General features: G+C 37.8%; 3 long non-coding RNA genes across 5 annotated transcripts, besides 1 other annotated feature; 1 reads left to right on the forward strand and 2 right to left on the reverse strand.

The window, feature by feature from the left end:
* Positions 1 to 10,640: 10,640 nt before the first annotated feature.
* LOC105373598 (uncharacterized) lies at positions 10,641 to 29,719 on the reverse strand. The gene is made up of 2 exons (XR_007088679.1): positions 29,633 to 29,719; positions 10,641 to 11,025 (listed from the first exon to the last, which is right to left on the reverse strand). It is a non-coding gene; the product is annotated as an uncharacterized LOC105373598 (long non-coding RNA).
* Positions 14,798 to 97,435, forward strand: LINC01889 (long intergenic non-protein coding RNA 1889). Of its 2 annotated transcripts, none has more exons than XR_923294.3 (4): positions 14,798 to 15,218; positions 88,772 to 88,813; positions 90,005 to 90,149; positions 95,621 to 97,435. It is a non-coding gene; the product is annotated as a long intergenic non-protein coding RNA 1889 (long non-coding RNA). The 2 variants fall into 2 exon arrangements; XR_923295.3 differs by having other exon boundaries at positions 90,036 to 90,149.
* LOC124900611 (uncharacterized) lies at positions 29,711 to 115,204 on the reverse strand. Of its 2 annotated transcripts, none has more exons than XR_923296.2 (3): positions 115,027 to 115,204; positions 78,168 to 78,347; positions 29,711 to 29,789 (listed from the first exon to the last, which is right to left on the reverse strand). It is a non-coding gene; the product is annotated as an uncharacterized LOC124900611 (long non-coding RNA). The 2 variants fall into 2 exon arrangements; XR_923297.3 differs by lacking the exon at positions 115,027 to 115,204 and adding an exon at positions 79,147 to 79,223.
* Positions 116,466 to 116,666: a silencer, noted in NCBI's record as "peak3850 fragment used in MPRA reporter construct". NCBI's record gives its function as "represses an SCP1 promoter by STARR-seq MPRAs in K562 erythroleukemia cells {active_cell/tissue: K562}" and the evidence as "EXISTENCE:reporter gene assay evidence [ECO:0000049][PMID:32103011]".

A 144,179-nucleotide genomic window follows, 5' to 3' on the forward strand; every position in this document is an offset into this window, starting at 1 on the left:
GTCATCCATTCAAATGGCAGAATAAGGCAGCTACCCTAGCACACAGGAAACACTGAACCCTTCTCTGCATTGTAGAACAGTGTGAGTGTGTTTTTCCTGCCCACGCCAGGCTTGCTTTGTTCTGAACCTACTCCAGTAGCCAAGGGCATGACAACCCAGGGTCTTCTAATCAGCCAATCACATATTGGAGGAGAGAAAAACAGGTGGTAGCTCTAAACTGTCTCTTCTTCCACCTGAAAATAGCTTCCCCACTTCATTCCACCCCAAGCCACCAGCACCAGATCTACGTCTTTAAACACGGTAGCCTCTGAGATCTTTATCCCTTGGGGTTGAATAGCAAACATTCATGAACGCCCCCTACAGAGTAAAGGGAGTTCCCAAATTACATGCTGTAGAGGTACTGAAAGACATTTGACTTTGAAGTTCTTGGAATACTGTGGTCTGTTTTGGGTAAAGCTTTTCCAACCAGCCAAGGGTGGATGCTGTATTCCCCCTGGGTCCCCATGTGCTGTGGACACAGAGGAAGCCTAACAGTGACTAGAAGGAAGAGGAGGGATCACACCACCACACCCCAGTAATCCCATTTCAGTGGCAAGCATCCAAACACCCTTTCCCAGACAATGACGCAGTTGTTCCTTTATTTACTATATGAGGAGATGTCATCAAACTCCCTTTTATAAATAGAGGCGGCTTCATGTGTTGCCCAGGGCTTTAGAGTTGATGTTTGCTTACATTTCAAAGTAATAGAGTCATTTATTTTCTTTATAGCTGCCCAACAACTTTAGGTAACACTTTTATATCTTTTCTCTTGTGAAGACATCAGTGCTTTTATTCAACACACACCAAGGCTCAGGAAAACAGGCCATCCCTTTACAGCAACCGTCAGGGAAACTACTGATTTTGATAGATTTAGGTTCTCTCCTCCATTTTCAGTTCATCTTTTTATTTGTTAAAAAAAGCCTTAATGGGCTTAGAACTTCTGCTGGAAATATAGAAACCTCAAAGAAGAATGTGGAAAGGACAAGAGAGGCAGTACTTTTGATTTAATTAGACACTTGAGAAGATATTAGAAATTCAGAAATGGAATCAAGGTGAACTATCCTGGTGCCAGCCATCTTCCTGTCTCATCTCTGGCCCCTAGAATTCATTCTCCAAATGGATTTTACAAGTCGATATTTCAATTCATATCCATCAATGATTGGTTTTGAGGCCTTGTAAAATAAAGCCTGTTAGCCTGACATCCAAGGTTCTGTCCCTACTAGATCCTGCTCTCTTTTCCAGCCATTCCTCAGAGCTTTGCTCTGGACTCTGCCATCCTAATTATCAAAAAGCCCTAACAGTGTGAGCTGCGTGGTATTTATGCCCGTGCATTTTTGCACTCGTGGTGCTATTTCATTGATGCCTCATCCTTATGTACGGTCTCCAGTACATGGAAGTCGAATTTGGCCTTTGTGCATTTTTATTCCATGCATGTGGGTTAATGGTCCTCAGGTATGATGTTGTTTGTGGGAACTAATGGAGTAGAGATTGAATGGCTGAACACAGCCATCTTATTACCAGCCTCAGGCTAATTACATTTATTTAAAACTTCATATCTCCATGATATGGAGTTTTAATCCAGACTTGATATGAATGTTTTACTATTGACCAGCGTGCTAGAAGTTCTGATTCTATGAAAAGTTACACACACAGTACTTTCCTCAAGCATTTATAATGCCAGAGGAAATGCACCTACACACCTGCATACACGTCTTGTACACAAACTCAGAGTAGCGTTCATTCATTCATTATTTCATTAACTCAATATTTAGTGACCAGCTACTTTGTTCTCAATCTCATTCTGGTGTTGTGAATGTAGCAGTCAATACAACATGATAGATTAATGCCTACTCTTAAGAAGCTTTAATTTGACCAGAAGAATGAAAATGAGTAACAAATGAAAACACTTTTATAACATAATATAATATAATACATATAAGTATAGTATCTAGAAATCAGAAGACATAGATCTGGGAAGCTACTGAAGATTGCATTAACCCTGCACTTGCTCCAGCAAATGAGAACATAGCTTGTCCTCTAGGGTAGCCTTAAAAACCTTGCTAACTTCTTCAGTGCCCACTGTAATATTTCCTGTTTAACCTACATTCTTTCTGCTCCAATTTAAATCATTCCCTTGGGTAATTCCTTTTAGTACCTGAGATCTGAGAGATCCAAAGGGCATAGGGAGTCCTAGAAAGTTCAGGAAAAGTGTTGAAGAATGGGGCTTGTTCAATTTAAGCTATAGTAGAATTTGGGAGTCTGAAGAAAGCAATTATACAGTTGGCAAAGTGCCAGCATGGTGGGGCCAGCACCTCCACAGCCATTCTCCAGCGTCTTCTACAAACATTTAATAATGATTGATTGCAATGTCTTTATTTACAGGTCTAATTTTATGCATGTGGTATTCTATTTAATTACAAGAATTACATTAAGAACAACTGCTAATCATCTGCTTCAGCTAATTTCAAAGAAAAAATGTCTAATAGTACTTTTACATTTTCTAATTAGGTAAGTATTATTAGTTTTAATTAATGTCTTAATTAGATGCCATTATCTCCTGCTAGCACTGGTACATTCTTTCGAACCAGGTCTTGATTACTATCCTGATATGTGTTCTGTTATTCTATTATTATTACTATTATTTTCAAAGAACAAGTGCCTGGTATCATTTTCTATTTAGAAAAAGCTTTTCTGCAGCAAAATAGTGCCATTTCTGAGCGACATTTTTGGATTGTGTTCTGCTGCTGCCCAGTCTCTCTGATGATGATGAAATGGGTACCAACAACATACTGTCCTTCTGATGAATGTGGTTGATTGGTGTCTCACTTCAGTCCTATCATCTATCAAATGTGACTTCTAGGAATAAGATGGCTAGAGAGCCAAAACTATGTTTCGCAGAACTTTTTAATGAGACATCCAAATTTGATTTAAATTTGGCCTATCTGATACACTTGCAGTTATTTTTTTTTTCTGATGCATTTTGTAACAGGTGTGGTTCAGAGTCCTGGAACTGGCTTCCTGACTGGGGCATTACGGTATCCCAAATGTAGTCATATCCAGATTGTATAAGCTTTTCTCATCATAGAATAGTCAGTGGTCACCTTGGCAGCCCAGGTTTGTTGTGTGGCTTTGGAAGTAATACTTAGACATTCAATTTACACTACTTTATTAATTTTCCTAACCCTCTGTAGGCAATGTTATACCCTATATTAAACCCCTTCCAACTTAAACTGATTAGAATAGCATCTATCTCCTGGAAGTGAAGTGTTTCAAGGAAAAATTTAAATCCATTCATAGCATCCTTTCTTAGCTATTACAATAAGCAAGCTCTCTGGTGGTATAATTCTCACAAAGTTGTGATTATTAGTGCTTTCGAGTCTCTTGGGGTAGAGTTTATACGGTAACAATGGATTCCAAGAGACAAAAGTCATAATCGTATAAGAAGAAAAAGTGGGTCATATGTGACTAGCTGGTAAGAAAACACTTTTATTCTGGGAATCATTTTTTGGAGGGATTTCTTCATACCACCACATCATCAGCTAATTATTTAATCCATATTTGAGAAAGGTCAAAGTGCTAAGCAGTGATGCAATAAACACTTTTATTCTACTTTTTATTATACACTATTTCAGACATATAAACAGCATAAATAGTATAAACCCCCAGATACCCATAGATAACATCCAAAATTTCAAGTTACCGCCAGTCTTGTTTTATTCTTACCACCACCCACTTCTTCCAACTTTGGTTATTTGGAAGAAAACCTCAGATCACATTATTTTATCTGTAAACATATCAGCGTGAATTACTAGAAGCTAAGAAAGATTTTTCTTTTAAAATATCCATATTATCAGGATCAAATATATAAATAAACTAGCAATACATTTTTTAATATCAGCAGGGATTTAGATAGTATTTAAATTTCACTGGATATATGTATTTTTAAGTTTGCTTATTTAAATTTGGGTTTCAAACTTATAGCAGTCGACTGATGTGTCTCTTAAGTTCCATTTGAATTATTGATCTATTGTTGATCCCTTTTTACTTTTTCTTTGCAACTGTTTGTTAAAGAAACAAGATGTTTATCTTGCAAAGTTTCTAGTCTTCCTCCTAGTCTCATTTCACATGTTCTGTTTCTAGTATTCCTGTAGATTTGCTTTTACATTTTGTAGATCTTCTAGAGCTTTTGGCAAAATTGCTTCATAGGTGGGTTATATATTTTCTTCAGAAACACACACTGTCTAGTTGACTTTCTTGGAAGTGATGTTGGCAGCTATTAATGATCACTATCAAGATTCATCAATTTGTTAGGAGTTAAAAATGACTCCTAACTTTTGTCACTCTTTTTCATATTAGTTTGAACACTTTAAAAGGAAAAACTCTATCCATTATTTGGATATCTTGGATATCTTGAAGTACAGTACATGTTGGAAAGGAAGAGTATGGTATTTTATTTCTTTATATACCAACTTTTTAAACTTACAATATATTTTCCTGGTATCCTCTGAAGGAATTCCTGGATTTAATTACACTGAATGTGCATCAGTTCTCTCTAGTATTTATCATCATTGATGCTAAAGTAGTCTCATATATAGTCAGTGGTATTCTTTTTAAAATTTATAATTGAGATATGTTAATAAAATGTTATTAGTCTCTGATAACTTTCTTGTTATCTAGTCAAACTAGAGCTTCTGAATTCATCTTTTACTTTTTCAACTCAGCCATTTCTGCAAGGAGTTTTGGTTCCTTTTAGTAGAAAATGACATTTAAGAACACACATTGTGTGCTAGAGTTGTTCATTTTCTCTGGCTTGGTATTTCTTCATAGACTGTTTTGTGAAATAGCTAGAAAATATGTATTTCTTTTTAGAGATAAAATGCTCACAGGGTCATTTTGGTGCTTCCAATTCAAATTCAGGACTATATTGTCTTTACTTAGCTTTGGTGAACTCATTTCTTTTTTTTTTTTTTTAATCTTGATCCTTAAGGATGCAAGAAAATTAGTCATTGCTTTATCCCGTATTACATACTCAATGGTCTGAGGATAATAATGCCAGCATCACCTTCAACATTATGACTCAGCAAATAAAATAGTTGGAGTTGTTTTATTTTATTTTACAATTCTCTTTTTCTTTGTGGGATAATCCACTAGTAAGATGGGGATATTATTGCGTTTCACATACTTTGAAATAATTCTTCTTCATTTAATAATATCATCAACTTGATACACATGTAAATGTCTTTGTCTTCATCATCTTATTCATTGGGATGTTATTTTACTTTATAAGTATCTAAAATATTGACATGCTTACAAAGTCAAATCTATAAAACGCTATATATTCGGGACAGTCCAGCTTCCATTCCTGTCTCTTCTACCCTTTTGTCTTCTTGCTCACAAAGGTAGCTTTCTGTTCAATTTTATGGTTTATGCTTTCATTGTTTTTCTTATAAACAATGTGTGTGTGCTTGTATATGGTGTGTACATACAAAAATAAACATTAGTTAACTATTTTATATATTTATAGTAAAGAATAAATTTTTCTCCACTTTGCTGTCTTTTCCCTTATATTCAGGACCTTACTCACAATAACATACAGAAGCATTCCCCATTACTTTTTATAGCTATCTCTACTCCTTTTTGTAGATAGAGCTATCAGAATTTATTCAGTCTCTTAAGTGTGGACATTTGGGTTGTTTCAATCTTTTGCTAATACAAATAAGCTACATGTGCACACATTCCTTTTGCATATGTCTTGCAATAGATTTTTTTTTTTTTTTGAGACGCAGTCTCCCTCTGTCGCCCAGGCTAGAGTGCATACGCGCGATCTCGGCTCACTGCAAGCTCCACCTCCCGGGTTCACGCCATTCTCCTGCCTCAGCCTCCTGAGTAGCTGGGACTACAGGCGCCCGCCACCACGCCCGGCTAATTTTTTTGTATTTTTGTAGAGACGGGGTTTCACCGTGTTAGCCAGGATGGTCTCGATCTCCTGACCTCATGATCCGCCCACCTCAGCCTCCCAAAGTGCTGGGATTACAGGCGTGAGCCAACACGCCCGGCCCCAGTAGATTCATAGAATGTGAATTGCTGAAATTAAAGGGTAAATGCTTATGTAAGTTTGATACATATTGCAACATTCCACTCCCTAGGTATTATATCATTTTTACATTTCCACAGACACTATTTCCCCATAGTCTCCACAACAGTGCATATTGTCAACTTTTGGATTTTGCCAGTGTGTTAGATAAGAAATGATATATTACTGCATTTCAAGTTTTCCTTTATCTCATTATATTCCAGTTTGAGAACCTTTTCATATGATTAAAGGAAATTGGCCTTTCTTTTTCTGCAAAATATGTGTTCATATCTCTAACCCATTTTCTATAGATAAATTAGTATATTTTATCATATTCCTCTCTTTTTAGAAGTTTTTTTTGGATATTAGGCATATCAATACTTTGTCAGTGATATGTCATAAATCACATTAAAGTTTCATTGTCACATTAAAGTCACCATTATCAATGCTACTGAGGAGAAAAGAAAGGCAAACATTAATGAACATTCGTTTGCCAGAATATAAGCTAAGCTACTGTTCAAAAGTGAAAAAGGGCAAATATAAAGATTTGAACTTTCTTGCCTATTTAAAATTACAAATCAAGGAATGTACAGTCTTCCAAGTAAAAGGACAGAAATTCTAAAGGGACAGTCCCAATTTCTACAGTTTATAGTTTATGAGATTCTCGAAGAATTGACATAATGTTGTGCAGTGTTTTCTCCACTTTTCATTGGAAGATAAAATTATGGGGAGGGGAGCAGGTAATCATCGGGAAGGCAATAAAGTGCTTGCAGGAAGAGAGAATAATTGCAAAATACAAAAGTATCTATAGGTCTGACAAATGACCTGTGTAACAGCAGTGCAGAGAAACAGAACAGGTAAAATGCTATTTACCCTCAAGCAAGTAGTCATAAATGCACCTGATGTTTCCAGGCTTATTAATACAGACAGGGTTATAAAAGTTAGATAGAAAATTTTGTGAAAACTGGGAAGACAAAACTCCATTAAGTTGTTTTTTTTTAACCTTTGAGACAGGATTAAGTGGCGTGCACTCCAACTTAGGAGTCCTTGACCTCGTAAGCTAAAGCAATCCTCCCATCTCAGGCTCCCACGTAGCTGGGACCACAGGCTTAGGCCACCACAACCAGCTTATCTTTTCTGCTTTTATTTTGTAGAGATGGAGTGGAGACTTGCTTTGTTGCCAAGGCTAGTCTGGACCTCCTGGCTTTAAGTGATTCTCCTACGTTGGCCTCCTAAAGCGTTGGGATTACAGGCATAAGCCACTGCACCGAGCCCTTCCATTAGATTTTTAATTATTGTTTTGAAAACATCTTGCTCTTATTTTAGTGATCTTAGTATTTTATATAATTTTTACCTCTTGCTTTATCAAATATTAGAGAGAAAAAACTCCAGCATTCTGGGCTACCTGAGGAAGTATCCGTAATGTTTTTGGTTAGCCTGGATACTATTACAGTGGAATCAAATGCTCTTTGAGATTGAGAACGGCTGCCCTTTCCCAGATGTAATATGTCTTTTTAATGGAAGTCTATTCTACTTCCATTAAAAGCATCTTCTCAAGTGCTTCCGATTGCATTTTCCTGTAAATGCCGGATGCCAACATATACAAGTACATTGACTGTATAAGTTAGAGAACCACAAAATTTTTTTTCTTCAAATATGGAACTTGAAGTCTTCTACTCCCACTTTGTAACTGCTGATCAAAAATAAATAAATAAGTAAGCTCCACAGGTACATTATGTGGCCCTAGTCACAGTACTAGTCATTGGAATAGCAAAGACATAATTCAGCTTTCTCAGTTCCAGTTTCTTGTGATTTTGTCCTCTGCCAAGCTGCTTCTCCTAAACAATGTCAATTATAATCAGACAACATATGCAATATATCAGCCTTTTGCTCAGATCTAATACCTGTCAGATAATATTAGTATAGTTAATGTGGACTATTGATAATTTTGTATTAAGCTTTGAAGTTTAGTAATACAAGCTCCTGTATTTTAGTGGTGGGGTTGGGAGGGATAAATCTTTGATAATTAATCCCTGCTGGACCTAGAATTAAAAACCCAAGCTTAGAAAACTCCAAATCTCTACCCACCTGCAACTTCATCACTGAAGTTGAATGTTTTCTTTTAATCTCGAGGCTCAAGGACAACAGAGGGAAGGACATGGGCAGAAGTAGTAACCATGGCAATTGTGAGCCATCTCTGACCAAAAGAACTCTACAATTGGACAATGTGACATGAGCTGTCATTGTGAGTTCCTACACAGACCGTTGTATTCATCTGTCTTCATTAGTGGTTCTTAACACATAAAAATAATTTTGAGAAATGCCACAGCTAACTTAAAAGACAGAACTAAACATCAGCTTTTCACTAGTCAAGGCTTCAAAAAGATCATTTCGATGTCTTGATAATGGCCGTGTGCATGAAGGTGACATATGAGTTTTAAGTTGTTTTCACATCACTGTAGATGTTCTTGCATCCAACACCACACACTCTGTTGGCTCCTATGAGATAAATGGTGAGGGTCTGACCACAGCTCTGACACAGTACAAAATTCAGTGGCTCTCTGAAGTATGCTGCCCAGAGCTTTGCTTTACCAGTGATGATGTCCTAACCCACTGCTAACAAACACCTACAAAATAACATTTTTAGCCAAACTGGCCTAAAATCAGAAGCGGAATTCTATTCTTAATATTGTGTCCACCTGCTGTTTCTCTTATAAACTATGGTTAGCATGGTGAGTAGGAATATATTGATCATAACTGAATGGTTCAATTTGATGTGGGTTGTGGTGAAATTTTTGCAATGATTTTATATCCCACATACTAGGATTTCAACATGTTGATAACACGTTGGCTAGTGTGCAGGCCTAAGGTCATGTGGACTTGGTTGCAGATGGAGACTTCTTATACTATCAGGAAATTAGCCTCACCCCTCAGAATTTTAGTTTCCCTATCTCTAAAATCGATGCAGTTTCCTCTTTCTGAAATCATTTTCTCTCTTCTATCCACTTGGTTTACTGTCTCAGCTTCTTCAGTTCTCAGCTCACACATCACAGTATCAAGGTTTTTGCAACCTTCCTGCTCAGAACACTTAGCCTTCATATGGCAAACTCTACTTCCCTTCCCTGATTTGTTTTCAATATCACTTATCATCTGACATATTATGCATTCACTTGTTTATTGCACAACTCCTAGCTAGGATGTTGATTGTGTTGATGTGATTGATTGCGTGAAGAAAAGACTTTTGTCTGTCTTGATCACTGCTTTTATCTTTCAGCATTTAAAACGGTCCATGTGATGTAGCAGCTTATTCAATACATTGTAGAAAGAATTGAATACAATTATATAAAATAAGATAATTTCCATCTTAAAAGGATGCTGAGAAGACTATGAAATAATTTATTCACCAAATATCAAGCACAAATGTTTGTGTGTGTAAGAATCAACACAGCTACTGGGGACACAGAGGTGAATTATGTGAATTTGGCCCTAGCCTTCACATATATACTTGTGTGTGTGTGTGTGTGTGTGTGTGTGTGTGTGTGTATATACATATATATATAGCATACATATATACACATATATATACATATATACATATATGCACATATATATACATATATACATATATATACATATATATATATATATACTTTTTTTTGAGACAGGGTTTCACTCTTGTCACCCAGGCTGGAGTGCAATGGCACGATCTCAGCTCACTGCAACCTCTGCCTCCTGGGTTCAAGCAATTCTCTTGCCTCAGCCCTCAGCCTCCCGAGTAGCTGGGACTACAGATGCATGCCACCACGCCCAGCTAATTTTTGTATTTTTAGTAGAGACAAGGTTTCACCAAGTTGGACAGGCTGGTCTTGAACTCCTGACCTCAGGTGATCCACCTGCCTTGGCCTCCCAATTTGTTGGGATTACAGGCGTAAGCCACCGTGCCCAGCGATTGGTCATACATTTTAACAGATACAATGAGATATTAAAATACAAACTGTACAGTAAGTTAATTAACTTTGAAACTACCACAAGGGGGCAAGTACATGGTAAAATGGCAGTGTACAGCAGGAAAACATTAACAGTCTAGGGTCAGGAAGGCCTACCTAGAGATGTAATATTTTAACTTGAGACATATAGAATAAGTGAGGATCATTTCTGGGATTGGGAACCATTCCTCCATGCCACACAGGGAATAGCATGTGTAAAGGCATTGAGTAGAAACAAATGTGTTATTTTGGTGACCTGAAAGAAAACCAACATGTCTGGAATAAAGAGAATGAGGACAGCTGTGTCTTGCAGTGAGGCTGAAGAGAAATAGGCTGGATGGCATCCATTACAATACCTGGTGCACAGTGGCTGCTCAGTAAGTGGTAGACTTAAAATAATCAGTGCACATATGGAATACGTTCTTGCTTCATAAATTTAGAAGAAAGTGGCGATGACACAATCTCTATGGTGGCCATAGAATATGACAAAAATGACCACTGTATGTGCCTGGGTCTCGTCAGAAGAAAGAAACCAATCTAAATACTTGGAACAGAATAAATTTAATGCAGAAAATTGGTCATATGGTGATGGAAAACCAGAGAAAGCAAATAGGGTCTTAGCAATGACCCAAACAGGAAACTACTGCACCCCAAAATGGAGGAAGCAGAAGAGCAGACAGTGTTGTTGGAAACTGGGAGCAAGGGCCAGCTAGTGGAAGCTGGACTTCAACGTGATTGGAGCAAGCCCTGGGACATACTAGAGGACAGACGAGCTCTTCTCCAGATGACACAAGCTGAGGCAGAGAGGGAAGGAAACATGCTCCCATAAGATGGCCCTTCTCCAGACTTCAAATCATCCGTTAGTACCTACCGTTGGCTGAATCTCATGGCGAGCCAGTTGGCAAAGGATCTTGGGAAATGTAGTTTCTGTAATAGAGAACAGAAGAGCAGAAAGACAAGGAATTGAGCACAGGGAATGGGGCACAGAGAAGTCTGCAAATAACCCCTACAAAATCCCTTTTTGATGGTAATAGGGATGCTAATTCTAGATTCCTGCTCATCAGAAGCTGTAACTACACTTTATAGGCTGCACTCCATGTCTAAAGCAGTTATGGAATATCTGTAAAATATCTGTTTCTAATGCAATGGTATATAAATATGATATAAAATGCAATGATATATGTATTAATAAACCATGTTGAAGAATCTCTTCGATATCCCCTAATTAAAATGTAAAGTCCTAGGTTTTTTTAAACTTCTCTTTATTTTAAAGTGATCTTATTTAAGTCAACTGATAAGGAAAATTGAAAGCTCAGAACAATAGCAGAAAGAAAAAAAAATATTTTTCCCATCATCCCAGTATCTGTGGATAGCTACTATTAACATGTTGTTGTAGAGAAGATACTTAAAATTTTAAAATTAACATAATTTTAACTACTTGGATAAAATAACAAAATTAGCTTGATTTGGTAGCTGCAATTTTCCTAGGATGTGAATTAGAATTAAGCTGCCATATGGGAAAACAATTTTCTGTCCTGGACACTGGCCAATACCCCAACATGCTTATTTCAATATGAGAATGTGTTTTTGGTCCATTCAGTGTCAGAAACAGAGTAATTATAAATGTGTGAGGGAAAAGCCTTATTTCTTTTTTGAAAATACAGTGACTTAGCGAGTGATACAGTATGAATGAAAGTTTTGAAGTTGGTTCATGGTGTATAAAGAGAAACAAAGTAAACAAAGCTCTTAATGGAAATACATACTTGGGACCAAACAACAGCCTATCTAAATGTTTTTTTTTGGTATTCATTTGGAAATTAATCAGATAATAATCCTCATGTATATGAAGGTCTGATCCATTTTTAATATCTTTTTACAATTATTTTTATTTGCTAATTTTACATATTTGGGGTAATATTAAGTATAGTTTTGTATTTATATTAACGTGGTAGTAAATATTATATTCCTTTCTAAATTGGCAATATTGTTTTTTTAAATAACGTTTTCTCCCTTAGGTCTTTAGATTATAGACACTTAAAATGAATGGTTTCAGATCAATTTTGAGAATGGGCAACAGGACCAAATTTTTTTCTACTTGAAATGGAAAACAAAAAATCTTGCTGAAGGCTAAGCTATCTTTTTAGCTAAGTGAGAAAACATTTCACAGAGTATTTACTGAAAACAATAAGTCCCTAGTAGGCATGAGTCAATACATATCAAGTCAAAAGTAAACTATTACTTGGAAGTCAATGTACTTTACTGAACATATGGAGAATTTACATTGAAACAGGCACTGGCATTTCAAACCCAGACTTTCCCCCCCACTTTGGTGGTATAATGTACAGCAACTCAAGCAAAATCATGTGTCTAACTATATCACGCAGGAAAGTTGCATTTAGCCAACTTCCAAGAAAATACTTGGTTTTATTTACTCAAAAAACCTTCCTGGATGTTCAGTCCAACAGCACACTTCGGAGCATCCTGTCTTTCTCGCCTGAACTTGCAGTGGTCTTGGAGAGGATCACCGTTATGGGCACAGAGTTTGGAGCCACACACCTGGATACCACACTCCACTTTAACAGTGGCTAGTTCTGTAATCTTAGGGAAATTAGGTAACTTCTTTGAGCTCAGGTCTTTCTTCTTCTGCCTCTTGCCCCCGCACAGATAGTAACTACTCAAGGAACTTTACCTTACACTTTTTATTAACTAAATATTTTCAGATATGTCCACTTTATGAGAAGGAAATATCTGATAGCTGAGTGACAGAAGTCACTCTTACCTCACAAAGCTGGCTTCTCCTTGACACTTGGACCTGACTCTATGCACAGTCATCCTTAACCTACAGTCTTGCTGGAAGGTATCTGAACTTGGATGTATTTCCTGGCTGTTTTCTGAACAGAGGCTGTACAAGAGGGCTGTTACACAGCAATGACAGAAAAGAAGCTTCCTGAGAGACCAATAGACCTGATTGGCCAGTCAGGAACTTGACATCACCAGAGCTAATATTGATTACATTTCAATCTTATATCTCGTTTTAAGATTGAATATAACCCATTTTTATTTTACGAATGAGAGGGTTTTTTTTTACTTTTGTTATTTGGAAATGGAAAGGGAGACAAATCACATTCCCCAGGCAAGATGATATTCTGTATTACCCCAGAGTTGGGATCCATTTCCAAGGATCGTTAGTCGGCTAAGCAGCCTTGATGCCCCAGGATGGGGACTTTCACACAAGACAGGTGGTGAAGCCAGGGCACCATGCTGCTAGCTCATGCACCGTACCCTTCAAGGGGCCAGCAGAAAAAGAGAAAGAGAGTATCAGTGAGTGATGCAGGATGTGTTGCATTCTTCAAGAAAAGGACCAAGAAGAGTTCTTTATACTACTTTAGAGTTCTTTATACTATGTCATTCTTAGATAATTTCTTTTCATCTTTTGTTAGTCAACAATTGTATTTGGAAGACAGGATCATAGGAAAAAATCTAGATATGCTAAATCATAGGCTGCAATAATCTCCTCAACCACTTGTCTTGTTTAATCTGGAACTTCAACTGACTTGTCTTAAAAAGTCATCAAAGAAAATCTTTCTTAGTCACAATTACCTTCTTCTCTAACATGAGTGACCTGAAATTAATCAGTGGCATAGACTGTGAGAAGAACCAGTGGCATAGACAATGGAAGCACAGGAGGGGGACTGCTTACTTAAGGTGGTGGGGATCAAGAATGATTTCATGAAAGTTCTTGGCCTGGTTTGTAGCAGAGTACATGGAGTCTCTAAAGGCAGAGATGGAAGAGAGTAATACCATAGTAACCAACATCAAGGGTGTGGCCTGGTGGCTTGGTGGGAATGGTAGATAATACCATGTCACTGAGTTAAGATGAAGAAAACAATAGTTCATAAAACTGAAGAAACATTTTTGACAGAAAAAAAAGCCTAAAAGGCTCTGATGATGCATTAGAATTTACTATCAAATGGTAGACCTTGGATTTCTTGTTTTTGTGTGTTTGATTTGAAATTGTGTGCCTGTGTGTGTGTGCATGTGTATACATGGCATAAATTCTATAATCTGAATTATTTGAGGAAGACAACCTTGGCAATAGTGTAAGTAACTGTCTGAAGAAGGAGAAAAAAAGAGACAGATATTGATTATGAGGCTGTTAAAATATTTTTGGCTACTGTTGCCTCAAATGTATTTGAACGAACTCTAATTCCATAGAATGTTACTAAATGTTGCATAGGGGAAAACAGAAGTGTCTGTAGTCATAGGGTTTTAGTCAGTTCAGAGCTAAGTAAAGCAAAACAGATTTTTATCACTGCAAGATATTTAATCAGCTAATATTTGTCAGGCCTCTGAGCCGAAGCTCAGCCATTGTAACCCCTGCGACCTGCACATATACATCCCGATGGCCTGCAGGAGCCAAGAAGTCGGGAGCAGCTGAAAAACCACAAAAGAAGTGAAACAACCGGTTTCTGCCTTAACTGATTAACCCACCTTACAACATTCCACCACTAGGACTTGTCCCTGCCCTACCCTAACTGATCAATCCATCCAATCAATTCTCCTGGACAATGAGTCTCATGATCTCTCCACCATGCACCTTGTGACCCCCTCCCGTGCTGACAACAGATAACCACCTTTAACTCTAACTTTCCACTGCCTACCCCAGTCCTATAAAGCTGCCCCTCTCTTATCTCCCTTCACTGACTGTCTTTTTGGACTCAGCCCACTTGCATCCGAGTGAATAAACAGCCTTGCTGCTTACACAAAGCCTGTTTAGGTGGTCTTCTATATGGACACGCATGACAATATTTACAACAAATACCAAGGAAGAGCTAAGAGCACATAGCATTTCCCAGGCTTATTAGACTGTGGGATCAACCTCTTTAAGAAAGCATTTTGCAGAATTGTTGTTCACAGGTCATTCTGCAGTGTGAAGTTTTTTTTGCAATAAGATCCTTACTCTAGAGTTAACTTCACTAGGAAGTACACTCTGGGTGTTTACCTTTAGAGCTTCAGTTTCTACAAGAATTTGGCACCGGTTGGGTCTTGTAGAAATATTTACTGCATGGAGTTGAAAGAAGAGTCTGGACTGGGAGAAGGATGTATGGATAAAGAACAAGGTAGGAAACTTGTACTTGCCTGCTTCTTCTTACTGCTTTATTCTTGGATAATTTCTTTTCAGCTTTGGTTATTCAGCAATTCATATTTGGAAGATAGGATCATAGGAATGAATCTAGACATGCTAAATTATAGGCTGCAATAATCTTCTCAATCACTGTCTTGTTTAATCTGGAACTTCAACTGACTTGTCTTAAGTCATGAAACAAAATCTTTCTTAGTTAAGATTTCCTTCTCCAACATGAGTGAACTGAAATTAATCAATGGCATAGATAATGAGAGGCAAGTAGTGTGGCAAGGAAAGACAACTTAATTTACAGAAAAAGTGTGGTTTTATAGTTAGAAAAGTTTCATTTGAATGCTAGATTTCCTGCTTACTAGTTGTGTGACAAAATGAATTAGATGTTTGTGCCCATCATGGTTCCAAAACAGTTTATGATGTTTTAGGAAAATAAAAACTCATATATATTGCTTGTGAGAAGAATATGCCCAATTTGTGGCAGTGAATAAGAAGCAGAGACACAAAGTGCTTTTGGGGGAACAGTGATTCTCTGTGGCTGGAGCACAGATTTTGAAGGGAGAGTGTAGAAAGAGGTAAGAATGTAAAAATGCACAGATGATTGAGTCTGGAGATATTTTAACAAGATTGTGGAGGGAATCCAAGCCAGGTTCAGGCATGTGTACCTACTGCTGTAGACAAGGCATAGCTATTAAGGGAGTCTGAACAGGAGAACAATATGCGAATGATTTTCTTTAGAAAACACAATCTGATAATGCTTGTATGTTTGTGTCAATTTGATTGGATTATCAGGATATGCTTCCCAGCTTCAAATAGGAATTGTAGCCTCAAGTTCAGGAGCTTTTCTTCCTTTTGAATTTGTCATGTTTTGCAATACATAATAGAAGCTAACTATAATCCACATTTGTTTAGAGCAGGCACTTTGGCACCAGGACACCAGCTCTGTCCCTGACAAGTTCTGTGGTCTAAGTTACTTCAGCTCAGCAGTTTTCTCATCTGTGAAATGGGAATGTTAATGGAACTCTCCTTATAAGGGAAGACTAAATTAACTAACAGATGCTACCGTAGTGCCTAGCACATAGTAAATGTGCAAAAGTTGTTGGCTCCTATTTGTACTACTATTTTTGCAATCCTGGAATTTTTCCAGTCAATCACTCACATTTTTACAAGCTTTCCTCTCATGGAGATTTATCTTCCAGATAATCCTTTGGATTTGAAATTCATCTCTACCACCTCGCTCTCACAGTCAGTGTTTTGAAAAAAAAAAAAACATTCCCAGAAATTTCATAATTCCTAAGCTTTAAAAAATGTTTACATGTAACTTAAATATTTTTGTAGTTTTTAAATCTCCTTTTTCTCAATACACCTTTCTTTGCCTAGGCGCATGCATTTTACAAAATTCCCTCCACTTCTCTCTCAGGACTTCAGGAATCTTCTGATTTAGGAAATTAACTCATCAGTAATTCTCCTGACCATGGTGAGGAAACACAAATATTACGCAGCCAGTCTTTATTTTCTGACCCTAAACCAAAGAGCTGTGATTTGACAATTTTCCTTGGTCTGAGGCACAGTATTTGCCACAGTCCTCTTCTTATTGTTCACGTTGCCGTTTATGATGACTATCATCAGAAAACCACGTCAGGTCACTTTGTGGAGACATTGCTTCTGCTGTTCCCCTCCTGTTCCACCTCCACCTTTCTCACCAAATTCCCTGGGTTGTAAAGCCCCAGATTGGGTGGTCCAGAATTACAGTCAAAGGTAAGAGAAGGAGGCTGTGGGTCACTGGTCTGCAGAGCTGTAAGACTTTCTGTACACCTGGAAGTGCCCAGACAAGCTGTAGTGGGAATTCTTTTGAAAAGAAATGCACTCAAAGTTAATGAGATAAGGTATTTTCCTGCCTTCATGAACACACTTCCCACTTTTCCTGAAAAGTCCTTAGGAATATGTTATTCTTGTGTTTGAGAGTTGTACTTTGTATAACAAACCTTTCCTTCTTATACTCATCTACAAGGGCCAATTCTCATCATTTCCTGTTTGGACTGTTGAGACCCATCCTCACTCACAATCTGGCCTCCACATCTCTTCTCTTCCTCTCCAATTCTTTATTTGTCATTCTGAAATTTCAAATACAGTGTGATCATATTGCTTTCCTATTCAAAATCATTTACAGTTTTTCCACTAAAAAATGGTAAAATCCAAGCTGCCTGTGTGACACTGGAGATTCTGCATGCTTTGGCTTTTTCCTACCTTGCAGATTCATAGCTGCCTCACCTCCCTTACACTTGGTCTGGAAACACTGGGGAGCTTTTATTTTTCCTTAAACCCCGCCCCCATCTGAAGCCTCGCCTAATTGTTAAGCCTTCAAATGTGTTGCAATCTCTGCTTTTCCCTTCGCTTTCATATTGTCTGGGTACGCTTGGGATATAGCTGTGGTTCCTAGGCTAGCTACTGGCCCTCCCTATGGCTCCAGAGCTCCTGTGCTCACACCTGTGCGAGCACTGGTTATTGTACGATTTAATTGCCTGTTCATGCACCAGTCTCCTCTCTTGGGCTCCAACGGCAGAGGTTGCACAAGTAGAGTGGATGTTCACCCTGCATCACATGGCATTGAGGACCTCCCAGTCTTCTCTTGCTTCCTGCCAGGCCTACAAATGTGTCACAGATTCTCAGTCACAGCAGCCTGCTCTGTGTCGCTGTACCTCTGTACCTCTCCCTGACATGTGAACATCAATGCACAGGTCAAGATGTGTCACCAGGGTAGGTTTCCTAAGGGTTTTCATATAGATTCCAGTAAAAAGGGCTTCCTTTTCTATTCAGCACATCTTTCTTGCCTATGTGATGTCTACAATTGTATCTCTAGCATATTATTGCTATCAATTGTTTGTGAGTATATGTCCTACTTCTAGACTTAAATTGTCTTAAAAGACAGAAATATTCTTGATTTTGCTTTGTATCTTCTGAGCCTGGCAAAGTGCTAATTAAAGTAGATGCTCATTATGAATGCTGTGTTAAATGAAGAAATGCACAATGTAATATTATCTGTTCTGCCTGGGGAGTAATTTTGTTTTTTATTCCATTGATTTGGCCATATTCTTGATCAATGGTTCTCAAACTAACTGAACATTAGAAACAGTTGGAGACTATTTTGTAAACATCCTCAACCGGTGTTATTCAAATGTTAATGTGTGTAGGAATCACCAAAGATTCTTGGACTCTGATTCAATAGGTTTAGAATAGGGCCTGAGATCTTATGTTTCTAACAAGCTCCCAGGAGATTTGGATGCTGCTGAGCCAGAATCACAGTAAGTAGAGGGTCCTGGTTCTTTGCATCAGAATCTCTGGGGATCTGATCTGGGAATACTCCTAAGTATTCCTGAGAATTTCCCAAGTGTCTGTGATAAAGCAAGATTGTCATCTACATTAGGAGTTGCTGTGAGTGTCCTATCACCTATCTCTTACATACTTTACAATATTATTGAGCAACTTGCCAGAAATCATGCTAGAGGCTTTGGCTATATGGATGAAGATAAGACTGTTCTTAACCTTATAGAACTCACAGTCTAATGAGAGAAACAGAATATATAAAATGAATCCCTATACATTGAGGTAAATGTAAGAAAAAATAATCAAGGCACTGATATTGGCAATAAAGATGAAAGAAAACATCTATATTTAAACTAAGATTTGAATGCTACATTTCCACTCCTCATGGGATTAGAGGGGCAGTGATGTTTTAAACAAAGTTAGAGACATATAAAATCCCTGAGTTGGGAAAAAATGTGGTGAATTTTAGGATCTCTCCAAAGACTCTTGTGTCTGGTACAGAAAGTAAAAGTGGGAGAGTGTCATGTAGTAAGGAGGGCAGGGTCCAAGCACACACATGCTGGTGGCCTAACCTAGCAGAGCATGTGGGCACAACAAGAGAAACTTTCTCTAATCAACATCTAGCATGCTGTGGAGCTTGACCCGGTCTGTCTTGGTTCCTTTGAGACAAGACCCATCTCAAGCTAGATGCCCATCAATGGCAGTTGGGATAAAGAGAATGTGGTACATATACACCATGGAATATTATGCAGCCGTAAAAAGAATGAAATCATGTCCCTTGCAATGATACGGAAGGATTGGAGGCCATAACCCTAAGCAAATTAACATGAGAACAGAAAAGCAAAGACCAAATGTTCTCACTTATAAGTGGAAACTAAACTTTGAGCACATATGGACATCAACATTGGAACAATGGACACTGTGAACTACTAGAGGGGAGAGGGAAGAAGAGGGTCATGACTTGAAAAACTACCTATTGGGTACTGTACTTACTACTTGGGTGCAACATATCCATGTAACAAACCTGCACATATACCCCCATGTCTAAAACAAAAGTGGAAATTTTAAAAATTTACCCCACATCTAAAATAAAAGTAGAAATTTAAAAGAATAGCAGTGATAATCCTTCAACTTATCTACAAGCATTTATATTTCTGAATTTCTGGAAATATTATTTATGCATAACAAGGACAAGATGGACAATAAAAGCTTTCACTTTCACTTTTCAATGACTTAATTTTTGTTTTTCATTTCTCTAAACCAGCAATCAAAAAATATTCCCATCAATTTATATCTGGGGCTAGTGTGTTGAAGAATAAATACCATCTAACTATTCCTACCCTTCCTTTCTACTACAAAAGGGAAGCATGGAATGTCCTATCTTTGATCAGGCAAATAGAGGTCATTTCAAACGTACCTGAGCCTCCATCATATGGCAAGATCTAGGTCTCTTGAGATAACATTAAAACAATGAAGTGAACCAGGATACATGCATCTTCTTTTTTTTTTTTGTGATGGAGTTTCGCTGTTGTCGCCCAGGCTGGAGTGCAATGGCACGATCTCGGCTCACCACAACCTCTGCCTCCCAGGTTCAAGTGATTCTCTTGCCTCAACCTCCCAAGTAGCTGGGACTAAAGGCATGCGCCACCACACCCAGCTAATTTTTTGTATTTTTAGTAGAGATGGGGTTTCATCATCTTGGCCAGGCTGATCTTGAACTCCTGACCTCATGATCCACCCACCTCGGCCTCCCAAAGTGCTGGGATTACATGAGTGAGCCACTGCACCCGGCCTTTTGATACATGCATCTTCTACCAGCGTATCTCTTGCCCTATTTTATAAGTTGTGGGGAGGGCAATGCCTAGCCCAAAGAAGTTTTTAATTTGGTTTTAAAAATGAAAGAATTCATGAAAACTTATATATATATAAATATATATGTATATATATGTGTGTATATATACATATATGTGTATATATATAATTTACATGTATATGTGCATATAGGTGCATGTGTATATATCATACACACATGTATAAATTATGTAAAAAATGACAAATAATTTTTTTATGAAAATAGACTTTTTAGTGAAAAGCTTAGAAATTCAGTATTCTAAGAATGCATTGGTTCTATGTTTATCCCTAGTATTCTTTTTCTCTTTGTTTCTTTCCTCTAGACCCAGAATCCGTAGCCAGCATGATGAGTTCAGAGACCTGGCCCCTACCCTGGGAGTAGCACATTCAGTCAGAGAGGTTTAGGTGGATTCATCCAAATACTTTAATCCCAGAGCTCTGTCCTACAAAAACCAACAGGCTTGCTCAACTGTAGCAGTCAACAAGAATTCATGGTGCTTGGTTGGACTGCATACATATTATCTTTTTCCTTTAGAAAGCTGTGAATTCCTTGGCTGTTTTATTTTTGAAATAAATGTGTCAATTCCATTTTTCTGCCATTTCTGCTACTTCTTTTCTCTATAGAAACCTGGATTTGTTACTGAGCTTTAGGTATAAAACAGGTTTATTAAGCTTAATTGTTTTACTATTACCATAGTAACCATTGTATTTCCGTCACAGTAACTCTGAACTGTAAGCCAGTAAGCCATTGGTCCTGATGGTAAAGATAGAAACCCACCTCCCTGCACCTCAGATTCTACACCTCAGAGAATTTCCAGGCTCTAATTCCTTCAATTATGCCCCTTCTTTCTAGCATTTTAAGTGCCCCTCTCTGATTTTTTTTCAAACTCACACCATGGTGGTCTTGATTCAACAATGAAGTCACAGTAGGCATTGCAGTGGTTATTTTATGAATCCACACAATTTACAGATTGCTCCTGATAAAGCTCTAAAGAGTTTTCACAATGTGTTTATTCTGAAAACTACTCTCTACATAGCCCAGTATTTTTCCAATACAAATAAATTTTAACCAACATTACAACAACAAAAAATTTTGATGTGCATTGAAATAGCTAGTCAAATTGGCCTCACAGTAGCAATAAAATAATCTGAGATAATAGTTTTGTTTGATTTTTTATTTCATGCATAATTTATTTACGAGTAAGCAACATATATTTTACATTGTTCCTCATGTCATTGTATGTTTTAATACTGTGAAGTTTACTCTGAACTCTTTGGATCCCAATCTTAAATCTAATCAAATCAAAATAAATATATAGAACAGCTCAATATATGACACATAGTAGGCACTTAATAAATAGTACCTATTTTATTAACATGATTATTTCCTTTTTAATATTATTATGTGAATATATTCTAGATAGAAACTTTTAGAATCTTATTACCAATTATATGTGTTAAGTCAAGTTTAGCCTAAAGATGCCTCCTTCCATATTTTAAGTTCAACCTAAAAGTTTCTCTGTACATTGTGAACTATAACCTACACAGAGGTGTAAACAGACTGTAGTCTACTCTTGTGCCAATCAATCACTGAGCTTTGGTTCATCAAAGGTGGTCAATGTTCAAATCATGTTCAAATAAGGCAAATGCCGAGCTGTAAACAATATGGCTGTTTCTGTACCTCACATCCACTTTCTGTATCACTTTCCTTTTTCTGTCCATAAATCTTCTTCCCCCATGTAGCTACACTGGAGTCTCAGTGAGCCTGCTCTGGCTTGGGAGATTGCCCAATTCATGAATTGTTCTTTGCTAAATTAAACTTTGTTAAATTTAATTTGACTAAGCGTTTTTTGTTTTGTTTTGTTTTTTCCTCATGGTAAGGGCATAGAAATGCAGAGGGCAAACCCAATAAAGAGAGGAATCAGATATGGGAGAAAATAGTTTTAGATACAATGAAAAATTGAAATAATAGTTAACTCTTAACACTTGAAGTTCTCATAGTATGACGGTAGGTAAGAAACCATGGAGAGGAATTGTTCTGAGGGATTTCTCATCGTCATTCATGTAGCCGTTGAATTTGTAAAAATGTATTCTATTTTCAGATGCTAAAACTAAGGATCAGAGCTATCAGGGAAATAAGGCAGCCAGTGAAAAACTGAACTAAGTCTGAAACAGATTTGTCTTATGCCCAAGTCCAAAGCATAACTTAGCCCTGGAGCAACAGAGTGAGTTATCTGTGCAAGCACCTCACCATGTCAACTCTGGGGGCAACTCTGTCAGTCTCTCCTGCAAATTGGGGCATGAGGAAGAGTCTGTTTAATCTGCAATAGTATCCAAGAGGCAATGATTGGGTACAAATCATCAATAGTGACAATTCCTCTCTAAGGTAGGTTTCTAGTTGGATACAACAGCAATCAGTATCAGCTGAACAATGATCATTTACACTGAATAGTGAAACAGTACCACTGGAAAAATCATCAGGTTTATAGACCAGCAAGCTGAGTGCGTAAAATGTTACTGTAATGATCCATGCCAAAGTCTCTCTATAATCCATGCCAAAGTCTCTCTTCTGTCAGTTATCTGTTTGTCTATATCACTCTACAACATATTATGCCCTGTGGGACAATGGCTTTGTGTTCAGATGACACATGCTCAGCCAAACAGTGTTAAATACGTTTCTCAACACTGAAATTCTCTGGCATCCTTAATAGCTATATATCCACAATGTGAAGCAATTTTCTAAATTTTGTGAGAAGAACACCTGTGAAATATTGTTAGAGGATGTGTATTCATTGCTCAGAAACAGAAATCCTCCTTCAATATTTGACCTAAGTGATTTAATATTTAAATCTTTCATTTATGTTACAATTGTATTTTGTTTAGATTCTTTCTTTGAGTATATTCTAGTAACAAGTTTTGAACTTATCCTGGAGGAGTTACCCTGGATCACTTCATATTATTTCAAGTCAAAAGGGAAAGACAAATGTAGCCAAGATAACTGAGACGATCAAAACTGCAAATTCAAGAGGCATTTACTTGAAGTTAAGAGTTGAGAACATAGGGCCAGGCGCGGTGGCTCACACCTGTAATCCCAGCACTTTGGGAGGCCAAGGTGGGCAGATCATGAGGTCAGGAGATTGAGACCATCCTGGCTAACACGGTGAAACATGCTTTCTACTAAAAATAAAAAAAATTAGCCGGGTGCAGTGGCGGGCGCCTGTAGTCCCAGCTACTTGGGAGGCTGAGGCAGGAGAATGGCGTGAACCTGGGAGGCGGAGCTTGCAGTGAGCCGAGATCGCGCCACTGCACTCCAGTCTGAGGGACACAGCGAGACTGTCTCAAAAAAAAAAAAAAAAAAAAAGAGTTGAGAACATAGAGGTCAAATAAGCACCCAAGCTATAGTCACAGGAGGTAGAAAAACGATCACCAAACCTTTTTGATTGCATGTTCTATAAGAAAAACAAGTACATTCACCTCCAACATACAGGTACTTCTGTTCAGATATATTATGTATGCAATTAAATAAATTAACAAGGTTTAAAGTTGAGCTAAAGATAAAATAAACAATGTATATTTTAATAACTTGCCATTCATTTTTGCTTTCTGTTATCATTAGCTAGTAACTTAAGGGCACAATATACTCAAGGCGATGTTTATTCTTCATAATAATGATAGAAAAAATATATTTTAGTCTTCCAGGTAATTTTAATACTTAGTGGACAAGTGACAATGATGAGAGTATATCAGAAAAGGGAGAGATATCATCATTGCTATTGTCTTATAATTTACTTGTGTTTACATTTAGCACAAGTAAATGTTAAGTACACTTACATTATTGTTTTTAATCGACAGTCTCATAGCAGCAATCTGGTTTGTGAAGATTTGTGTACATCAGATACAGTAATATGTTCTGCAAATCCAAATGACAGGACACAAGCCTCTGATCATGATGGAGGCAGGAGGCAGAGATAGAGGCTCTAGGCAGAGAGAGACAGGTTCCTGGTGAAACCCCACCTTTAAGCCAAAAAGCCTAAAACCTGGGGCCCAAAGTGAGAACTTCTATTCCCGTTTGCCCACTCTCTCCAGATTGGTTCTTTGTGAATAATACCTTTTCACCAATCAAATGTTGCCTTTTCCAGAACTACCTATGGGCTGCCCCATCCCCACCATCCTGTGCCTATAAAGACCCCATACTCAGTTGGTAGAGGGGAGAGATGGCTTATGTTCAGAGAGAAGATGGCCAGGCTTTGGGGAAGAAGAGACAGCTTGACTTCGGGGAAGAGACAGCCAGACTTTAGGGAGAATTATCTGCCCTTCCTGTCCCCTCTCCAGCTCCCCTTACACGGACAGCCATTCCCACCACTCGATAAAATTATTTGCCTTCACCATCCTTCAAGTGCCCCCACAAAAGCATTTTTCTTGTACACTGGACAAGTGCTCAGGATCCACCAAGTGTGGGTACCCAAAACAAGGCCGTCACACCAGCCCTTTGCCCTTGCTGGTGGAGGGCAGCTGCCCCATGCAATGAGGCAAGGGGCTAACTGAGCTGTTAACACACAGCTGTCCACAGGCAGTGGAACTAAAGGAGCATTGTAACACTCGCTCTGGGTCCTTGGGGCAGGTTGCAGGCATTCGCTGCCCTGACCTGGGCGCTGCCGCCAGAGCTTGCTCCTGCTGGCACCTGGAGTGGCTGGCCAAGTCTCACACTCGCTCATTTGTCACTGGTCTGGTCACGGGCCCCGCAGAGAACTTGCTCCTGTGTGAGTTCCCCGAGTGGCCAGCCGGGTTCTGCACTCACTCGCTCAAGTGCTCCCTCCCGCAAGGGGTTGAGCATGGCAGGCAAAGTAAAAGTTTGCCCCCATCTCAAGTCCCATGAACAGCCTGAGAAAAATCCTGCATCAGTCAGGAAGGGCGAGGAGGGAACTCTGGTGAAGCTGTCTGTGCCCTGGACTGACTTCCTGCTGGGCACGCCTCACCCATCCTGTGTCACCTGGCACTGATAGGCAGGAGAACCTGCCAGAGTGCCGTTGTCAGCCCATGCTAACCCACTTAAGATTATTTTCTGCTCTATAAGTTGACTTAAACTATAAAGTGCTGTTCAAGTATTTTGTTCCAGGACATCAATAAATAATCTTAAATTCTTCCTGGGACTCTGTGGCAGGCTGATAATGGCTCTCAAAGATGGGTCTATATCGTTATCTCAGCAATGTGTATTACCTTATTTGGAAAAAGGACGTTTGAGGTATAATTAAGTTAAGGATCTTGAGATGAGACTATCCTTAATTCTCTGGGTGAGCCCTAAATTCCATCCCTTGTGTCCTTCTAAGAGAGAAGCTGAGAGAGATTAGGCACATACACAGAGGAGGAGGCAACTTGGCCTGAAAGGCAGAGACTGCAGTGACATGGCCAAAAGCCAGGTGATGCTGGCAGACACCTGAAACAGAGAGGCAAGGGCCATATTCTTCCCCGGGGCCCCAGAGGGAGCACAGGGAGTCCTGCTGACAGCTCGATTTCAGGACTCCAGCCTCCAGCACTGTAAGATAATAAGTATCTGTTGTTTTAAACCTCAAAACTAAGTTTGAGGTAATTTGTTATGGCCGCCACAATTAAACTCACACTGGCATCAAGTGTAAATTTAGAGTCCCTGATATAGAAATCAGTAAACATATATGTAAATAAATAAGTTAATATGGGAAGGGAGGGGTCTAATTTAGCAACTTTTAAGTGGGCAATCAGCGGGGATGACTTTATGGAGGACCTGGCAAGATGGGACCTGAAAGGCCCAAGTAATAATAAGCATCTGTGCCCTTGGGTGAAGACGCAAATGCAACGAATATGTGTCTAAGATCATATCAAAAATGTTCACGTTTTCATCATCTTATTTTCTTCTGACAACAAACATCCTAAGATTGATATACATTCCCCTCCTTATGGGGAAGAAGTGCAGGCTCAAAGATACTAAATAACATGTTCAAGATCAAACACCTTGTAGGTGCAGGCTTGGAGTTGTGGCCTGGGTCTCCTGATTCCAGGTCCAGTGTTCAAATGACATAACATCAACAGCCCTTGGCCTCCTCTTCTGAAAGAGAAGCAGTATGAATTTCAGGTCTCCCCAGGCCCATTGCAAATTCATTTTATGGTTCTAAAATGAGTGCATAAATTTGTGGTAAATGCAAGTAGGAAAATGTGCTTCTATCCTGCATGGCAGAGTCCCTGGCACATGCAGAAACTGAGTGCAATTGGCATTAATTCTTATAAGTCCCTATACTGAAATGAATTAAACATGTGACACTGCTCTCTCCTCCATGCAGGAAAATGTTAGCACAATCCCTTAGAGTACATAAACAAGGATCCCTCAGGTTTTTAGTGTAATATATAAAACCAGAAATGGCCTTGAACATTCTCAGAAGCCAAAATCCTTTCTCCAAATCCTAAATATTCTTCACAATGTTTTCATCTTCGATGCTCTTTTCCAGGGACAAATTCCTGTTATCCTATTAGCTAATTAGCATTCAGTGTGTTTCTTAAAGCGCTCAAAGAAACATTCAACTTTCATTCATTTATGACATCAGATAAAGTCATCAGAAAATGCAATCCATTCTTTCATTGTTCTAAAAGACATGCTAGGCTGCATTTCACTGAGAGAAATAGGTGTAGCAAAGCCATAACCTGCTAGTAATATCAATGACACCAGAGGGTAAGCTCTTAAATTTTTTCCAGAACTCATCATGCATTGGTGACCAAAGATTTTGAAAATGCGTTTCAAAGGTAAAAATAGGTCTTCTTCCCTCAAAACCAGGATTTTAGAATTGAAATTCCATCTGTAAATTGGTCCATCCTATCCTAACCCTGCACCTTCCACAGGCGATAGGAATGTGGCCCCAACACACAAAGGCATGTGCCCTGATAATTCCTGTCCTAAGTCCTTTCTGCTTGGCCTGCTCTCTTCCTACATTTGCTCCCATCTGGCCTTGAGTCTGGTTGTCTCTCCTAGCTAAAGGCTGAGGGGCATGTCTTCATAGTTGGTGCCGGTGCCCAGTTTCTGTCTCTAGTGTTACTTGCTTCTCTCCAGGGACCTTGGCACAAAATCACATCACCACTGGGTCTTGCCTCAGACCAGCCTACTGTCCCAAGGAATCTGATTTCTTGCTCCAAGTCACTGGTGGGGACTCTTGTCTGGTGACCTGACCACTCTGTTTGCAGACGTTTGTAGTCCTAGCCAAATTGAAGTTCTTAAGGGACTCCCAAGCTCAAAGCTTCTTAAAACACAGTCTGCCGTTTCTAGTCTATATAATATACTAAACTATAGCACCTCTCATGCCCCAGAGAATATACAATCTAGAAGGAGAGACAGATATGTAAACATATAAATTTGGTGCCAGTTATAAATACAGTAATAAGAAACACAGGCATAGAAGTTGTAGGAAGAAGGGAATGATCAACTACAGTTAAAGAGCAGAACCATCTTTGCTGAAGAAATTAAAATCGACTTAGTCTTTAAGCAATGATTAGGATGTTCCCAGAGAGACGAAGAAGAGAAACTTATTTACCTAATTTCAAGAAAAAACAGAGTTACAGGGCCAGAATGTGAAACTGGCTGATTGGGCAATTATAAAGCTTCAGGAATTGCTAGACCAGCAAACAAGGTCATCAAAGACTGACAGCATCAGCCTGGAGGGCCTCCTGAGCTAGGATCAGAGGTTTCTTATGAAGGCTCTCAGTAGAACTCATATCAAGTATAAAGCCATTACAATGACTTTGTGAAAATGTTTCCAAGCTGCAGTTTTCAATCAAAAATTTTTTTAAAGCTTCCCTGTTTCTGAGAACTTGCATAAATGGGCAGACAAAAAGTGTAGCCCTGTTTCACAGGCTAGGTAGGGATGGCAGGCAGAGCTGTGTTAGCTTTTGGCCTCCTCTTTGCTCCCTGGTAACTCCTGGCTGCAGAATCCTACAAAACTGTAATTAACAAATGGAATTCCCATTGACTGTGCAGGTTCTTTGTTGAAAGTGTGATAACTCGATGTCTGATATTTAGAGGTTAGAGACTGGCCACTGTCTGTCTTTTTGACTGTCCTCATATGTGTTGACAGCATTGTCCAAATCTAGTGTCTGGCTCATGGTAAGCCCTAACTATGTGCTTTTTAACATTCACGTGAAAGATAAATATCATCACAGGTGCAATGCAATCAATGCAACATATGAATTTCAAAATTATGAGACCACAACAGAGGGAAACTATTTTACTGGAAAATGCATGTTCTTTGGTGTCAGCTACACCTAGATGCAAACTCCAATTCTGCCTCTAACTGGGTGTGGGACTGTGAGAAGTGTGTTCAACCTTTTTAAGTTATCATGTCTTCAAATGTAAAATTGGAATAGACACCAACATACAGATTTTTACCAATTGAGATAAAATTTAGTAACAAATATAAAGGTCAACATAGTCCAGTGATGCAGAGCACAGAGACTTGAGATATATTACCAAGGTTCAAATGCCAGCACTGCCACTTCCTACCTGCACCTCATGTCCTTCATCTTAAAATTGGGATGATGATGGCATCTACCTTGCAGAGATTGTGTGTGAGGGTACAGTGAGTCAATATGTGTGCATCTCTGTTATAGCTGGGTCATAGTAATTGCTCTGTCAATTGTAGCCATTAATATTGGAAGGTACCTGGAATGTAAGAAATGTCAATAAAATATAGTTGGATGATGATAGAGCTTGAAGAGCTTGAGCAGGTACTTATGGGGCCTGAAGTGTCCTAGAAGTGTCCTCAAATCTTAGAATTCATAGGTTTGCACAAGACTGAATGGGATAGCCATAGAAGAGTGAAGCTGAACTGAATTCCTGGTCGACTGACAAGCAAGAGCAACTGAAACACCAAGTGTGCACTATGGGCAGAAACTGCAGTGAAAAAGCCTGCTATGGAGGCCACATAAAATGATGAGAAGAGCTTTAGGATGAGTTTCCTAAAGAGACTCTCTGAGGCAACAGAGACGAAGAGCCCCAGACTGGGGGTAAATCTGTTTTAAAATAGAGTATCATCTCAGTAGAAAGATGATTTGAATCAACTACCAAATTTCTCACTATGGACATTAGTTACTTTTTAAAAAATATATTATCTTTTACAAATATGGCACTAGTAGTAATTTCATCAATACTAAACTAGATAATGTAGATATCAAGTCCTGTAGGCAATAAGAATATTTATTTTTCCTTACCATGTATTCAACTTTACCGGGCTTTGCCATCAGAAAGTGATGTTGACAAGACTTCGCTGGTGTTCTTTGTTATAACAATTTACTTCTTTCCTTCAGAGGAGAGTTGGAGGTGTACCACATGAAGCATGAACTCCTCTTCCCTTCCTAGATTGTCAACCTATGCAATACGGATATATAAATAAAAAGCTGCAGTGAGTCATTTTCCCCAAGGCTTGAAAAATAAGATTGCTTTTATCAGAAATATATATTCTGTTTGGGAAATTTTTACTCTATATTCTGTGCAGAAGCATGAGAGAACGATCATACAACCAAGCAGCCCTCAACAGGTACTCTACACATACATTTTTATTACTTACTAGATCCACCTCTGGATGGTCCAATGTCAAATGATAGGCTTTATTCCATTCTAATCAGAGAGTAGAGCACATTTTCATAGATCAATGTACACTGGCATCTTTATTCAAGTAAATCTCTGCCTGCTGTTGGCTGCATCTCTTGCAGAGGATTCTACCTAATATGACAGGTTTCTTAGACTAAGAATGAGATACTGTCCCAACACCTTGTTGCATTCCATCACTCTATGGTCCTAGAAAATAGAGGTTAATGAAGCAAATTCTTTTTTTTTTTTTTTTGAGACAGAGGGAACCACGCTCTTCTCTTTTCAGCACTTCTGTATAACTTCCACATTGTAGTCAGATCTGTGTGATTTTATTTTTTCTCCACTCTATGAAAGCTTGCTGAAAGACTGATAGTCTAACCAATATTTATCTTTTAAAATTGTTATTCATATAGATGATTATGCATAATCATGACAAGATTGTTAATTTGGTGATAATGAAAATTATTATTATCCTCTTAAAAAGGAGAAAACTGACACCCAAGAGAAAGAATTTTAGTAGACAAAAGGGGACCGGATGCAGTGGCTCACGCCTGTAATCCCAGCTCTTTGGGAGGCCAAGGAGGGTGGATCATGAGGTCAAGAGCCTGAGACCAGCCTGGCCAAGGTGGTGAAAACCCGTCTCTACTAAAAATACAAAAATTAGCCGGGTGCGGTGGCAGGCGCCTGTAATCCCAGCTACTCAGGAGGCTGAGGCAGGAGAATCGCTTAAACCCGGGAGGCGGAGGTTGCAGTGAGCCGAGATCGCGCTACTGCACTCCAGCATGAACGACAGAGTGAGACCCTGTCTCAGAAAAAAAAAAAAAGATACAGAAGGGAGGAAGGGAAGTGCTGGATACAGGAGGGCATGGTCCCTGGTTAGGGCTCCACCACCATGGATCTGGGTGAGGACAGGCATTTCCTGACTAAATGTTGCATTTCCCAAGACCACCCTGGCCTGCCACTCCCCCATACTGTACCTATAAAAGCCCCCCAAGACTCTAGCAGGCAGACACACAGGTGGCTGGAGCACATCAGCAGAGGAGCACACAGGCAGCTGGACGTCAAGAAGAGCACATCAGCGGAGGAATACCTGGGTGACTGGACATGGAGAGGAACACACTGACAGGCACTGACACACTGCCAGGCCACCCACAGGCAAAGTAGAACAATGCAGAATTTGGCTGGGGAGTTGGAGGACAGCCCTGGCCGGTGAGTGGCCTGACTCCAGGGGAACATCTCCCCATTCCATCCCTTCTGACTTCCCCTGAGCTACCGCCACTCAATAAAATCTTGCATTCATTCTCCAAGCCCACGTGTGATTCAATTCTTCCAGTACACCAAGGCAAGAACCCAGGATACAGAAAGCCCTCTGTCCTGCGACAAGGGAGAGGGTCTAAATCGAGCTGGTTAACACAAGCCTATAGACAGCAAAACTAAAAGAGCACCCTGTAACACACACCCACTGGGGCTTTAGGAGCTGTAAACATTCACCCCTAGACACTGCCGTGGGGTTAGAGCCCCACAACCTGCCTGTCTGTATGCTCCCCTAGAGGTTTGAATAGCGCGGCACTGAAGAAGCAAGCCACATTCCCATCGCACAACCCTGCGAGGGGGACAAGGGAACTTTTCCCGTTTCAAAAGTGCCATGTAATGTAACTAGTAGACAGATTTTCAGAAAACCCCATGGAATATCACTGGAACTAAGTAGAGTCTCTGGATTGATGTCAGGGGAAAGATTGGAGTCAAGTGGCCCAGGACCCACCCCTGGCTCACCCAGGTTCTAACTGAATCCATGGACATTAGAGTCACTGATTAAAGGAGCATTAAAATATGGTAGTGTTTAAGTGTGCTAGCTCAGGTGTTAGATTGCCTGTGTTCTCACCTTGTACCACTACCTCACCAGGTGGACATAGATTCATTTTCATAACCTCTTTGCCCTCTGTTATTCATGTGTTAAATAGGGATGGCACTTTTGCTAACGCTGGGGTTCTTGGAAAAATGGAATAAGATAATACATGTAAAATATTTACAGTAATTACTGCACAATCATAAGGTCTCAGTGATTATCAACAGTGTTATTATCTCTATCATCCTCATCATTGTTGATTCCACTGGCACCCAGATTTCCACCTCCTACATTTAGGAAAAACTTAAACTGACAAGAGCAGAGACTGTGCCAAGGCCATCTATCACCTTTCTTGAATGGGGACCTTGATTTAGGGTGACTAACTGTCCCAGTTTTGAGATTGTACTGGTTTTAGTACTGAAAGTACTCATCCCATAAAATCCTTGATTCCTGAGAAACTGGGACAGCTGCTTACCCCTGAGGAACAGCTGAATCTAACAGATTCCAATGCCCCATTCAGTCAAAAAAGAGAGACTGAAGAAAGGCAAGCTGCCCTCAGGGAACAAACTGAGAGGTGAAGCCAGCTGGGCTTCTGGGTTGACTGGGGACTTGGAGAGCTTTTCTGTCTAGCTAGATTATTGTAAACGCACCAATCAGTGTTCTGTGTCTAGTTAAAGGATTGTAAGTGCACCAATCAGCACTCTGTGTCTAGCTAAAGGATTGCAAATGCACCAATCAGCACTCTGTAAAAACGAACCAATCAGTGCTCTGTGTCTAGCTAAAGGATTGTAAACACATCAATTAGCACACTGTAAAACCACACCAATCAGCACTCTGTGTCTAGCTAAAGGATTGTAAATGCACCAATCAGCACTCTGTATGTAACTAAAGGATTGTAAACGCACCAATCAGCACTCTGTAAAGTGGACCAATCAGCACTCTGTAAAATGGACCAATCAGCGCTCTGTAAAACTGACCAAACAGCAGGATGTGGGTGGAGCCAAATAAGGGAATAAAAGCTGGCCACCCTAGCCAGCAGGGGCAACCCACTCAGGTCCCCTTCCACGCTGTGGAAGATTTGTTCTTTTGCTCTTCACAACAAATCTTGCTGCTGCTCACTTTTCAGGTCTGCACTACCTTTATGAGCTGTAACACTCACAGTGAGGGTCTGCGGCTTCATTCCTGAAGTCAGCGAGACCACGAACCCACCAGAAGGAAGAAACTCCGGACACATCTGAACATGGGAAAGAACAAACTCCGGACACACCATCTTTAAGAGCTGTAACACTCACCATGAAGGTCTGCGGCTTCATTCTTGAAGTCAGCAAGACCAAGAACCCACTTTGTTGAAGTCAGCAAGAGCAGGAACCCACTGGAAGGAACCAATTCCAGACACAAAAGCTTTGTTTTTTCCAACAGGGAGAAAAAGCAAAGTTTGCTGCCTCAAGGGCTGTCCAACCAGTGCTGAGCAATAAGCTTCCTAATACCACCAACTAGGGAAATCCAGGCCAGGGATACCATCAGACCCTCAGCACTCAGGCTGCTGCTCCTTGGGAGACAGGAGCGGTTGGAGAAGAGTCAGATCACTTATTTTTAAGGGAGGCCCAGTCTTGACTACAGTCATCAAATGGGGACCCACAATTCATACATGCGTCAAGATTTCTTCAACTCATGGCTTTATGTGGTCTATAGATGCCAGTATTAATTGTGGAATTGAAAGCATGAGCATATAACTCCAAAGTTACTTCAAGGCAATTTTATAAAACAATTATGAATGTTGTGACCAAAAAGTCATGCCATAAATAAATCAATCCTATATTCTACATGTTTCTTTGCAAATACCCTATGATCTCCTTGTCTCTTATCTCTTTTTATAAGATAATAGTCATGTTCTGTCCTTTCTTGATACAGGATATAAAATTCTTCCACTTTGCTTATTTGTTATTTCAATTTGTACTTCAAGCTGGGTGTCTTTGGCATGACATTTAAAGTAAACTTCTGTTCTTTCCAACAGGATGTATAAAATGTTTGCTACAAATTATAGGTTTGGAGGCAGGGTTTTGCTTTCTTCATATGGCTCTATACCTTTTTGCCTTTCTAATGTTGGCTTTCTAAGTCTCTGGTCAGTTACCTGTTCCCTATACCAGGATGGTTGATAAACCCTTCTCTATTAAGAGAAAAGAGTATATTTCTGACCGGGGTTTGAGCAAAAGGTGGATTCTCCCTCTTGACAGAGCTGTGAACAAAAAAGCTGCTTCTTTTATGGTATACCCAGTGATAGTAACAATGAGGGGAATTTTGTCTGCATTAGCATTCTGTGCCTACTGTCATATGGGATTCATGAGTGTTTCTTTTCTTATCCTATACCTGGGAGGCACCCAGTGTAATGAAAAAACATATTTGAATTTATATGAACAGAATGAATTCTAAGTTAAAATATGGTTCCCTCCTCTGAGAAAACTCTAAGGGGATTTAATTCCAGGCCAGTTTGTATATCTGATGCATGTGTTGAAAGCATGAAAGGTGCTGCCTGCCCCTTTTCCAGCTTCTCATCAAAAAATAAACCCAGTAATGTTGCAGCTTCTCCTTATTCTTAATTTTTAACCCAACAGTTTTACTTCTATACACACATAAATTTAGAGAGAGAGATTTAAAATATAGTTCTTCTAAGCTTCGAAACTTTGAACAACTGGAGATGCTAGAAAGATAATATTTTCTTTTATTTAAAAAATCAACTGTTATTGAGATGAGACTTTCATACAATTTTAATTTTTCAATTTTGAACTTTGGTTCCTAAATTCAACAAAAGTTAAGACAAGACATAGAAGGACATTGCAGCTGTCAATTTTCTCAATTCATAAAATACCAGTAAGAATGGTATCTGATCTCAAAGAAATAAATACACAAGAAAGATGTGAATTACCTTGTCAAAAGAGCCTGAGCAATAGCGACATATATAGATACAGCTTAGCTAAAATAAGGCTTAGCTAAAAGTACCGGGAAAGAGATACAATAGGAAGTGTTAGTCATGAAGTAAACCTGGCTTATGGCGCTTTTATGTGAAATTTTATGACTGTGTTAGTTAGGCTTTTTTGGCAATAAGTAACAAACTCAGCTCACACAAGTTAAAGCATAACTGAAACTTTATTGGCTCAGGTAACTGTGAGGGTTGTCGGGGAAGCTCACAGGAACCAAGATAGTTACAGTTGCCAGGTCTCAAGTGCTAGAACCAAAATTCAACATGGCCAGGACTCTTTCTTTGATCTGCCCTTATTCATGCTGGACTTTATTTTGCAGAGGAAGTTAGTTCCTCCAATAAAAATGATGCTTGGGAACATGTTCTAGGTAAGTAGCTCCAATGGAATGAAGTTTTCTATGTCAATGTCTGTCCACTAAAGTCCTGTGGAGAGCTCTGAATAGGTTCTGTTTGGTTTCGAGATGTCTACTCTGGCATTAGTGTAGCTGGTGGAATGGAAGACTCATTGGCCAAGGTGAGTCATGTGACCAATGAATGGATAAGGAGAAGAAATTTTGTTGTTAGAACTGTAATGAAGGGAAAACATTCTGGCCATCTAAAAATGATAAATGCTTAAGTGTTTTGCTTTAACTTTGGACAAGATAAGCTTGTATGAGTCTCAGTTTCCTTGTCTGTAAATTAGTTATAAAATTTGCCAACTAAGTGTACCAGAAAAATTAAAAGTAACGTGTAAAAATTCCTAGTAAATTGCAGAATTTAATAATTCCTAATACAATTGCAGTAGTTACAGACTTCAATAAATGTGAGTTCCAACCACTATCTGTATGTCTTAGTCTACTTGGGCTGCAATAACAAAATGCCATAAAATGCATGTTTTAACAACTAAAATTTATTTCTCACATTTTTGCTGTCTGGGAAGTCCAAGATCAAGGCACTAGCAAATTTAGTGTCTTGTGAGCACCTGCTTCCTGATTCTATGGACAGCCATCTTTTACTGTCTTCTCACATGCTGGAGATGGCAAGAGGTCTCTCTTGGTCCTTTTATTTTATAAGGGCACTAATCTCATTCATGAGTATTCTGCCCCCCACAACCTAATTATCTCCCAAAGTTCCCACTTCCTAATTCCATTACCTTGTAGGTTAGGATTTCAACATATAAATTTTGAAGGGATTCAAACATTCAAACCATAGCACTGTGGTAACAAGTTAACTGCCCAAATTTTTGTAGTTTAACAAAATCAAAGTTACTTCTTGCTCTCTAAAGGTGTAACTATTGACAGGTAACTCTCTTTCAGTGACAGAGACGACTTAATCTTACTGTTCCAGTATCCTAATCTTGGAGCCATTTATACCCAAGTGGTGGAAGGAAAAATTGATAGTAAAAAAAAAGCACACCTGCTCCCTATAACTCCGTGGTAAGAAGTGACTTGATTACACCTAAAGGCCAGGAAGCATGGCAAGTGTAGGTTCTCGCAGGTCAGCTACCTCTCAGTGACTAATTCATTTTATGAGTAAAAGAGAAACAATTTTGATGAACGATGAGGGTTTTTTGTTTGTTTTTTGTTTTGTTTTGTTTTGTTTTCTACAGCCAATACTGCAGCACTTGGATCAAATGATCCTCAGGTTTTTTCTTTATGTGTGTAGCATTGAGCCAGAAGGACCAATGGCTAAATTGGTCCTTCTGGGAACTCAAAGTTAAAACTACTTAGGCTATTTACAAATACATCAGGATTCTTTGGATCTCAAGCTCTGTTTTGAAGTTATATGACCTCCATGGTACATGTTCTCCATGAGAAATAAAGGTCAGGGCAAGAGGTGCTTCATCTACCACCCTCTCAAGATACTCAAGACTGATCATAGTAAATGGATCAACCAACTTAAAGGAGGGATAAATACCATAAAATGTTCCCACTGGAAACAAGGGTTTTGATTAAAATAAGAAAGATGATTTACTGAATTTGCCCTAAAAGAAATAAATAGAGAAATAAAAGAAAAAGAAAGAAAATAAAGCTCAGACATGAGGAATTAAAAAAAACTTTTATCTGAGGAATATGAGTCCTTTTAAATTATTAGGCCCAGAGAGATGTCAAATGAGATTGCAGCAGGTCATGTCCCACTTCCCCCCTTGAGCTGTGTGTTCATTTCTTAAACCTGCTATTGACACAAATAGCAACACATTAACCTCATAATATTGCTCTGGACACTATAACCAACACCCTATAGCTTGACAATGTGTAGCCAATCACTATCAATGCTGTTTCCCTAAATCAATGAGAAACCCTGACAAACAACTTTGTATCAGCTCGCTCCCTCTTCCTCTTTTTTTTTTTTTTTTGTCTTTAAAAATCTACTTGTGACTGCTGCTAATTGAAGGGTATATTCAGGGCAACTTGAGTCTATGCTCCCAGGTTGCAATCCACAAGTTTAGTGCAAATAAACTCTCTACTTTTGTTAACTTTGCCTCAGCATCTTCTTTTTTGGTCAACAGACACAAGTTTAAAATAAAATTCCTGTGACTCAAGAAACCAAGAAAGCCAGTTTTCATTCAAAAGTATCTGCTAACATTGACTTCCATCAGCTTCTCTTTTTAACATATAAATGAGAAGAAAGAAATAAATCCTACAGCCTTCCCAGGGTAAGGAGTTCGATAGAAGAGTGCATACAACTGAGACTCACGAAAACTTCGATCATAAGTGACAGGTGAAAAATAAATAACCCCCTCATGCAGAAGAAGACAGCAAAAAACATGAGATTCTTAAACTTTTCTCTAAAGGGAGAGGTAAAAAATCTCAGAAATTCACAATTAAACTTTCACATATTTTCAGGCCTGAATACATGTCACTTGAATACAAACTTTTTATTGACAAAGATTATTCAACTGGGTAAGAAATCAGAGATAAAGAACACATTTAAGCTAGATATAAAACATTTATTTTGCAACATGTTGTGTTGTAGATATGAATGGTAAATTGGGATGGAGTTTTCCAACAGGCAATTAGATATTTGTGTTTATAACTTAAACAGGTTTGAAGTGTAGCTATCCATCAGTGGGGTATAACATCTAAGGCCATTCGAAGCCATGAAAAGTAGATGAAGAATTCGCTTTCAAAAATTGGTACACTAATTCTGATAGACTCTTCAACTAACAAAACTGGAAAAAGTGGATTAAATTAAAAACAGAAGAAGGAACAAAGAGAGAATATCTTTCTTAGAATTTGAAAGGAAGTTATCACAGTAGCTACAGAAGAGGGCTTCTGTATGTGACTTGTGATTTTAGGTAGGGAATTTCAGCTGCAGTCATCCAATGGTCTAGCAGAAAAGAAGCAGAGAAGGTCCTGCCAACCTTCCATACCCTGTCAGTGCATCCCTTTGGAAAAATCTAACTGAAAGCCTGGCTCATGAAGTCCATAGTATCAACCTGTTGAGCCAAGCTGTGAATCTTGTAAGGCTATTAAAGAATATTCAGAAATAAGAAACAACAACAACTGTTATGTATACATATATATGTGTGTATATGTATATATGTATACGTATACACGTATACACGTATACGTATACACGTATACACGTATACGTATACACGTATACACGTATACGTATATATGTATATGTGTATATGCATACATGTATGTATGTGTATGTATACTTATATATGTGTGTAAGTATACATATATACGTATATGTGTGTATGTATACATATATACGTATATGTGTGTATGTATACATATATACGTATATGTGTGTATGTATACATATATACGTATATGTGTGTATGTATACATATATACGTATATGTGTGTATGTATACATATATACGTATATGTGTGTATGTATACATATATACGTATATGTGTGTATGTATACATATGTGTATATATGCATATATATGTATATATAAGTGTATATATGTATATAGAACATATATATACACACGTACGCTTTTTGATGAGAAGAGCTATAACTCATTGGGCAAATAAAATGGTTCTAGGCTGTCAAAGAATGACATTTTAAGAAGTTGAGTTTAAGAATTTAAGAACTCTATTAGTCTGTTCTCATGATGCTAAAAAGGGCATAACCGAGGCTGGGTAATTTATAAAGGGAAGAGGTTTAATTGACTCACAGTTCCACATGGCTAGGGAGGCCTCCCAATCATGGCAGAAAGCAACTGAGGAGCAAAGTCATGTCTAACATGGTGGCCAGGCAAGAGGGCTTGTGTATGGAAACTCCCCTTGAAAAAGCCATCAGATCTCATGAGACTTATTCACTCTCATAAGAACAGAAATGGGGAATCCACCCCCACAATTCAACTATCTCCACCTGGCTCTGCCCTTGACACATGGGGATTATTACAATTCAAAGTGAGAGTTGGGTGGGGACACAGCCAAACCATATCAGTAACGAATTAGCTTTAATTGCTCATTCACTGATAGGGCAGCATTCAATCTGTGAAATAGAAAGGTGCTTTGCTGAGCAGAGCAGGGGTGGTGGATCTTATAGGCAGAAAAGACTGAAGGAAGGAGAAATGAGGAACAAAAAGTGAATTGGTGGTTCAAAGTTACTTTCCTGGTATGAATTAATGTCAGATTATCTGGGCTTCTTATAACTGCTTGCTGTGAATCTCCTGTTTTCTTTTGGAAAATAGACCCATTCTTAAATTCTGTTTGATTCTGTGATATTTAGCATAAGTGACTCCATTATGATTTATCTATCAGGACCTTGTTGAGGATCTCAGTTCAAAACAATGGCTGCTATTTATTTTATTTAAGGCTCCCTTGTGAAGGTGAGTCCATGATCCACAGAGTGAGCACTTTCTGGGGCACAGCGGTGGCCAGTCCAGAAAGAGTCCAGAGAGTAGCACCATGAATCCAGACCTTGCTGCAGGTGATACACAAAAACTGTGAAGTAGAAGCAATCTGGCTTCACTGTCCCCAAGAGAAAGCCAAAAACAAATATTTAATGCCAAGATCGTCATCAGCAATATCCTAGAACTCAAATCTGTAGCTGAGAAAGTCCCCAGGGGCACAAAGAGGTTAAAAACTCAGAGAAATGGTAATACAAATAGAATTCTCTATACACAATGCTTCCCTCCCAATCTACCAGGCACCATGCACAGAAAATTCCTCCTGGACTTAATGGCTTCTACACTGGAAAAAAGTGAAATTGGGGCTGACAACTAGCGTCCCCATCATTTTGGATTTCCTTGCAGAAAAACCGTTTCTGCCTCAACCCAAGAGAAGCATTCCAAATGTGTTTAGGTAGAAAACACCTAAAGGCAGCTGTGAAGAATGAGAACAGCAAGAACTAAAAAAATCAGCCCATAAAACCCTGCTCTTTATCTTAGTGAAAGGAGATGCTAAATCACAGTGCCTATGTACTAGCACTATGCTATAGGAGGCATGTTCCATGGGTCTTCTGGGCAGGCACCTACACCAGCCTTTCCACATAGCCACATATCCATTTTGCAATTTTCCCTTCCAGGATGGGCAGTGCTCTTCATGTTTGCAAGAGCCAAGGCTAACATTGACTTAAGCCACCATCTAGTACTGATAAGGAAACAGTGATCTAGGACTAAGGGGACTCATAGGCAACTGCAAAGAACCTCTAAGTAAATATACATACCTTCAAAAGACCTAAACAAACCCGACAGCAAAGACTAGAATAAATAACTAGAATACCTCTTCAATGTGAAGCCATACACATATATCTACAATAAACAAGAACAGACAGGGAACCATGACCTCCCCAAATGGAAAAAAAAAACAAGGAGCCAATGACTAACCATAAAGAGAGAGTGATGTGTTAGTTTTCAGATTAAGAATTCAAAACGATGATCCTAAAGAAACTCAGCAAACTCTAAGACAACACAGAAAAGCAATTCAGAAATGTATCAGGTAAATTTAACAAGGATATTGAATAATTTAAAAATTAAACAGAAATCCTGGAACTAAGAAATTAATTTATTGAACTGAAAAATACGTTAGAGGCTCTCAATAACAGAAAGGATGAAGCAGAAGAAAAATCAATGAGTTTGAAGACAGGCTATTGAACAATATACAATCAGGAAAAAAAAGAATGAAAAAGAATAAGGAACATCTGGAAGATATAAAGAATATCTATATTTCTTGCAAATCTTAGGATAATCAGCACTAAAGGGAGAGTGGAGAAAGAGCAAGGGGTAGGAAGCTTATTAAACAAAACAATAAAAGAACACTTTTCAAACCTAGAGAAAGATACAATTATTCAGGAATAGGAAGATCACACATCACTAAACAGATTCAACCCAATAAGACTATCCTAAGGCGTATGATAATCAAAATCTCAAATATCAAAGACAAAGAAAGGATTCTAAAATAAGCCAACAAAAAGAAGTCAGTAGCAAATAAACTACCTTTAATTCATCTGGCAAGAGACTTCTCAGGGAAAAAAAGACAGGCCAGGAGGGACTAGGATGAAATATTCAAAGTGCTGAAGAAGAAAAAAAACTTTCAAGCAGAAACACTGTATTCAGCAAAGCTTTTCTTCAAATATGAAGGAGAGACAGAGTCTTTCTCAGGCAAAGAAAAAAAATACCAAGGTAATTCGTCACCATTGGACTTCTCTTATGAGACATGCCAAAGAGAGTTTTTTGTTTAAAATAAAATGATATAAATGTGCAAAAAGAAAACATTTGAAGGTGTAAAACTCACTGACCAAAGTAAGTACACAGAATCAATACTTTAACACTGTAATTATGGTGTGTAACCCACTCACATTCTAGTATGAAACACAAATATGAATCTATCCAAAAATAAAAATAACTATGGAAAACTGTTAAGAGATAGTCAATAAACAAAGATGTAAATTAAGACACAAAAATGTCAAAATAGGGGAGATAGAGTTAAAGTGTAGAGTTTTTGTTATTTGTCTGTTTATTTGTGATAAAAGTTACTTGTCATCTGTTTAAACTTACTTATTGTGTCTACAAGATGTTCTCTGTAAGCCTCATGGTAACCACAAAGCAAAAGTATATATATGCATATATATTTTAGTGTATAATAGATACACTGAAACTAGAAATAAACTCTCAAAAACAATAGATTAAAATATACTACTAGAGGAAACCATTAACCACAAAAAAGATGGTAAGAAAGGAAGAGAGAAGTTATAAAACAACCAAAGAAAAGTAAATCAATAATAACATTGCATGTATTGCATGTAAATGGACTAAATGTTCCAATTAAAACATGTAGTGAATGAATAATTTAAAAAAAAGAACCAAATACATGCTGCCTAAAAGAAACTGACATCACATACAATGACACAGAGACTAAAAATGAAAGAATGGAAAAAGATATTCCAAGCAAATGTAACTATACTTTTATCAGATAATTTAGACTTCATGTCAATGACTGTAAAAAGATGTAAATAATGTCACTATATAATGATAAAGAGGTCAATTCTGAAAGAAGATGTAAGAATTGTAAATATATATGGCCCAATGCCAATGCACACAAAGTTTTAACACAAGCATTAGTAGAGTTAAATGGAGAGATGGACCATAACACAATAATGACTGGGGACTTCAACACCCCACTCTCGGTAATGGACAGTTCATCTAGACATAAGATCATAAGATTAATAAAGAAACATCAGTTAAACAACACTCTAGACCAAATGAGCATAATGATGTTTAGGAAACATTTTACCCAACTGCTGCAGAATATACATTCTTCTCATCAGCATGTGAAACATTCTCCAGGATAAACCATACTTTTGGCCATAGAACAAGTCTCAACAAATCCAAGAATGTTAAAATTTTATCAAGTATATTTTCTGATCACAATGGAATACGATGAGGAATTTTGGAAACTCTACAAATACATGGAAATTAAAACACATATTCCTAAATGACCACTGGGTCAATGAAGAAATTAAGGCAGAAATTTCAAAATTTCTTGAAACAAGTAAAAATGGAAATACAATATTCTGAAATCTATGAGATACAGCAAAAATAGTGCTAAGAGAGATGTTTATGGCCATAAAAGCCTACAACAAAACAGTATAAAGATTTGACACAAACAACCTAATTATGCACTTCAAGGAATTAGAAAAGCAAGAACAAACCAAACCCCAAATCAGTAGAATGACAAAAATAATAAAAACCAGAGCAGGTGAAACACAGTGGCCCATGTCTGTAATTCCAGCGCTTTGGGAAGCCAAGGCAAGAAGATCTCTTGAGGCCAGGAGTTCAAGACTAGCCTAGACAACACAGGGAGACCCCTGTCTCTACAAAAAAAAAAAAAAATTAATTAATTAACTTGGTGTGATGGTGCACACTCCCAGGCTCAAGCATTTCCCCCACCTCAGCCTCCCTGCTATGCAAAAGGAAAAAATAAAAAAAAAATTCAGATCAGCTATAAATAAAATGGACACTAAAAAAAAAAAATCAGCCAGGCGCGGTGGCTCATGCCTGTAATCCCAGCACTTTGGGAGGCCGAGGCGGGTGGATCACGTGGTCAGGAGATCACAACCATCTTGGCTAACACGGTGAAACCCCGTCTCTACTAAAAAAATACAAAAAATTTAGCTGGGTGTGGTGGCGGGCACCTGTAGTCCCAGCTACTGGGGAGGCTGAGGCAGGAGAATGGCGTGAACCCGGGAGGCGGAGCTTGCAGTTAGCGGAGATCAAGCCACTGCACTCCAGCCTGGGCGACAGAGCGAGACTCTTTCCCCCCCCCAAAAAAAAATCAACAAAATGAAAGGTTTGTCTTCAAAAAGTCCAGCAAAATTAACAAACCATTAGCTAGATTAAGAAAAGAGAAAGAAGAGTCAAGTAAAATTATAAATGAAAGAGAGAAATAACTGATACCACAGAAAGGCAATTGACCAATAGAGACTATTATGAACAACTATATGCCAACAAATTGGAAAACCTATCAAAATAGACTAATAACTGGACACATACAACCTACTAAGATTGAACCATGATGAAATGCGAAACCTGAACAGATCAATAATGAGTAATGAAATCAAAGCAATAATAAAAAGTCTCCCATCAATATAAAGCCTAGGACCTGATGGCTTCACTGTTGAATTCTACGAAACTTTAACAGAAGAATTAATAGCACTTCTATTCAAACTATTCCAAAAAATCAAAGATGGAGAATACTTTTAAACTCATGCTATGAGGTCAATATTACCCCTATACCAAAACTAGACGCCAATATCCCTGATGAACACAGATGCAAAAATTATTTTAAAATACTAACAAAGTGAATCCAACAACACATTAGAAATATTATTCACCATGACCAAGAGGGATTCATTCCAGGGATACAAGGATTGTTCAACACATGCTAATCAATGAACATGATATATCATATTAACAGAATCAAGGAAAAAAACAAATCATAAAATCAATAGATGGTAAAGTAGTATTTGACAAAATTCAACATACTTTTATGATAAAAACTGAACAAACTGGATACAGAAAGAACATACAAAAATAAAGGACATATATGACAAACTCATAGCTGACATCAGAATCAATGGGGAAAATTGAACTTTTCCTCTTAAGATTGGAAATAAGTCAAGAATGAATACGTTCATCACTTTAACATAGTATTAGAAGTCCTAGACAGTGCAATTAGACAAGAGAAAGAAGCTAAGTGCCTCTGAAATGGAAAGGAAGAAGTCAAATTATGCTTGTTTGTAGACAACATGATATAAACACTACCTAAAAACTGTTAGCATGTATAAACAAATTCAATAAAGTTGTAGGATACAAAACTGATGTAAAAGTTTACTACCATTTATACATGCCAACAGTGAACAACTGAAAAATAATCAAGATAGCTATTTCATTTACAATAGTAACACAACGTATGAAATACTGTAGAATAAATTAAATCAAAGGAGTGAAAGTTATCTCCAAGGAAAACTATAAACACTGATTTAATAAACTGAAGACAACACACACATACAAACAAAAGATAGCCTATGTTCATAATTTTGGAAGAATTAATATTGTTAAAATGTCAACACTATCCAAAGGGCTTTACAGATTCAATGCAATCTCTACCACAACACCAATGACATTCTTCACAGAAATAGGAAAAAAAAAAAACAAAAAACAACTAAAATCTGTATGGAACCACAAGAGACTCTAAGTAGCCAAAACAATATGGAGCAAAAAGAACAAAGCTGGAGACATTACACTACCTGACTTCAAAATATACTACAAAGGTATAGTAACCAAAAAAGTATGGTATTAGTATTAAAACAGACACATAGACAATTGAAAAGAATAGAGGACTCAGAAATAAATCCATGCATTTACAGCCAACTCATAATTGACAAAAGCGCCAAGAACATACACTGAGGAAAGGACAGTCTCTTCAATATATGATGCTGAGAATACTGGATAAGCGTATGCAGAAGAATGAAGATAGATTCCTTTATCCACCATACACAAAATTCAAATCAAAATGGACTGAAGTCTTAAATATAATACCTGAAACTATGAAACTTCTAGAAGTAAACATTGGGGAAACACTTCAGGTCATTGGTCTGAATAAAGACTTATAGGAGAAGACCACAAAAACACAGACAACAAAAGATAAATTAGACAAATGGAAGCCATAAAAAGGAGACTATGTTATTTGCCACAACATAAATGGACCTGAAAGACATTTCACTAAGTAAATAAGTCATATGCGGAAAGAAAAATATTGCATAGTCTAATATATATGTGTAATATTAAAAAATAACTTAAATACACAAATATAGAGAGCAAAATATTGGTTAGCAAGGGCAGGGGGAGGTATGGAGAGGAAATGGGAAGATGTAGGTCAAAGGGTATGAAATAGCAGCTACATAGAATGAATAAGTATAGAGATCTAATGTACAACCTGAGGACTAAAGTTACTATAATTGTATTATGTTAAGAATTTTTGTTAAATAAGTAGATTTTAGCTGCTCTTGTCACACACAAGAGTAACTGTGTGAGATAATAGATATGTTAATCTGCCACACTACGTAACAATTTTACTATGTGTATGTATACCATAACATCACATTGTAAACCTCAACTATACTTTCTTTGAGCAAAAGTGTATATTTTTTGGAAAAGACTAATATAACCAATAACTAGTGAAACTGGTAGTGAAAAACATCCAGAAATTTGTAAGTGTACATCATGACAGATCCTGCAAACATTAAAATAAGAATATTATTTACAAAATTGTCTACTATGTTTCAGAACATAAACGGACAAATTCCTAGAGAGATAGTTTACAAAACTGACAGAAAAAAAAGAATGCTAAATAAGTCTGTATCTATTAAAAATAATGAAACAATATTTTTAGAACTTCCTATAAAAAAACTTCAGGCCCAGATGACTTCATTAATGAATTCTAGCAAATATTTAAAAAAGAAATGTAACAATCTTAAATTTGTTTTTGAGAATTAAGAAAAAATAATATTTCCAACTTGTGAGAAAAATCTGTCAAGGCCATCATAAGAGAGGTAAATGGTATGTTACCTTTTTGCATGGAGATAGATACAAACCCTTTAAAAATTTGCAGACACTCAGCTAACTATACAAAAAGAAAATAAATTACAACCATGGTTGAATTTACTCTAGGAATATGAAGTTAGTCTAATAGTCAAAAATCAATAGTTGCAATTCTCTATATTAACAAAATGAAGGAGAAAAATCGCCTCAATACATACAGAAAATCAAGTGATGAAATTAAAAAGTCATCAATGATAAAATCTCCTAGAATCCTGGGGATAAAAGGGCTCTTCTTTGACACACTAAAGAATATTTCCTAAACACCTCCAGCATGCATCATACTTCATGGTGAAATATTAGAAGCATTCCCTCTGAGACTGGGAACTAGATAAAATGCTTACTGTGAACTGTCAAAGTGGAAAGGCAAAAAGAAAAACAGTTGAAAAGTATTAAGAATTAGGTCATTAATTATCCCATTCTATTCAGGTTTCTAGATATATGAAGAGTCATGATAAAGAAATATAAAAAGTGGTAAAGTGATGCATCACTGTGTATATAGGCTGCAGAACGGAGGAAGGGATTCCATGTGATGGTGATGAAAGGGAGAGAGTGGAGGAGAATCAATGAGGCAGCTGGAGACACAGAAGACAAAGATCAGAACATTGAATATTAGAGCAAAGTTTTAGAGATGCATTGCTTTTTGCCAGGTGAGCATTGTATTCACAGGCTAATAGGTGCCCTACCTAGGAAGATTTATGGATTCGAGGAGCTCAAGAATCTTTATGGTTAGGCATTTATTCAGTTCACCCATATGGATTTTGGAGTTGCCCTTTAAAATAACAGGAGTTTGAGAGAAAAGGAAGACTGTGGCAAATTCAAGTTTTCTGAGAAATGTGGGAAGAACTAAAAGTTCAGTACACAATTGTTCACAAGGAGACATAATAATTGCAATAGCTAAGTGAACTTAAAAAATAATTTACATTGTTTGTTTTATTTCAATAGTTTTGGGGGAATCTGCTTGATTATACAGATAAGCTCTTTAGCGGTGATTTCTTATATTTGGTGCACCCGTTACCCAAGCAGTGTACACATATCCAATGTATATTCTTTCATTCCTCAACCCCCCTCCCACCCTTCCCCTTGAGCCACCAAAATCCATCGTGTCATTCTTATGCCTTTGCATCCTCATAGCTCAGCTCTCATTTTAGTTTTAGTTTTTGAATATGTAAAACATGTATATAGTTCTAAAGTAAAGATTATATACACAGCTATACTCAGAAAATTTGTATATCCATTTCTTTCTTTTTCTTCTTCTTCTTTCTTTCTTTTTTTTTTTTTTTTTTTTTTTTTTTTTGAGACAGGGTCTGGCTCTATCACCCAGACTGCAGTGCAGTGGCATGATTTTGGCTCACTGTAACCTCTGCCTCCTGGGCTCAAGCCATCTTCCCACCTCAGCCTCCTGAGTAGCTGGGACGATGGTGTGGACCACCATGCCCCACTATTTTTTTTTTTATTTTTCTTAGATATGGGATTTGACCATGTTGCCTAGACTGGGCTCAAACTCCCAAGCTCAAGATATCTACTTACCTCAGCCTCCCAAAGTGCTGGGATTACAGGTGTGAGCCACCACACTCAGCTTCCATTCCTATCCAACTTTTTTCTCACAAGTAATTGTTATCTTCAGATTCTGGTATATACTTCCTGTATTTCTTTTTGCAAGAAAGCATGTAAAATACCTACATGTATACAAACATGTAAGTATATATCCTCAGTGCTCCTTCCTTTTTACATAGAGGTAGAGTTACTTACAATACGTAGTAATGTCTACTTGCTTTTTTCACTTCATGATACATCCAGTAAATCACACTATATTATTTGATAGAAATAAATCTTATTTCATAGTTGAAAATTACTCTTTTTTTTAATGACACACAATTTATTCAACCAGTAACCTATGGATGAACATTAAGGTTGTGTCTAATACGACACTATTGCTACAATGCTGCAATGGATAAGCTTATAATTATTTAACTGCCTTTCTTACCTCTGTCCACTTGTCACTCTGTGATGACAATAAAGCATCAGTTGCCTGTAATATAACTAGAGAAATCTGAAGAACCTTAGAGAAAATGGTCATTAGGAAGAGCTGTCCTGAATGATTGAGAGAATATTCATTGGACACCTAGCTGTTTTGTACCTGAGGTTGATAATGTGATATTTCTCAAGAAGCCCCAAATGGCTTTGGACCAGTTTATAATAAATGTGCTTTCCTTCAGTCATTTCAACCTGTTCCCTGGGATCATGTCAGGAGTGTGAGCTGTGCTGACCTGTATAAAGAGACATCACAACAGGTCAACAGAGATGAAACAGAGCTGAAGAAACAAGCTAGAGATGATGAATAGAATCAGCCTACACCCAGTGCTCACCCCGAGACAGGCTACAGCCAAGAAATCTCCATCACAAACCCAGTAAGTGCCAGGACCTTCCTCAGAAAGGGCAGCCTCCCAGTAATCAGAAAGATATGCAAGGCTGCATCCTACCTGTCGCAAACCACCCAACAGAAGTAGTGTGCTACCAGGCAGAGGCTGGGGGCCTCTTGAGAGTGTGTCACTGGCAATGGGTGGGTGTCTAGGAAAGCCAGGATTTTGCGTAACAGGGCAACGAGCATCAGGCTCTATTGGCCACTCATGTAGAGTATGGCGCTAGCCATTCCAGCCTTCCAAAACAGTGGAAGCCCCAGCGGATTCAGGAAGATTCTGGAAGAACCATGATTACTCAGCTCTGGTGTCTACAGTTCAGCTTTAAGACTTTAGGCTTAAGACTCCTACTAACAACAAAGGTCCTCTGTCATAGCTGATCTAGAGCACTGAGCAGAAAAAGGAATTGTAGAATGCCTTGTGTGGGTGTGGTGACATTGAAAAGGCAAAAGTATATCAGCTGGGGTTCAAGGACAGAACAAACATAGTGAAAGCAAGGAAGACAGAGATAAATTTCCAAGTTGCTGAGCTGAGATTCCTTCATTTGTCTTTGGCTTGCAGTGGTTGGGCAGCGCTCCATACACTAGGAATATAATGAGTATTTCTGCTTGTTAGAATTAGAGGGACCGAAGGACAGGAAGAAAGGATCAATGTTAGAAAAGCAATCATGAGTTACAGAGCAGCAGACTAGAGACCAATGTGACCACAGCAGGGACAAAGCAAGTTTCCAGCAGAGGGCAGAATTAACCAGGATATCTGGATGCTGAGGCCATGGGAGGCAAGTCCAGCATGAGGAGTGAGCTGTTTAGAACCTGAAAGTAGAAGTGGATGGGCCCATTCACAACGCATGCAAGTGTTGACAGGACTGAAGTGCACAAATGCAGAGGCAGAGTTCAGAGCAGATCAGTATGGACCGTAAGTATTTCCCTGACTTTTATTTTTTCACAGGCATTAGGAATGAGGTGGCCTCTTGGGGTGCACATCTCCATTTGGGAGTTAGAGTTGAATAGGGCATAATTGTCTGTCTTCTCTTGTTTTTTTGTTTTGTTTTGTTTTGTTTTGTTTCCTTGATTCTTAGCCTATTAATGGGGAAGAGACAGTCTGAATGCTTCCTTTAACCAATGACTCAGGAATGATGCCTTTGTGCATCACCTCCTCCTGTTTTTAATAAGGCCATTGGTCCAGACCAGGAGACTGAACAGTGTAGGTCCCCATGGATTTCTTTCAACTAAAACTTTGTATTTTTAAAAAGCTTAATTGCGATCTTTTGAAGTGCCCAATTAAAGATTTAAAGAAATAATGAATATCCTGAGGTGGTCTGTCTGCCCTGGGGTTCCTCTGCAAATGAGGGACACATGTTTCTATTCAATTACAGGAAACATTTTAAAACTGGCTCTTTTATTTCCTGCTCCTCATCTCCAGTTCAATTTTTCTCTTCCATCATTTTCTGCCCTTTCACCCTGCAGCTCTGAAGTTTGCTCTGACCAGCACTAGACCACTGCTTCCTCCTTTTGTTCTCTAAGAAACAACTGAGCCTTTGCTGGCGGAACAAACAAACAGCAGCATTCTTCAGTCCAGGGGTATTTTGAATCCTCCAGAAAAAAGCTGGTGTGGTTACCCGTGAGCTGACTCAGGACATCTGCAAGACAGAGGTTTTACACAGCCAATCCATTTGAAGTGGTTTACATCAAGTGTCACCATTCCAATGATTAATTTTAGTCCTGAGGGTTTAAAATGTAATTGGGGGGTTAACCTTCCATCCAGCCCTGCACTTGGTACAGAGTGGGCAGACTCCTTTTTTGCTCAGTGGTGGTTCTATGCTGGGCTTGACACCAGGCTCTGTTCCCTGTCGCCAGCCATACAGCAAGTCCCTTGAGATCAGGTCCTATGCATTCACACATTCATTAACTTTTGCTGTCTGCAAACACTTACTGAGTGCCTCCATGTGCTGGGTACTCTGTCAGGTGCTGGGGATTACCCGAAAAAGCCATTACCAAAGGAGGTATGGTTCTTACCCACATGGAGCTGTACAGACTTCTGGGAAAAGAGACAGTCAACTGTTCTATAAATGTCTAACTATAACACTGTGAGCACACAGTGCTATGAGTGTACAGTTTGATGTATTTGGGAGGTCAAAACATTCCTATGAAGTAGCAATTTATCCAAGGTCTACATGTTAAGTAGGAATTAACTTGGTAAAAGAGAGGGTGGGGATAGCACTGGAGGGAGAAAGAGCAGCAAGTGGGAAGGCCTATGGTGGGATGACTCATGCACTCCAAATGTTTCTCAACAGAGACATTATTGGGTGGAATTGTTACCTACATAGAAAAATATTTGGCATTTTTACCTTCATCTGAGAAAGGCTAGGATCTGGGTCCCAACTTCTACCCTGCTTCTTATGACAACAAAATGATTCCCACATTTTGAAGCATCTCCAAGACAGCTTTATACCTCCAGTTAGGAACCACTACATTGGGCTCTAAAAAGCCCTTTGTCTTTGAAGGTGACTGGCAGGATTGTAAAAAAGGAATTGGTATGAAATAACTTGGAAAGAATGGTGGTACCCAGATCTCTTAGCCCTCTTAGGGAGTGGATAAGTAGGTCAGTTCTTCAGAAATTGATTCCTAGAGTCAATTCTTCTAAACCGGTGAGCCACTTACCTCACAACCAGTTGGACTGATCACTGAGAGTTTTAGTCTTGCCCCTGTCTCTGTGTTTGTTCTTCGCTCTGCTGTTTACCTCTGTATATGTTTCGGATCTGCTGTTTTGTGACCATGAACAAGAGCTCACAAGAGGGTAGGGGCAGATTCAAGGTCAAATGACAAAGAAGGAACAAACAGAAAATAGAAAACTACAAAATAAATCCTCATAATTCAGCAAATGGCTTTTGATGAACTGATATTCAGTTAACTGACCCAGAACCACATTGTCTACCATCTTAAAGTGGGCATCTTTCTGATAAAAGCAATGGGAAGGTGGAAGGAAAGGTGTTAACTCAGTAGGTTAGTTGCAGCATGGAAAATGGACTGGAAAAAGTAAGAGCAGATCCAAGAACACCAGTTAGGAGGTTAGCATAATAGCACACATGAGAAACAATGGTAGCTTAGACCAAGTTGATAGATAGAGAAGTGGATGAATTCCATAGACATTTAGGGGGTAAAATGGACAAAAATGGGTGATGACATGAGGGTAATAAAGACAAATGTGTAAAGCTTGGTGGTAGTGACATGGACGTAGAGAGAGAATACTGGAAGATGGCCATATCTGAGTGGGAGATATCATTAATTTGGTTTTGCAGATGTGTTTTAAAGTATCCAAGAAGGTATATCTTGTAGTTGTACAACACAGTCTAGGGCTCAAAGAAGACAGCTGGTTTAGAAACATAAATTTAGGTAGCCCCTGCATATAGATGATGTATTAGCTTGTTGGGCCTGTCTTAACAAAGTATGAATTGAGTGGCTTAAATAACAGATTTACATCCTCATAGTTCTGGAGGCTAGAAGTCCAAGATCAAGGCCTTGGCAGGTTGATTCCGAGGCTTCACTCCTAGGCTTGAAACTGGTCATCTTCTTTCAGTGCCTTCATATGTTCTTCCCTTGGTGCCGATATCCTCTTTTTATAAGGACAGTGGTCGTATTGAATTAGAGCCAACCCATACAATCTCATTTTACTTTAACTTCTCTTCAATGCTTCTACTTCCACATACAGTAATAGCCTGATACACTTGGGTTTAGGATTTCAACATATAGATTTTGGTAGGATACAATTCAGCTCACAAGAGATAGCAATTAAAGCTGGAGATGTGGTGTAATTTTGCTTAGAGGAAGAATATATAGTAAAAGGAGAGGGTCTAAGACCTCTAAAGTTTAATTTTCAAAAAGAAAATAGTGGAAGATAAATCCCTAACAAAGAAATCCCTAGGTCATGGAAGCCAAGGGAATTGAGTGTCTTCAAAAGTAGGCAGTTGTGAAACTGTGAAAATTTGATGAAAAATCATATAGAATGAGGATTGACAAGGAATCCTGCTTTCTGTCTTATTTACTCACTGCCTAGCTTGGTGACTGGCACCTAGTGAGCATGTAGTACTAAATTAATTATGTATTGCCATATTTGAGTATACAGTGGGGAGAAGAAAAGGAGAGGGAATGTTGGGTATCACAGAAATGGCTAACCACATCTGTGCCAACTTGAATAGGATGAACATCTCAGATCATCAGTCCCAAATTATATAAAATAAGTTGAATGATGTCTATCTCACAGGGTTGACCGAGATTATATGCCTGACGAGGATATCAAAGACACATTGTGACTATTATTCAAGCTTCCCATTAAAATACATTAACTTTAGGCTAGAAAATTGTCTCAGATTGGCTAGAAGTAGAAAAAAACAGAAAGTGAATCCATATCAAGCCACATTCTTACTACAGAACAAAATGGATTAGATCTAGAAAGGCTGTTTTCACATGTGAATTTCAAAATGCGTCAAAGGCTGAGACAGGACTCTGCTGCAGTGTGAGAGAAGGCAGACAATAGCAATGAGACAAGAGGGGACATATGGACAACTCACTGTCACTAATGTCTGTGTAGGAGAGTCTAATTTTACAATCACATGAAAAATAAACATACCCAGAAATGAAATATCTGATTTATCTTATTTATATGTGTGTGTATATATATAAAACCCAGATATGCATGTATCTTTCTCTGAGTGAATACTCTAACCCCTTGATAGGGGAACAGTCTCATGTAAGGACACCAGAAGCAAAAGGGCCTCTTGCCATGTTGCTTTATGTTTAGGCAAAATTTAGAGTCACATGTCAATTAGTAAACTGATTATAAAGCCATAGAAGTCTGTGACCCTTTTCCTGTATTTCTCTGCCTTGGTGTCAATATTTCCACATCTGGGTACCCAGAATACTCCTGACATCCAGAATAAAACAAAATGAGGAAAGGGAGAAAAAAACAAAATAGGAAAGGGAGAAAATGTTACTTTTTTTTTTTTGAGACAGAATCTCACTCTGTCACCTAAGCCAGAGTGCACTGGCACAATCTCGGCTCACTGCAACTTCCACCTCCGGATTCAAGCAATTCTCCTGCCTCGGCCTCCCGAGTAAGTGGGATTACAGGTACTCACCACCATGCCCGGCTAATTTTTGTATTTTTAGTAGAGACAGGGTTTCACCATGTTGGCCAGGCTGGTCTCGAACTCCTGACCTCAGGTGATCTACCTGCCTTGGCCTCCCAAAGTGCTGGGATTACAGGCATGAGCCACCATGCCCTGCCGAAATGATACTTTTGAATCTTTATTATAGGTCAAATACTATGGTGAGAGTTTTCATATAATACCTTATTTAGTCTTACCATCAATATTTGAGGAAACTTTCCTAGTCTCCACTTTACAGGCAATGAAACTGGGGATTTGAAATGTTAACTTATCCCAGTTCACAGAATAAGTCAGTGTGACCTCGATATGGTGATGTGCTGGGGCTGGCTCCTGCCGACTCTCCAATTTGTGCTTCTCTTCCCAAATCCACGTTCAATGGTCACTCAACAATGGCCTAGGTAAAAGCTCAAAACTGGCCTAGGTAAAAGTGTTTATACCATGAAAAAAGAAAATGCTACAGATGAGTGTTTTTTTTTTATTTTTTAAATTTATTTTTATTCATTTATTTTTTTTCCAGAGAGCTGGTTACTAAGCATTTACCAGAATCCCCTGACTGAGATTAGGAGCAAATCCATGCTCTCGCCAATCTATTATCATTGGGGGTGACAAGGTGGAGGCTTTTTCTCCACATTATTCTATTAGACTGAAATCTGCCCTGAGGTGGCAGAGACTAAAGCGTCATCATCATTACTTAAGAATTGAATTATCTGCTTTATTTCACAATGCCCACATTTGAATTAACTGTCATCTCTTATATGAACTTTTGCAGGTCTGTGCCACACTCTAAACCTACATAGAATCAATGAAACTCACCAACCTTAATAAAGTGTTTGTTAATGGAACCAGTTTACTCGACTCAGGACCTAGGTTAGATAGGTGGGTGAAGACTCATGAATGTGGCCAATGGAAAGTCACCCACTGAAACAAAGCCAGATGGCAAGAATTTACAAAAAGGCTCCAAGAAAAAATAAATCAGAATATTAATAGCTGACATTTGTGAAACACTTATATGGCAGAAATTATTCCGAGGAATTTACACAAATTAACACATTTAATCCTTGCAATAATCCCATGAGACAAATATTATGAAACTCTGTCTTACAGATCCAGTATCTGAAGCCCAAAGAGCACAAACAGCTGGCAATGAGCTCAGCCATGATGTGTGCTCTCAGCTGCTAACAGAGATCCTGGCACATAGGGGCCCTCATTGATATTAACTGAAATGCACACAAGGCCAGATGTGCAGCACAGGTTTCCTGGACTTTTCTTCTTTGTGGCAGTTTCTGCAGTATATTTTCCAAAGGGTGATTTTCATAAATTAATTTCAAATCTCTGCTTGTCATTCTAATCTGACCCATCTTAAGATGGCATCTGATAAAGTTGGGAAAGAAACATAGGGATAAAGTATGTGATGTTTCTTGTAATACAAAAGAAAATAAACAAAAATATTTAAGCAGATCTGTCTATCTATCTATACATCAATCCATCCATATATATATCTGCTTAAATATTTCTGTTTATATGTATATCTATCACCTATCTACCTATCTATATACATATATATGAAGAGAGAGAGAGAAAGACAGAGATACTTCTCAGATATTTATTTATTTGTCATCTGTTGTCTCTTACTGACTGGCATCCATTTTCAAAATGGACCTCCACAAAAGTCAAAATTCAGTACATTGGCCTTGCAAAATATTGTGATACAAAGCCAGTCCTCAAGGAATGGGGCATAACTGCCCACTGGGAGGCACAGGGCTTCACCATGCATCTCTGAACTACTGACTTGGGTCAGCCTCATGAAATATAAAAGGAAATCTTTCAGTTGGTTTAGCCCCCAGGAAGAGAGCTTCAATGCCAAAAAGCTTCTCCTTCTGTGCCTGCTTTGAGTTTCCTCTTTCCAGTGAGTCTAAGAGGCTGGGGAGTGGAGTTTGGGTGATACTTCCCGGGACCTGCGATAAGTCCCTCCCTTGATCTGGGTCTCCACTTCCTCATCTTTAGTAGACTTATAAGAAATGGTCCTGAATGGTAATGCCTAGGTTTTCTTCTAGGGTTTTTATGGTTTTAGGTTTAACGTTTAAATCTTTAATCCATCTTGAATTGATTTTTGTATAAGGTGTAAGGAAGGGATCCAGTTTCAGCTTTCTACATATGGCTAGCCAGTTTTCCCAGCACCATTTATTAAATAGGGAATCCTTTCCCCATTGCTTGTTTTTCTCAGGTTTGTCAAAGATCAGATAGTTGTAGATATGCGGCATTATTTCTGAGGGCTCTGTTCTGTTCCATTGATCTATGTCTCTGTTTTGGTACCAGTACCATGCTGTTTTGGTTACTGTAGCCTTGTAGTATAGTTTGAAGTCAGGTAGTGTGATGCCTCCAGCTTTGTTCTTTTGGCTTAGGATTGACACATGCACACGTATGTTTATTGCGGCACTATTCACAATAGCAAAGACTTGGAACCAACCCAAATGTCCAACAATGATAGACTGGATTAAGAAAATGTGGCACATATACACCATGGAATACTATGCAGCCATAAAAAATGATGAGTTCATATCCTTTGTAGGGACATGGATGAAATTGGAAACCATCATTCTCAGTAAACTATCGCAAGAACAAAAAACCAAACACCGCATATTCTCACTCATAGGTGGGAATTGAACAATGAGATCACATGGACACAGGAAGGGGAATATCACACTCTGGGGACTGTGGTGGGGTCGGGGGAGGGGGGAGGGATAGCATTGGGAGATATACCTAATGCTAGATGACACATTAGTGGGTGCAGCGCACCAGCATGGCACATGTATACATATGTAACTAACCTGCACAATGTGCACATGTACCCTAAAACTTAGAGTATAATAAAAAAAAAAAAAAAAAAAAAAAAAAAAAAAAAGAAATGGTGATAAGATAATCTCTAAGATTTCCTTCAAATATAAGATTTTATAATTCAAAGAGTCTACTATGCTGTCCATGCGGAAATGTTAGTTGTTGCCTGTAAGCAATCGTGTTGCCTTGGCCTAAACAGGTCTTTATTTCCAGGAATATCCTCACCATGACAACCATCGATTTCAATGTGGCTGATGGGCTGCTTTCTTAAAGTCCAGTGATTTTAGGACTTCAGAAATTAGGTGATAAGCTAGAGTAGACATCGACCACTGCCTTTGTTCTCTAGGAGCCCTGGTATTGTAGTAGTGTTTGTAAAAGTCTGCTTGATGTCTTTAAGAAAAATATCAATCCCTTTTTCTTCTAGCACTACTGATATTTTTCTCCAACTAGAGAAAAATAACTTTATATCCAAAGTTACATCATGAGAATGCCATCTTTGCTGGTAACAAACCTTTTCTTGCTTAATTAGGACAGCCTGAAGTCTGTGTGAAGAAGAAAGTATAAAATAACCAAACTTTTTTTTTTTTTTTGAGACGGAGTCTCACTCTGTCACCCAGGCTGGAGTGAGTGCAGTGGTGTGATCTTGGCTCACTGAAACCTCTGCCTCCTGGGCTCAAGCAATTCTCCTGCCTTAGCCTCTCAAGTAGCTGGGACTACAGGTGCCTGCCCCTTGCCTGGATAATATATTTTTCTTTTTTTTTTTCGTATTTTCAGTAGAGATGAGGTTTCACCATGTTGGCCAGGCTGGTCTCAAACTCCCGACCTCAGATAATCCGCCAGCTTCAGCTTCCCACAAGTGCTGGGATTACAGGCATGAGCCACCATGCCTGGCCAGAAGATTTTGATTTCTGAAATATTCTCTCTTCCTCTCTCAATCAGTGTCCCACTTTCTTCTTCTTACATCTTCACACTTTCCCCCACCTATCCTTATTTCTCTTTCTCATCTTTGCCTTCCATCTCTCTCCGTGCCTCTCTCACTCCTGCTCTGTTTGCTTATCCCAAATCCTCTTAATCTCTGTCTAATCTCTTTCTTCTTCTTATACTGACTGCTTCTTTTTTCTTTTATTTTTCATCCTGTTTCTTCCTGCCAGCTCATGTTTAACAAGAATAACCCCTGTAACATGACATTCTTTATAAGTGAAGTGATTTAAAAAAAACTTTCTTAGATGTAGCTCATTATTTTGGGAAATCATGTCTATAACTCGCAATTCAACAAGGATTGAGTTTGTGCAGTATGACAGAGACCATGTTGAGTGCTGAAGTTTTATGAAGACAAATAATTCACAGCCCTCTATTAAGAATCTGAAGCAGGTGGCTGGGGGGACATATGTAACTGTTTTGATTGAGGAGTCGAAGTGTGTGATGGATAATTTTGAAGAGTTTTTATTTTTTTCAGTAGCATCCACAATTGTGCTCTGCCAGTCTCCCTTTTGCTGCTGAAAGTTAGACTCATTTAGTGTCATGTCTACCCCATAGGGTTTAGTTGACATTTATTGCTTTATATTTTCTAAATAAAAGCCTTGGTACTAAATGTTTTCTCAGCAGTTGCAGATTCATTCACCATAACAATGCCTGTTGTACCATGATGGAGACATTTCCAATTTTAATTCATTTTGAACCAAGCATGAGAAAAATTATATGCAAGAGTTAAATATGTTCTGCCATTCAACTGCTAAAAGTTGAAAAGAGCTATAACCTAATATCTCCATGCATACGAAATGAATTCACAGATTTGCACGTAAAATAAACTGAAATTCTGACCTTTCTTCTCAGTCTATAGGTTGTCTTCTCTGCCTGGGCTATGCTCTCTTATGATAATTCTTTATATTAACGCATTAAGCAATGAGCCCACAGGGTGAGTTAGGTTTCAGCCTAGGTCAACTATGTCTTACAAACATACACAAATTTTGCCTGTAAATAACTGACTGGTAGATGCATGCCTATATATAACTCAGTATCGTATTGGTATCTAAGACAGACAGGCTGGAACCAAGTTTTGTTACCAAACCCATTATCAATGTATTAGTCAGAGTTCTCCAGAGAACTCTGTATTAGTCTCTCTCCAGAGGAAGTGTCAATAAGCACTGTTATATGTGTAGTATATATGTATATTTATTGAGAGAGACAGAAAAATATTTATTATGAGAGATTGCTTCACTCTATTATGGAGGCTGAGAAGCCCCACAGTCTCCTCTCTGCAAGTTGGAGGCCTAGGAAATCCAGTGGTGTGGCTTTAGTCCAATCCCAAAGGCCTGAAAACCAGGAGAGCAAAAAGTGTAAGTACCAGTCTGAGCCTGCAGGTCCGAGGACCAGGAAAATGATGTCCAATGATAGGAAAAGAAGGAAGTCCCCGCTCAGGCAGAGACTGAATTTGCCCTTCCTCTGCCTTTGTGTTCTATTCAGACCCTGCATGGATTGGATGATGTCCGTCTGTATTGATGGGGATGATCTTTACTCAGTCAACTAACTCAAACACTCATCTCTTCTGGAAACACCCTCATGGACACATCCAGAAAGAAGGTTTTTCAGCTACCTGGTCATTCCTTACCCCCAGGCATGTTTACACATAAAATTAACGACCATAACCAGTCATTCAGCGTGTACCTGGTATGTGCTTCCTGCAATTGTTCCAATCTGACCATGTAGCCTACAGCACATGCTATATGAGGCCTTATGGATTGCAAGCTCTTGGACACTTACTTCCCATTCGATGTATAAAAACCCAACAGCCCAGACATAGGGAGGCTGCTGGCATCTGGCATCTCTCTCTCTCTCTTTTTTTTTTCTTTGATCTTTCAACGAGTGAATAGTGTTAGGTGCACATTGGTTCTTAAAATAAGATATATAAGTGAACAGGACATGACCTGTGACAAAACAGGCTGACAAAGGTTTTTATGGAATTACGAATAAGCTTGTGCAGGAGGCAGAGAAGGGTCCCTAAATGAACAAGGTGGCCAGATGTGATACCTATTCTGATTATAACAGGGAAGAGGGAATTATACAAACCAAAAGACAGAAAATACATTTCAGAAAACTGAAGCAAGTGTGAGAAGAGGAGGAAGAGGGGGCGACTAATAATATTTGAGTTTGAATAAAATAGATCCTGATACAGAGACTCAACGTCAGATTATTTTCCTCTCTCATGATTATAGATAGATATAGGGATAAATATATTTCCTTAATTGGGCAAGGGATCATGTTATTCTATACTCACTGACAAGAAAAAAAGAAATAAAAGTAACTCTTCAGGAGATTATTCTGTGAGAGCAACCACCCAGCTCACATCCCACTAGACAAAAGTGTTTCTCTAAATATCATCAGCTCCCAATGAGAGATGTTACCAAGGGCATTAAAAATGAGAAAACCTATACTTTTTGATAAGGGCCACTGGGCATACTAGCTTCATCAAATTTGAACTTCGTTGTGTAGCTTTTTTGGAGAATGGGATTCCTGAAAACAGCCATACACAGATAATTTAATGAACCAAATTCATGTCCTTCAAGTACCTGATTTGAAATCTAGTGTTATGCCTCTTGCATCTGATAAATCCTTCCCTCTGTCACAACCAATTAATTTCAGGAAGGAACTCCTTCCTTGCACTGGATAGCAGAATGCAATGCCGGCTATCACTCAAATGTTATTTTTTTTATGAATGAGATCAATAACCACAGCAGAAAGGGTAATGCTAGGGCAGCTGGTTTGGTGGGGCTAAAGGAAGATCTGGGACAAATAGATCGTACACTCTTGTTTTCCTTTGTCCTTTTCTGCTGCTGATCTGACAGGTGGCAGACTCGGAAGATGCTGAGTCTTGCTTGCCTCTGGGTCCTGCTGGATTGGCAGAGATAATGAAGCATGTTCTTTACCATTGTTCATCACTAGACTCCTTAAACATGTTAATGGACTTCTACATTCGCTGAATATCCTGTGCATATCTCTTGTTATAGGAGGACATGAGGCATAGAGGATTCCAATACACCAAATTCATCGAACTGATATTTTAAGGCAAGCATAGGCAAAAGTTTCCTAAGGACAAGATACTTCTTATTTACTGGAAAATCTGAAATAAAGACTGAATTCCATTTAAGAGGAGAATTGTTGGTGTTTATGTGTGTGGATGCTGTTATCAGTGGAGGAGTTTAATATCCCTCCTTCTGGTCGTATTTCACAGATCACGGTAGTTCAACAAAGGAGTACTAAAGAATAGAACTTATGTAGCATCAGGACAGTGGGTGCAACAGTAAGTCTGGGAAACAAAGGCAAAATAAATTAGACAAATTTTTTTTGAAAGCAATTTGATAATGTGCATCAGAAATCTTCAAATGATTATGCAGTTTCATTCAGTAATTCCACTTTTGGAAATTGACCTTAAAGAAATAATCATATACAAAAATAAAAATGTAATCACAGAAGTTCATTATGGCATTATTTCAACAAGGAAAATTGAAAATAACCTAGATCATTTTAACAGATTTTTTTTTTTTTTTTTTTTTTTTTGAGACATGGTCTCACTCTGTTGCCCAAGCTGCAGTGAAAGGGCATAATCACGACTCACTGCAGCCTCTACCTGCCTGGGCTCAGGTGATCCTCCCACCTCAGACTTCAGCCTCCCAAGTAGTTGGGACCACAGGCACATGCAACCACACCAAGCTAATTTTTGTATTTTGTGTAGAGATAGGGTTTTGCCATGTTACCCAGGCTGGTCTTGAACTCCTGGGCTTAAGTGGCCCAAAGTGCTGGGATTACAGGTGTGGATCACCACACCCTGGCCACCAATATAATTTTGACTGGAAAGAGCTAGATGTAAATTTGTGCATGCAGCGTGTGTGTGAGTGAATATGTGTATGTGGAGACAGAGAATGCAAAGAAATGCATCATTATAATTTTACCAACAATATTCTATGAGTGCTTGATTTTGGCTTCTTTTGTTTTCCTCTGTAGCCTTTTTACCCCTAATTTACAAATCATTACCATAAGTATTTTATAGTTTTACACTTAGATAAAGTCAACAGTTTGGCAGTATTTGTCCCCATTTACCTGCTGTTCTTGCCTAAGAGTGCTTTACTTCCTTGTCTCATGGGTGCCATGTTTGGGCATGTGACACACCTTGGTCGTGGGATGAGAGCAGAAGTGGCCCATCTCACTGTTGAGAAGGAACTCTCATAGCCTCTAGTGTTCTGCTGTGTCTCAGTTCTCCTAGACCTGACAACAGCATGCGTCAGTGTCCGAGAGAGGTGCATTGCCTTTAACCTGTATCTCAGATTAAAGAAGACATGGAGCACATCAACAGGTGACCCCCACTGGAAGACATAAGCCATCAATGGGAATCCAGCCTTTTTGTTGTAAGCCACTGGGAATTGAGGATTGTTTGTTACCTAGCCCAAAAAAAGATACCTAACTAATATGGTCTATTTAGATATATTTATATAATATTTTCCATTTTAAAAATTAAGTAATAATTAATTAGCTGTTTATCTGAAGCAATTAATTATCATTAATATCACAGACCTGAATATAGACAGGTTCATATGTCCCAAAAGTAAAAAAAAAAATAAGCAAACAAAACTTTGCCTAGTTTTTCAATTTTCCTGATCAGATACATGAACGAATACTGTTTATGCTCTGTCTTCACTTTTTGCCTTTATTTCTCAATTCCTGTAAATGTAACTTCTGCTCATGCCAATATAGTCTATGATTTTGTATTCATAGTTTTGATATTTTGAACAGTATAGGCAAGTTATTTTGTGGAATATTCTTTGAACGTTTTAACGTCTGATTTTTCCTTATGAGTGGATTTGTTTAGACATGTTGGTAGGCATTCCAATAAAAACTGATGCCGTTTTCTTCTCAGTGAATTTAATTAGGAGGTACACATTGTTGGTTTGTCCTGCCGCCAGTGATGTTGACTTTGATCCTTAGTTAAGATGGTGTTTACCAGGATTCTCCACTGTGAAGTTACCAGCTTTCCCTTTGTAATTAATGGATGACTTTCAGAGCATGTACATATCCTGCTCCTCATCAAACACCCATTAGTTCTTGTATATACTGTAGCTTTGTCTAAAGTTATAATTGTAAGATGGTTGCCATGGAGACAGATAATTTTCCAGCTCCATCCTTTATTTTACATTTATAGTTGCCTTTATACTGTAAAGAAAAGCTTTGCCATCTTCCCCATTTTTTTATTTATTCCTAATTTTTATCCAAATGGACACGTGTTTTCATTTCATTGAATTATTTATAAGCCATTATAGTCATTATCCGCTTTAATGAGCAACTATCCAAATTTGGCCAATGAGAGTTCCTTCAATCTGGCTATAAATCCTTCTGATGTGCCCCGTCATTCTTGAGATATTTCCTATTTCTGACCCAGAAGAAGATATTCAAAGTGACCGTGGACATTCCTTGTCCTAGACCTGAAATCAGCCATTTCCCAAGGAGCCCAGGTTCCTTTTCATGGAGAAGAGTATTTAGAAACCAACATGTGGGCTTCTGATGTCCTCCTTGCTTTGTGTGCCACTGTTTCTAGGCTCAGTGGAGCTAGGAAGAATTAATAGATGGAGAGATGAAAATATTTTGACTTCTCCATATATTTATCTCTAATTGTCTAAAACCTTGTCTACATTTCAATATCTCCAATTCCAATCAAACGCCATAGGATTCACTATACTTTTATTCGTTTTTCATATTTGTAAGCCCCTCAACCCTGGGAGATCTGATCCCTGTTACATTCATTATACTTTGTTTTTTACTTAAATCTATCAGAAACAGAAGGTAGTTTCGGAACTGCTAACTCATAGTACTGGATAAAGAAACCTAATAACATGAATACAAGAGTTTGGGGTTCGTCCACAGCTAATTTTGTTTGCAGTCTGAGGGTATATAGTCAAAGCACTTCCCTTAAAAGCTACTTAAGTTATAACTGATTTTTTTCAGAGTAGTTATGATATTTGTTTGAAATTAAGTTATGCCATTTTCTTTTGTTTGAATTCCATTTATTTCGTTTTAGGATTTTTCTTCTTCCCAATGCTTAATGATTTTATTTTATACTGTAGAATGTGTAAACATTAACTTTGCATTCTAAGTCAAAACTATACAAAAATATAACCAAAGAAGGATGCTGCCTGCACTTTCAACATTTCTACTCCATTCCTGTTTACCTTTCATAGGTCAGAAATCTCATAAACATATGGCTTAATTTTACAGTGTTTCTTAGTAATGATATGTTCACAACACAAATATTTTTACTTATCAAATTATCTTACATAAAATACCATATTTTTAATTCCCTTTTAAATTTAATTTTTTTGACTTAGCAATATTTCCTGGAAATCATTCCATAACAGGTGTATGTATCAGAGTTTACTCACCCAATCTCTTACATATCGTCATTTATTTCTAATATTTGTAATGGCAGATAATGATGCAATTAATAATCTTGTGCATATGTATTTTGATATTGTTGGTGATTTGTCTTGAGAATGCATTCCTAAAAGTGACAGTACTGGGACAAATGCTTTTTGTTGTTGTTTGTTTGTTTAGTTTTGTGAGGTCTTTCTTAATTCTCCTTCATAATAGTTATGCCAATTTGTGCACCTACCTTAAGACTTATTTGACAGTACCTGTTTTCGCAAAGCCATGCTCTGGAATGCATCCTTGGTGTTAAGCTTAACTCTCTGTTCAGTTTTTCCCCTAGAATTTCTGTTATTTGAATTGGAAGTTTGGAAGAAGTGATACAATGCGTGAGCTCAGTCCACTAAAGTAATCAGAAATGTTCATACTAAACAGAGCGCTTGGCATGTTACAGCTTTGACTGCATTATGATCACGTCCACATTGCACTCAGTAGATCTGAACCTCATCCAGGAAGAAGATTAGGGACTGCTTGGGTTTTCATCCACTGTCTAGCATAGAGTTCTATATTGGTGTTGCACAAATATATTTATTTAACTAGCTTATTTGTTTTAAAGAGACGGGTAATAAGCAATGGGACCCTGAGGCAAAAATAAGAAGAAAATAGACAGAGGCCATGTTTTTAAATTTTTTGCTTTTGTTTATTTTTTCTCCTTCACAACCATAGCCGCACTCCTTCTAGATTGTACCATGCCTTTCTTTGTTTTTATAATCTTGAAAAGCAAATCAAAACCGAAACCTAAACAAGGGGTCACAAAGTGAAGGGCACTGCAAGAGCCCATGAGAAATTACCCGGCTACTTGATGAGATATTTGGATGGGAAAATGACTCCTTGATGAGTCTGAAATACAGTATGTCTCTTTTCCTGGGCTCTCCATTTCCTGCTGCCATTTCTTACATCAAGCCCCCAAGACAGGAGAGTTTCTCAGGGAATTTAAACTGACAGCTCCGTGCTGATTAGAAGCCATAGGACAGGGCATCTCCGGAATGAGATCAATGTCAGAGTGCTTTTGCCCACAGCAGCCACAGGGGGAGAACATATAAAATCAACCAGTTCTTTGACACATTGTTTATTAGAAGAAAATATAAGAGTTAGGAGTGTGAGGAAGAAAAAGGAAAGGGTTTCACATGATGTCCTAGAAAAACTTCCAGCAACGACAATGGGAGACAGACTTTTCCCCACTCTGAACAGTGTGAATAAAGGCCTAGATATCCACATAAAAGAGCACCACAACTTGAATCTCCAGATATTCAGAAGTACCCGGCATACAGTTAGTCTTTTGAGATTGTTTTCTGTTTCTTTCCTTCACAGCAGATTCTACCTAATTGGAGTCTTCAGGACGAAGCTTAGAATATCATCCTATTTCTACAGGTGTGCCCCAAGAATGGGCTTTTACACTTGGTTAGCCAAGTCACAGGAAAGGTGATTTAATATTTTCTAGCTCTGGGAAAGGGACTGGGCAGAACAGAACACACCTAAATTAAAAGAAAATGCTTGCCTATTTTGGACTCATTTCTTCTTCGTTATTGCCAGCCTGCTCTGCCCAAAATGAAAGTCCTCATCCAGGGTGAGAAGGAATATGCTGGTTGAGGGAGAGGTTTTTGTTTTTTGATTGGTTTCTATTTCCCTAAACTTGGCAGAGTTCTCTGAAAGACTTAAAGTTCCCCAAAATTTGTGAGTAAAGAAATATAAATTAATGCAAAATAATTTAATGGTATGGTCACCTTTTTGTGTGATATGGATAGTGATATGGAAAACTTTATTTAGAAACTTTATTCTTATGAGGAAGAAAAAAATGTAACTAACACCTCAAATACAGCTCAGTGATAACAACATTGAAACATTCAAGATTCTAGACTCAGATTTAATGTCACCTCTTCCAATAAGCCTTCCAATGACATCTGAAAGAATTGAGTACTTGCTCCTATTATTCTAGAAATCTTTTTTATAATATGACCATTTTATATAAGTCTTAAAAATGTAAAGCAACAGTATATCCTTTTAAGATATATGGGTATAGTAAATACATACAAATATGCATGTGAATGAAAAACCTCAGGGAGGCACATTGGATGAGGAAATGTGTTTTGCCAGAAATGTTCTCTAATGACTCACGTTGCACTGGAAATATGTATCTATTTATTGTCCTTCTCTTCTGTGACAGCAGAAGGACAGGGAGATTATTTTCTTCCTCTCTGGATGCTCAGGAATGAGCAACAGACTTTGCCTATAGATGTTTAAATATGCATATTGCACAAATGAATAAGTGGATGAGTGAACACGTTAAGTCCCATGTGGGCTGATCTTGAGTATAATCCATCACCCTTATCTGTGATACCACACGCCAACCTGATTTCCATCTATCCTGATGTCTGCCTGTCCAGTTAGGTAATTTTGTTTCTTTGGTTGAGAATGTTGATACCTGTTGAAGCAAAGTAATGAGTGTGTGGATGTGGATGTGTGTGTGTGTGAGAGAGAGAGAGAGAGAGAGAGAGAAAAGCATTTGGGGTTGTGAATGTTTTCCGTATTGAATACTATATTGGTGCTTTCTTTTGAACCTGTTTCAGTAGAAATAGAGTCTGAGGGCTGGGTGTGGTGGCTCATGCCTGTAGTTCCAGCACTTTGGGAGGCTGAGGCAGGTGGATCACCAGAGGTCAGGAGTTCGAGAGCAGCCTGGCCAACATAGTGAAACCCCCATCTGTACTAAAAATACAAAAAATCAGCTGGGCATGGTGGCAGGCACCTGTAATCCCAGCTACTCAGCTACTCGGGAGGCTGAAGTGGGAAAATCGCTTGAACCTGGGAGGCGGAAGATGCAATGAGCTGAGATCACCCCATTGCACTCCAGCCTGGGCAACAAGAGCAAAACTCCGCCAAAAAAGAAAAGAAAAGAAAAGAAAATAAATGAAACAGAGAGTCTGAGTAGAGTCTGAGGGCACTTATGTTTAAGACAGGGAAGGAGAATGCTGCTGTCAAGAGACCACAGCTTTGGCATAGCATGGCAGCTGGATGTTGTAGGGGGCTGGCCAGGGGGCACCTGGAGGGCAGGAGGATTGAGGCCATGAAGTAGAAGGTCACAACCTGATAATCTCATGCACCACCAATGAACACATTTTAAGATATTATCTTTGTTGAAGTACAATTAAGCACACTGTATTTGTGCACATACTCAAAGTGTACAATTGTGTAAGTTTGACTTACATATATGCCTGTGAAATCATCACCTCAATAAAGGTAGTGAGCATGGTGATCATAGCCATCCTCTTAAAGAGTGTCTTTGTTTCTGCAATTTCTTATTCTTATTCCCATCCCTCCCGTTGTCCTAGGGAGCCATTGATCTCTGTCCCAGGGAGTTCTCTCTCAGTGTAGAAAATTTTGCATTTTCCATTTTAAATAGATGGAATGTACCTTTGTTTTCTCTTTGGGAGTCTGGTTTCTTTCACTCTGAATATTTCTTTAAAATTAATTGTATTATTATTAGTAATAATGGCGATGATCAGTCTCTTAACCAGGTTATTTATATACATACTCATTTAATTAATTTCATTTATAATGTTCAGCCAAACTGAATTATTAAAAGGATACTTAAAAAGATCCTTGTGGAAACTGATTTGTTTCTGACAAGGACAATCACTCTATTTATAGAGGCTAATTCTTTTACTCACATAAAAGAAACATGGCATTGTTCTTATACAAGTAAAAAAAAAAAGAGGATGTAATACAATGATTATCTGTAATTAATTCCATATGGGAAAGAAGAGCACAGTTTCCTCTCATATACAAGACATTTTTATTTTTCAGAAATTAAAAAATATGCATCCTAGCCTTAAAGTTCTGTATAAAATGTCAGTTCTAAAAGTTTTTTTTTTGTGAAGCTCTTTATTAACTGGTTTTATACTTTGAAAATTCTCTCAACGATCTCTAAGTCTGGCTTAAAACTAGGACTGGCTTCATTTCCAACAAAAACAATAGTATTAGGGGAAAGAAACTAGGCTTTCCCGTAAAATTTCTTAATTGAAAGGAAGACAGGAGTTTCAGGAGCAGACAGAGTTTTTAGAAAGCGATATTTTGAATACAAGGAAGAAATATCCATTTCACAGACATTTAGGAGGAGCCAGCATGACATTAATATAACCCTTATTTCAGTGAAAGATAACTTAGTTCAACAAGTTTTATTTTTTAATTATTTTACTTTCAGTATTGTGGTCGAAAAGAAAGTGTTATGTGTCAATGGAAGTATCAAAGCAATATAATCCTCTCCTACCAAAAAAGGCTTCTGGTATTCCAACCAGCACTCCATCAGTCAACAATATTTGTTTCTTATGTGCTTCATTAGCAAGATGCTGTGCTAGATGCTGTGGGCAATAGAGCATACTTTAAGGCACCATCCCTCCTCTCAAGGGGATGAATAAAGCAAACTTTTGATAGATAACTAAGAATACTTGGTGGTATACAATAAGTTTTCAAGAGCACAGAGGAGTGAAATTCCTCTGATAACAGAGAAGTGGTCAGAAGAGAGACTCATTGGTGGCTGAATTGTCCTGAGAACCTCAGGTTGGAGGACTGGAAGATCAGTCTTGAAGTGAGCAGGGTTAGATGGGTGATGGAGGGGGTTCCAGGAGAGAGTTCCTGGCTGGAGGAATAGGGGAACTGAGATGAACAGAAAAAGATAATCTCAAAGAACAGTAGTCTCTTGAGGGAATGAGGAAGATGAGCAAAGAAGCAGAAACGTGTCAAGGTGTGTGAGGTTTGGAGAACCCAGAAGGAAGCCTGGCTTTTGTCCCAGGTCTCTGAACAGATATGCCTTTGCATTCTTCAGATAACTCTGTAATGTCCTTATATTCTTATCCTCCCTAAACGCCTTGCAAAACTTCTATGCTAATATTCATGACTAAAGAGGAAACATTGATAGGAGTTGCAGAAACTGACTGCACCTAGCCCACTGTTAGGGGGATGGGAAATGATTAGCCTCTGGCAGTTATCTAGAAAGTCCAGAAATACTGACTTTTTTTGTTGATGTTCTAGATGCCAGTGTTCTGGGGTAGGTGGAGCAGGTGTTGCTGTCCACATACCTGAGCCTCAGAACTTCTTCCGGGATTATGTGACTCATAAATCCAGCAACAAGAACTGACTTTTCCTGGCTGTCATTTCAGGGTTCTTTTCAGAAAACCAAGCAGCTACTGGATACTGACCTTATTCTAAAGGCCAACAGAAGTGGAATAAGGTGCAATTTGGAATTCAATCAATATTGAAGGATGACGGTGACCTTTGGGAAATAGGATTCAGCGATGTCTTTTTAAATTCTGTTATTTGTACATAACGCACTCTTACAGATTTTTTAAAAAATCCAATTCCACATGAAAAACTTTTACACTGAATTTATTACATTTTTAAAAATACATAAACTCAGACTTTATTTTTTATTTTTTCTTATTTCCCTTGCTGCTGCCTATAGGATCTTGCACACTTGTGGCCAGTCACTCTAAAAGCAGCAAGCATGTCTCATGGGACTACAAACAGAGAGGCATGCATTTGTATTTTTGTGGTCCTAGGACATGGGACCAGTGCTCATGCTGTAGGGGTTTGTGCCCAGGGAGGCTTGAGGATGCCTGAGAAAAAGTGATTGGGTGTCTAAACTCCATGGCAAAATGTCGCTTCCTAAATATGCCATCTGAGTCCTTGAGAGTTGTAATTACTCATGGTGGCATTCTAGCCCTGTCCTCTTTCAGCCTTAATAAAAAAATCAACCAACAAGTAGTGAACATGAGACCTAAAATGTGCTCCTTTGCGTTGATTATTTCTTGGCAAATCATGTTTTAGAAGCTCATTAGCAGTATGTTTTATCAAAGAAATAAAAGAGTTTCACACTTTCTTTTCTCTCAATTATCCTGTGATATTTCTATTTCCTTTTGCTGATATCTCAGTGAGTAAATTTACTCCTGGACATTATTTTAACTCATTTTGATGCAAACTGACTGAGGGATAAGTAATTGTGAATTACTGAGGTCAAGCAGGAGGTTATGCATATCGCTTTTAAATGTTACTGACACATCTACCATTTTCTTATGAGAAGTTTATTGTTGGACCATGTTTTCTTAGTACTTTTAATTAATTTACCAATTCAATGTAAGGGTCTTGGGGAGAAATATGAAATATCCTTCTTAAGAAGTAAATTTTTGATTCTTTCCTTTATAAAGTTCTCAGAAAACATTGCTCTTTATAAATGTTGGCAAGGGGCTATACACTAGGTTCTTGAATTTGAACATTAAGAAAATACTGTAGTTTGATAGTATGTTTCTTGTTTTGTTTTTGCTTTGTTGTTTTGTTTTACCTACACTTAGAGTCCTGGATTATATCTGGAAACCAAGAAGCCTGCTGTTATTTCTGTTTACCTCTCAAATTCATTGTTTTCTTAGAGCTTGGTAACCATTATCATTGTTGTGTTTTTCCTTCACTGGAAACATCACTATCCCCGGGGATATTTGTTTATGATTTCATCCAGTGACTCCTTCCAGTGCATAAACGCTCTTAGTCAGTAGGTTGCCCTCTTCTGCTCTCATGTGTTCGTTACTACCCTGGGCAATGGAGCTATAGACATGGAGGAAGGGAGCATACTGTGGGGCCAGAGGGCACAGGTAAGCAGACAGTACCCAGGAGTGGGAATCACCCTGGAGAGGGGTGCAGAGCCTGGCAGAGAAGAGCAGAAACACAAAGTGTAGACAGGAGGCATTCCCGTGGAGGTGAGGTGGCTGGTGTGATGGGGCTGGGAGAAGAGGAAGAATAGACAAAGCCTAACCTCAGAAAAAGATGTAATACCTGAACTGAGTCTCAAATCAGAAAGACTTCGCTCAGTAGACAAGAGAAAAGGGCAGCCCACCTAGAAAATGTAGAATATGGAAAGGTTTCAAAAGGTATTCGCTTGTTTGGGAAGCTTGTTGGCTTGAAATGATTGGATCACCCTAAACAAGTGAGCACCTTGTCAAAGAAGAGAGTCAGGAGAAGGAAATAAAGGGTATTTAATTAGGAAAAGAGGAAGTCAAACTATCCCTGTTTGCAGACGACATGATTGTATATCTAGAAAACCCCATCATCTCAGCCCAAAATCTCCTTAAGCTGATAAGCAACCTCAGCAAAGTCTCAGGATACAAAATCAATGTGCAAAAATCACAAGCATTCTTATACACCAATAACAGACAAACAGAGAGCCAAATCATGAGTGAAATCCCATTCACAATTGCTTCAAAGAGAATAAGACACCTAAGAATCCAACTTACAAGGGATTTGAAGCACCTCTTCAAGGAGAACTACAAACCACTGCTCAATGAAATAAAAGAGGATAAAACAAATGGAAGAACATTCCATGCTCATGGATAGGAAGAATCAACATCATGACAATGGCCATACTGCCCAAGGTAATTTATAGATTCAATGCCATCCCCATCAAGCTACCAATGACTTTCTTCACAGAATTGGAAAAAACAACTGTAAAGTTCATATGGAACCAAAAAAGAGCCCACATTGCCAAGTCAATCCTAAGCCAAAAGAACAAAGCTGGAGGCATCACACTACCTGAATTCAAACTATACTACAAGGCTACAGTAACCAAAACAGCATAGTACTGGTACCAAAACAGAGATATAGATCAATGGAACAGAACAGAGCCCTCAGAAATAATGCTGCACATCTACAACTATCCGATTTTTGACAAACCTGACAAAAACAAGAAATGGGGAAAAGATTTCCTATTTAATAAATGGTGCTGGGAAAACTGGCTAGCCATATGTAGAAAGCTGAAACTGGATCTCTTCCTTACACCTTATACAAAAATTAATTCAAGATGGATTAAAGACTTAAATGTTAGTCCTAAAACCATAAAAACCCTAGAAGAAAACCTAGGCATTGCCATTCAGGACATAGGCATGGGCAAGGACTTCATGTCTAAAACACCAAAAGCAATGGCAACAAAAGCCAAAATTGACAAATGGGATCTAATTAAACTAAAGAGCTCCTGCACAGCAAAAGAAACTACCATCAGAGTGAACAGGCAACCTACAGAATTGGAGAAAATTTTTGCAATCTACTCATCTGACAAAGGGCTAATATCCAGAATCTACAATGAACTCAAACAAATTTACAAGAAAAAAACAAACAACCCCATCAACAAGTGGGCAAAGGATATGAACAGACACTTTTCAGGAGAAGACATTTATGCAGCCAACAGACACTTGAAAAAAATGCTCATCATCACTGGCCATCAGAGAAATGTAAATCAAAACCACAATGAGATACCATCTCACACCAGATAGAATGGCGATCATTAAAAAGTCAGGAAACAACAGGTGCTGGAGAGGATGTGGAGAAATAGGAACCCATTTACACTGTTGGTGGGACTGTAAACTAGTTCAACCATTGTGGAAGTCAGTGTGGCAATTCCTCAGGAGTCTAGAACTAGAAATACCATTTGACCCAGCCATCCAATTACTGGGTATATACCCAAAGGATTATAAATCATGCTGCTATAAAGACACATGCACACATATGTTTATTGCGGCACTATTCACAATAGCAAAGACTTGGAACCAACCCAAATGTCCAACAATGATAGACTGGATTAAGAAAATGTGGCACATATACACCAGGGAATACTATGCAGCCATAAAAAAGGATGAGTTCATGTCCTTTGTAGGGACATGGATGAAGCTGGAAGCCATCATTCTCAGCAAACTATCGCAAGGACAAAAAACCAAACACTGCATGTTCTCACTCATAGGTGGGAATTGAACAATGAGAACACTTGGACACAGGATGGGGAACATCACACACCGGGGCCTGTTGTGGGGTGGGGGGACAGGGGAGGGATAGCATTAGGAGATATACCTAATGTAAATGACGAGCTAATGGGTGCAGCACACCAACATGGCACATGCTTGCATACGTATCAAACCTGCGCATTGTGCACATGTACCCTAAAATTTAAAGTATAACAAAAAAAAAAAAGAAAAGAGTCAAACTCTGTAAAACATTTGAAGAGATTGATTCTGAGCCAAATATGAGTGACCATGGCCCATGATGCAGCCCTCAGGAGACCCTGAGAACATGTGCCCAACGTGGCCGGTGTGAGGCTTGGTTTTATACATTTCAGGGAGACATGAAACTTCAATCAAATACATTAAGAAATACATTGCTTTGGTTCAGAAAAGTGGGACAACTTGAAGCTGAGGAGCTTCCAGGTCATAGGTAGGTTTCAAATTTTTCTGGTTGACAATTTGTTGAGTTTATCTAAAGACCTGGAATCACTAGAAAGGAATATCTGAGTTAAGATAAAGGACTGTGGAGACCAAATTCTTATTGTGCAGAGGAAGCCTTCAGGTAACAGGCTTCAGAGAGAATAGATCATAAATGCTTCTTATCAGACTTAAGGTCTGTGTTGATCTTAGTGCCAGAGAGGTATAATGAAGCATGTCTGACCCCTACTTCCGGTCATGGCCTTAACCAGTCTCTCAGGTTAAATTTTAATAGTGTCCTGGCTGAGAAGGAAGTCCATTCAGATGTCTGGGGGGCCTTAGAGTTGTATATTTGGTTTACAACCTTGTAGTGGTGCACCTTACACAAGCAAGAGGCAGGACAAAGCCTTGGGGGCTCAGGGACAATACAAGTCAAAGCAGGTGACCTTTACATTTTCTGTTTTCAGGGCAAGTGGCCACTCTTTTTAGGCAAACCCATGACATCGCTCTTTGTGGGCAGCCTCTGAGACTGACAGAATATTCCAGTGCAAAAGAGGTAGTGATGAGAAAGAAGGGGTGAAAGGCAGTAAAGTCAAAGAGAGAGGAAAGAAAGCTGGACTCTGGGAAGCAGAGACATCAGAAGCAGACTGTTGGAGTAGGAAAGAAAATCTTTTCATTTGAACACAGAGGCTTATGTGAGGTCTATATTGAACACATTTTTACTTCTAATGGTACCGTGGAAGAGAAACCTGATAGGGGATGCTATGGCATTATGAGCAATGTTTCAGAGTGATTTTCTCTGGTGCCCTGGTCTTCCTCAGTCTTCTGACCTTCTGTGAACCCACCATGCTGGCCCTGTTCCTAGACCCACTCTCCTCTGCTCCATTTTGAGTTCTTTGAAGTCGGGCCTCTCCATTCATCTTGAAATCACAACCATAAGCCTGGCTCAGAAGTTCAGAAAGTCCTCCAAGGAATTGAAAGGACATCAGGGATTCAGAAGCTAATTGAGAAAACAATTTTACACACAGCGTATTTTGACCACAAAAAAACAGACCCATTGGAAATGGGCAAGAAGGCAGCATGAGCCAAAAGACACAAATTAGGTCCAATGAGCAGAAGCAGCAAGCTGAATCTTAGACTCTGGAAAGAGGCAGGTGATCATTTGGCATCTGGAATAATAAATGTGAAAAACAAGGATGAAGGAAATACTTCAATGGGAAATAGAATGAGGGGAATATGTTAGAGAGTAAAGAGAGATTAAGAGAGGCAGCTCAGGTTCCTGCAGGGGTGGAGGGAAAGAAGCATCCAGACGCACCTCTGGAAATACACCAGGGGAGTCCAGACCCCCAACTTCCCACCCAAGTTTCCAACAGCAGGTTCTGTGTAACCTTCTACCCACACTTCCCTGGTGTTCGAATAATCTGGAGCTCTGTGATCAACCTCTGGCAGGAGATGAGAAAGCCTCAGAAATAAAACGATAATGCTTCCTGCACGACTCTTTGCAGATTTTGCTACCTGGAGCCACTGCCCTCAACTTCTCTGTCCTGCCTGGAGAGTACTGAGTGAAGGTCTCTGTGCCCTAGGCTTTTAATGGTAGCAATCGTTGCAAAGAGACAGGATATTTGAGTCTTTGCTCTGGTTTCTGTCCATTGTAGGTATGAATAGGGCTTTATAATATGAACTCATAAATGCTATGATCAAATTTTAAAAAAGATTTGTCCTTCACAGGCATTAAACATGCTGGCACAAAAATGAGCAGAAGCGTTCAAAAAACCAGATCATAAACTCAGTGCTTTCTAAAGTGGTTAAGTTTCAACAAGAGTTATATATCAAGCTATTTTAAACATTTGTTTTATGTCCCCACCTTTTCTTTCAATTTTGCTACCATGATTTTTGTGCAAAATATGGCAGAATGGATCATCAAGCTCTCAAAAGCATCATTAAGTAAAATGTAAAAGACAAGGTTTATCAGACTTAGTACTGAACAATATATATTGATATAAATATATATTCACTATTCCAAAACAATCTGTCTTGAGTATATCAGGGTTTTCATTTCACATTCTATGATGGGCCTTTCATCTCACTGGGTAAATCACTTATTTACTTTGATATCACTAACAAGACTATTGAGGATCCTTAAATTTGACTGAAGAACCCACCATATTTTTTCAATGATTCATCAAAAAAGAAAAAATTAGGAGATATACCTAATGTTAAATGACAAGTTAATGGGTGCAGCACACCAACATGGCACATGTATATATACATGTAACAAACCTGCATGTTGTGCACATGTACCCTAAAACTTGAAGTATAATAAAAAGAAAAAAAAGAAAAAATTAAAAGGTATAGACATTAATAAATCTGTTTGCCTTGGCTCACAGTTGAAGGGTAGGGAGTGGCTTATCATTTGTCCAAATGCTAATGCAATGACAAGACAAGACCCACACAAGGTCTCCAGCATGAAAAAGAGATGAAAGTATAAATGATTGCAAATGTATTCATCTTGATTCAGGTATTGGGTTACTGCTTTTTTAGCTGCTGGGAGTTTCCACTTCAAGCTGGGGAGGATAAATTAAACAGATGTAGTTTGTAAAATGTAAATAAAAATCTAACCCATACAAAACTCTACATTTCAGATTTGTTATACCCTGATGGCTCTTCAGGGGACATGTGCCTCAGTGGAAGGCAGGGCTTCAGCACCTAGGAGATAGTGAGGGCTCAACACATATCTGTTGAATGCCCTTCTCTTCTCTCCTTCTATTAATGGAAGAAAAAGTAAAATAAAAATGCATCCACCAGAATGAACTGTACATATGTTGCTTTTAGATAAGAGACCCATTATTGGTTTTAGAACCTATTTACATTTATATATGTATGTATATATTTATATAGGCAAATATATTCCATTCTACTAAATTTTAGAATCATGAAATGCATTGCAATATAGTTGAGCAATGTGAAAATATTTGGTGGCCCTATATGTCAAGCATTCTGAAAAAAGCTGTTGATTATTCTTTGAAGATTGAGTAAGACAGCAACCCTTCCCTGGAGATAGGATGAGATGAGATAAGGTATGACTTATATGCAGTCCATCCCTCTAAGGCAGTGATTTATGCCTTAATATGCATAGAAATCCAACCAGGGTGCTAGGAAACATGAAAGTCATCCACCTCCACCACTGGTTCCAGGTAATCCATTTCACTACATCTGGGGTTAGGCCCAGAAGTCTGCATTTTTAGTTGAAGCCTTAGGTGAAGGTGAAACCAGAGTTTTGTAACTTGGCCAGCAGTTTCCAAATCTATGTGCAATTAAAATTCTCTGGAGAACTTCATTAAAATTTCAGTGCTTGATCCTAACACCCAAAGATCATAAAGAATTGCTTCTGATGTAATATTTTTGAAAGATACTCAGATTATTTCAAAGTGCAGTCAGGGCCCAGAAGCACTGCCTTAGAGAACCAGAGGATTGAGATTAAGAAATTCTGGCAAATCAAAACAACAGTGAGGTATCGACTTACTCCAGTTAGAATGGCTGTTATCAAAAGTAAAAAAATATAACAATTGTTGGAGAAGATACGGAGAAAAAGGAATCCCTTATACACTGTTGGTGGGAATGTCAATTAGTACAGCCATTATAGAAAACAGTATGGTGTCTCCTCAAAAAATTAAAACTAGAACTACCATATAATCCATCAATTCTACTACTGGGTATGTATCCAAAAGAATTAAATCAACATGTCAAAGAGTTATCCGCACCTTCATGTTTATTTCAGCATTATTCACAACAGACAACATATGGAATCAACCTAAGTATCGATCAGTGAATGAATGGATAAAGAAATTGATAAATTTATGCAATGAAATACTATTCAGCCATAAAATAGAATCAAATCCTGCAATTTGCAATAATGTAGATCAACCTGGAGAGCATCATGCTAAGTGAAATGAGCCAGACACAGAAAAACTAATACTGCACGATCTCACTTACATGTTAGAGTCTATAAAGCTGATCTCACAAACTTAGAGAATAGGATAGTGTTTACCAGAGACTGGGTCGGGTAAGGAGGAGGGGGAAATGGAAATAGTTTGGTCAATGGGTACTACATTACAATGATATAGGAAGAATAAGTTCTGGTGTCCTATTTCACAGTAGGGTGACTATAGTTAATGATAATGTATTAAATATTTCAAAACATCTAGAAGAGAAGATTTGGAATATTCTTACTACAAAGAAATTTTAAATATTTGAGGTGGCAGTCATGCTAATTACCCTGATTTGATCATTACACTGTGTATCCATGCATTGGAACATCATGCTATATCACAAAATATGTACAATTACTACATATCAATTAAAAACATAGAAAGAGTGGAATAAAAATTCGATGTGAAAAGAAAAATAACAAGGGGATTTATCTTATAATACATATTATTATAGCATAATGGATATCTGCTGAAAATATAAGCAAAACTATTAAACAAAGTCAAATTGATGTATTTGCAAATATTGCTAATCTTTTTATATTGTTCATGGAAACATTTTATTCAGTCAATTTTTCTAAGTCACTGACTTGAGATCCCATATTTTTGAATGCCAAATATAACATTGAAAAGAAGACAAAGAAAAAAAGACCCTCTGGCAGATGGCTTACCTGGACAGGACCTACCTTTCCAGATGTGACCAGGCTTCTTGAATCCCAAGTAGAGAGTCAACGTCCTTGTCACCATCGCCATAGAAATCACCATCAGCAGGAGAGCAGCTACTTTTTATTCTACTTTGCCTTTTATATTCCAGGCACTTTCATGCTTTACTTAGAGATAATTTTGTTTAATCTCAACCATAGTCTCTGGAAGACAGAAAGAAATCTTCATTTTAGACACGCATTCCAGGTGACTGCTATATATATTAACTTTGAGGGACATTCCCTCCCACTCCTTTTTTAAAAAAACACCACTAGTGTGTGTTTTATGCCGGTGTGATCTTTCTAAAACTAAGTCTGAGGAAAGATTGCCTTGCTCTTCCCTCTCAGGGGCTACCCATCACCATGAAGTGGATCACTCTGTCCTGTCCTCAGAGACTATGGTTATGAGACTTCAGAGAGAGCATCTGTGAGTGTCTAGAAGCCAGAGGCCAGCCCACCTCTCTAGCTTCACCCAGCAGCATTCTTCCCCATCACAGAGCACACACAAACAGGCATAGGCACATAAACAAATTCGAAACTGTTTGCAGAAACACATGTACATACTGAGGCCTTCCATCATACCACCTGCTCTCTCTATGCTTTAAATTATTTCTCACAGCATCCCCTACTTTCCCTGTGGCCTCAGCTCCCTTGTCAATATTCAACCTCCTCTCACAGCCATGCTTTCCATCCATTCTGCCCAGTGTCTGGATCCCCGAAAACAGTGGCCTGCTAGGTATGAGCGGAGAGCAGGTCCCAAACAAAAGCCCAGAGGTGGAGCTTCATGTGCCGTGTTATGTATACACTTGTGTGTATATATGTATGTATGCACATGCTCATGTGTGCTGATGCCAGTGAGGAGCACTGATTGATGAAAATGGAAAGCCTGTCTTTGGAGAAGATTGATCTCCATGAATCCACTTAACAGTAATCACAAATTCCACTGGATAAGCAAATACTTTACTCTGACAATTGCTCTTTTCCACGTCTGATGCTGCCTGAGGCCCCGGGTAATGCGGCTTCTCACTGGCCTGGTGTTGCCTTTGTTTTGCAGGGAATATGTCCACTCCTTCTCCTAAATCTGTGATGGGAGTGGATGGCTAGGGCACAGTGGTCATGGGTTGTGAATGCTGCTCTTTTCAGGTGGATCCTAGGATGAACATGGAGCAACGCAAGTAATGTAGTCTCGGACAATTACAGACATCAAATTGAAAGCAATATTTAGGTTCATCCAATTAACCTCCTTCTACAAATAGAGAACCAGGTCCACCATGCTAATGGTATCATGGGACTAAGTCATGTTGCCCCCCTGCCTGCTGCACTTGTGTCCAGATAACAGGCAAGCTTTGTCCCAAAAGAGGTCCTTATTGAGGAAAGGAGATGAAAATGTTGCATTGGATCATGAGCTAATAATATTGGAATACACGCAACAGTTACTAAGTTCAAAGATCCTAGGGCTCTCAGGTCAAGGGAGGCTGGGCCACCGGGAAAGGTGGATTTTGACTTGTTCAGATTGTTTTCTACTGTAGTAGCCAGAGTTCCTCTGCATGTTTCCCTGTTATTCTTACACTGTTGAGTTCATGTGGTCCCTTTGTTTTTTGTTTTGTTTTGTTTTGTTTTGAGACAGAGTCTCGCTCTGTTGCCCAGGCTGGAATGCAGTGGCGCGATCGATCTCCGCTCACTGCAAGCTCCACCTCCCGGGTTCACGTTATTCTCCTGCCTCAGCCTCCCGAGTAGCTGGGACTACAGGCGCCCGCCACCATGCCCGACTATTTTTTTGTATTTTTTAGTAGAGACGGGGTTTCACCGTGTTAGCCAGGATGGTCTCGATCTCCTGACCTCGTGATCCGCCCGCCTTGGCCTCCCAAAATGCTGGGATTACAGATGTGAGCCACTGTGCCCGGCCATGTGGTTACTTTTTATAAAAACAAACTGGTTCCCATTCCTTCTGCATATTCTGAAATATTTTATCTAAATACTCAGAGAAACTCCATTTTTAAAAAAATACTTTTCTTACTGGCTAAATGAGCTAGACTACTATTGTTTAGTAAAGGTAGCTTTATTCTTTTCAATCTTCTGGAAAAGAAAGCAAAGTATTCAGCTAGGAAAGTACATATAAATTTAAAAGGAAACAGAAATTCTATATTTTAAGGTGGGACACAGGTTGTCAAACTGTCTACTCCAATCGGAGCTCTGATCCTTTCTATTTAACTAATTTATTTATTTATTTATTTATTTTAGAGACAGGGTCTTGCTCTGTCACCCAGGCTGTAGTTCAGTGGCACAATCACAGCTCACTGCAGGCTCAATCTCCTGGGCTCAAGTGATTCTCTTACCTCGGCCTCCTGAATAGCTGGAATGACAGGCGCACGACACCATACCCAGCTACTTTTTTTTTTAACGTTAGTAGAGATGAGGTCTCACTACATTGCCCAGGCTTGATTCTTTATTTTTCACACGAAATGTTGAATGTCATAAAGCCCCAGGTCTACACCAAAACACAAGATGGGTCCATCTAAGCCTGGGGGTTGTGGAGGCAGAGAGAAATGGGGAATGACTGTAATGGGTATAGGGATTCCTTTTGGAGTGATGAAAATTCTAAAGTTATATTGTAGTGATGTTTGCACAACTATGAGAACATATTAAAAACTGTTAAATTCTACATTGTATATTGTTGAGCTGTATGGCATATAAATTACATCACAATAAAGCTTTTTTTTTTAAAGGAGGTATCTTTGAAATTCACATGCATAGAGACCAACAGCACTAGGTTGAGACAAGCACTATTCATGTTTCTGATAAACTCCAGCAGTGTTTTATAACATCGTAATTTTCAGTAACTATTGTTATATACCATTTTTCATCTACGAAGCTGCCTCCAAGTTGTAACTGACTTCATTTAGCCATTGTGCCTTTTCTATGTGAAGTAAATACATACAATACAAATTTCCCTCTTCTCCAAGTCACCCCAGATTTGAAACCGGAGGGAAGAAGTGATCGCATTTAACATAAGTGGTTGTTTCAACAGCTGATATATAGTTACACATTTTTAAGGGCAGATAGTTCCATCTACTTCCATATGTGAGTGTTCTCTTTTAACCAAATTTATTGTTTGGTTACAATAATATCATTTACCATTATTTCAAAATTATGGATGGATTGTAACAAACAGCAGATTGTAATGAGCTCACATAAATAATTGTTAGGTATTGCATTAATTAAATGTTGCAGAATTCTTTTCTTTTTGTGTGTGTGCCTGCCTCATTGTGCCAAGAGATGGTATCTACTGTTTATTAAGCAACAGTAAATGCAAAGAAGTGATGGTGATAAATGGTTTTATAGAAATTCTCAATATTGTACTGTCACTTGTATGTGACTCGTGAGTTTGCATGAATAATGAATATGGTGAAATGGGATTTGTTACCCACATTTTAATTAAACGTAAGATGAAAGACCACAGAGAAGGAAATATTCAGTAGGGGTATGATTTATGTGAATTATCAGCCCTTTATATGGTGGGATTTGAGAAGCAGTGTGGTCTGCTTACTTTCATTTTGCTGTTTGGCCTGTGTCAGTGTGAAGCTCAATATCGCTGAAGCTGTTTTATCAATGGCAAGTTAATTAACCTCTCTGAAACAGTTTCCAAAGATTCAACAATAAAAATAAAGCAATAGCCTCCTGGAGTTGTTGTCAGGATTACATAAAATAATGAGTCCAAGATACCTATGACAGTATAGTAGGTGTCAAAAAAGGTGAGTTGGATTTCATTAGAAGGCTGATCCCAGGGGTGTTCTTTGTATGAGGTAATTTGTCTCTTCTACAAATTACAATGTACTTGAAAGGCCATCATTAAGTCTTGTCTCCTTTTTGGGTCTTTAAGTCATTTTAATTCAAAAAGTACCCTAAAGAGTTCCCCTAAAATGTGGGGAAGTACACGCATTAATAAACCAGTGGTGATGGTATAAATTAAAATATATTTTCTAGAATAAATTAAAATATATTTCTAAAATATATTTTCTAAAATTATACCCAAAAATGATTTGGGTATAAATATATTTAGTATATATTACATGAAAAAGTATATTTTAAAATATTTATTATAGGACATAACAAGACATGTTGATAAGGATTTAGGCATAAATACGGTAACCACTGCATTGTTTGTAATGTAAACATGTAGGAATAGCTGAATATCCAACTATAGGGGAAGAGTTAAATACATTTCAGTAGTTCATTTAGCAGCCATGCGCTCTCTAGCCCCATGCCTTTCTTCACACTTAGAGCCAAAGCTGAGAGAGAAGGAATGTAGGAAACCACGCCTGCCTTTGACTGGACCAAGCAGAAACCACAAATCAAGGTGTTAAGCACACAGGAAGAACATCTTTGTAATAGTTATTGGGTTATTCTCAAGATTACTGCCTCTACTGGAGAGCTTCAGAAGCAGTGGAGACCTACACGTGTATCTACATCTATGTCTATGTCTATGTCAATATCGAGAGAGAGAGAGAGATGATGAAAAGACAGTTATGTATAAATTGATATATAAAAGCTTCCCTCAGATTTTATATTTATAAAACTATTTTGAAAGTTTTATTTATAAACTTTTTCCCAGTGTGTCTAAGATAAAACTGCTCTGAACTTTAAGACAGATTCCATATTGAGATATTATTTATTGATGCTTTGCAGACAACAGAGAAGACCTATGAGGTAGGCTACTGTAAAGACATCAATCTATACACTGTTGATTCCACAGGTGTAATTATTGCTCCAAAGCTGCTACTAACTGCCCATGTACACAGAAAACATATCTGAGCTCCACACTGGTGAGAATCGTGCCATAGCCAGTTAAAATTATACTTTGTCCTGATGATTTGTTCTGAGTAATAGATATTTCTACCTAAATGTAAGATTAGAAATGGAAATAAAGGAGGGGTAGAATCAGTTATTTAGAAGTTGTTTTCTCCTCTGTTATTTTCATTTACTTATCAATTTTAAATATATAAGGCATTTAAGGCACTAAAGCCATCAGTACCTTTCTGAGAATGAGTTTCAGAAATTCAGCTTTATAACAGCTATAAATAAACCTGTTCTGGGCAAATAAATTTTATTATGGCAACTAAATAGTGCTTCGGTGTTAATTTATATTTCCAAATTGATTCTCCCAATTCAGTATACTTATAACTAATTTGTCCTGCAGAAAGGTTATTTTTAATGTCTGTTTTGTATTATTCATGTAAATTTTCTATATTAATGTATACATTCATAAATACAAAAATACTCATATGACAAAATATTATACAAACATATTAAACTGCACACAATAAGTGAAAATAACAGGATTAATGATTTAAGGGTAATATGTAAACTGTATAAAATACATCATGCATATACTGAGAAATGTTACAAGTAAACACACAAAAATAATAGCTATTGCCTTTATGAAGAAATTATGTTTTTTAAAATGTTTATATCAATACTTTTTTTCATTTTTCATAATTTTGATAGTGAGTATATGGTAGTAAAAGCCAAATAAAATACAAGTACTTTCCTTTAGTTGTGTCGTGAGAATTAAGTATGATTTTTCATGTGACAATACCCATGATAGCACAATGCTCAATGAATGATGGGGCTCAATGAATGCTCCTTTTCTCAGATTATATTTGAAGAAAATCAGGATCATTTCTTTCTTCAACATATCTTTTCCACAGTCTTTCATAGTTCTTGAATTTTCACCATTGTGAATTTTCCTGTTTGAGTCTTGAAGTTTTTAAATGATGAGCAATCCTATAGCAATTCAATTTATCCTGGGATGAATCCAGGATAGGAAAGAATCTCCAGCAACTTCTAGTTGATTCCTTGGCATCAAGAATGAGTTCCCCATCAGCTGAGGAAGAGTCTGACCAGACTTCCTTTCCCACGGCTGTCAAGTCAGTGTTTAAAGATTACCCCTCCCCTAAGGGTACTCCTGAAACTGGCCTAAACAGTCCAAATTATCACCAAGAGAGAGCTTTCTTTGACTTAAATGGTTATCTCCTGCTAAAATGTAATTATTCTTCTAAAGTTCTCATGAACTTATTATAGGTCAGATGCACTTAAGTGCAAATGAATTGTGGCAGAGTAAAACTGGCCTGAAATGTTGTTGGGCCTTCGCCAGGGAGGGCATTAGAAACTGGACACATTTCATTCCCCTTGGATTTCCTTCATATGCTGAAGTTGGAAAAGAGGCGTATTAACTTTAGAATAACTACTGTAATTTAAAATTACTACTCCACTTATACTTTCTGTAATCATCATGACAAGACTTCAGGGCAACTATTATTATTATTATCATTACTATTGTGAGTTTTTATATTGTTATACTACCATCACAGAGACTGAGACATCAAGAGTTTGGAAAACTTATCCAAGTATTAAGTTCACATCTCCTGTTGCTTAAACTCCCAGGTCCTCTAGGGGCAGAAGAGAAAATAGATAAAAGCAGTCATTCCTAGAACAGTTGCTGTTCTCCAGGATTCTCAATGTTGGCTACATCTTGCATGTGCAGCCCAAGAAGGTGCATGGGGAGAGTCCCTTGCTAACTCACACTCTCTAGGATGTCAGCTGCACACATCACACGCTTCTTTCATTGTTAAAATATGTGTAGGTCTCTCCTGGCTCCAGGCTCCTTCTTTATTTCTACACTAGTCAGAAAGTGTCCTGACATTGATCAAGAGCATTTATCATGATAGAAGTTTCCAATGAGAATTTGGAAAAAAAAATTAAAAGTGACTTTTGTTTGACCTTCTCCCTTCTCTGTGCTGATATTTTTGGATGACAAGTGGGGAAGATGGTTTTTATTTTTCAAGCTAAAATTCAAGGGTTTAAGTGGATCTCTGCACATGTAGTACATTGTTATCATACATACCTACATAATGTTTACATAATGTCTACATAACATCTACATACATATCTCCATAATGTTTTTGCCTGTGTGTGTGTCTTTATAGCTCTTGGTTTCTTTGTCTATTGCTGTATCTCTCTATGCTTTATTCTTTCTAGTATTTGCCTATCTAAGTCTATTATAAGAGGTGAACTGTTGTAGTGAAAGGCAGACTCTGAAGCCAAAATTTCTGAATTTGAGTCCCAGATCCATGACTTCTATGCTGTGTGCTTAAAATAGTCTCTGTAACATCACTGTTAGGTGATAGCTATTGTCATTATTATTAATCATTATTATTAATATTTGTATCTACCTAAGCCAGTAGGTGTGACTCGCCAGAATTCTTATTTTTTTTTAATAAATACATCTCTGCTTATACCTATTGTGGAACAGGGGCCACTGTCACTCATGTGAAAATCAGTTAGGCCTGTGATTTGATTTAACCTAGCTGCAGAAAAACAGAGGCAGCAGATTTGAATAGACTTTGTTTCCTTCCCTCAGTTGTATCTTATTAGTATGTCACATACTTCAATTTCAACTGTTCTGAAAGTCAGCTACCTATCTATGAGCAATCTTTCAGAGCTACTCTATGTAAATATCATATATATGAAGTACCATATCTCTTAAGTTGGATTTCCCAAACACTTTCTCCACGTTGGTGGGGAATGATTCTTTGAATGGCTGACTGCTGACCACCCACAGGGGTCTGTTCCAGGCTGCCATGAAGTGCATGTAACCCATGCTACTTAGTAAGTCACATGATGATTGCTTTACTTTATTCATTCAACAAACAAATTAAATGCTAACAAAAAGAAGATTAAATTATAAGTTAAAATGTTTACTAACATAAAACAATACCCCAAATGAGGTGATACAAAAGTAGTCAAAACAAAACAAAAAGAGAACTTTCTTCCTGTTCTAAATTATAGTTGACCCTTAACAACATGGGAATTAGGGGTGCCAACCCTCCTTGAGGTCCAAAATCCACATTAACTTTTGATTCCCCTAAAACATAACTATGTATAGCCTACTGTTGACCAGAAGCCTTACCAATAACATCAACAGTCAGTTGACACATGTAAGACTAGTATCTATTTATATTGTATGCATTCATGACATAGCTAATGTTTTCTTAATTTTTCAATATTTCTAGGCTATGTGGTTTGTCTAAGAGTTTTTCTTCAAATTGCTGCAAATCTCAAAAAAATTCAACCATATTTATTGAAAAAAGTATGTTTAAGTGGACCTGTACAGTTCAAAACCATGTTGTTCAAGGGTTAACTGTAATCTCTGCTCAGTCCAACATTATTTACCAGCACCAACACATTTAGGTGATAGTTTTCTTTTATATTTTAAACACTATCCACTGATGTGAAACTTGTCCCTTCTTTCTTTGTAAATGTTTATTTCTATTAAATATAGAAACAAGAATTTATATAACACATAGCATTAATAATAATAGTAACACCCATGTGGCTGCATAAATTTTATTGCTGCATAACAAACTACCCCAATACCTAGCACCAAGAAACAATCACATTATGCTGATGACTCTATGAGCAGGAATTTGGGCCTGATATAATGGGGATAGCTTGTCTTTGTGTGCCAATGTCTGGAGCTTCCTCTGGGAAGATTCAAAGCTTGGGAGTAACATAGCTTTGGTCTGAACTCAGAAGAATAATCAGTAATTTTAAAGACTGGTGCCTGGGCTGGGAGGACTCAAAGACTATAATTGCTGAGTGGAGCACCTACAGAGGGTTTGGCTTCCAGACCTCCCAGCAGCCTCTAGGTCATCACACTTTTTGCACACAGCAGCTCAGAGGTCCCACAAGCTCTGTAGTGAACAGGGGAGAAGCTGCAGCTCATTTTCTGACCTCATCTTGGAGGTTTCAAAAAAAATGCTATTGGTTGAAGCAGTCCCAAGTCTACCAAGTTTTAAGTGTAGGGGATCCATAACTCACTTTTTAATATGAGGAGTGAAAAAGTAAGAAGAGCTTGTTGGTTGGGAGATATTGTTGCAGACGTCTTAGTAAAATACCCACCATCCAGCTCACAAAACAGAGAAAGATCAGTCTGTCTGAATTATTCCATGATTAATTTCTCTTCCCTTCCAAAGAGGAAACAACTTTTTCTGTGAATCTCCCCTTAGCTGTTTTTTAATCTCCAAATAATGTATTATTTTGCTTTTTCATTTATTAATCTGTGTTAACTTTGTTAAAATGGTGGACGGTAGTTTTAAACATGCCTGCAAATTCTGTTTTGCATGAAAAAAAAGAGTTGGAGTCAAACCCTTGTTCCGTGAATATGAGCTGGTTTACAGACCTGCTTCCAATAAATTGAATGTGGAAGAAATGGACAGTGTGATTTCTAAGGCTAGTTCATAAAAGGTGATGAAACTTCCACCTATCTTTCTTGGAACATATGTTTTTGATGCCCAGAACTGTCATCTAAGAAGTCCAGCTATCCTGCAACCACTGTGCTAAAGACGTCATGTAGAGAAACCACATAAAGATGGCTGAGATGACCAGCTATACAGCTCTCGGCCATTTGAGTCTTTTAAGCCCAGATATCAGTCACGTGAGTAAGAGAGCTGTGGAGTTACTCAAGATCTAGTCATTGTTATAACTGCAACCTTATGAGAGCCCCTGGGCAAGAACCACTGAGCTAAGCCCAGGCAACCGTCAGTACTGTGAGGGATAATAGTGGTAAATAATTGTTATTTTATTAGTTCATGTTTGGTCAAAATTCCTCCACAAAAACATTGGATCTGATACACACACACACACACACACACACACACACACACACACACAATATAATATATATAGGAGTAGATTTTTAAACTATTTTTTAAATTAACTCCATGTTAATTGGGCTTTTTAATTTTCTGTCTGTACTGGGGTAAATTTTTCAAGTTTTTTTTCTACACATTTCTCCATTTCATCTAGTTTTTCAAATGTATTTGGACAAATTTTTCTAAATTTGTATTTTCTTTGTCTTTTATAATTTTATTGGTATTTTCCTTTTACTTGATTGTGTAGCTAATGATTTTCACACATATTTAAAGAGCTTTGCTTACATTTATTTATGGATTATATTTTTTAATCTCTCAAATTAATATTTATTTACATATTTATAATTTCCTTTCTTCTTATCTCATTTGCTTTACTCTTTCATTATTGTCTGAATTTTTAGGGTTTCATACACTTATTTTTACTCCTATTGATATAGCCATATAGTGCTAAAATATTGGAGCTAGAGATAGGTATGTCACTATGGCATAGATTTCTTACTGTGTTTTCATTTTCAAACTTTAAACATTATGAATATTCAGTCTGTGTTTCACTTTATTTACAGATGTCTAATAGTATGTTATATTATTTCCAGATTTATTATCTTCTAAAAAATAGAATGTTGTAGCACATTGTCCTGTGGTCAGTCAAGAGTAATATTTTCTGGTATACTACATTTTAATAGTCAGATAATTCTATCCGCATTACTTTTATTCTTTGGAATTTATAGCAGTATTCTTTCATGCTATCATCAATTTTCATTAATATTTCTTGTGTATTTGAAAGAAGGTATATTCTTTATAATTTGGGGTACAGATTTTGATGTATGTCTAAAAGATTCTTTTTTATTTCTGTTCCTATGTCTTCGATATCTTTAGTGATTTTATTTGCTGTTATTGAATGCCCTGAATTTAATTAAGGTAAGTTTATTAAAGTCTATTATTAATATGCTTTTATATATTTATTTTTACATCTTCTGTAATTTCTGCATTATGAAAATTATTTCTCCATCTTTGAACAAATAAATATTTAATATTTTCATTGTGATACTTTAACATTCCAAAAGGTCCTGTCTCTGATAACTCTTTTAGTCTCAATCTTCTTCATAGATCATGACGGAGAAACTACTTTCCTTTTGTTTTCTATGCCTCATATACCATTTTTTTAACCATTCTGTCTCTTTCCTTTATGTGTATTTCCTGCACAGTGTTTGATTTTACTTTCTAAGCAAATCTGAAAATGTTATTTTCAGTTGGTGAGTTTGACCCATTTACATTTATTAGTGTGATTAATATGCTTGCCTTCAGGTTTTTTAAATGTTTTCATGTTACAGTCTCTATATGAATATATGTATACACAATAATAAACCTAGACACTCACACACAGACACACACAAAATACACACATATATTATATATATTATTTCACTATGTAATCTACGTGGTTTACCTTTGTTCATTTTTGGTTTTTATTTCTATATTTAGGAAGCTATTGTATCTAGATTTTTTTTTTTTTTTGAGACAGTGTCTCACTCTGTAACCCAGAATGGAGTGCAGTGATGCAATCTCGGCCCACTGCAACCTTCAAGCAATTCTCCTGTCTCAGCCTCCCAAGTAGCTGGGACTACAGGTGCATGCCACCACGCCTGGCTAATTTTTTGTATTTTCAGTAGAGGCGGTGTTTTACAATGTTAGCCAGGATGGCCTTGATCTCCTGACCTTGTGATCCACCCGCCTCAGCCTCCCAAAGTGCTGGGATTACAAGCGTGAGCCACTACACCCGGCTAGATGTTTTTTCATACATTATGTTCTTACAGATTTCATTTACACTAATATCCTTATAACCCTCTTTCTCTATTTCACTAGACCAATAGATGCGGACTAGTGGTTTCCTATTATGAGTAATATTGAAATGAGCAATAATGAATGCTCCTTATTTTCCTCCCTTAGCATCCAATTAGAGACTACATTTCTCCTCCAGTTAATACCTATAAGCCAATTAGGGAGCTTATTCTACTTTCAAGAGTACAGAACATTTGCTTTTTATGAGTATTTGGTCATTCATATTTACCCAGTAAGTATTTTTTCTTTATTTCTTTGTTTTGAAATTAGTCCTCTCTTACACTTTCTCGCTTCTCTGAAGCCACTCAGAAGGGGAGACAGGTGGCAGGACGCACAAGGAATTTTGCCGCACTGGGTTGAAAAGCATCATGAAAGCATTTCAGGTTCTTTGGCAAGTGCCTCTGTTCCCTCCAAGGTAAATCGTGAAGAACACTAACAATCTCTATTAATGTTATTCAAATTGGTTTCAGTAGGCTGTGATTCCATATTATGTTAATTAGCTTGTTTTAAAATTTGTTTTCTAAATTAATCCCAAAAGCAGTGAGTTACGGAAGGATATATGAGAGCCTTTAAGACTCTGAGGAGTCTTAAATAGGCTAATGTATGTAGTGAATCTCCAAGAGTAGGATTTTGCATCCAGTATACCACAACGTTATATGACTATGAATCCTCTTTCTCCAAAGTACTCACTAACCTCTTCCCAAAGTAGTGTTTTATGAACATGGATTTATAGAGGCTGGTCTCCATCAGGAGATTTAAGAGATGGCATGATAAAGCCACCTATTCTGTATTCCATCTGTGAAACAGCAGAACTCAGATATTCTATTGAGAGGAGGTAAATGATATTCTTTTCTGAACATTTATTTGTATCTTTTGATTTTTACTGGGGCTGAGTAACTTCTTGGAAAGTAAAATGTTCAAACCCTTTTAACCTTTTCTGTATAAATATTGTCTCAATCAAGGTTTTGTGCTCCAAGTAAGAGAAACTGACTTTAATTGAGTTAAGCAAAACAAGAAATGTATTAAAAAGCCATTGTAACTCAAACACTGATGGTAGTCAGGAAGCTGCATTTGGTTAGCTAGCAGAAATCACAGAAGACCTGGATGCTCAAGAACGTAACACAACATCCGGTTGTTACTAGAAGTTGTCTGGGCAGTATGCAGCCACCACTAAGCGAGCACCACTGCCCCTGCACATTCATACACCATGAGTTCTAACCAGCCTGTGTCTCACTTAACTCCTGATTCTACATCTCACGGAGGAGTGTTCGGTTGGCAAAGTCTATGCTGCTATCTGTCCTTTATCTTTGCTGGTAGAGCTAAGAAGAGAGATGGCTTGGCTCCTGGAGCCTTATGATGGTGGAGGATGCCTGGCTTTCACCAAGGATGTGGTTCTGTATTTCCTCACAACTTTCTGTTTAAGCATTTGGACGCCAAACGAACAAACAAATATACAGTCAATTGTCCTCTGCAGATATATGCAACTATATCTGAAGGATTTGGGGGATCTGACAAAGGCCTTATTATAAGAAAGGGCATGAAAACCCTCAGAGAAATTTTATTAAGGAATATTATCAAGTAAACCAAATGCTACAACTATTCATGAACTTGGAGAGTACCATTGAGAATATTTGAGATGGAGGCTCCATGAGAAATTAGACTACATAGTTAAGTAGGTAGTAGTTCATAGTTATTGAGATATGGATGTATGTATTAACACGTGTTAATATATCCATGTGTTAATACATACATCCATATCCATTTTTCCACCCAAGGCTGTGAAATATAAAGAATAGTTTCTAGGGGCCAGACACGGTGGCTCACCCCTGTAATCCTAGCACTTTGGGAGGCTGAGGTGAGTGGATCATCTGAGGTCAGGAGTTCGAGACTAGCCTGGCCAACATGGTGAAACCCCATCTCTACTGAAAATACAAAAATTATCCGGGCGTGTTGCCATGCGCCTGTAATCTCAGCTACTCAGGAGGCTGTGGCAGGAGAATCGCTTGAACCCGGGAGGCAGAGGTTGCAGTGAGCCAAGATCGCGCCATTGCACTCTAGCCTGGGCAACAAGAGTGAAACTCTGTCTCAAAAAACAAACAAAAGAAAACAAAACAGTTTTTAGAAAATGTATTCAGTCACTAATTCCCTCATTTATTTATTTACTTGTTAATCCAATTATTCAATCTGTGAATACTGTCAAGAAGATGAAAGACTATCTTTGAGGAGCTTGAAGGAGCTGACATGAAAGCACGTCATTATAACAAGATGATACATGAAAGGATGTATTGAACAAACATTTATTGAGCACTGTTTATGTGCTATGCATCTGGGGCATACCGATATTCAATACTTTGTGATGACTCTCAAAGAACCCCAGTTAATGATGGAAATAAATGCCTAAATAAGTGCAGTAATTACAGTCCTGTGTGGAAAGTGCAATAATAGGAATACAGACAATGTTAGCACAGAGATGATTTAATAGACTCTAATGCACATTAGAACAAGTACTTGGCAATTATTAAGTACACTGGATGAAAAATAGTAATAATATTTTCTAATTTGTCAGGTTAAAAATTTGCTGATTCTAATTTTCTTTTCCCAGCAAATTGTCCCTTTATTGAAAACATTATCTGGCTTAATTCCCCATATTATAAAACACTTTACCATTAAATAGCCTTTAGTCAGCAACCTGGGATAACTTCAAGTTACCCTGGGAGAAGGAATTACATTCAGGAATTGCATTTGCGATTTGGTATTTATATTTGTGTTTAATGGAAAAGGAGGCAATGAAAGTATTTAAATAAATAATATGCTGTATTGTATTATTCTCAGTTTTCATATTGCCAAGTATAGAAATAAAAGCCCAATTTCTTCTCAGTCTCAATTTGCTCACCTTATTCATGCACGGATTCATTTGTTTCTTCAATAAATACTTACTCTGTGTCAAGCCTATGCTGGACCCTGGTGTTACAAAGAAGAAAATAGCATAGACCTGGATTTGAGGTTCTTAAAAATTACTGCAATATTAGGTGATTAAATACAATAAAAACAGTTTGTTTAAAGAATGAGCACATAGGGTTGGGTGTGGGGTTCACTCCGGCAATCCTAGCACTTTGGGAGGCAGGTGTGGGAGGATCACTTGAGCCCAGGAGTTGCAGGGTGCATCAAGCTATGATCATGCCACTGTACTCCAGCCTAGGTGACAGAGTGAAACTCAAACCCTATCTCAGCAACAACAGCAACAACAACAACAACAATGTGCACATAGGAAGCACAACTCTTCATGGAGGAGCCCATATTTGTAAGTTTATAGCAATAGATCAGAACCATGATGACTTTTCATTGCAGAAGTCAGGAAAGGAAGAAGAACTTACAAAACTACAAGTAGGGGCAGTGTGTAAGGAGCAAGACAAATGCTTTTTTTAGTGAAACAATCACTTAACTGCATAAAATTATTTAAAAATAACAAACCAAACCAAAACAAAAGCAACACTTAGTCTCTGGAAATTTTCGTAAGGGCATACAGCAATTGAGACACAAATATTCAACAAAATCTACTAAATCTTTGTAAGAACAGTGAGTCTGTGTAACAAATTGCCTCCCAAGTCAGTGTGACAAAGCTCTATTCTGGGTAAGTGTGGCTAAAGACTCCAGGTTCCCACTCTTACCAGCTGCTGGTCTAGAGCTACAGTGGCAAGTGACTGTTGTCCCAGCTACTGTGGAGTCTGAGGCAGGAGAATCACTTGAGCCCAGGACTTAGAGGCTTCTGTGAGCTATGATTATGCCACTGCACTCCAGCCTGGGTGATAGAGGAAGACCTTGTCTCTAGTAAAACAAATCAAAATAAAATAGAGCTACAAATTGAACCCAAGAAGAGCTAGCACCAGCTTCCCTCACCCCACCCCAGCTCTGTCCTGAAAATTCTCTATTATTTGAGGCTGCTTTGGCCAAAAGTACTGAGATTCCCACACAATTGTAGAATGGCAATGATAACTAAATTAATATAGACTGAAAATATTCCTTATCAAAATTCCAGCTTCCATTTTATACAGAAATTGACAAGCTGATCCTAAAATTCATTTGGAAATACAAGGGATGAAAAATAGACAAAACAATCCAGAAAAGGAAAAACAAAGTTGGGGGACTCACACTTCTTGATTTCAAAACTTTCTACAAAGCTACAATAATCAAAACAGTACAGTGCTGGTACAAGGATAGGTCTATAGATCAATGGAATAGAAATCAAAGTCCAGGAATAAATTCATACAATCTGTGGTTGATTGATTTTCTACCAAGTGCCAAGACTATTCAATGTGGGTATAAATAATAGTTTCATCAAATGATACTGGGACAACTCAATATCCATATAAAAAGGAAATAAGTTAGACCCCTTCCTCACATCATGCCCAAAAATTAACTCAAAATACATGATAAGCCAAAATGTAAAATCCCAAAATATAAAACAGTCAGAAGAAAATGTAGAAGTACATCCTCAGTATATTGGGTTAACATTATTTTTAGATATGACCGAAAATAATCCAAAACAACAGAAGAAAAAAATAGATAAATTGGATTACATCAACATCAACATGTTTGCTGCATCAACCAATACCATCAAGGATGTGTGTAAAGGATACTAACAGAATGTCAGAAAATATTTGCAAATCATGTATCTGAAAAGAGAATTATATCCAGGCTATATGAAAATATCTTAGGACTCAATAACAAATGATAAATAAGCCAAGTAAAAATAAAAATTTTTCTAAAGAAGATACACAAATGTCCCATAAGCACATAAAGAATGCTCAACATCATTTGTCATTAGAGAATAAGTTAAAATCACAATGATATACCACTTCACTCATACTAGAGTGATTATAATAAAAGACAGATATTAGCAAGTGTTGGCAAGTCTGTGAAACTCTCATACATAGCTTCTGGAAGTGTAAAATGATATAGTCATTTTAGAAAATCCTTTGTCAGTTCTTTAAAATGTTAGATATTGAATTAGTACATGACCCGATAATTCTAGTCCTAGGTATATATCCAAGAGAAATGAAAATGTATATCCACCTGCAAACTTGTATATGGATGCTCACAGAAATTATTCATAGTAAAAGTGAAAGCAACCTAAGTCTTCATAAACTAATGGTTGGATGGACAAAATTTGGTATATCCATAAAATAGAATATTATTGGGTAACAAAAAGGAATGAAGTATTGATACATGTTACAACATGAATGAACCTTGAAAACATTATACGAATTGAAAGAAGCCAGTTACCCAAAGAAAATGAATGTTATGTAATTCTGTTTATATGAAATAAGAAGAGCAAATCTGTAGAGAAAGAAAATAGATTAGTGGTTATCAGGAGATAGGGGGACAATAGGGGGCATGGGGACGTGACTGCTAATGAGTAAGCATATTATTTTTGATGTTATTCTAAAATTAGTTGATGATGATGGTCCCACAACTCCGTGTAAATATTAAAAACCTTTGCATTGCACAGTTTAAGTAGGTGAATTGTATGACATGTGAATTATAACTTAATAAAGCTGTTTAAGGAAAAAAAAAAAAACTTCTATGCATTATACCTTTTGTCAGGTACCTTACTTTGGGTGTGTACATGGATTACCTACATTTCCTCTACCCTCTGAGATGGATACAGATTGGAGGGAGGTGTCACGGTAACTAAAACAGTCCAGGCATCCCTGGCATTAGCACTTACTTATTCAAGGTGGGCCTTGTATTGCTCCAAAGTGGGAAATATTCCTGGGTAATATTTCTGGTTTATTCCATATGCCCACCAGTAGGTTTGCTACTAAACATCCTCGATGCTGTGCCCTGGGCATGATGCTTCTATTCATTGCCGTCTCTCTTCCACAGGGCTCTGCTGACAGTCTTCTCTCCTGCTCCACTTGTCACACTGGGGGCTGCTGCTGTTACTCTGGGTGTGCCACACCATACAGGGTGCCTCTGCTGCTCTGCATTGCCTCTTTGGCCTTGTCGGATGCCACAGACCATGTCTGGTGTCTACTGCTGGTCTGCTAGAACCTCACCAGACTCCCTGGCCACACATACAGTCTAAATCCCATTGTGATGTTCTGTGCTGCCAAGTATTGTGCTTTGGGATCAAAGTGTTGAGAAGGACAGTGACTCTTTCAAATGTCATTCCATTGGGGTCAACTCTAGTGATTTCTCACTGTATTTGACAGTTTAGTGCAAGAGCTCTCTCAGTTTTTAGAGTCATACGTTTCCCTGTACACATTCATAGAGCTGGGGAGAGTGAGCAATAGCCAAGACATTGCTGAAATCACAATGTGGAACTCCTCAAGGCTATGCATGTACATTATTGCAAAGAATAAGGCTTTGTTCCTCATCCATCCTCTGGTAGTCACAGCTTTATTTTAATTAGAGCTGTTTCCATAAAGCTAGCATAGAGATATGTGTCTGTCTACAGGACGAGTTCGTGAGATGTGCCCAAAGCAATGGTAAATAAGGCTTGAGTTTTCTAGGAGGCAATTCAGTCCTTCTGCAAATAGATCCTCACCTCTGCTGCTACATTTGGTATGCACTTTTACCTTGGCATGCACCACGGTGCCCTGTGATTATTAATTTACTTCCATGTCTTGGTCTTCATGTCTCTCTGTAGATCTTTAAGGGCAGGGACAATACATTATTCAACTTTATTTAAAAATTCTAACATCTATCCTAGTGTTAGATACTGAGCAAACATGCAGCAAATGTGTCCTGTATAAATGAAACAAGTCATATTCCAATTTTTTTGTTTTCCTCCTGGTTTTACTTAATGAAACTCATTGAACTAAAAATATCTAATCTTTATATTCCTCCAGCAAACTATGAGACTTAGTCCATTTTAGATTCTTATTAAAATTTACTGAATTGCCTTTTTTGGTATTCATAAATGTATGAAAGTGACTTACCAATTAGTGATAATTATTATTAATTGCTTATTAATAGATTATAATTGGAGCCCAGCACATATTGTTACAGGCCTTATCATATTTCAGGCAACACTTCGATTTTAAAACAAACATTAAAAAAAATTCTTATTTGATGACTCTGAGGATAGACCTCCCACCATAAGCCTTTATCCATGCTAGAGTGGAATAGACAGATGCATTTCATTTACAGCGTAAGATAAAATTGCTCTTTGATATTCAGTACTCTGTGTGGGGAAAGCCTTTTTTTTCTTTTCTGAATTCCAGTAATTGTCTTGTTTGTAGTCCCTTGCTGCAGACCTTTGCCTCCTGCCAACTGCTTGCCAGACGTGGTCTCAATGTTAAGAAGGGAGAGGTTCCCAGAGAGCATAAGATATATATTGAAATCAAACATTTTTCTAAAACTATTGTTTTCCAATTTCCACTAAATCATACCTTTTGTGACCCTTCTTACTCAGTGGATTTCAAAACACTTAGCAAAAGAATAACTAAAATAAAAAGTCATTACTCACAGATGCTTTGCACACCTGAAGGGTAAAGTTGGTTTTTCTTTTGTGTGTTATTTATACCAATGACACACCATTTCTTTATTATTTTTGAGTTTCATTCTTTAGGTTAACTGGCTCCACTTTGATTTCTGCTGCTCAGCTATGACACAACAATTGAATTTAAGTATCAGCCTATTACTTACTCTGTATGTTTCAAAATTCAAGGTCAGAATAAAAAATTAGAAAACAAATGGGGACATCAAGTCTTTTTCTCTATCTCAGTCCATAAAAATCATAGTCCATAAAAATTCTAAATTCACAGAAAGTGTTCAAAACTCCTCTCTGCTGGCTACTCTCTGTGTGACCTGGGCAAAGTTACTCAGCCTTTCTCTATCATGAGTTTCTAATCTAAAAAAAAAAATAGTGCATTGTTTATAATACCTATGTTATAGGCTTGCTTGAAGAATAAATTGGTTGTGACGTTAGCAAGGTGGCAAACTAGAAAGATCCAGGCCCTCATTCCCCAATGAATATATTAAGGAAACAAATAGAGGCTGACTAAAACAACTTGCTGGGATTTCTGAAAATCAGTCAAAGATCTATATGACCAACTGAGAACTCAATCAAGAAAAAGCCGCCATGTTCAATACATTAGGAAATTTCATGTGTCCTATCCTACACTCCCTTCCGTGCGGTGTGCCATAGTTTGGGAAGTGGCAGCCCATTCTCTAATTCCCTCTGTGAACCACAGAGAGCAGAGAAGACCTAATTTTCAATGTCTTATCCTGTCTGGGGACTGCTTGAAGGATTGGTCTCTGTGTCACCTAACATGGAGCTCAGATAGCCAAAGAGTACAGCTTGAATCTTAGGCTAGTAAAAACCACTGGAAGCATCAAGCATGGCTCAAAAAGCGAGGAAAACTATAGACTTGTAGATGTTTGAGGCTAGAGCTTACTCACTTAGGAACACAACAGAACACCTAAGGCCCAGGGAAGGAACATAATAAGTAAGAGTCACATAGAAAATAAGAAATTTAAAAATAACTGTGTAGGGAGAGAAATCAGAAAAAAATAAAATATAAATAAAAGCAGATACACAGCCTAGCAAAGACATCTATCCAGAAAAGTCCTGAGAAGACCACAGGTCTTCATATTGGGCCAATTACAAGTCTCAGAACATGCCCTGCTAATTAATAAAGCTTTCCCCTGCAGGGAGCCAATCTGCAATGAATAGGATTGGTGGCTGTTCTTTCAAATGACCAATTTTCAATTAAAGATTGCAAGCCCAACAACAACAAAAAAAAAACAAAAACAGGAAAAATCAACTCATTCAATGGTACAGAATACATTTCTATAAGCAGTCCCTGAAGCAACACAGGCATTGGACCCACTAAACAAAGACTTTAAAATAACTATCTTAGATAAATTCAACAAGCTAAGCAAAAACACAGACCAATAACTAAAACAAATAGGAAAGTGATATGTAAACAAAATGAGATTATCAATACAGATAAAAATTATTGTATTTATTATTTTAAAAAGAACCAAAGAGAAATTCTAGAGCTGAAAAACAAAATACCTGGATGAAAAATTTTAATAGAAGTATTTAACAACTGATTTGAATAGGCAGAAGTAAGAAAAAACAGATTTGAAGTCAGGTCATATTAAATTATTGCATCTGAAGAGAAAAATAAATACACAGGAACATAAACAGAAAAAAAATCTCCGTGACCACAAATTTTTAATGGAAATACAGTACAGAAAGAAGTAAAATCTGACATTGACTATGTAAACTGGGAAAGAGAGGAAGTCAAGTCTAGAGTTTCTGTGATTTAAGATAAGTTGTTATCAGCATGCAACACACTATTGTAACTATGAAATGTTCAATGCAAATCTTATGAAAACCATAAAAATACAATAGATACACAAAATATAAAGATAAAATAATCCAAGCCCATCAATACAAAAAACCATCAGGACCTAAAGAATGACAAGGGAGAAAAAGAGTAAGAGAACTACACAAAAGACAAAACAATTCACTACTTGTAAGAGTAATTCCTTACATAGTAATCATGATTTTAAATATAAATGAACTAAACTCAAAAAAAAAAAAAAGATGTAGTGTGGCTGAATGGATTAAAAACTGAGATCCAACTGTTTACTGAATAAAAAGACTTAATGATAGATTTAGGGGCACACATAAGATGAAAGTGAAGAGATGGAGGAATGTATACTTGCAAGTGATAACCAAAAAGAACGAAGAGTGGCCACACTTCTATCAGACCAAAATAGACTTTAAGTCAAAAACAGTCACAAGCGACAAGAAGGTCACTGTATAATAATAAAATGGTCAATTCTAAAGGAACTTATAATAATCGTAAATATATATGCACCCAACATCAAATGACCTAAATATAGGTTGAGTATCCCTTATTTGAAATGCTTGGGACCAGAAGTGTTTCAAACTTGTTTTTCTTTTTCTTTTGTTTTGAAATATTTGCACATATATAATGAGATATCTTGGGAATGAGAACTAAGTCTATATATAAAATTCACTTACGTTTTATATATGCCTTATACATATAACCTGAAAGTAATTTTATATAATATTTTAAATAATTTTGTATATGAAACAATGCTTATGTAGATTGAACCTTCAAAAATTTAAATTGTCACTATCTCAGCCACTCATCTGAAAAATCTGTGATTGTTTGGTATCACCATTATTCTTGACTGCTAATAAGCAATCATTTTCCTACACTTATTCACACAAAGGTACTTAACAGTATTAAATGTGACTGCAACTCATCACATGAGACCAGGTGTACAATTTTCCACTTATGGAATTATGTCAGTGCTCAAAAAGTTTAGAATTTGGGAGTATTTCAGATTTTGAATTTTTAGATTACAATGCTCAACCTGTATATAAAGCAAATATTAGCAAATCTTGGGAGAAATAGACAGCAATATAATAATAGTAAGAAACTTTCATTCTCTATAATGTATACATCATTTAGAAGGAAAATCAGTAAGAAAAAAGCAGAACTGGATAACGCTATAGGCCAAATGAACCTAACAAACATATATAGGACTTTCTACTGAATGGCAGCAGAATATAGTTTATTCTCAAGTGCACACAGAACAGCCTGCAAGACAGATCATACACTATGACATGAGACAAGTCTTAACTCATTTAAAAGGATTTAAATTAATTAATACATCTTTTTATCACAATGGAATGAAAATAGAAATCAATAAAAGAAAGAAAAGTTATAATAGATGGAAATTAAACAATAATCTTCAACAACTATTCAGGCAAAGCAGAAATTAAAAAGTAAATTGAAGAATATCTCAATTTAAATAAAAAAACACAACATATCAAAACCTATGAAATGCAGCAAAATCATCACTCAGAGTTTATACCAAAAATACCTACATTAATAAAGAAAAAAGATCTCAACTAAGCAGCTGAACTTTGTACCTCAAGAACTAGGAGAAAAAAACTAAACCACACATTAGCAGAAAAAAATAATAAAGATTAGAGGATATATAAATGAAACAAGGATGGACAAACTAAGAGTTAATTTTTTGAAAAAATGTAAACTAAGAGTTAATTTTTTGAAAAAAAAATAAACAAATTGGCATTTAGCCAAAAGAACAAAGAAAACAGAGAAGACTTATAAAATGAGAAATGAAAGATGAGACATTACAACTGATCTCACACAATAAAAAGAATCATAAAGGACTGTTATGAACAAGTATATGCCAACAAATTAGAAAACCTAGAAGTAAGAAATAGAGAGTTTCCTAGAAATGTACAATCTACCGAGACTAAATCAAGAAGAAATAGAAATCCTTAGCATACCAGTAACAAATAGGGAGATGGAGGCAGTAATAAAAAATGAATGAAAGAAAGAGAGAAGGAAGGAAGGGAAGGGAAGGGAACGGAGGGGAGGGGAGGGGGAGGGGGACGGGGAGGGGGAAGAGGAGGGGGAGGGGGAGGGGGAGGGGGAGGGGGAGGGGGAAGGGAGCCGGGGCTAGATTGTTTCAAGGGTGAATTCTGTCAAACATTTAAAGAAAATTAACATCAATCATTTCTAAACGCTTTCAGTATATGCAATAGAGAATAATTCTGAACTTATTTATAAGGTCAGAATCAACCCAACAGCAAAGCCAGGAAAAGACCCCACAAGTAAAGAAAACTACAGGTCAATACTTTTGAGGAATATTGATGCAAAACTCCTCAAGAATGCTAGCAAACAAAATATAGCAGCACATTAAAACAATCAAACACCATAACCAAGTAGAATTTATTCCCGAGATGCAAGGATGGTTCAACATGCACAAATTAATCAATGTGATACAACACCACATTAACAGAAAGGAGGATATCAATTACATAATCATTTCAATAGATGTAGAAAACATTTAGCAAAATTCAACACATTTTTATAATGAAAATTCTTAACAAACAGCATACAAGGAACTTACCTCAATACAAAAAAAGTCATTATGAAAAGCTCTTACTAATATCACAATCAGTGATGAAACGCTGAAAACTTTTCTTATATGAAATAAGGCAAAGTCTATTCAAAGTAGCCTGGAAGTCATAACAAGGGTAATTAAGCAAGAAAAGTCATAAAGACCTCACAAAAAACTTTTTAAACCAATAAAATTGATTCAGTAAATTTGTCGGATACAAAATCAACATCAAAAAATCAATTGCCTTACTATACAGTCCTTTAAACAAGGCAGAAGTTAGGGATGCTGATCCTCCATGCAGAAAATAAATTGTATATAACTTTGACTTCCTCAAAACATAACTACTAATAGCTTACTGTTAACCAAAGCCTTACCTACTGATAACATAAAGAGTCAATTAACACAAGAAAATGTTATTAAGACAATCATAAGAAAAATATATTTGCTATTCATTAAGTGGGAGTTGATCATCATAAAAATCTACATTCTTATCATCTGTATGTAGAGCAATCTAAAGAGAAGAAGAGTAATTGGTGTTGCTTTCTCAGGAGTGGCAGAAGCAGAAGAAAATCTCCATATAGGTGGACCTGCACAGTTCAAACCCATGTTGTTCAAGGGTCAACTGTACACCAACAATTAACTATCTGAGAAAAAAAACTAAGAAAACAATCCCATACATAATAGCTCTTAAATGAATAAAATGCTTGGGAATAAACTTAACCTAGGAGACTTGTTTACTGATAACTACAGGATCTTAATGGAAGAAATTTAAAAATACACAGATAATTGGAAGGCCATCTGTTGTTCATTTATTAGACTAATATTGTTAGGGTGTACATAATTCCCAAAGCAATCTTTAGATTCAATACAATTACTATCGAAATCCAAATGACATTTTTCAGAGAAATAGAAAAAATGTCCTAATATTATTATGGAACCACAGATGACCCTAAATACCCTAAAAATTTTTTTAGGAAGAACAAATACCCTGCAAATATCACATTCCCTGATTTTAAAATATATTACAAAGAGGCTGGGCGTGGTGGCTTAAGCCTGTAATCCCAGCAATTTGGGAGGCCAAGGTGGGTAGATCATGAGGTCAGGAGATTGAGACCATCCTGGCTAACATGGCGAAATCCCATCTCTATTAAGAATACAAAAAAATAAAATTAGCTGAGTGTGGTGGCAGGCACCTGTAGTCCCAGCTACTCGGGAGGCTGAGGCAGGAGAATGGCATGAACCTGGGAGACGGAGCTTGCAGTGAGCCAAGATCGAGCCACTGCACTCCAGCCTGGGTGACAGAGCAAGACTCTGTCTCAAAAAAAAAAAAAAAGTACAAAGCTACAATAATTAAAACAGTATGGTACTGGCATTAAAAAAAATAAACAAATTGAACAGTGTAGAGAGCACAGAAATAAACCCATGCATATGCAGTCAACTGTTGTTCAAAAAGGGTGCCAATAATACATGAAAAGATAGTCTCTCCAATGAACAATGTTTGGACATTTTTAAATCCACATTTAAAATAATAAAACCCTAATCTTAAACTATATAGAAAACTAAACCCCAGATAGATTAAAGACCTAAACATAAACCCAGAAACAATAAAACCCTTAGAAGAATAATAGAGAAAATGTTGGAGACATTGGTCTTGGCCATGGTTTCTTGGACATTACTCAAAAGCACATAAAACAAATTAAAAATAGATAAATTGGACATCACAATGAAAAATTATGTGCAATCAACAAAGCAAAAATTATATAATCAGCACAGCAAAAAGCCAAATTATGGCACTGGAGAAAATATCGGCAGACCATATATCTTATAAGAGGTTAATATCCCAAATATGTGACAGTCTTCTACAACTCAATAGCAAAAAATAATATGCATCAATATCAGCAGCAGCAGCAGCAGCAGCATTTCATTTTTAAAAGGGCAAAAAACATGCATAGATATTTCTCTAAAGATGACTTACAGTTGGCCAATGCATATACAAAAAGGTGCTCAACCTCACTAATCATCTGGGAAATACAAATCAAAACTACAATAAGATATTACCTCATATCTGTTTTAATGACTATTATTAAAAAGAAGAAAATAGATAAATGCTGACAAAGTCATAGAGAAAAAAAAGAACAATGTACACTGATGGTAGAAATGTTACCTGTAACCACTATGGAAAAGACTAAGAAGCTTCTACATAAAATTAAACATAGAATTTCCATTTGATTCAGCAATTCTGCTTTTGATTATACAGTTAACCCTTGAAGAATATGTATTTGGATTTCACAGGTTTAAATTTAAATTGAAATTTCTTAAATATACGTTTCTTAAATGAAAACTTAAATGTAAATTTTCTTCTGCCTGTGCTACTATGAGATAGCAAGACCAAGCCCTCCTCTCCCTCTTCCTTCTCAACATACTCAATGTGGAGACAAAGATGAAGACCTTCATCATGATGATCAACTTTCACTTAATGAATAGTAAATACATTTTTTCTTCTTCATGATTTTCTTAATAACATTTAATCTAACTTACTTTATTGTAGGGATACAGTATAAAATTTATATAACATAAAATATATATTAATTGACTGTTTATGTTGTTGATTAGACTTCCAGTCAACAGTAGGCTATTAATAGTAAAGCTTTTGAGGAAGCAAGTTATATGTAGATTTTCAACTATGTGGGGAATTGGCACCTCTAACCCTCATGTTATTCCAGGGACAACTGTATATGCAAACTAATTGAAATCTGGATATTAAAGAGATTTCTGCACTTCTCTGTTGCTATAGTATTCACAATAGCCATAATATGAAAACAACCTAATGTTCATGAACAGATCAGTGGATAAACAAAGTGTAATATATACATACAATGGAATATTTACCTTTAAACAGAAGGGAACCCTGTCATTTATAACAACGTAGACGAATCTGGAGGATATTGTGCTAAGTGAAATAAGTCAGATACAAAAAGATGAATACTGTATTATATAGCTTATATGTGAGTTGTGATTACCAGGGATTTAGGGGAGAGGAAAATAGGGAGGTGATAATCTAGCATTCACAGTTTCATAAAAGACTTACGATACAAGTCTGGGCACTGTGGCTCATGCCTGTAATCCCAGCACTTTGGGAGGCCAAGGCCAGTAGATCACTTGAGGTCAGGAGTTCGAGACCAGTCAACATGGTGAAGCCCTTTCTCTACTAAAAATATAAAAAAATTAGCTGTGCATGGTGGTGCACACCTGTAATCTCAGCTACTCAGGAGGCTGAAGCAGGAAAATTGCTTGAACCCAGAAGGCAGAAGTTGCAGTGAGTCGAGAGCATGCCACTGCACTCTAGCCTGGGTAACAGAGTGAGACTCAGACAAAAAAAAAAAAAAAAAAAGACATAATACAGCATCAAAAGGACTAATATATTTAATATTGGAGTTGTAGAAGGTGAAGATAGACAGAAAAGGACACAGAGTTTTTTGGGTTTTGTATTTTTGTTTTTTAATGTTCAAAACCTTCATGCACTTGAGCAAAGACATAGACCTACAATCAACAAATTTGAAAGGTTTATTAAATCTGAGTTGAATAAACTCAAAGACTGCAATACTTAAATTCATTACTATCCAACTGTTGAAAGATAACAACAAAGAAAATCTTGAAAGCAAAACAAGAAAAGTGACTCATCATGTATGATGGATTTCTCAACAGAAAACTTACAGCCTAGAGACAATAGGCTGGCATATTAGAAGCATCAAAAGGAAAAACAAAACCTGTCAACTGAGATCGTCATTTCCAATAAAAATTAGGGAGAAATTAAGACAACCTCAGATAAACAAAAATGTACAGATTAATGACCACTAGACCTTCCCTATAATAAATGTTAAAGTGAGTTACCATTCAAGTTAAAGTGAAAGAATGTTAGAGACTAACTCAAATCCTTAGAAAATTTAAAGTCTTGTATTAAAAATAATAGGCAAATATCAAAAGCAGTGCTATTTTATATTGGTTTGTAAATCCATGTTTTACATTGTTTTAAGACACAAGCATTAAATACAACTCTGTGATAATGAAGGCATAGCATATGAAGATGAAAGTAAAGACATCAGCAACATAAAGGAGAAGGTGGTGGGTGAGGGTAGGCCTGCAAAAGAGTAGAGCTTTTATATGTGATCAAAGCTAATTGATTATCAGTATAAAATAGGTTATTACTTTAGGATATCATATGCAATCTCCAGAGTAACTATTAAAAAATTTTATGGAATGCACACGAAAGAAAATGAAAAAGGAATCAAAACATGTTACTATGAAAATTAAACACAAAGAAAGGCACTAACGGAAGAAATGAGAGATCTAAAATGTTATAACACAAATGAAAAACAAATAACAAAACATCAAAAGTAAACTTTTCCTTCTCTGTAATAACTTTATCCGTGAATGAATTAAGCTCCCTAATAAAACGACATAAACTGAGAGAATGAGGTTTTTTTAAAAAAGTAGCAGGATCCAACAATATGCTGTCTAAAAGAAACTCAATTTAGATATAAGGATAGACACATACATTGAAAATTAAAGGATAAAAAAAGATATTTCCTGCAAATATAAATAAAAAAAACTCGGGATGGTAAACCATATTAGAAAAAATAGACTTTAAGTTAACAATTTTTATAAGAAACAAAATACATTACTGTCAGACATTACATACTGATAGTAGGGTCAACACACCAAGAAGGTATAACAATTAAAATGATTATGTACCACACATCAGAGGCCTTAAATGTATAAAGCAAACACTGCAGAATCAAAGGGAGAAACAGACAACTCTACAATCATAGAAGATACTTAACTACCCCACTTTCAATAATGGATAGAACAACCAGACAGAATATAAATAAGGAAATATAGGACTCTAACAATAGTATAGACCAGTTGGACGTAACATACATATACTTAACCAAGGAGGTGAAAGATTCATAACCTGAAAACTATAAAATAGTGCAGAAAGAAATTAAAGACAAATAAATAGATATTGTGTTCATGGATTGGAAGACAGTATGTGAAGGTTTCAATACTACCCAAGTGACCTACACATTCAAAGCAATTTTTATAAAAATACAATAATGTTTTTTGAAGAAATAGAAAAATCAATTCTTAAATTTATGTGGAATCTCAAGGAACTTTGAATGGCTAAAACAATCTTGTGAAATACAACAACAACAACAACAACAACAAAATAGGAAGTGTCACTTTTCCTGGTTTCTATACTTATTATAAAGCCATAGTAACCAAAACAGTTTGGTAACAGCATCAAGACAGATGTATAGAGCAATGGAATACAATGAACAGCCCCTAAATAAACCTTCACATACACAGTCAAATAATTTTTGACAAGCAGACCAATATCATTCAATGGGAAAAGGATACTCTTTTCAACTTACAATGTTAAGAAAATTATACATATATTCAGAAGAATGAAGTTGGACCCCTGTTTACATCACAAGCCAAAATTAACTCACAATGAATCAAAGATCTAAATATAAAAGGTAAAACTAGTAAAGTCTCACAAGAAAATAGGGGAAAACTTCATGATTTGGGATTTTTAATATTTTCTTGGATAAGACCCAAGAACACAAGCAAACAAGGAAACACACAGATAAATTAAACTACATGAAAATTTAAAACTTGTGTGAATCAAAGGACACTATCAACAGAGTGATAAATCAACCCATCTGTATTAGTCCATTCTCACACTGCTGTGAAGAAATAGCAGAGACTGGGTAATTTATAAAAAAGAGGTTTAATTGACCTACAGTTCAGCATGGTTGGGGAGGCCTCAGGAAACTTATAATCATGGTGGAAGGCACCTCTTCACAGGGTGGCAGGAGAGAAAATGAGTGCTGGGAGAAGGGGGAAGCCCCTTAAAAAAACATCAGATCTTGTGAGAACTCACTCACTGTCACGAGAACAGTATGGGGGAAATCACCCCTATGCTTCAGTTATCTCCAACTGATTCCACCTTTGACAAGTGTAGATTATTACAACTCAACATGAAAACTGGGTGGGGACACGGAGCCAAACCATATCACCATGAAATGAGAGAAAACATTTGTGAATATATATCTGATACAGAATTATTATCCAGAATACATAAAAAACGATAACTCAATAATACAAAACCCCCAAGAAACCCAATTAAAAAATTGACAAAGAACATGACTAGATATTTCTCTAAATAGGATACACAAATGGCCAATAAACACATGAAAACTTGCTCAACATCACCAATCATCAGAGAAATGCAAATCAAAATCATAATAAGATACCACTTCACACCCATTAGGCTAGCTATTAATAAAATATAAAATAAGTGCTTACAAGATGAGGAAAAACTGAACTCTTGTTTGTTGTTGATAGGAAGGTAAAATAATGCAGCTACTGTGGAAAACAGTGTGGTGGTTTCTCAAAAAATTAAAAATAGAATTACCTTGAACATCAATATAAATTTAATTATGAGAATTTCCATTTCTGTATATATGTTCAAAATAATTGAAAGCAGAAACTAAAAAAGATACTTGTGCACCCATGTTTGTAACAGCATTACTCAAGTACTCAAAAGGTTGAAGTAACCCAAGTGTTCATTGACAGATGAGTTGATAAACAAAATGTGTTTTTTGTTTGTTTGTTTGTTTGTTTTTTGAGACAGAGTCTCGTTCTATCACCTAGGCTGGAGTGCAGTGGTGCAATCTAGGCTCACTGCAAGCTCCGCCTCCCGGGTTCAGGCCATTCTCCTAACTCAGCCTCCCGAGTAGCTGGGACTACAGGCGCCGGCCACCAAGCCCAGCTAATTTTTTGTATTTTCAGTACAGACAGGGTTTCACCCTGTTAGCCAGGATGGTCTCGATCTCCTGACCTCGTGATCCGCCCGCCTCGGCCTCCCAAAGTGCTGGGATTACAGGCGTGAGGCACCGTGACCGACCAACAAAATGTGTTTTAAACATACAATGGAATATTGTAAGGGCTTAAAAAGGAAAGAAATTCTGACACATGCTACAGTATAGATGAACCTTGAAGATATTACACTAACTGAAATAAGTCAGTCACCAAAGGACAAATACTCTGTGACTGCACTTACATAATGTATGTAGGTCAGCCAATTTCATAAAGTTAGAAAGTGTAATGGTGATACCCGGGTGGAAATTGAGAAATGGAGTTATATGATCTTAATGGGTAGGGAGACTGGGTCTGGGGAGACAAAAATGTTCTATGGTGGTGCTGGTTGCACAAAAATGTGAATGTACTTAATGCCTCTGAACTGTAACTTAATATGTTTAAGATGTTTAAAAAAAGTTGTTCAATGAATTAATTTGATTAACATTAGAAAGTGCATACAAAAGCACCCAAAGTATTAAAAAATGCTTTATTAAGCATTTATCATTATTTTATTACTACTAATAATTTTAAATAAATAAGAAAAACACTCCCAAAGAAACAAGAGAAAAAATGGAAAAAGCATGACAATATGATGGAAAATAAATACAAAAAAATGAAGGGAGGGAGAGAGGGAGGGAGGGAGGGAGGGAGGGAGGGAAGTAGGCAAGCAGGCACTAGGAGGAGCAAACAGTGCCGAACGAAACAGAAGAGAATAAAAAGCCCAAGAATAAAATGTGGTGAGAATTAATTTGGAACCGGGTCATACTGGAGAGCTTGGAGAACAATTTAAAGAACATATATCTAGTGAATAGAATTTTTAAACAATTTAAATTTAAATAATTTTTAAAAGACAAGGGTTACTTGTTTGGGAAATGTTCCACAGATTAAGGACAAAGGAGCGAAGATTTGTCAGTTCTTGGTGACCATTATATTAGCTCTTTCTCTGGGGGTGGAGGGTGAGTGGAGTTAGAAATAAGTTTGCACAGGATTAGAGCCAGAGCAAAAGTGAGGAAGTGAAGAGAACAAATATAACCTCTTCTATTTGTTTTTAGGAGTTGGTAAAAATGAAGCAGAAAAATAGCAGAGAGAGATTTAACCAATGTTAACCACGCAGTTCTTCCTTATTTCTAGGAACGTGGCCATGTGACTGATTCTGGCTAAAGAAATGTGAAGAAAAACAATACATGTCACTCCCAGACTAAAGCATTTAATTATCTGTCCCTGACTCTTCATCCCGCTCTATGAATGCTGTAATGAATCCAGAGCCTTGTATTGAGAAAATGATATAATATAATGATGATGCCTTTGTTCACCTGCATCCCTGAGAGGTTTTGGTGAGGAGATTTCCCACCCCAGCCAACTTTCTTTGGGCACCTAGCATGCATAAAAAATAGTCCTTTGATTTTGATAAGCTATTGAATTTGGAGGTTTTATTTTACTGCAGCCTAACTTAGACTAACCTGAATAATACATTATCTACCATAATCTTTTCATCATCAAAAGAGAAATTCACAGCAGTGCCCAGTCTCAGGTGAAGATTTCTGTCAGAGAGACAATTCATACTTACTGTGTAATAAATTTCTTTTTCAAGCTTAGAGAAAGAGATGAAGAAGAGAGACTGCCAATGGCTCTGTGGAGATACAGCTAAGGACCACTGTGAAATTTTTGTTTGTAAAATGCTTCTAGTGAAATGTTCAGAGTTTTAACCTTTTGTATTCACAGATATAAATCAATTTTCTGGCTTATTTTTGTTATGTAACCATTATTGGGTTTGTACTATGAAAATGTAGCTCCTCCCATTGTAAGTAGAAGTAAAAGAAGAAATGTCAAATATGCTTTGGAAAAAGCAGTGTTTGTTCGATTTGTAGCCTGACCTATGAAAGGTCCCAGGAATGTGATTATCATATAGAATAGCAGTTCCACTGTATTCAGCATGACTTTTTTTCCATGAGAGTTTTATTAATTTACCAGTTTTCTAATGGCAAGCCAATTACTCTGTCATTGAGGCATATCTCAATATTGATAGATGAAATGATAGAAAAGGTAATATCCTTATAAATAAAGACCATCTACCAATCCAAAAGAAAGCCATTAAGACACCAGTATATGTATATTGGAAGGCTAACAAACTTACTCTTTCGGCCTCCCATGTAGCTAATGAGAAGTAATCAGAAGTCACAGGTTGGAACTTGAAGAAGCTTTTGCAATGGGGTAGACTAACTGATAGATATAGCTGGCCTTGTGCCCTTCACATTGCATTCTTCCATCTTCTGTCTTTATGCACACCAGATAGGACGCTAAGTGGCACAGGTAACATGTAGTGACTAGTACAGAGACTATGATAAGCACAGCAGATAAGAAAAACAGAAATCGCTTGAGTCTTTAAAAACACGAGTGTAATGCCACATTGTATCCAGTTTGCTTACACCCAGATCTCTGATTTAGTGATAATTCAACCACTTAAGTTACTTTTGATCCTATTTTCTGTTACTCACAGTCAAATATCCTAAGCAAAAATTATCATGTAACAAATGCTATTCCAAGCCCTGTAATATATTTTTTTCAGTTTGAAATGTTGAAGCCACCTATAGGGATATCATTCCCTACTATAAAGATGAAGAAACTACCCAAGTGTGGGCAAGGGTGGCATTCATATCCCAGGATCAGGAGCAGACAGTCCTGTATCTGAATTCCAGTTGCTGTATCCGATTCATGTATGGCTTATTGGACTTTTTGTCTCATAGCTTCCCAAAGAAGCTGGGTCACAAGCGTCCAGTCTTCTCTTTCAGCGTGGGACATTATACTCTCCAAACCAGAAACCTTTCACTATCACCTGTTAGATCTCTTTCCTGCCAGCCTTTAGTTGTGTGATTTGGGACAAGTAACTGATTCCCTCCAAGTCTTTGTTTGCATGCTGAGTTATCAAAAAGATTAAACGCTCTTCTAGCTCCTGACATAGCATAAACGCTAACATATGGAGAGAGCACTTACCTATATGCCAGACACTGATGAAACATGCTCTATAGATTGACTCATGCGATTTCCCCAACAGCCCTAAGGGAAAATTACTATTGTTATGGTGAGTTTACAGATAAATAGAGGCAGGAAGAGTGTAAGTGACTTGCCTGTGATTGTTGTGGTATCATAGAACAGGGATCCTAGCCCGGAAAACCTGTACCCAGAGTCTATCCTCTACCCCCTCTGCCATACCTACATTTGTTTCTGTAGCCTCATGCTGCATTTCATTCCATCTAGTGAATGGCCACATACTGCCAAGAGACCATACCACCTTCCTGTCCCAGTAGAACACTGTCTGCGGGACTCACTTCCCTTGTAGTGTGCACATCATCCCAAATGCACACATGTTGCCGTAAGTCTTACCTGACCATTTTTTGCAGTGCAGTCACACAGTACATCACTCTCTCCTAACCCCCAAACTAATTATGCTACTAGTCACACCCCTCATTGCATACACCAAGTTAAATGACTAATTATATAATCCCAGCAAGCGATCCTATTACAGTTGCAGCCAAGCACCTCATTACAGCTTTCCAGCCCAATATCTCATTACATGGCCTGGATACATCCAATTGCCTGCAGAGATACCTGTCTCATTACACCTTTGTGAGAAGCCCATGTATAAACCTAGGGCTTTGGACATTAGTATCATTAGACCTGTTCTGTCACAGCCCATTTCACACCAGTTCTTGACAACCCATTCACGTGAGCTCCTGAGAGGCAGGCCTTGTCCCACACTCGGGCTCCAGGGGAATAAAATTAGAAAAGTCCTCAGAAAGCATGTGTTTAGACTCAAACTACAAAGTCGGCAACACTGTGTCCATGGGTAGTTGTCAAGATTGAAGAATCTTCTTCTGCTAAACATAAATAATGCCTGCTATCATTTCTTCTGATATTTCTTTTAAAACACCCACATATAACATGTTCCCTTGAATGAAGAACAAAAAAAACAGAGAAAAAAGAATCACCAGTAATACCACTATTCTAATAAAGTAACAAACTTCATGTTGTAAATTGTTTTGGCTATTGATAATAATAATGTGTGTGGTAAGGCAGAATTATGGCTCCCAAAAAGGCTCCACAGTCAAAAACGTATGACTGTGAATATGTTACCCTAAGTGGAAAAGGGAACTTTGAGGATGTAGTTAAGGAGACTGATCAGTTGACGTTAAAATAGGAAGATTTTTCAGAGTTCTCTCGGGAGGTCCCATGTAATCACTTGAGCCTTTAAAAGCAGGAGAGCCCAGCACTTTGGGAAGCCAAGGCAAGATGATCCCTTGAGCCCACGAGTTTGAGAGCAGCCTGAGAAACATAGCAAGACCCCGTATGTACAAAAAACATTTAAAAATTAGCTGGGTGCACTGGTACATGCCTGTGATCTCAGCTACTCACTTGAGTCTGGGAGACCAAGGCTACAGTGAACTGTGACTGTGCCACTGTGATTATGCCATAATGCCACTGCACTCCAGCCAGAGGCAAAACCCTGTGACAGAGCAAAACCCTGTCTAAAAGAAGGAGTAATTCAGACAGTTGAGTGAGAGTGTGAGTTAAGAAGCCCAAGAAGGGTTCCATTTGCTTTTGCAGGCTTGAAGAGGGAGGGATCCATGTGTCAGGGCAACAGAGACCTCAATCGTACAACTACAATGAACTGAATTTTGCCAACAACTTGAGTTTAAAGGTAATTCTTCTTCACAGCCTGCAGAAAGAAATGCAAGTCTGCAGTCTTCCAGCACCTTGATTTTGGCCTTGTAAGACCCTGAATAGAGAATTGAATATATTGTGGTAGACTTCTGATTTATACAATTATTATATAATAAGTGGGTATTATTTTAAGCTGATAAAATTGTAATACATTATCAATCAACAGAAAACTAATACACTATACATGATTTTTAAAAATCAAATTATACTATGCATCATATTTTAAGATCTGTTCCTATAAGAATATATTGAAAGTAGTTTACATATCAAATAGTTTGCACATGGACAAAATATTTAATATCTGTATGATATTTACTTTTTTGTCTGGATTATAATTTATGCAAATGATCATCTATTTGAGGACATAGAGATTATTGTTATTTTTGCCATTAAAACTATGGTATGGTGAGAAAACTATTTTTGTACATCTGTCTTTGTAAACCCAGTGGAAGAATATGTGTAATCACTGTTTAAATTTTACATGAATATATAGATGGAATGCATAGATAACACAAACAAACCATGGCTATATAAATAGTCCATCATTTATATGTATAAAAAACTTATAAGTTAGGTCTCTGAATCTTCTTATACACACAAATGCACGTTTGTGGATACCAAATGAATCTGAATCAATTTATTCGTCTTAGTTCAATCCTCAAGTTCCTGACACTTTGCATTTAATAACTGAAGTTTTTCTATGGATTATATGCTCTAAATAACTTAAACAGTTAAAACAAAGCATGCTTTTTGAGCATGTACTATATGTAGGTCCTCGTTTTGGTAGGTTGAAAAGAGAAGTATCACAGCTGTTCACAGAGGCAGAGATGGCTATCTGACACCAAAACACACCTGCTCCTTTTCCATTAAAAAGTGTGGTTTCTGAGAAGAGACTGCACAGCCATGAACCTTATTCCCCAGAGGGCTGTGCATCTTCTTGAGCACAGGTAGCAGATTCTTGGCCAATGGGAAGGTGAGCAGAATGATAAGGGTTACTTCTTGGTTAAGGCACACCTGCTTCATCCTCTCTTCATGTGCTTGCTGGGTGCAGGAGATCCAGCAGAGGACCTTAGACCATGAGGGAATTGGAAAGTGCACAGATGTACAAAGCCTGGGCTACTGAGTCACTATTTGGTGCTTTTATGTACTTGGTGCATTACTGCTAGTCCCCATGGATAATAAATAGTACTATAATTGTTTATTCTTACATAGTACACTCATATATAGTTTTACATTACAAACCTAGTCCACGTACATAGAAGCACATATTAAGAATTCCCTAATCAACTATCACACATCTATTATTGACTGTACAATAAAACCTAATCCACACGGATATTGATCCATACTGCAAATCCTTAATATTACATAGTGCATACATTCGTTCATCGGACATAACACGTTTTAGTCAAGAAGTCCCTTGCCGACGTGGATGTCCCCTACCAATTTTTGGACTCTTAATCTACCAACCTCCGAGAAATCATCATCCCGCTAGGGAGTGCTACCCTCCTCGCTCCAGGCCCATGATACTTGGGGGTGATTATACTGAAACTATACCTGGCATCTGATTCTTACTTTAGGGCCATAGAACTAAGATCGCCCACATGTTCCCTTAAATAAGACATCTCAATGGACTAATGACTACCACCCTATGAACCAGTCACGGGAGCACTGTCATGCATTTGGTATTTTTAACTTTGGGGGATGCTGTCACTCACCATCGCGGAAGGCCTGGTCCCTGCCAAATCCACTGTAGGCAAACTCGGATTTAATTACTGACGAATCAATTGTAGAAGCTGAGCTTATATTGAATATTCCGGGGTGGCATATAATAACCAAAAGATGTTAATTAATTCATGCTTGAAGGACATAACAGTTAATCAATAGGGACTCACGTACGCACGTGTGTACACTCACGCACGCACGTACATACGTACGTACGTACGCTCAATTTCTTTTCTTTTTTTTTTTTTTTTTTGAGACGGAGTCTCCCTCTGTCGCCCAGGCTGGAGTGCAGTGGCGTGATCTCGGCTCACTGCAAGCTCCGCCTCCGGAGTTCACGCCATTCTCCTGCCTCAGCCTCCAGAACAGCTGGGACTACAGGCGCCCGCCACCACGCCCAGCGAATTTTTGTAATTTTACTAGAGACGGGGTTTCACTGTGTTAGCCAGAATGGTCTCGCCACGCTCCATTTCAAGAACTATTTCCGATTAGATCCGCAAACCACCCCCATCTCTGACTTTACCGTCAGCGTAGGTAAACATACCCTTACCAAACCCCAAAAACAAGAGACTAAAATGCAACCCAGTCAGAGCCCAGAAATCATATTTTAACCACGAACACCCCAACAGCTACCCCTCGATTGATGTAATTTTCCTAAAAAATCTTAGGACCCTCCTACTAAATTAATCCTCCATTTTGTATAATAAATATAATAACTAAATATCTGCCCTACTACTAACACCTTGAGCATATCCCTCTGAAAGCGCAGCCCCATATATCATATCCCAAATCAGTCATACTCTAATTATGAGTAATCCTCTCAGCCAAACCTCTGCCAATTCAACTTTAAAGACCCTGAATTTCCAGAACTGTAAACGACTATTTATACTTAGTTCTTTCTTTATCATATTTTCATTTTTACACTTAAGTGTTTATGCAGTTAATGTAGTTTAATTATTCAAAGCAAGACATTGAAAACGTCTAGGTGGGTCTGCACAACCCCCAAAAAAGATAGGTTTGGTCCTGGCATTTTTATTAACTCTCAGTAAGATTACACATGCAAGCATCCCCACTCCAGTGAAAATGCCCTCTAGATCACCGGGATCAAAAGAGCAGGTATCAAGCACGCACAAATGCAGCTCAAAACACTTTGCTCAACCGTACCCCCACGGGAAACAGCAGTGATAAATCTTTAGTAATAAACGAAAGTTTCACTAAGCTATACCAATATTTAGAGTTGGTCAATTTCTTGCCGGCCACCATGGCCATTCAAATGACCCAAGCCGATAGAGCTCCACGTAAAGAGTGTTTAAGGTCTACCCTCAATAAAGCTAAACTCCATCTAAGTTGTAAAAAAAAAAAAAAAAAACTCCAGCTGTAGCAATAGCCATGTGTGTTTGGGCTTTTTATGCGCATGAATAATGTATTTTCTTTTTTTTTTTTTTTTTTTTTTGAGACGGAGTCTTTCTCTGTCGCCCAGGCTGGAGTGCAGTGACGCGATCTCGGCTCACTCCAAGCTCCGCCTCCTGGGTTCACGCCATTCTCCTGCCTCGGCGTCCAGAGTAGCTGGGACCACAGGCGCCCGCCGCCATGCCCGGCTAGTTTTTTGTATTTTTTAGTAGAGAAGAGGTTTCACCGTGTTAGCCAGGATGGTCTGGATCTCCTGACCTTGTAATCTGCCCGCCTCGGCCTCCCAAAGTGCTAGGATTACAAGCGTGAGCCACCGTGCCTGGCTGAATAATCTATTTTCATTGTGTTATTTTTGGGTTTTGGAGTTTATAGGATACAAGAGATAGCATTACTTTTTTAAACCAAATATTTATTTGTTTATTTTTCTTGGAACAGAGTCTTGCTCTGTCCCCCAAGCTGGAGTGCAGTGTCACAATCACGGCTCACTGAAGCTTCTGCCTCCCGGGTTCAAGTAATCCTCTCACTTCAGCCTCCTGAGTAGCTGGGATTACAGGTATGCACCACCCCACCCGCTAATTTTTGTATTTTACTAAAATACAAAAATACAAAAAGTAGAGACAGGGTTTTGTCATATTGGTCAGACTAGTCTAGAACTCCTGGCCTCGAGGGATCTGCCCACCTTGGCCTCCATAACTGCTGGGATTACAGCTGTGAGCCACGGTGCCAAGCCAAGATAGCATTACTTTAGCTAATGTATTTTCACCCTTTTTTGAGCATAAGAAATTGTGAATACAAAGTTAGCAAATAAGAAGTAACTAAGGATCAGTTACTTGCTAAATGTGTGTGTGTGTGTGTGTGTGTTTGTGTGTGTGTGCTAAAGCTGATCATCTTTATAATTACAGAGAGTTGAGAAAAGAATCAGAGGATTATCACTGGACAGGATCTCACAAAGATTGTGATCACCAATTATACAAGTGATTACTGACAACCTCTTCTCTTTTAGGCCATATGTTGGGTTCCAGGATACAGACATTATATGGAAAGACAATTCGAGCATCCTCCCACCCTAGATCTAGCGGGGCAAAGTACACTAGGATCAAATGCTAACAATTTAAGAATTTACTTGGCATGCTTCAGAAAAGAGACATTATATCTCACTTTCCTCAGGGGAATGTTAAGCTTTTCTTTTTTTTTTTTTTTAATCTCAGAAAGAGTACATTTGATAGGAGACTCAAGAACAAATGAAAATTAAATGACAGGGTGGGCCTGGCAGGGAGGCCCAACCAGAAAACTGATAAAGCATCATGAACAAAACATGAGAGCAGAAATGTGTATTTTTGCTATTGAAATGTTGAAGAAAATCTGCCTCATTTAAGGGAAGAATATTGAAGATAAATATAATGAAAGATGTGGTATACTGGGATTACTTTAAGTGGAAAAATAAATTTGATATCAAAAAAGCAAAAGTTTTTCAGACCATAACCAGTATTTCAATTAAAGAGAAAACAAAAGAGGTTTTTTAACCAGGAACTAAATAAAGATGACCATCACCTTTACTAATATTTAATGTATTTGTTAACAATATTTGCTGTTGAATTTACTAGAAAAAAAATTGTAGGCATTAAAATAAAAAAGAAAAAATATGAAACTACATGTGCTTATGATATGAATATGATTATATATTTTGAAAACCCCAAAAAGTTCATGGAAAAAGTACTCATTGGGCAGGAAAAAGTACAAGACAGAGCTGGAACCTCTTACCAAACCAGGCCAGAAAGAAGCTGTCAAAAACTACTACCAAAAGGAGGCAGAACCCAGCCTGAATGAACTTTAACTTCCAGTTATAGGTTGATTTGAACATCTATGGGTACGATAACAACATTAGATCAAACTCATTAGATACGTAAGTCCGTAACCTTCTGATGATACTTCGAAAGCAACTTTTATTGGACATCTTTCAAGAGTTCCAAGGAAGCCACCCATTATTCTTGAAATTTGGCAAATAAAGGGAAAGAAGCAAGCATTTATCCAGATTTTCCAGCTTGAACTATAACTTATAATAATTGAATAGTTTATTAAAAGTTTCTTTTAAAGAAGCATTCTACCTAATAAGTAAAACAGAAATATTGAAGTTTGAATATTGCAGCTTGCAATGCTAAATCAATGAATAGATTTCACTAATCATTGTCAATGACTGCTAATAAAAAGATAAACATACATTATGAGTTTCCTGAATTATCAATAGTACCTATAAAGTAGGCTTACCAATGAATAAATGAATACATTAATTAATTAATCTGGCTACCTATTTGCAGAAACTAAGAGACAGAGGAATGTATAAAATACTACCATGAATAGCCACTCTTTGAAATTTTGACTGCCAGGAATTCTATGAAACAAATAAACAAATCTTCAACAAAACATTGCATTGTTGAAAACATAAATGAGGAAATATTAGTCACGTCCATACATAAATACACAAATTTAACACTAAATATTTAATAATAGTAAGAAATTATTGTTAATTTTGTTTTGGTGAGATAATATTGTGGTTTTGCTAACAAGAAGAGCTTTTATCTATTAGAAATACATAGCTACATATTAATTGGTGAATGGTATGATGCCTGGATTTGCTTCACAGTTATTCTAGGGGCAGAATGAATAAGTGGAGATATAGAGAAAATAAGATTTGCCATGAGTGAGTTGGCCTTTATTGAAGCCAGGTCCATGAAGATTCATTGCACAATTTCTCTTTTGTATGTTTGAAAATGTTTTGACTATTTTTTTAATTGCAAGTGTTATTTAAACACTATTCAAAGCTCAATAGTCAAGATTTCAAAGGATGTAGTGAAACACATTATTGTATGTACTGTTTGCTTAGGTATAAACTGTAAAATGCTTTTAGGAAAAAATTTATTATTAGAATTAAAAGTGTTAAAAGATGTATGCCATTGACCTAATGATGTCCGGAACAGGGATCTAGTCTAAAGGTGAAATTAGAAATACATATAAGAACATATGCCCCAAACAGTTTATTAAAGTAAAATATAGGGGCAACTAAGACATTCAATAATATTAAAAAATAAGTAACTATGTCTATTGCATTGAATATCACATTGATATATCTGATTTTTTTAAGAGCTTTCATGGCAAGGGAGTCTCAACTCATGATAAAATGCAAACTTAAGTAAACTGGGCTCAACAAGATATTATGTTATTGCATCTGTGTAGGAAATACATTTGTATTCAACCATTCATTCATGATTGATTCAACTCACATTCATTAAGTGCCTTCTATGAGCTGGATGCTGTAAAAGCTACTGGGGATACAGTGAGAAGAATGACAGACATGGTTTTCACTTCCAGTGAATGTAGTTGTTGGCTGGTTTGTTGACTTGTTTCCATGGCAAAAGATTGGATACAATCATAAGCAAAACACAGATCTTTCTGCTGAGATCTTTCAAAAATGTTTCCAAGAAATGGCTAGACAATTACAAAAAGTAAGTATTATGAAATATGTTACCTGAAAACAACTATGGAGGTACTCAGGAGAAATATTTCCATAACCCCTCTAAAATGGTTGTGGTGACTCTAACACTAGGACTTAATGGATAAGTAAGAGTTAATGAGCTAAATGGAGTATAGAGTGAATAAAAGGACAAAGCATCTAGAAAAAAATGTCAGAACAAACAAAAGAAAGAAGGTCATTGAAGTTAAAACAGTCTAGTGTAGTGAAAGATGTGGTCACCTCTGATTGTAGCTTGCAACTCACTGGCCAGGAAGGCAGGTTCCAGGAGTCTTTTGGCATGGGGTTGAGGTCTGAGAATAGGGTTCTGACTTATCCTAGGGAAATGGAAAACCGCTGAAGGAATGGGCTCTAGAGCAGGGATGTCATAGGAATCTGGGGGATTTAAACTTTGCTCTTTATACTTTTTTGTAGCTGGCAAATTCAGAGAAAAATAAAGCTAGAGGAATTTAGATCTGAAATTCTGGGCCAACACCAGTGTAAGTTCTTCAGTGGAGGTAACAAATGAGAAAATGGCATTTAAGGAAGATTAAAGAAACACCAGGGAATGAGTCAGTTACAAAGAAGAAAAATAAAGCCTGGAAGAAAAGTTCATAGTATCCATATATAAGAGATGTGAAGGATCTGAGTAAAAGAGCTGACAGGGTGATAAAAGAATAGGTGAATTTGAGATCCTTTGAAGAAAGAAGTGACAAGACAGTGACAAGTAAGCTGTGAATGACTGAGAGGGAGGACTCCAAATGACTGAGAAGGCTGAGACAGGAGAGGATCATGCTATGACTTATTAGAAGGAAAGAAGCATTTGCATTGACAACTAACCACCTGAGATACACAGGCTGTCCAGCGTATTTTTGAAAAGTGTTATTAAGTGCCTTTAAGTCACTTCTGACTGAAATGAAGATCACGTCCCCCTCCCACACACAAACACAATGCAGTGTTTGTGATATACTTGTTAATTTGCTCATGCCATAAACATGCAGTTATCAACTTTTGGGAGCCAAACACTCTGTAACGGTTAAGTTCTTCAAGGAGATTGGGAGCTATTGAAGTCTAGATTTTGAGGATCAAAGTGGCCATTTAAAAAATGTTGTGACAAGTAATTAAGTGAGCCATGGTAAGGATTTTCAAAGATATTCACATGGGAACAACACACGCAGCTCAAAATGCAACACAAAGAAATAAATTGCTATTTATTTCCTTCTGGATCATTTTTATGAATTCTATGGTGGAGCACTCTTAAATAAAGTAGAGCCCTTCATCATAGGTGGAATTCCTACTAAATAAAAATTATTTTTAAAGGTGAAGGTACTACATTATATTAGAGCAAAAATAGGTGGTCTGGACATGAGTGCAATGGATTTCTGTGCATTCATCTTTGCATACATTTTAAATGGACAGCTGTCAAATTCCTTGCATATGCTGAATTCAAATTTTAGAACACTAGTTGATGAATCAACATTTTAGGTTCTCTCAGGCTGACAGTTTTCTGCTTATCCATTGATTTGATAGTTATTTTCTCATCTGTTAGCACAGTAGTGTTTTTTGAATGTTATTGCATCCCACCTAATGGAAACTGGAAAAATAAAAGTGCTGATACCAACAGTAAGAACTCTGGGTCTCTTAATGGAATACAATGGAGACTCACAGTCATCTGCTATGCTGGTCAGAGCAATCCTTAGCTTCTATCAAATCAACATCAGTAAATTTTAGTCATTAAAGAAAAAAATAAAAGTAATGATGGAAATTAATATTCAAGTTTGACATGCCATTAAACATATTAGACTATTTTTAACTTCCTGTAACTGAAAGTTGTGGTTATAATGAATGACAATCGCTTGCTTTTCTCCATTTAATAATTGTTCACCTTTATGGTAATATATTTTGAGGTAGTGAAAGAGGGAATTGCTTGCTCAGAACTTCAGGTGTTTTTGTCCATTTTTTTCCATTTTAAACTCATAGCAATCTTTTGAAGGGATAATTTTCATCCCTATTTCATTGATGAAGAAAACAAAGTTTATTGACATTAATAAACTAGACATTTAAAATAATTTGTGAATGGCAGAGGTGAGAGTCAAATCACATCCTAACTGTATATCTATATCCACATATAAATTCAGGCTAACAAGTTCCCTTAAAAATTTTTTATAAAAATATAAATGTATTTTTTTTCTGGAAAACTGTAGAAAAAACAGGACTTAGCTAATGAAAATCTGCAATTGCCTTTCCCTGTTGTTATCATTAGCCACTCTTTCAACCTCAATTCCCCAGAAATCAGAGCTTGAGATTATGGCCTAGTTCTGATTGTTGATGGAGCATATGATTTCCAGAGGTAGAAATAAGAGATGAGAAGTGATGCAAGCATGGGGGGGGCGCGGATGAGGCAGGGGCTGATATGAGTATGAGTGAAAGATATGGTCACCTCTGTAAGTGTTCTGATCCTCAGACCTTCAGAGCAGACACATTATGAGACTCAGGATGGTCCCTATGGAGAAAGTGGATTCATTTAACCACAGGATCCCATCTCCATTGGTCAAAGGTTTACCTGTGAGGACTTAGGGACCCCTGTCCCATGCTACTTGCAGGTTATAAATGCATGGGCACCAAGCCGACATCCAATGTGGGAGACAAGCAGGACTTAGCCAGGCCCTGGGGCAAGGCCTTAGCAGGTGGTTCCTGTTTGAAGTTAGAACCCACATAGGACTGGTGTCTGTAGTGATGCCTAGGAGCAGAGAGAGACCAGGCCAAGATGAAACAACTTGGTGCACAAGAGGTGACTGACATATGCATACATAGGTAGGTGCATAATACATTTATATGTGTGCACATATTATGATCATCCTTCATCTATCCATTTAATAACGATTTTTTAAAAACTGCAATGTGGCCGGGTGCGGTGGCTCACGCCTGTAATCCAGCACTTTGGGAGGCCCAGGTGGGTGGGTCACAAGGTCAGGAGTTTGAGACTAGCCTGGCCAATATGGTGAAACCCCGTCTCCACTAAATACAAAAAAATTAGTTTCGTGTTGTGTTGGGCGCCTGTAGTCCCAGCTACTTGGGAGGCTGGGGCAGCAGAATCGCTTGAACCCGGGAGGCAAATGTTACAGTGAGCCGAGATTGCACCACTGCACTCCAGCCTGGGTGACAAGAGTGAGACTCCACCTCAAAAAAAAAAAAAAAAAAAAAACCCTGCAATGTAACTAATTTTGTACTAAGAAATAGGAACAGTGTGTGTGTGTGTGTGTGTGTGTGTGTGTGTGTATTTTTAAATTCATATACACTCACAGTCAGAGCCATCAAAAACATAAGGTATCCTGAGAAAAGGAGATGGATGAGGACCAGCACTAATGATGCTGTCAATGTTCTAGTAGAATTATGTGAGTGGTCCTCAAGGCACATAGGTGGTCAGTTCTCCTTGTAGGGAAGCTTAGGAGAAAGAAGCTGATGTTTCCAGACAAAGGACACTGGAGTGTACAGAGACAACATCATGATAAAGCTGTTTTCTATAGATGTGAGAGACTAACACAAACCTAAAACCTAGAACCAAAGTTGATAGGTAGGCAAATGGTATCATTTCCTTTTCCTTTTCATCCTGTGGTAGAGAATGTTCTCCTAGTAAGTGAGCTGGTGGATTGGAGAAAGATCCCTAATAACAGGAAAATCATTAGGAAGTAATGATAATTTGGACAAGATGTAATTGGACTCCACAATGAGTGGCTGAGGTTAGGGTAGGGTTTGAGAGAGGAATGGAAATTCAGGAGCTATTTCACTGGAAGAACAAATAGGAAACAGAGACTAATAAGTGAAGGGAGGAAGAGAGAGAAAGTCACAGATATTTGCAATAAGCCTCTCCTAGGTAACTGCATAAATTAAACAGTGATGCCATTTAACAAAGGTGACACACAGGTGAAGAAGTTTAAAGGTAAGGGAATCAATGACATTTGGTTTTTGTGTGTGATGTTTGAGGGACTTTATGTGGTATGTGTGTGTGTGTGTGTGTTTGTGTGTGCGTGTGTCTGAGTATTGTCCAAATGGAGATCGCAGATTAACAATTGCTTAGAGGCCTCCAGATTCCAGACAAATCTGGGTTTGTTGAAGCCTGGGACAGGATGCATGAATGCAACAAAAGTACAAAAGTTGGGAAGAAAGACTGAGAACAGGATGTGGAATACCCAAGGCAGCAGAGGAGGGGCTGGCAGGGGATTTTCTTTCTAGAGAGAAGACACAAGGAAGGGTGGTTGTGGAAACCCAAGGAAGAAGAAAGTCTTAAGATGCTACAGTTAGCATTCCCAATGCCATTTAGAGATCCAGATAGATCTTGTAGAGGTGTGCTTGGATTTTAGCAGTTGCAATCACTGATGACCCAGGGTAACACTGAAGGGATGTGACAGTAGGCTGAACACAGTGAATTTCTGTTTAGGGCAGGTGGGAGAAGGCGAGGGCACAGCAGAGTAGCACGCATTCAGTAGGCACAACATTGATAGAACCGAAGGAGTAAAGGAGGAAACAGAAAAAAGTTGGTTTTCTTTAAAAAAATTTAACACATTGGCCTGCTGAAAAGTCTCAGGCATAGAGGGAAAGACTTAAAGTTTTAGGAGAGCAGTGAATAATTAACAGGGCAAGATTTTAAAGTAGGGTTGAGAAGGTGCAGCTAGTGTTTTTGTTTTTCAATTGTTTACTTTTTGTCTTGGCTCTGTCATGAATCAGTTGTGTGCACTTAATGTGTTCATGTATCTTTATCTCACTCAGAAAGCAAAAGTTTGAATTACATGATCTGTGAGACTTATTCTAGACCTAAATAAATATACTTTAAGCATGCAAAATCATCACACTTTATGAGAAAACTGTGTGGGCTTCTGCTATAATTTGTACCTTTCCTTGGCCAACTTCAAATATGTTGGCTGTTTTGATCAGGGCATGGGCAATGAAAGTCCACTGGGGCCTTAATGGACAGTCTTAATCAAGAAAGGTTGTCACCTTCTGGATCTTCATATTCATCACCTCATGACCTCCCCTTGCCTTCTCAGGGGGATAGATCCTAGAAATTACTGTCATCGAAATTTAGCAGGGAACTCATTGTTTTCAAGGACACCTATATTGTTTAGAAAGACACTCATATTCTAATGCAAACAAGCTGTCCAGGGCATGCTTAATTTTATTTTGTATGACATATGGCATCATGACTATATTTTTAAAAGATCTGGAGAATGCTCTCTGCAAGCTTAAGCATAAAACAAAATGGCTCCATGGCTCCCAGGACTGTGGGCGACTGCATGTAATTAATGAAGAGGAGGCTAATTAGGACCAGGGGTTACAGCAGGTGATGATTTTCTCCAGCTGCCCTTGGCACCTGCTGACAAGTTGTAGTGACCCTTTGCTCCTCCGACTATCATCTGAGAATTTGTAGTCTCAGATTGCCCCATTAAAAAACAGAGAATGAAGAAACAATCACCCTGTTAGGTCATCTTTAACAAGCTTTCACCAGAGACAAGAGGCCCAAGTCTTGCTGCAGAAACTCTAATGACTTCCCCATTCATTGCATATGCTTAGCAGAGTGGATTCTATAGTAGGCCAGAGAAAGCAATATTAGGATAACGATGCTTGCACTTTTAGCGCCCACTTCAGTCTGTTTCCATGTCAAAGGAAGTCTCCAAGTTTATAAGATTATGGTGATTTTATCGCAGGTGCCTAAGCTCCCCTTTAGAACTCTACCACTCAACATATCCACTTTGGTATGACCATTATTATAGCGAGGATAATGTTCTTTTAAGTCTCTTTTAATTTCAGAAAGGAGTGCGCTCATTTAAACTAAATAAGTAGCTAATTTTAGACTTAGAAACGTGGAGAGCCAGAAGCAGAGAAGTAAATGTGTAGAATGAAATATTCTAAATATATTAAAAGTCCACATATGGTCTGAAGTCCTTAGCATTCTGTTAGTAATAAAAGAAACACAAATAAAACTACTTAAGTAGAAATAAGAATATACTGAGTTATTTAATAAAACAGAAGAATAGTAGGAATATTACACACAGGGACAGGAACTTAATTGTACCTCTCTATATCTTATCTCTGCTCCAATTGTAACCAGACCCAGGTTTGGCTCCCCATCGCTGGAAAGCTGAACACAAGAGGTAAGGATTGGGGGAAGGAGAAGCAGGTTGTAATCAGAGAGCCCAGAAATCGAGAAGATAGCCGCAAATCGAGAAGACAGCCGCAAATCGAGAAGATAGCAAAGTAATATTCTCTTTTTTTTTTTTTTTTTTTTTTTTGAGACGGAGTCTTGTTCTGTCGCCCAGGCTGGAGTGCAGTGGAGCGACCTTGGATCACTGCAAACTCCGCCTCCCGGGTCCCGGGTTCACGCCATTCTCCTGCTTCAGCCTCCCGAGTAGCTGAGACTACAGGCGCCCGCCACCATGCCCGGCTAATTTTTTGTATTTTTTAGTAGAGGCAGGGTTTCACCGGGTTAGCCAGGATAGTCTCCATCTCCTGACCTCGTGATCCGCCTGCCTCGGCCTCCCAAAGTGCTGGGACTACAGGCATTAGCCACCGTGCCCTGCCCGAAGTAGTATTCTTAAGAAGCATCTTAAATTTTAAAATTTACCATAGGGTTTTTAAAGAAAAACCTCGTGTGGGAGACAGGCGGGAGTGGTGCCCCATGCAGGGTCTGTGTGACCTGTTGTGACTAATTGCCTTGTCCAGAGGTCTAGCTGGCATAATCTTGACTTTAGCCTGATGGTGGTGTACTAAGTGTTTGGAACTCTCTCTAAGTGGGAGGATTCCTCAATGAGGGCTCCATGTCTGGTTTGTTTCAAGATGAACCTCTAGGATTTCTAAGCACGAGCGTAATTAGATAAGCATGCATGGCTGGAGGGGAGTGTCTAGAGAATGAAAGAATGAAGAGGTGAGGGGAAAGAATGAAGAAACGTAGTGAGTGGTTTTCAAAACTGAAGTCCTTGGTTATGCTTTCCACTTGAGGTTTCATTCTTTAATATTCACTTGCAGCCTTTGAAGGAGAAAGACGGTTTGAAAAATTATGCCAGGAAAGTGCCAAGGAGGCACCCACGAAAGCTGAGAAAATTAAGCTATTGAAACCTATTTCAGGGAAAGTGAGGGCCTAGTGGGAAATGGGCATTGTTCAAGCAGAAAAAGCTGCAAGCATGTCAATGAAGGAGTGAAAAGCCAAGTTCACCTTTATCTATGTGGAGGTCCTATAATTACCAGTCCTCACTAGATCCAACTAGTATTGAGGCGGTACAGTGTCCTCAAAACAGGGGATGTGCAGGGGATGTGTGCGAGAGGAGAACTATACATATGCATTGCATATGGTTAAGGTAGAAAAGAAAGAGTAATTGTATTTGGCATGTCTGGGAGATGCAACATAAATTAGATGGTGCTAGCTTTGAGCCTTGAAAGACAACCATGTGATCACAAAGGTGAAGTAGGCCTCCATGCAGATGAAATAACACAGGAGTAATGCAGGATTATGGGAAATGCACCTGGCTCAGCACAAAATGGAATAGGTAAGATGTTGGGGTCTCCATGACACAAGCTGAAGGAAAAAGTTCTCCTCTGGCGTCCTTGCTTTCTGTGCCTGGGAATTTGGTATTAATCTCAAGTTAAATGGGAAGACCTTAAAGGATTTTAGCCAGATTTAGCTCTTTCAAATTTTTATTTAGGTAACTTTATTGAACTTGGAAAAAGGTAGAGAGGAAGCCATAGAGATGGAGACACACTGGGAAAGAATTTTAAATTCAAATTCATCATCAACTTATATTTTATATTTTAGAGAAAGGAAAATGGGAGAAATTTATAACATTTATTGCATTTTACAAGTTATTTTGGCTGGTCCCTTATCAATCATGCAAAATACTTGAGTAGTTAAAATGGCTTCGATTTTTTTTCAGTCGTTCAAATATTATTTTTTCTTATTAGGTGCTTGAGTGACATGAGTCTCTTAATCATTTAAAAATTAAAGCATCATCAACCAGCACTGTAGAATTAAGAATATAAGGCATCCCATTCTGCCCTGCATATTCAAGGTAAGTGTGATCAGAACCTCACTTCATACTGGGTTTCATTCCTTTCATCTCCTGTGTCCCAGGGGGGATAAGACAACATAGGAAGAGAAAAACAAAAACAAAACAATAGGGTGGAAAAAAAAGGAAATAAAATTACTGGGCCTTACATATCTATAATTCAGACTGCAAAAGAGTTATTCCATTCTTCAGAGGAAAAATAAATAGTGGACTTTGTTTTATATTTAGAAAACTGTGTCATATAACATTTAGCAGGCTGAATTTATATTGTCTTTATGACTAATACTTTAAATATATTTGCCATCAGGTCTTCCATTAATTATATAGTCAATGCAACCAAATAGCTGGATTTTTTACAATAAAAATTTCTACAATTTTATGCCATTTCTTATATCACAATGTGATAATCAGCTGTGTGATCTAAGATTCTCGGCTAGGAGTCATTGTGACTGGTCTCACCTCAGTTCTTCCTCTAATTTGCTATGTGAATTTTTAGTAATTTCACCCCACTCATTTTCTAATCTACAAAAGAAGTAATCTGTACAAAGTCTCTTCTAGCACGGAAATTCGCAAATTTGTACCACCAATTTTTTGAGGATATGTAATATTTCTGAAAACTAAAAGCACATGCTGGCCTTTGACAGACAAAGAAAACGATTCTTCCACAAGCCCACTTTGTTTAAAAACAGCCTGATTCCAGATAGGGGCGTTAATGGGGTTATTTTAAAGTTAGTCAGCCTCTATGCCCTTTCTTCCAAATGACCAGCTGTTACTGTTATTTTGATGCTTGAGTTTTCTTGTTTCTTAATCATGGCTCTGTTTACACTGTTTCTTGAGGAACAACCCTTAAAATGATACTATCTACAATTTCATTGCCACATCACTCAAACTCAATGGATAGTTTTGTAGCAACATCTCTTGTGTCACAAACTATTTTTCAGGAAGAAAAGCAGGTTTTTAGACTGGGAAAGGGCATCTGGCTTCTTGACAAGTATACTATAACATGGTATTTAAAGCCAGATTCCAGTATAATATCAAGAGGTCATTCTCATTTTGAATGAAATAAATAAAAAATCTCAGCATGCTTAAACCAACATATTGAATTAGGAAAGCTAACAGATACTCATTTTCTGTCCCTTCTTATATCTTCCCAGGTAAAAATACTATCTGTGTTCCATTGATTAAATAATTTGTATTCACTGGCCATTAATTGAAAATGATCTCCAGTTTATCCCATTGTATTATTGCTTTTCAAATTTCAAATCTAATGTCCATCCATCGTAGAGTTCTTCCACAGACATCCTTAGATACAAACGGATCAAATCCAATATCACTTATAATTTATAAAAAACTAAATTAAAACATAATAAATCTGGATGTAAAGCAGCCAAAATGGCCGAATAGGAACGGCTCCAGTCTACAGCTCCCAGCATGAGCGACGCAGAAGACGGGTGACTTCTGCATTTCCATCTGAGGTACCGGGCTCATCTCACTAGGGAGTGCCAGACAGTGGGCGCAGGACAGTGGGTGCAGCGCACCGTGCGCCAGCCAACGCAGGGCGAGGCATTGCTTCACTCGGGAAGCACAAGGGTATAGGGAGTTCCCTTTCCTAGTCAAAGAAAGGGGTGACAGACGGCACCTGGAAAATTGGGTCACTCCCACCCTAATACTGCACTTTTCCGATGGGCTTAAAAAACAGCACACCAGGAGATATCCCGCACCTGGCTCAGAGGGTCCTACACCCATGGAGTCTCGCTGATTGCTAGCACAGAAGGCTGAGATCAAACTGCAAGGCCGCAGCGAGGCTGGGGGAGGGGCGCCCGCCATTGCCCAGGCTTGCTTCAGTAAACAAAGCAGCCAGGAAACTCGAACTGGGTGGAGCCCACCACTGCTCAAGAAGGCCTGCCTGCCTCTGTAGGCTCCACCTCTGGGGGCAGGGCACAGACAAACAAAAAGACAGCAGTAACCTCTGCAGACTTAAATGTCTCTGTCTGACAGCTTTGAAGAGAGCAGTGGTTTTCCCAGCAAGCAGCTAGAGATCTGAGAACGGGCAGACTGCCTCCTTAAGTGGGTCCCTGACCCTTGACCCCCGAGCAGCCTCACCAGGAGGCACCCCCCAGTAGGGGCAGACTGACACCTCACACGGCCGGGTACTCCTCTGAGACAAAACTTCCAGAGGAATGATCAGACAGCTGCATTCATGGTTCACAAAAATCTGCTGTTCAGCAGCCACCGCTGCTGTTACCCAGGCAAACAGGGTCTGGAGTGGACCTCTAGCAAACTCCAACAGACCTGCAGCTGAGGCTCCTGTCTGTTAGAAGGAAAACTAACAAACAGAAAGGACATCCACACCAAAAACCCATCTGTACATCACCATCATCAAAGGCCAAAAGTAGATAAAACCACAAAGATGGGGAAAAAACAAAGCAGAAAAACTGGAAACTCTAAAAAGCAGAGCGCCTCTCCTCCTCCAAAGGAACACAGTTCCTCACCAGCAACAGAACAAAGCTGGATGGAGAATGACTTTGACGAGTTGAGAGAAGAAGGCTTCAGACGATCAAACTACTCCGAGCTACAGGAGGAAATACAAACCAAAGGCAATGAAGTTAAAAACTTTGAAAAAAATTTAGACAAATGTATAACTAGAATAACCAATACAGAGAAGTGCTTAAAGGAGCTGATGGAGCTGAAAGCCAAGGCTCCAGAACTACGTGAAGAATGCAGAAGCCTCAGGAGCCGATGCGATCAACTGGAAGAAAGGGTATCAGTGATGGAAGAGGAAACGAATGAAATGAAGCGAGAAGGGAAGTTTAGAGAAAAAAGAATAAAAATAAATGAACAAAGCCTCCAAGAAATATGAGACTATGTGAAAAGACCAAATCTAAGTCTGATTGGTGTACCTGAAATTGACGGGGAGAATGGAACCAAGTTGGAAAACACTCTGCAGGATATTATCCAGGAGAACTTCCCCAATCTAGCAAGGCAGGCCAACATTCAGATTCAGGAAATACAGAGAAAGCCACAAAGATACTCCTCGAGAAGAGCAACTCCAAGACACATAATTGTCAGATTCACCAAAGTTGAAATGAAGGAAAAAATGTTAAGAGCAGCCAGAGAGAAAGGTTGGGTTACCCACAAAGGGAAGCCCATCAGACTAACAGCGGATCTCTCGGCAGAAACTCTGCAAGCCAGAAGAGAGTGGGGGCCAATATTGAACATTCTTAAAGAAAAAAATTTTCAACCCAGAATTTCATATCCAGCCAAACTAAGCTTCATAAGTGAAGGAGAAATAAAATCCTTTACAGACAAGCAAATGCTGAGAGATTTTGTCACCACCAGGCCTGCCCTAAAAGAGCTCCTGAATGAAGTACTAAACATGGAAGGGAACAACCGGTACTAGCCACTGCAAAATCATGCCAAATTGTAAAGACCATCGAGGCTAGGAAGAAACTGCATCAACTAACGAGCAAAATAACCAGCTAACATCAAAATGACAGGATAAAATTCACACATAACAATATTAACTTTAAATGTAAATGGACTAAATGCTCCAATTAAAAGACACGGACTGGCAAATTGGATAAAGAGTCAAGACCCATCAGTGTGCTGTATTCAGGAAACCCATCTCATGGGCAGAGACACACATAGGCTCAAAATAAAAGGATGGAGGAAGATCTACCAAGCAAATGGAAAACAAAAAAAGGCAGGGGTTGCAATCCTAGTCTCTGATAAAAAAGACTTTAAACCAACAAAGATCAAAAGAGACAAAGAAGGCCATTACATAATGGTAAAGCGATCAATTCAACAAGAAGAGCTAACTATCCTAAATATATATGCACCCAATACAGGAGCACCCAGTTTCATAAAGCAAGTCCTGAGTGACCTACAAAGAGACTTAGACTCCCACACAATAATAATGGGAGACTTTAACACCCCACTGTCAACATTAGACAGATCAACAAGACAGAAAATTAACAAGGATATCCAGGAACTGAATTCAGCTCTGCACTAAGTGGACCTAATAGACATCTACAGAACTCTCCACCTCAAACCAACAGAATATACATTTTTTTCAGCACCACACCACACCCATTCCAAAATTGACCACATAGTTGGAAGTAAAGCACTCCTCAGCAAATGTAAAAGAACAGAAATTATAACAAACTGTCTCTCAGACCACAGTACAATCAAACTAGAACTCAGGATTAAGAAACTCACTCAAAACTGCTCAACTACATGGAAACTGAACAACCTGATCCTGAATGAATACTGGGTACATAACGAAATGAAGGCAGAAATAAAGATGTTCTTTGAAACTGCAGAGAACAAAGACACAACATACCAGAATCTCTGGGACACATTCAAAGCAGTGTGTAGAGGGAAATTTATAGCACTAAATGCCCAAAAGAGAAAGCAAGAAAGATCCAAAATTGACACCCTAACATCACAATGAAAAGAACTAGAAAACCAAGAGCAAACACATTCAAAAGCTAGCAGAAGGCAAGAAATAACTAAAATCAGAGCAGAACTGAAGGAAATAGAGACACAAAAAACCCTTCAAAAAATTAATGAATCCAGGAGCTGGTTTTTTCAAAGGATCAACAAAATTGATAGACTGCTAGCAAGACTAATAAAGAAGAAAAGAGAGAAGAATCAAATAGACGAAATAAAAGATGATAAAGGGGATATCACCACCGATCCCACAGAAATACAAACTACCATCAGAGAATACTACAAACACCTCTACGCAAATAAACTAGAAAATCTAGAAGAAATGGAAAAATTCCTTGACACATACACCCTCCCAAGACTAAACCAGGAAAAAGTTGAATCTCTGAATAGACCAATAACAGGCTCTGAAATTATGGCAATAATCAATAGTTTACCAACCAAAAAGAGTCCAGGACCAGATGGATTCACAACCAAATTCTACCAGAGGTACAAGGAGGAATTGGTACCATTCCTTCTGAAATTATTCCAATCAACAGAAAAAGAGGGAATCCTCCCTAACTCATTTTATGAGGCCAGCACCATCCTGATACCAAAGCCAGGCAGAAACACAACCAAAAAAGAGAATTTTAGACCAATATCCTTGATGAACATTGATGCAAAAATCCTCAATAAAATACTGGCAAACCAAATCCAGCAGCACATCAAAAAGCTTATCCACCATGATCAAGTGGGCTTCATCCCTGGGATGCAAGGCTGGTTCAATATACACAAATCAATAAATGAAATCCAGCATATAAGCAGAACCAAAGACAAAACCACATGATTATCTCAATAGATGCAGAAAAGGCCTTTGACAAAATTCAACAACTCTTCATGCTAAAAACTCTCAATAAGTTAGATATTAATGGGACGTATCTCAAAATAAGAGCTATCTATGACAAACCCACAGCCAATATCATACTGAATGGGCAAAAACTGGAAGCATTCCCTTTGAAAACTGGCACAAGACAGGGATGCCCTCTCTCACCACTCCTATTCAACATAGTGTTGGAAGTTCTGGCCAGGGAAATTAGGCAGGAGAAGGAAATAAATGGTATTCAATTAGGAAAAGAGGAAGTAAAATTGTCCCTGTTTGCGGATGACATGATTATATACCTAGAAAACCCCATCATCTCAGCCCAAAATCTCCTTAAGCTGATAAGCAACTTCAGCCAAGTCTCAGGATACAAAATCAGTGTACAAAAATCGCAAGCATTCTTATACACCAATAGCAGACAAACAGAGAGCCAAATCATGAGTGAACTCCCATTCACAATTGCTTCAAAGAGAAGAAAATACCTGGGAATCCAGCTTACAAGGGACGTGAAGGACCTCTTCAAGAAGAACTACAAACCACTGCTCAATGTAATAAAAGAGGATACAAGCAAATGGAAGAACATTCCATGCTTATGGGTAGGAAGAATCAATATCATGAAAATGGCCATACTGCCCAAGGTAATTTATAGATTCAATGCCATCCCCATCAAGCTACCAATGACTTTCTTCACAGAATTGGAAAAAACAACTGTAAAGTTCATATGGAACCAAAAAAGAGCCCGCATCGCCAAGTCAATCCTAAGCCAAAAGAACAAAGCTGGAGGCATCAAGCTACCTGACTTCAAACTATACTACAAGTCTACAGTAACCAAAACAGCATGGTACTGGTACCGAAACAGAGATATAGATCAATGGAACAGAACAGAGCCCTCAGAAATAACGCCGCATATCTACAACTATCTGATCTTTGACAAACCCAAGAAAAATAAGCAATGGGGAAAGGATTCCCTATTTAATAAATGGTGCTGGGAAAACTGGCTAGCCATATGTAGAAAGCTGAAACTGGATCCCTTCCTTACACCTTATACAAAAATAAATTCAAGATGGATTAAAGACTTAAACGTTAGACCTAAAACCATAAAAGTCCTAGAAGAAAACCTAGGCATTACCATTCAGGACATAGGCATGGGCAAGGACTACATGTCTAAAACACCAAAGCAATGGCAACAAAAGCCAAAATTGACAAATGGGATCTAATTAAACTAAAGAGCTTCTGCACAGCAAAAGAAACTACCATCAGAGTGAACAACCTACACAATGGGAGAAAATTTTTGCAACCTATTCATCTGACAAAGGGCTAATATCCAGAATCTACAATGAACTCAAACAAATTTACAAGAAAAAAACAAACAACCCCATCAAAAAGTGGGCAAAGGACATGAACGGACACTTCTCAAAAGAAGACATTTATGCAGACAAAAAATACATGAAAAAATGCTCGCCATCACTGGCCATCAGAGAAATGCAAATCAAAACCACAATGAGATACCATCTCACACCAGTTAGAATGGCAATCATTAAAAAGTCAGGAAACAACAGGTGCTGGAGAGGATGTGGAGAAATACGAACACATTTACACTGTTGGTGGGAGTGTAAACTAGTTCAACCATTGTGGAAGACAGTGTGGCGATTCCTCAGGGATCTAGAACTAGAAATACCATTTGACCCAGCCATCTCATTACTGGGTATATGCCCAAAGGACTATAAATCATGCTGCTATAAAGACACATGCACATGTATGTTTATTGCAACACTATTCACAATAGCAAGACTTAGAACCAACCTAAATGTCCAACAATGATAGACTGGATTAAGAAAATGTGGCACACATACACCATGGAATACTATGCAGCCATAAAAAAGGATGAGTTCATGTCCTTTGTAGGGACATGGATGAAACTGGAAACCATCATTCTCAGCAAACTATCGCAAGAACAAAAAACCAAACACTGCATATTCTCACTCATAGGTGGGAATTGAGCAATGAGAACACATGGACACAGGAAGGGGAATATCACACTCTGGTGACTGTTGTGGGGTGGGGGGAGGGGGGAGGGATAGCATTAGGAGATATACCTAATGCTAAATGATGAGTTAATGGGTGCAGCACACCAGCATGGCACATGTATACATATGTAACTAACCTGCACATTGTGCACATGTACCCTAAAACTTAAAGTATAATAATAATAAAACCAAATAAAAAAACATAATAAATCTGCTTTTTACCTTTCTACTACTCTTGACAAATGTATTGATCCAGGCAATTTATTAATCTTAGCAAAGTTTTATTTTGTGAATGTAATTTTAAAAAGTAGACACCTTGAGGCAGTGTTATTATAAGCAAAAATTATGACAATCACTTTGGAAGATTTGGTAATACACATCAAAATTAAAAATAAAAATCTTTGACCCAGTAAAAATTCTACTCATTAGAAGTCAGCCTTCCTTCAGGCAACCGTGTGTGTGTGTGTGTGTGTGTGTGTGTGTGTGTGTGTATACATATTTAGATATATATTTACATATTTATATATCTATATCTATATCTATCTATGTCTATCTATGTTGCTTTATTTCTATCTTTCTATCTATCTATGTATTAAAGGCATAAGTCCAGGAAGAAATTAATGACCATCAGTGAGAAGTTGATAAAACATACTGAGATGCATTACTTAGATGAAATACTAAGCAATTTTTTAAAAATGGGGTAGATTTATATGTGCTAATTAGGAAATACTTCTAAGATAAAACCCAGGTGCAGAATAAAATTCCTATATTTTCTTACTGAGTGCTACAGGGATACATAGTTGTATGTGCGAACATATTTAAATATTTCCAATGCGTTAAACGCTTAAACTATTTCTGAAAGAATGAAGGAGAAACTGACCATAGAAATTGACTCTGGGAGTGGAACTAGGAGACTGAGGATTGCACCAAAAAAAGGCTGTGTTTTCATTGACTATTCTTTTGCATAGTTAGAATTTTTGCCATGTGAAAATGTTACTTTAATCTCGTAAAGCTCCTTAAGATAAAAACAAGATTAAAATCAAAATAGATCATGGCCTTCTTGATTGCAATGCCATTTTGGTGATTCCTGTCATCTTGTCCTTGACCACAGTAGTTCCCAGAAATGTCCAGACATTTGTTCCTCTCTTTGCCTGTAAGGCCCCTCAATCATTGTCCTCCCAGAAAGTACTCCCTTGTCTCTCAGAACCCAGCACAATCCTCAGCTCCTTTATGCATGTTTTGCTGTTTGTCACTGTGAACAGAGGCTGTGGACTGCTTGCTCCATTTCCATGCTGCCCTCAATCTCAGACACCATCTGCTACTTCAGAGAATGGACTAATAAAGACTGCATTTCCCAGATTCCTTTGCAGCTATGCTTCTTGATGTCACATAGATTCTGTTATTCAGTTGCTTTCAGGTCACATTGTAAGGTTCTTCTGTGGCAGTGTCATAGTATTTTAGCATGCAGTCTCTTTTCACCCTTGATGTCCAAGAGGCACGAAGGTATGTGGCACTGATGGTGATTACAGTTTCCTGCTTTAGGCTTTTCAATTCTAAGATCACAGCTGAAGTATTTTGTTCTTGGACTCAGTAGTTTGACTGATAGATTCATGGTGGTGACTATCCACCTGGGTCAATTCTGTAGCATTTTGAGAGTCATTCCTGGAGGGTCTGCTACAAGGATACACTGATAAAAACCAAATTCAATGAAAATGCTCAGAAATAAGAGCAAGTATTGTATCATTTTCTTATTAAAAATTCAAAACAGACAAAAGTGTCTTGTGCTAATTGAAGCCAGAATAATGGCTAACTTTCATGTGGGAGGAACATGGCTGGGTGTGTCGTAGGAGAGGCCATTCAAGTTTTATTGACCTTCTTCCATTTTTTAAAATCTGGGTGGATACATTATTTATTTGCTAACTTAATTCAATGAACTATACATTGACAATTTTGATATTTTTCTGCATGTAAAGTTATATTTCAATGAAAAAACATTTTATTTAAAATTATAAGTTCGATAAAAAATCATTTTGCTCTTTATTTGGCTTGATTTGTGTTGTGTGTTGAATTGTGCTCTCAAAAGAGATACATTAAAGTCCTAATCCCTGGTGCTTGTGAATGTGGCCTTAATTAGAAATAGGGTCTTTGTGGGTACAATCAATTTAAATAAAATCATGTCATCATCTTGAATTAGGGTGGGCCCTAACTCTAATCACCAGTGTTGTTATGAAGAGAGAGACATTTAGACATGGACAAACACAGGGAAGATAGCCATGTGATGACAGAGGCAGGGATTGGATCGATACATCTGCAAACCAAGGAATGCCATGGATTCCCAATGACCACCAAGGACAAGGAAGAGTCCAGGAAAGATTCTTCCCCAGGGCCAACAGAGGAAGAATGTCCTGTGAGCACCTTGACTTCACACTTCCAGCTTCCAGAACTGTGAGAAAATAAATCTCTGTTGTCTACTATCTTTAGCCCACTTAACGTTTCTACTCTCGTGCAAGAGAGAAACAAAAGTCTATCTCTTCTGGAAAACTAACTCTCTTCATGTGTTAAACTTAGAGTGTTTTCTGTTTCCTTCACTGAATTCCGAATGACAAGATCGTCAGGAGGTGGCCCTCAACATACTCTCTCACTCTACTCAAAAGCTATCATCACTGTTTCTTTTAAGTTTTCTTGTCTATTTCTCTACATTATACTGCCATTCTAACCATTTTATGAGTACGATAAACTTATGTTACTAGGTTTTATTCTTAGACATAGCCACCATTTACTAAGTGCTCACTGTATATGAGTTAGGTGCCACCATCCCTATTTTATATATGAATAGACTTAAGCTTCAGACAAATTAAGTAACTTCTTCAAACTTTCTCAGCTAAAACGTTACAAAACAATGTTTGTACAGCACATCTCCAAATTCAAGAGCTGACACCCTTATGCAATTCAGTGTTAACAGAAAACCAGCCACTACGAAATATTTAAATGAGGTTTATTCTGAGCCAATGAGTGACCAAGGCCCAGAGAACATAGTCTCAAGAGGTCCTGAGAAAGTGCACCCAAGGTGGTAGGGTTACAGTTTGGTTTTATGCATTTTAGGGAGATGAGAGTTCCAGGCAAAGACATAAATCAATACATGGAAGGTATACATTGTTTTGGCCCCCAAAGGTGGGACATCTTGAGGCAGGGGCTTACAAGGATTCTTTAGGGTTTTAGGAATTTTTTAGTTGACAATTGTTTGTGAGAGTTAAGGTATTTTCTAAAGACTTGAATTCAGTAGGAAGGAATGCTTGAATTAAGATAAAGGGATTGTGGGGGCCCAGGACCTTGTTATGAAGATGAAGCCTCATAGGTGGCAGCCCTCAGAGAGAATAGATGGTAAGTGTCTCTTTTCAGACCTTAAGAGTGTCAAGTTCTCAATTAATCTCTGCTAGATCTGGGAAAGACCTGGCAATATTAGTGGAGATTCTCTATAGAAGCAAATTTCCGCCACAAAAAGATGGCTTTGCAGGGCCGTTTCAAAATATGTCAAAGACATATATTTTGGGGTAATATTTTTTTTTTCCTTCAGTCTCTGTCTGTCATGTGATGCTATACTGGAGTCAGGTTGGAAAGTCAGCCACATTATACCAGGATAATTTTTTAAAAAAATTTAAGGAGATTTTATGGTTTGTAGGGTGTGACTTAATCCTCACCTTAGCTCTTATTTATAATTTGGTATCTTAGTACCATGAAAAGTCTGTTTTGTCAGACTTATGATGTCTATTTTTAATTTTAATGCTAGTCAGTTGTGCCTAAATTCCAAAACGGAGAAGGTATAATGAGGTGCGTCCAACGTCTCTTCCTGCTATGACTGGTAATTCAGTTTTTCAGGTCTCCCTGTGGTTTGCTTGGCCAAGAGGGGGTCCACTCAGTTGATTAGGGGCATAGGATTTTTATTTTTGGCTTACAATATTTATACTAGTGAGTGAAATTTCTGCTCTTTCAATTAGTGTATTTAGAACATTTATATGAAAGGTAGTATCACTATGTTAATGCCTAAGTTTTCCATTTTATTATCATATTTTCTTTGCTTCCCCTGATTTTTCTTTTGTTGTCTTTCTGTGGGTTACCCTTGACCTATATATAATGTTTTTCTATGTATCTTTTTGTATAGTTCAGTAGCAGTTTCTCTACATACAGCAATATACAACAAATAGAACATAACAGTCCCCTGCTATCAACATGTTACCCTGACATGAGTCTACTGCCATCTACGTTTTACTACTTCGAGTGAAGTGTGGAAATTTTACTTCCACTTAGGTCCCTTTAGCTTCTCCTCTTTTAAATATATTTTTAATCAAATAATATTATTTTAATTTCTATGGTCAAATATGATTTTTTAAACTCAAGGGGGAAAGGTTAGTCTATTGTGTGTCCCCATATTATTGTTTTCTGTCTTTCCTTCTTCATTCCAGATGCTTCAAGATTCTTTCTCTTATCAATTCCACCCCTCCCCATCCCCCAGAACCTACTTTTTTCTTTTTCGAAGAACTTCCTGCAGCCAACCATTGAGGACAGGTTTGCTGGCAACAAATCCTTTTACTCTTCCTTCATCTGAGAACGCTTTTATTTCTCCATTCCTGAAGGATAGTTTCACTACATAAAGAAATCTATGTCTTCTCTTTCAGCACTTGAAAAATATTGTGCCAGTTACTTATAACTCCATGGTTTTTGTTGAGAAATCTGCTTTCAGTCGAGTTAGTGTTCCCCTATCTGTGCCATTTCTCTCTAACGGCTTTCAAAATATTTGTCAGATAATCCCAATATCTGATTCATCTCACTGACTTTCTCAATAGGCTTCGTTTCATTCAAGTAGGGATTTTCCTGGTTCTTGGTACATTGGGTAATTGTATTTTTTTCTTATATCCTGGATACTTTGTCTATTATGTTAGTAGACTCTGGGTGCCGTTTATTAATTTATTGTCCTTTTTTGAGCTGTAAGTGACAAATAAAAATTATATATATGTATAATAACTATTTTTAGTGTTTAATTTTTAAAATTTATTTCAAAGTGTACATACTTTATTCTGTTACCAAATGGTATTGAATTAGTCAACTTGCTTTTTAACTTAACAATATATTATGAACATTATTCAACATCAACAAATTTAATTCCAAAGCATTGTTTTTAATTATTGCATAACATTTCAGTATATAAATGGTATCCTGCTACATATAACCACTCTGCTGTTGCTTGACATTAAAATCGTTACCAGATTTTCATAATTACAATGATATTTTAGCACATTTATTGAAGTATAAAGGTATAATGTTTTAATATATGTACACGTTCAGAAATAACTATCAAAATCAAGCTATTTAACATATCTATCATCTGGGTGTTATTTAGATCTTTTATATTATCAGGCAGTTGCACCATTTAGGTTACCTTTTTGAAGAATTTCCTACAACCAACCATTGAGGACAGGTTTGCTGGCAACAAACCTGTTGATTTGTTGGTTTTAACCTGCTTTTATGGGCTGTAGTTCCCGTGACTAATGAATCTTTGGAGCCTTTGAGACATTGTTTTCATGTAGTTGGTTCACTGGGCGCCTCTGAGGCTCCCACTGCTCCCTACTTGTGTGGCCTGTGGGAGTGGATGTGGTCTCCCCAGGTTGTACCACCAGATGTCTTTCTATGGGGGAAGGATGTTTCTTGATGCTAGGATCTTGCCTAGAGCTGTCATTCCCCGACTCCTCTCCCTCCCACTGCTTCAGTTTCTCTAGGTAGAGAAAAGTCTTGTTACCCTGGAGACAAAGAGGCTTCCCTAGCTAGGCTGCTTGCTGTACTTTGGACCCTATTTGCCATTTCACTTTTCCGCCTCCTCTCTCAGCAGGACAGGGAATCTCAGTGAAAGAGAATGCTTTCCTGCTGCTTATTATGAGCAGGGGTCTCAATCAATCTTTCCTTGCTAGTGGTGTTGGTGTCACCTGATTGTTGTCAGAGAGACAGTTGTTAGATTGGATGTGTGGGGGTGGGGGGCAGCAACGGCATAGGGATGGATAAACCTGCCTGGACCATCATTTGTTGCTGGGTTGTGTCACAGAAAGTGCCATGTTTTGGTGGCTTTCTTTGGGTGGGGGATATAAGACACACTGCTAATGTGTTGTTCCTCGAGATGGCTTTGACCGATACAATTTGGTAGAAGAAACACTGTGCCAGTTTCTAAGCCAAGGTCCTCAGAGATAGGAATTTTTCTATTTCTTAGAGCATGTCTCCTGCATGAAGTCGGCATAGTGTAAGTCTGACTACCCTGAGACTGCAGACAACAGGAAGCCCAGGGTAATGTGGAGAGGTCATATAGTGAGAGGATTCATCAGATCACAGTGTCAGTGAGGATGCCTTAAGATGCTTCCAAACCCAGTCGCCATCTGACTGCAACGTATGAGTGACTTTAAACAAGAACTGTACAGCCAATTCCTAGAACAACAAAGGATAATAATAATTATTTCAAACCACTAAATTCTGTGGCAGTATGTTATACAGTAATAGATAAACAGAACATATATGCAATATATTATTTTGCTGATCTTATAAACTAATTTTGAAATTTTATTTTTTGGATCTCTGCATTGCATTTGCTTTTTCAGAGTTCTGTTTTTTCTTTCTGCTTTCATCATTAGAAATTTTCCTCATGTGTTTGTCCATCCTGAATCAAGAGCAAAACTCTATAATCAGATGGGAACTTCTATGAGATGGGAGGGGCTTGCTGATGGATGGGTTTCTCTAAAAGGGTTTTGAACAACTCCCCTGTGGTGCTGGGAGTCTCAGAGTCCACATTTTCCCTGGTTAAGGGTCTCTAGAGAATAAACCTTTGTTCTCAGCTATGGTGGGAACATGAGACCTAAGGTTCTAAGTGTTTTTATTCAGACTTTAAATCATCCCTCCTTTTCAGTCTTAACCTTAGCCATGCCTGCCTAACTTCCTAGTGTCTCTGGCTCCTGTAGCTTCACAAGGTTAGTTCTGGAAAGTTCCATGTTTCTCTTTTGCATTCTGTTCTGCTACACTATTTACCCACCACCTTTCTTTTACATTTTCCAAAAAAGTGAGAATATCATTCCTCAGTTGTCACCTATCCTATCCTCTTAGCTTATGTGAATGTATATATTTTTTGCTCTTTTGCTACAATTTTAGTGAGTTTTCTGAAGAAAGTGGAGATCAATGTATGTATTCAGTTCACTGCATTTAATCAAAAATTCTCTATCAATGTTTATTTATATCAGAATATAAATAAATGTGCTTTTAAACTTAACTTACATAAGGGATTACGTTCTAAAAATTATGTTTTAGACCTTAGATGAAATAAAAAATATATGATGTTATTGACTGAATATAATTGAGGAAATATGGGCAAGGATAAAATAAGTAGAGAATCCAAAGCTAAGGATAATATGTGAAATGCATATATATGCCAGTTAAAGGTAACACTGAACTTTCCTGAACCCACTATAAAGAGTGAAAGAAGATCAAAACATGAATAAAAAATAAAGACAAACTAATGGCTAGCAACATAACTCTTTCTATTCATGATACCTAAGAGATATTTACATCATGTCTTCTTTGAAAAGAAGACTAACATTTTAAATATTATCATCAATAAAGCCTCTAAAAGTAAATAAAATAATAGAGGCCAGTTCATATAATAATTCTCAAGGTAAGCCAATAATGTAATTCAATTAAGTTAATGCTAGTATATATACAGCACATGATATCAATTGGAGGACATCTATGAATCATGACATTTCATGACATAATGAGAGGAATGTTGCCAGATGGATGAATAATAATAGCTTTTGACTTGACTATGAAAAATAATGTAATAGTCACTTTTTATTATTGCTATTAATAGTATGTATTAAAAATAATTTTATTAACGTGTGTTAATAATATGTCTTTAATCTGTATGTAAAAGTGTACCTTTCCCTAAAATACAGATCAATGTTAATTTATTGAGCTTGTTATGTCTTAAACAAAATCAAACATTCTGAAAACTACAGAAAGTATAAGCTAGTTTATTTATATTCAACATGAGGTAAAGTCAACTCTTCATTTTGTCTGAAAAATAACTGGTAAATCTTTTATGCACACATTTATTGTTAGCGTCAGATAAAATTGTTTCAGAGACACTTTGGAGAATCAGAACACAAAAGACCTAAGTTCTGCCCTTGCTTCTGACAATAGCTTTTTGTGTGATGTTGAACAAGCATCTTGATTTCATCCTTTGTAAGAGAAACGATGTAAACAATTTTAAAATATTATGTGAGTCTGTATTATAAGACTTATGTATGACGACGATATTTTCCACATATAGAATGATATTAAAAACCCTTTGTTTCCTCAGGAAATCATTGCAAAGGGTTTAATTGGTACATAGTCTCCTGTTATGCAGCATATATGGAGTGAAAACTTGACAGGACATTGTGAAGGACAGCATGACCAGTATGTTAAGTTTATCTCTGGCTCTGAGCCAGAAAAACAATAAAATAATAGCCATTAAACATTTCATCTAGTAAATGCACCTATCTGTCATGCAGTGATCCCACACTTGTCAGTATTGATGGACATAATGACCATCAGTTCATTTCAATCTTTTAAGCCACTTTACTCCTGATCAGAGAACAGTACATGGATGTCACACAAGGGTCAACACTATGAAATTGCTTCTTCCAAAGGACATGGGTGGAGTGCAGAGCAAGAGAACTGAACTATCCTCAAAGGTGGTTAGCATCTCTTTCTCCCTCACTATACCCTCTGAAAGTATTTCATTGCTTGGTACAAATGGCAAAGAAAAAAAAAAATA

This window comes from Homo sapiens, chromosome 2, assembly GCF_000001405.40.
Source record: "Homo sapiens chromosome 2, GRCh38.p14 Primary Assembly".
NCBI classification, from domain to species: domain Eukaryota; kingdom Metazoa; phylum Chordata; class Mammalia; order Primates; family Hominidae; genus Homo; species Homo sapiens.